Source organism: Mauremys mutica, chromosome 8 (assembly GCF_020497125.1).
Source record: "Mauremys mutica isolate MM-2020 ecotype Southern chromosome 8, ASM2049712v1, whole genome shotgun sequence".
Classification (NCBI taxonomy): Eukaryota; Metazoa; Chordata; order Testudines; family Geoemydidae; genus Mauremys; species Mauremys mutica.
In genome coordinates, this window is record NC_059079.1 from 106923287 (window position 1) to 107065220 (window position 141934).

Here is a 141934-nt window from a genome sequence, read left to right on the forward strand (position 1 = left end):
TTGATCTCCGTTCTAGTCAGGGATGGTCCATCTTGACCATCTCACCTCCTTTAAAAAGGTTCTCCCATGTGCTGGTTGGTTCTGTAGCTTGCGGTTGCCGTGTCTGCTGCAGTGGGAGTCAGAGGCAGCTGTTAATGCAGAGCCAAGTCTGCCCCACAACCCCCAAGTGGGGGTGCAGTTGGCCTTGCCATTTCAGGTGGAAGAAGTGTCTGTTAAATCATGTGCATCTCCTCTCTCTTGGGCCTTGCACGTTGGACGTCCATCTTGCATACAGGTAGCTGTGGCAGGATCCAAAACACTGTGGTTCAGGGTTTGCACAGAGGTGGGGTTGGTTTTGGTTTTTTAAAGGAATACGTATCTAGGTGCTGCTGCTCTGTCTGCTCCTCGTGGCTTGTTTCCCCCTCCCGGTGGTTATCTGTAATTGTTGGATTCTGTCCAGGTTCTGTATTCACTCACTGCTTCTGATTGGTTGACTGTACTGTAACAAATGACATATTAACCTCAAAACTCTGCCATACTTCTGTACACGTACAATACGACAATGCGGAGGGGAGCCTTTTAGCTGTTAATGCCTTTCTGATCTATATTTTGTTTTATCAAGCAAAAACACACACAAATCTGTAAATGTAGCAAATTGTTTGCAATGCTCTATATTCTGTGTGTCTCTCTTCTCCGAGACTTTGGGTTGTCTGCTCACTTTCTTTTGGAATCAACGTTAGGCTCTTACTAAGGAGAGGGTTGCTACACTTGATGTTAAATGCCTCACTGACTTTTTAGTTTTAATTTCCAATTCCTATAATAATAGAGGAGAGTGGGTTTTTTTTGGAAAACAGTTTCATCTCTGATGTGGATTGGGTGGAGTGACTTTTTTAAAAAAAAAAAAATTCTAGGGGTAACGTTTCAAAGAATCGTTTACATCTTCACTTTCTGAAGACACTTGAACATAGGACCGACGTATCTGTGACAAGCACACCCTATGGTTGGAAGCTCTCGGAGCGTGAAAGGGCATGGGCTTAAACCTATCCATTTTGGTTTTTATAGACACTTTAATGTCAAAAGTCAGATGTATTTCAACTAACACCCCAACCCCTCCTCTTTATTCCTCAGTGGTACATTCCCACTTCTCATCACCTCCAGAATATCAGTCTTGTACAATAGGTTGGCTTGTACCAATTATATCCCTGGGAGAGGGGGGCTTGGTATCGTTTCATCCATTGGAGTCTTCCTGGCATAGTGTTGTGTGCCTGTGGGAAAGGATGGCCGAACTCTCCTCCCTTTCCAACCCCAGCCTTGGTTGGTCCCTGCGGAATGTACTATCATTGGGGTTGGAACCCCAGCCTAGGGAATTCCGACTCGGAAATTGACACTGAGCTTTTAACTGGAAGTGGTTGGAGCAGGGAAGGTTTTCCAGTGTCAGTTCTCACTCTGAACTGCTCAAAGCTGTGTGGATAACCTGCCTTTCAATAAAGAGCCAGTGTTTCTGTCTAGATGCCCAATCACTCAGCCAGAACAAAAGGGGTTATTAGTTTGATCTGGCTGCCCTTCCCAACCAGGCTCTGTCTGTCCCAACCGCATCCCTCTACTCCCAAAAACAAAAGACAAAAAGTGTTTTGCAACCTTCTTCAGCTGCGTTTTATTGTAGAGACAAATTTAAAATGACTTATCAGACCACTTATCACGGGGGAGGAAAATCTTGTTAATACGACCCACTCTGTGATCCATCTTCTGTTGATAGTACATAATCTTGACTTGTGTGCTAGGATCATCATCCCATTTAAAAGGAAAAGAAAAACAACCACAACAAAAAAAATGTAAAATACTTGAACGAGAGCTTGTATTATAACATTAATATTATTCAGAGTATCTGCTTTCTAGGCTGATGTGATTCATTATTCTAGTAATGCTTTAGTCCTTTGTAATTTGTGGTAATTATGCTTTTTCCTTTTTAATACAAAAAAATGTATAAAAATAAAAACCTCAAAAGACAGTGTGGTATGGACTGTCCTGTCCCTGCAACCTTCCTTACTCTCTCCTCAGTCATTCTCTGGGGTCTAAGGGTCTGAGCGACAGATCAGACACGTCTCATGTGGAATGAATACTCGTGAAGTTGAGAGACGGATGGCACCTGACCAGTACGCTGCAGCCAGGCACTCTACAAGCTCTCCGCAGAAGAGCTCTTGTAGGACTGCTTAGTTCAACCCAGTGCACTCTTCCCTTGCTTGTTCCAGCCCCGGGCCCCCATACTGCTCTGCCAACACACCTCAGTCCTGACTTGCAGCGCTCGCCGCTCCCAGTGCACCATGTGATACTTTCAGTTGTGTCTAATTGTGTCGTGGTTTTCTGACTGGGAGGCCATTTTCTTTAAGGGTTTTGCAGTTCTCCCTCCCAAACAGCTCAGGAGAACAGTGATGGCGGGGAGCTCTTCCATCACGTATGACTTTATGCAATCCTAGGGGTTTCCCTCTGCCTGCTTTGCTGTGCTGGAAGTGAGGTGAGTGTCGGTGGGGTGGAGCGGTCAGTCCATACTGGCTGTGCTAATGAGACTTCAGCTCCAGAGCCTCCCTCCTGGAAAGTTCCCTTAGTGACTTGCATTTTGGTTTCACCCTCTGTATTAATTGTTAAAACAATAAAACCTACTCAGTGCTCCCAGTAACGTAGCACGGTACCATGTGGGGGTAGCTTCTGCCTGACCCTCGCTGTTGATCAGCGATGGTTTAAAGCTTGACGCCCTTATGTCATAGGTGTGGGGAATAACTCTACTGTGGGAAGTTGAGCTCTCAGGGCTGATGGTGCTGGCAAAGTGGTTACGAAGGGCCACGTTGCGTCAACAAGTGTTTCCATGGGGTGTTCAGGTTGATCCTCCCAGGCCCAGAGTGCTGGGGTGAGATCAGGCCAGGCTGAATGTCTGGAGCGCAGTGCTCGTGAATTCCCCTGCGACTCCCCATGCAGTGCAGGTGAGATGTCCTGGGCCCAAAAGCCTCAAGCAGGAAATGGAGATCTGACAGCAGCCATTTCTGGGGGGCTGGAAGGGAGCCTGCGTGGGGCAGTCTGTGGGCAGCTTGATCCAGGGGACTAAGAAAACCCTACGCTCACTTCAGGAGGCTGCCCAGCTGTAGGGCTGCCGCCTGGAGCTGAGCTCTGCGCTCCGGGCTGGTGGGGCCGGAAGGGAAGCGAGTGCAAATCTCACCGGCAATGGGTTACAGTTCTGCTTCGTCTTTGATACTTAAGATGAACAATAACTTGCTTCTCATTAGAAAATTATTTGGCATAATCATCTTTCCAAGCTCTCGAGAGTCCCCACGTTGTGAGCGTGCCGCAAGCCACGGGGGAGGCGGGTTCACTTGGCTTGCTTGGGCGAGTCGGGAATGGTCTCCGTGAGCGGGGTGAGGCTCAGCAGGATGACGTGCCTCTCGTAGGCCTTGGTTTGCTTGAAGAGCGTGTCTGTTCCGTGCAGGCGGTCCAGCACCCCCAGGACTCCGTAGCACTGATTGAACCTGGCAGGCAAGCAGAAAGGGACCACACGGTACTGGAGGTTACAGGCGAGAAACAAGGTAGGCCATGCAGATCTCTTCCCTTTCACCCCCTCCCACAGCCCGTGTCCCTGGCAGAGCCCTGGCAATCCTGCTTTACTTTTTGTCTCTCCCAGCCTTTGCTTTGCAGCCTGCCCAGGACTCGATGGGGTTTAGCCTAGATCCTGCCCGTTCTGCTACATAGTCACCTAGGAGAGGTGTTGAACCAGGAGTGTTCTCCATCCCCAGGCACTGCGGGCTGCCTTTGCAGCCATCACTAGCCAGGGAGTGGGACTCTACACCAGACAGCCACAACTCCAAGCCACGTGAGCTCCTGAGGTTGCAGAAAGACCAGACTGGCTGTATACACGCCTATGGCCAAGGAAGTTATGAGCTGGCCCTACAGCATTGCTCAACGCCATAGGTTCTGATGTCCCTGGTGAGCCGTGCTCCTAGCATACAGCATGATCAGTGTCCTGGAGAGGTGGGGGTGATGCGCACTGGCTGATACGTCAGGTATCACCCCGTCCATAGGCTGGAACTGAACTGTCGTCCCCGTTCCTGCAGGAAAGGGGAAGCGATGCTAGCCAGCGAGCATGGTCAGGGAACAGAGCACAGCCCTGGGAACTCTACCTGCAGGCCTGACACTGCCTTGCTGTGCTACCTTTGTAAAAAGGTGCTAGTACTTCACCTCCACTGCAGGGGGGGGGGGTAACGATCATGTGTGCATGCAGCACTTTGACCAGGCAAAGCCTGGTTCCTGCGGTATCAGGCTTTTCAGCTGTGGGAATATCTGATTTTTCCATTGCTGTCTTTGGACAGAGAAGGAATTAAGCAGCCAGAAAGATGCTCCACAAAGCATGGTCCTTGATGCCCTAGATCACTGCTAGGAAAGCCCAGGCTATCCCTGCTTCTCTGGAACCTACACGTTCTTTCCTCTGTTTAATCCACCCAAGAAACCTGAGCTCAGGTTCAGCCTTTGGTTTTCTGCTTTGTAGCCGGTTTTCCAGCTTGGCTGACTGCGAAACAGAAAGGAAAAGGTCAGCGATTTGTCTGAAGGTTGCATGGTAGGTCAGTGGTTGAGCTGAGGTAAGGAAGCAGGAACTGCCTGAGGCCCGGTCCTCTGCTCTAACCTCTCTGTGCTTCCTGGTTTACAAAGGGTGAGGAGGCTGGGCACATTCAAGCTGCCTTCAGGTGAGCTAGACTGCGGAGGGGTAGATTGACTAGCAGTCATGTGAGACTGTTTGGTCCTCACAAATGGGCTACGTCCCGTTTCCACCACTGATGGGGTGACCCAGTCTACAGAGCGGGGAGGGAGGGGCAGCTGTACCGATAGTGTCCAGTGACCTTACTTGAGGTGGTGGAAGTCGTGGAATTCCGGCGAGGGGAGGAAAGGCAGGTGGTAGCCGCAGTGCGAGATGGATGTAGCCAGAATAGCAAGGCAGAGCCACACCATGATGGAAGCAACATGGGATCCCAGGATTATTGGACCCACCAGCGAAGGCAACATGTTGGAAAACTGGAATTCAGACACAAGCCCTGCCTCATTAGCATGCACACCCAAACCTTCTGCTCATCAGGCCGCAACTGGTGTCTCCTCCTGTTGCTTGTATTACAGGAGCACCTAGAACCCGGCGCAGCCGTTGCTGAACATGGCACTTGGTTGAAGTGGAATCGTGGGAGTTGAGCATCTTGTGGAGGTGTGATATTAAGTTAGCTAGTGCTGCTGTGGGAGACTCATCGCAGAGTCACTGGGAGTGTTCTGCCAATGCACCTAAGAGACTAGGATAAAGGAGGTGAGAGAGGCCAACTCCCACTGTAACTCAAGTTGCTTTAACATCTCAACTCCCTCTCTCAGGTTTTGCTGCTTACCCCCTGGCACGTGTGTCTGGCTGGGACAGTTCATGATGAAGCAGCCAGCGTTGGTCACTTGGACCTTCCCTAGTCTATGCAGCAAGATCTTCCATCAGCTCAAGGAGGCCCCATTCCATCGTGCTCAAACCTGCTGGAGGACCTGGCTCCCAAACGGTTTGTCTGACAGTAGATTGACCCTGTTTTACCTGGCTCTACCCTATGAGTTTGCAGTCCCAGTGCAAAGAGCCACCAGACACTGCCACTACAGCAGCTTTTTGGAGACACTGCAAACCCCAGCTTCAGACCCTTTCTGTTGGAGAGGAAGTGTAGCTACTCTTCCCTTCCCCCAAATCCTCACCCAGTGGAAATGCAAAGCCCACAGCCATGAGTCGGGTTTACTTGATAGGCTGCTGGGCAGTGACCCCCCAAGCGTGCCCGCTTACCACGTGCTCGACCGGATGAGCATAGAGGGAGACCACACCAACGGGGGCTGTCCATTCATGGTGCTGCTTGTGTATGCGCTTGTACAGAAGCGGGTGATGAACAAGCCTGCATGGAAAGAACCAGAATGAAGTCTTCAAGTCCAGGCAACCCTGAGACCAGTGTCAGTCTGGGTGCAACCTCAATACTTTTCAAATGTCTAGATTTTCAGAGCAGCCTAGTGAATTAAAGACCAGGCTAGCCGCCAGGACTCGTGAGTCAAGGCAGAACCAGAAATAGAACCCAGGTGTCCTTGGGCAATTTACCTGGCCTGTGTGTATTCCCACAATTGCTTTGTTTGCTGTTACACTGCCTGTCTCTCTTTCTATGAAGTGGGTTTTTTTCCTTTTGACTTTACTCTGCATCTGTTTGGGGTTTTTTGTGTAGTGGTAGCGCTCAGGAGAGTTGGGAGCTGGGCCCCATTGTGCCAGGCGCTGTACACGTGTATAGGAGGTCATGGTCCTTGACAGGGGAGTTCGCAATCTTTTTGGTCTACATATACACAATACACTCTCTGTAGATTTTCTTTGGCCAGTGTATAGTTCCTCCTATAAGCAATAGCTACAGCCGCCTCCTCCCCCAGCTCGGGTGAAGTGCTTTAGATTATAGTTTGCATATAAAATCAACTTGTCCTTTCCCTCTCTTAGCCTGTGGGCCAGTCCATGTCCATCCTCTCACTTTCATAATCTCTGGTTAAACTCGGCCCTTGGTAGCATTATACCACCAAGAGCTCCCAAAGGAAAGGCAGGTGCCACTGACTGGCCAAGGTCAGTGGAGGTGTTTGGTTGAGGGCACAATCGTAATTCAGGACAGAGCGGTTCACATTTCTTAGGGAGCTTGAAGGAGGAAGAAGCAGCCACAGGACAGACTAGTTCTCTTGCCCAGCTCACCGGTGTGAATAGTAGAAGAGAATTTCCTCCACCAGGATAAAGATGGACAGCTCCAGGAGGAACCAGTGAAAGGTGGGGAGTTCCTTGCTGCAGGGCTGTCCCCGCCACTTCATGATGGGGAGCATGAGCATCATCATTGGGAGAGAGATGAAAACCTGATTAAGCAGCACTGTGTGAACAGCCTGCCGCAGCTTCGCTGGGTCCACCTGCAAGAGAGGAGACTAACCATGGAGCCATGCAGCTCTGGGGGGAGGGAACCTTTCCAGGACTCAGGCCTTGGCTGTGGGAAGTTATTCTTGGACCAAGTTTCACATGTAGGCAAATAAACAAGAAGCTGATCTGCCTACAGTTCCGCGCCCTCATTCTGTGTGTTGCTGGCAGCCTAGTGCCTGGCTCTGCTGTGGGCAAAGCACAGAACTGGAGGTGAGGGGCGAGAGGTAGGACTGACCGAAACACACTTTCGGTACCAAGCAGCGGATGAGCCATTGCTCTCTGAGCAGGACACCTCCCCATGCCAGCCTGAGCAGCTCCAAGGCTGGAATTAAAAGTGAGCCCATCTCCTGTGCTTATAGCTCAGCATGGCCACGCTGATATAAGGCACCACTCCTTATTTAAAGGCTTTGTCTTCAGTGCGAAGAAGTGGGTGTTTTATAGCGAGTCAGGAATCTCTCTGTAAAGACACCTTTCGGCAGTGGCAGATACTGACGCGTTGCTCCACCTTGCTTCATGGAGGAGCAATAAAAAAGCTCGGTGCCCTTGTGGATCCCCGATTGAATGGTCTCCCTCCAGCTTTCCCCATGACTTCCTGCTCGCTCCCCTGGGACAAACAGCTGAAGGGCTGTGGCTGAAATTTTCCTTTCTGTAATAAAGACCTTAGTGTACAATCTGATGTCATCTGCCAGGGCCAGGAGTCCGAGTCTGGTGCTACAGGAACATGTCTCCGCTCGCCTGCACCTTCTTTAACCTGCAGCCCCGTGGCTCTAGGAAAGGGGTAGAAACCGTCCCTACCTCTGGTGGTGGTTTCTCTGATGACTTAGTCCCCATGCCCTGTTGATCACTGTGGCCAGGGCCGTGTGCACAATCTGGTTATGCAGCCGTGGGACTGTGAATTGCTTTAAAGGGCTGCCCGACTCCACTCCAGCAATCGAAAGGCCATGGAAAGAACTCTTTAGCCCACACAATTATGAAGAAACCTTCCAAATGTGATATGACTAGCAGCCAGCTGCTGTCTGCCTGGACCTGGCAGTGCCCCGAGGTATGAAACTTGTCCCATTTACCAAACTGGGCTGGTAACACTGGTCTGACAGCATAAGCTTATTAACTGCTGTTCAGGTTAGCAATCAGCTCACGCTGGTGTATGCGTTTGCCTTTTTTGCATGCAGTGAAGAATACTGGGGCATTGGTGCAACTGGCTTGCTGTCAAAGGCAGGGGGAAAAGGAGGAGTTAGTTAGCCGTGGTCTGTGCTTAAAATTTATACCAGAACTGTGCAGGTTAAAGGGGCGGAGGGAGGGGAACATACCCTAGCAATGTGGACAAACCCCCTAATGTTGCCTTAGCTAAGGCTTTGCGGCGAGATGGTGCAGGCTCTTTCTACGCTGGGGGCTAGGCCAACAGAGCTATGCTGCCGTGGGCTCTGTAGTGTAGACGTAGGTTAGGTTGTCTACACTCTATGGAGACTATACAGGCGTAGCAACACCAGCATAACCCCGTCGTGTACCTGTAGCCTATGCTGATGGGAAGGGGTGTTTCGAATGGGGCAGGAACACAGCCTTGCCAAGTGACATTAGTCATATGGACAGAAGCATTCTTCTGTTAACCCAGCTATGTTGACAGTGGGGACTAGGTCACCCTAGTGATGTCTGTCAGGGGTGGGTTTTTTCACACCCCTGACTGCAGCTATGTTGACTCAGACCCCTGAGCACTGTAGCTGAAGTTATGTGGCCCCAAGCCCTGCTGTGTTTGCAGCTAGGTTGAGGGAAGAGTGCTTCTGTCTACCTAGGAACCGCTCCTCAGGTAGGTGAATTACCTACATCAACAGGAAAACCACTTCCCTGGCTGGAGGAAGCATATCTGCTACAGCTCAAGCTTCCACTTGCCTCTATCTGGCATCTCTCCTGGGCTAGCTTAGGCCGCCCTCCCCCACGCACAGCTAGCTGCTGTGGATCGCAGTCTAAGGTGCCTCTCTCCCCAGGAGGTTTGGTGCCTAACTCAGGCTTGGGGAATCATAGTGATTTTTCTCAGCACGTAGCTTGTGTGACACCTCGCTCTTTGGGGGCGCTGAGGGCTAAAGGGCGTCTGTGCCAGGGCTGGGAACTGAGCGCAGATGGCCTGCGGCCTAAGCTTTGCCCTAACCACGGAACCATCCGTCCCCTCTACGTTTTCATGCCATGTAGAATTCTTGCCTTGATTTTTACTTTGCCAGCCCCCAGTATGGAAGAGCGGGAGGGTGCGGGGGGAAGGAGACTGACCGCTCTGCCTCCCCCTAAGAAAACCCAGGTGGTATTCGTCCAGCTCGGCAGGCATGGTGAGAAATACCTACAGGGTCGTTTTTGCCCAACTGAATTCGGTAACGGGTGATGAAATTTGGCTTTCCGGTCACATCCGCCACCATCAGGAGTCCGTTGAAGCACCAGTAAACAAGGCTGGGAACGATGGCCATGCCTGTGGTAGAAGGGGGGAGAGAGATGGGCAGAGACTGCTGAAGAAAGGAGAACCTTTGTCTATCAGAAACGATTGATATTGCCATGGTGCCTGGAGGCCATTAGCAGAGACCAGCGCCCTGTTGAGCTAGGCCTGGGACAGAAATGAGAGTCTCAGAGCAAAGACACCGCTCCTGAATGGGATGAAAGAGCAGGAGAGGAGTGGGGATGAGATTACAGTAATCCAGGCCTGCTCTCAGGCACCTTGTCCCTGCCACCAAGTCATTAGCACCAGGCTGTGTCCTGTAGACATTGCCCCAGGAGGAAACCCGGCTGCAATACAGGTACCACCACTGCTAGAATATGACTAAGGTGTGTAGCCTTATCCTGTATCCCAGGGGTCCCCAGCGCGCTGCCAGCAGGCACCATGGCGCCTGCCAGGGCCTCTAAGTGCGCCCGCGTACTGGCCGGTGGACGAGCATCCGCCGACAAGCTGGGTCATCCAGAGGCATCAGTGCTGACATGCCACCGATTTTCAGCGGCATTTCGGCGATGATGCAACTTGTTGGCGGCGATGCCTATTGACGTTGCCGCTTGTCGGCGGAGTTTCGGTGGATGCTCATCCACTGCCACCGTCCTCTGTGACTCGTCATCTGGCGCCCACCAGATGAAAAAGATTGGGGACCATTGCTCTATCCTTTTGGCAAGAACTACTCCAGTGAGACCTGGGATGTAATTCCACTTTAGCCCAACGAGGGAGGTGGAAACCTTACATCGGTCCTGGATGGTTTGGGGGTTACAAATACTTGCAGGGGAAAGGGTGGCTGGACCCTGACCATTGGGGAGGCATGGGAGGGATTTGGAGGCAATGCACGTCTTTGGTACACAGAGCTGGGGAAGAGCTAGAATCTGGCTTTCCTGCAGCCGAGCTTTGGCATTCAAAACAACTTACCTAGAAAGAAAATTGCCCATTCATTTCCGCCAAGCAAGTGGAGCACTTTCTCCCATTGGGCCTGCCAGAAATCGCCCGAAGCCCCCCAGAACTTCTGCAAGTGCCTGGGGAGAAAAGGCCCAAGGGTTTAGCTTTTCATTGCAAAAATCACATCCGTCTCATCTCCCCACCTGAAATGTTGCTTCTCAAGCTATCGGTCTTACCACGTGACAGAGTTCCTGAAGGCAGCAAACAGCAACAGGCTCGTGCCCAGTATGAAGCCAGTTGTCTTCATGGAGTCCCAGAGCTTCCCCTCCTGAGAGCAGGAAACAGACGCGATTACACCTAAGTACTGGCGTAGCCTGTGTTTTAAATCACAGGAAATCAAGGGACGATCCAGTCCTAGGCTCCCTTGTTTTCTGTCACTAGCACTCGCCTCCACTCTGTTCTGTAAAGTTGTTATCCACCCTGTCAACAAATGCTAGGAGTGTTGGGATGAGGCTCTCTGAATATATGTTAGTGTGTATCTGTGTGGTAAAAGAAATACACGTTAAACTGGATCCAGATAGCAATCGGTCTATGATTTCCTCCCTTCTCGTGTGTCACAGGTCATTATGATGAACAGATAAAACAGCTCAAAACAGAAACACTCATTAGGCTTCCATAATTAAATAACATTAGTTGCCCTACGCGTCTCCTCTCTTAGCAATGCCACAGGATGGGCAACAACAAGAGATGTTTAATCCCTTACAACAGGCTGGATGCAGCTGTGTGGTGTAAGGAACAGGCCCGAGTCCCCCTTCCTTCAGTGCTATGCCCCTGGCTTTCTCTCCAGCATCAGCCTCTCATACTCCTGCTCCAGGATGCCTAGGAACTGACTATCTGGAATTGGATAGGATTTAGGTTATTTGCCCTGAAGACCCCTAAGTGAACAGGTGTTAGCCCTTGTCGGTCCACGGGGCTAGTCAAAGTTTGAGGTCCTGTGGGTGGTTGCGGCTGGCAGTCAAACTTGACGATTGCACTGGGTATTTTCTTTGACACAATCTTGTTTATTGACCAGGAATCTACAGCGTCCTGCTGCTGTGAACGGAGGAGGAACCAAGCACAAAAGGAGCAGTTTCTTTGCTTACAGCCCTAAGCTGCTCTCAGCTTACAGCCCTGAACCTGAGCTGTTCTCTAGGCTTTGTGCAGGGCCGCGCCATGCTTGGCTTTCGTGCAGTCTGCCTTGCTCTGAGTCTCGGGTGCTTGGCTCCACCCTATTTTCTTCTTTCCACCCACCCAAACAATACCCAGTGGAACCCTCTGTTCGCAGGGCGCTAATTTCTGGGCAGACTCCATTATGCCTTGGTTTAGGTGAGGCCCTTAACTCTCCTTACTCTGTATCTTAAAACCAAGGGAGCACAGTCACAGCTATCAACTTCAGTGAGGGTTTAACTAACCCCTACCAAGCTTTAACCCAGCTCATACCAGGCTCAAACTAGATCAATCAGCCCGTTCGCCGGGCCGTGGGAGAAGACCCTTTAAAGGAGCCCTGCTGTGAGTTTTTTCAAAATTTCAGAACCCTACGATCTTGTATCAGAAATCAAAGCCCTTGGCTCTCAGCACTAACACACTATTGCCCTTAACTATATCCTAGTTCACACTGCACATGCTTTAGAAGATGGTTACGGTACCCAGTGCAGATTTAGGGCGTTCTAATATGACGGTAATCTGGCTTCATCTCAGACAAAAGGTGGGATTTACATAGCAGCTGCTTGAAAAACTCTGCTGAAGCCAACCTCCTCCAGGGGGCTGAATCCAGTGCGGTGCAAGCTTCGAGGTAGATAGAACAATGCTTCAGTCTTCCTGTGTGCCTTCCAGCTATTGATCTTAAAACGTTCCCTAGGCTAATGTATAAACCCTCACAAGACTCCCTAAAGTAACTGTCTGTTTCAGAGCTGAGGCACAGAAAGTGTAAGTGATTTGCCAAGATTATGCAGCAAGCTAGGGCCTGATCCACAAACGTAACCTATCTTGCACAACTCCCAGTCCTGGGCTTCAATCACAGAAATTCAGCAATTTGTGTATCTATATTAAGAGGCTCTTTGACAAGAAACTGCCTTGTTTAATCGCTGCCCCTTTATCATGCATATCAAAGGAGCCAGCAATCACATTTAACAGAACCACTCCACAGTAGGAGCGTAGATCGGCATCCGCTATGGAATCTGTCAAGCTGCCATCGTGGGGAAGATTTCTTTGTTGGTCTAACCCATATCAGCACCAGGTTCTTCCTTTTGCTAAGTTCTCTAGGGCTTTGCCCTGTCCAGGGGTAAATGACAAGCCACAGGGCAGAGACTGTTCACTTAGCATCACCAAGAGCCAGTGGTGAGCTGGAGCCGGTTCCCACAGGTTCTCAAGAACCGGTTGCTAAAATTAGACCTCTGTGGAGAACTGGTTGTTAAAGGGCCAGGAGGTGGGCAAAGAACTCCGGTCCGCGGGCTGGACCATCCTGTTGCTCCCAGGATTCCCAGCTGGGGAGGCTGAGGCTCTCCTGGCCCTTCCCCTGCTTCCCACCAGCTGGGCAGCTCAGCTGAGCTCCAGAGACGTCCTGCTGCCACTTTTTGAATGGCCCAGCAAGGTGTGTGTGTGTGTGGGGCTGCTGCTAGCTCCAGGGCTGGCCAGAGGGGAGGGGAGGGGGCAAGTGGGGCAATTGGCCCAGGCCCTGCAGGGCCCTCCAGCCCCATGAGGATCTCTCCCCTGGCCCCTCCCCCGCCCCCCCTTAAATCATAACTTTTTATAGGGAACCGGTTGTTAAGATTTTGGCAGCTCATCACTGCCAAGAGCCAATCACAGAGCTCCAAAGCACCCAGCATCAGCTACTCTATAACATTTCAGTTGAGAAATCAGCTTTGAGTCTTTACCTGCTTCTGCCGTGAGCCCACCGTGGAATATGCAGCATCTCCCTTCATCTAAAATAATAAATGATGCGAGTGAGTGAATGGGGAGCTGTAAAGAAAAGGGGGAGGGGGGGGAAGCAGCCCTGGAGGAAGTTTTCACAGGTTATGATACAGCTCTCTGCCGGGGGCCTGACTGGTCTGGAATGTGCTGTGGTCAGTGGCTGTCCCAGGCCTTCGGGACACAAACATTGTAAATCACTGGGGCAAGGGATTAAAATTCTAGCTCACCCTGTGCCCTTAAATTACAGCCCCCAGGGCAGGTGTGGGCAAACTATGGCCCGTGGGTCACATCCAGCCCGTGGGACGGTCCTGCCTGGCCCTTGAGCTCCTGGCTGCGGTGGCTAGTCCCTGGCCCCTCCCCTGCTGTCCCCCGTCCCCCACTGCCATGCCGGCGGTGCTCTGGGAGGCGTGGCAGCCTGTCTCGCTCCGGCCAGCTGGTGCGGCTGCCAGATATGCTTCTCTGAGCAGGATGGTAAGGAGTCCAGGGGGGTGGAGGGTCCTGGGGGGCAGTCAGGGAACGGGGGGGGGGCATTGGATAAGGGGCAGGGAGCAGGGGTGGTTGGATGGGGTGGAGGTTCTAGTGGGGGCAGTGGTCAGGGGATGGGGAACAGAGGGGTTGGATAAACTTGGGGTCCTGGGGGCGGCCTATTGTGGGTGGGGGTGTGGATAGGGTCAGGGGATGGGGAATGGGGGGGTTGGATAAACTTGGGGTCCTGGGGGGGGCCTATCATGGGTGGGGGTGTGGATGGGGTCAGGGGATGGGGAATGGGGGGGGTGGATAAACTTGGGGTCCTGGGGTGCCTATCATGGGTGGGGGTGGGGATGGGGAATGGGGGGGTTGGATAGGCATGGGGTCCCGGGGGGCCTGTCAGGGGGTGGGAGTGTGGATAGGGGTTGGGGATGGGGAATGGGGGGGTTGGATAGGCATGGGGTCCCGGGGGGCCTGTCAGGGGGTGGCGGTGTGGATAGGGCTCGGGGCAGTCAGAGAACAAGGAGAAGGGGGGGTTGGACGGGTCGGGGTTTGTCAGGGGGCGGGAAGTGGGAGGGGGCCGAGAGGGGGCAGGGCAGGCTGTTTGGGGAGGCACAGCCTTCCCTACCCGGCCCTCCATACAGTTTTGCAATCGCAATGTGGCCCTCGGGCCAAAAGGTTTGCCCTAGGGGCCTGTGCACCAAACACTGGTAACATGCTAAGGGAGCTTTTCACCTTTAGGTCAGTGGTTCAGATCCAGCCCCGGGGAAATGACTGAAAATCGTTACCAACTGCTGGCTCTTCAGATACCAGCAGAGCAGCTGTCAGCATCATAACCAGCCTGGCCCATAGCTCTAACCATCCCCCTTGCGGACAGGCTCAGCAGAGAAGTCAAGGATTGAATAAAGTCTGAACTACCTTGCGCTCCTAGAGGTCAGGTGCTGGCGTGGGGAACCTTGTACTTCTGGTGCATGTGCAGCGTCTACTGCAGGCCTAACCTGGGGAGTTTTCATCTCCTGGATGGCCAACCTTTCCCACAACAAATTTACTTACACAAAATATTCCTTACTGAGTCTTCATCAGTGTTCAACTAAGACAATATAACACCCAATACCCAGAAGCCACGAGCCAGATTCTGCCCTTGGTTAAACCCTGGCCACCCCAGGGATATTAATGGGATTGCATGGCTGGAACGAAGGGCAGAGTTTGACTCCTGGTTCTTTTAGAACTAAGCAATGTAGCCAAGAAAAAGGCCTTATTCTTTACTAGGTCTTCTGGTGGACCTTCCATTCTTTACTGTGGCAGAACCCCACTGCAGTCACCTTCATAGGAGCTTTGCTGGACATACAAGATGAGTGCACAATAACCCCTCTAAATGGCATTCTCCAAAATACCAACACAAGCCACTACCAAAGAACGCAGCAGCAGAGCTTTGTCTGTTTATGAGGCAAGAACAGCCAGTGCCTCAGTAAAAGTCGAAACACAATAGTCAGTCTGTGTTCAGGGCCCAGCCAAAGTCACTGGTTTAGTACAGAGGGTTCTGTACAGCTCCTCAGCTCAGTGCCTTTGTTCCTGGATCTGGCCAGCCAAGTCCCATTAGCAAAAGCTGGAGCAATACCCACCCCCGAGATCCGCAGGGAGAGCTCTTAAGAGAGGAGTTCAGCTGGAATCGGCTGTGACACGCTGACTCCTTTACGGTAGGAGCACACCGGCTGTATTACATAGAGCACCGAGTACTGACACAATAAATCATTCAGAAGGTGGTGGTGCATTACCTTTATGATGCTAATATTCCCTTTGCTGGGAGCTGCTTTTGTAGAGTTTCCAGGTAAAGGACCACGCTGCCAACAAGCACAAAAATCACCCCGTTAGCTTGGCAACAACATTTCAGCTTTGAAATTGTAAATCTTAAATGCCCTTTTTTTTTTTTTTTTCTTTTTTTTTTTTTTCCCCCTTAAAGCTCGTTAGTATTTTAGCTCAGAAGGTTTATAGTCCAAAATCAGATGCACTTCTCTGCCTGGGGTGTTATCTACCAACAGGTTACAAAGGGAAGGGCTGATTCTCAGAGCTGCTGCATGCCCACAGCTCCAAATGGTTTCAGTGGGAGCTTCAGCCGCCCAGCACCACTGAAATCCGGCCTTAAATGACTTGCCAGGTGCCTGTGATGGGGGTGGGACCAGAATCCAGCAATTCTAACTTGCAGCCTCTTAGCTGGAGCACAAGGGTATGTGCTGGCTGTGCTGAACATTAACAAACGGGGGGGAACCAGCCATTTTAAAAGTCAGAATTGCAAACGGATTGCGCTAGCTCTGACGTGCTGATCCAAAAGAGGAAGCTGTTTAGATTTTAAACTAGTGTCTTTGTCCCGTTTGCTAGCCTCTGCCTCCTGGACTCAAACTGCCCCCTCCCTCCTGAGCCGTGGGGCGCTATTCTTTCCAACCTGTGCAAACCTCCACACGCTGTTTGTTTCCAACTGGCAGCCTCGTTTGCTAGCTAGGGCTCTTCTGAAAAAAGAAAATGACTTTTGATTCTAATGGTTCTGATAAACACACTAAATGGTTGGTATCTCAGACTACCAAACAGAAGGATCCTGCTGTCCTGAGAATAACAAGTGTAAAGATCTTTATTGCAGGCAAAAGGCCCTTTGCCCTTTGTAATGTACTTAGCAAGCCACATTGCGCTGTTCTGCTTCATCCCAATATAACCCCATTATCACTGCGATGTTATCTAGCTGTACAGCTGCACGCACGGGCCTTAGTGAAACAGCTTGTACAATAAGTAGCTTATGCTTAAAAAGGCAATTTCTTTTTGAGACTTCACTTCATCGCTGTGCCGTTTATACAAGAAAATGGTCAAAGAAACCAAACCCTTTTGAAATGGCTGCGCCATGAAGAACATATTAACTGAAACTGTTCTCCTAGGACAGTATCGAATTAGCCCAATGGCCTTTTGTGACTGAGTAGAGGCCTGAGCATTGCTCAGATGCTACGGGGATGGGCAACGTTATAAGGTCCTAGAGAGCTAGGTGTATTTAAAAGGGAGCACCTCACTGCTCTGACCTGACGCACAACAGCCTGCTAGAGAGCTGGTGCTTGAGAATACGGCTTCTATATTGATCCAGTGGCTCAAATCCCCTTGGAACTGTGTCTCCAACAAGTCAGAAGGCTGGAATGATTGCAAGATGGCGTCGAGTCCTTGGCAGGAGGCAGCAGGATTGCCCAATGCCATCTCATCTCTTGCGCTTTTGGGGAACTGTTAAAATAACCATTGGTATGGCTCACGGCCGGGTCCTGTCCTGCCCTGTAATCAAATTATAGCGTTCCTCTTTGACTTAAGGGCACCATGAGATCAAGTATTACATTTAAAGGCAAAAGCCAAATTTAGCTCGTGCCTGTTCTGCTCCCAGCACCACACTACATAGCATTTTTGCTGAGATGGCCCCGGATGCACCTACTAAACAGTGACGTATGTCACTAAGCTGGGGCTTTTCCACTAAACAAAGAAATAATGAAGCCACTGGACGCTGAATTTCCACTGGCTTATAGCCCAGGCAGTAGTCAAGCAACCAAACATTAGCCCGCTCAGCTGGCTGCAGTCATAGCAGAGTCTGACATGAAATGAGATGCCTGGAACTGATTCTGGTTAATTTTTTTAAATCTGCCTTTTAAAGTAATTTTTACAAAGCATTTGAAACTGTTATTAAAACCAAACCAGTCCCAGGCAGGAGCACCAAGGCCTCACCCCCCCCGAAGTAAAATACTGGCACAGCCCGGGCTTCAATTCAGCTAGCGCTGGCTGGAGCCAGAGCTCCAGTAAATATTTTCAAACATGCAAGGCAGAAGCCATGGTGTCCCTCCCCATTCCACATGGGGCTGAAGCCCAAGGCTCCCTCCCTGCAGCAGATGCCTGTAGCCCCACCATCCTGGCGCAGGGCAGAAGCCCTGAGCCCCTGCCCACACAGGCTTTTGGGCAGGGAGTGCGGGGGGGGGGGGAAGGCGTGTCTCTGGGAAATATGAGAGTTTAAGCTATGAGCATAGGCATGTCTAATGATCACATGTCAAACTTAAAAAAAAAACAGTCTACAAACCATTCAATAATCTAAATAAGTATTCCTGCAAAGTGGGTCTGGATTTCTACAACAGCCATTTATGGACCATAATAATAATTGGAGATTTTGTACCAATCTCCTAGACCTGGGAGCGACCTTGAAAGGTCATTGAGTCCAGCCCCCTGCCTTCACTAGCAGGACCTAGTACTGATTTTTGCCCCAGATCCCTAAGTGGCCCCCTCAAGGATTGAACTCACAACTCTGGGTTTAGCAGGCCACTGCTCAAACCACTGAACTATCCCTCCCCCAGCAAGAAATCTATATTAACAGAATTTACCATTCCAGCCACTGAAAGCGGCCCACGCATCCAGTTTGTGTATGAAAAGTGTTACAAAATAGGAGGGTGCAATTCTTTGCAGGCACAGGGACACCCACGAGACTTTCCTGGCCTGGAATTGCAGCAGGTGTTTTGGTGGCAGAATGACGTGCGTGGCTTTGCCTTCTAGTTTGTGCTTTTTAGGTTCTCATACTGCAGCACCTCTGGCCCATCTGAGCACCTGCTTACTCACAGCAGCCCCTAAGTCTCTGCTCACAGCCATCTCGCTTCCAAGCCTCTTGCACTGGCTGTGGAAGGAAGCAGCCAGAGAGAGAGAAAAGTGGGTCCTTCTCAATGGGGTGGGGTGGATGAGATGGAACAGCGCCCCCGCCCCGCCCCAATGATAGTCCTCTAAGGGTCATCCAGACTCAGCTTTGCAGTTCAAGGGCGCAGGCCTGATCAGCAGCTTCCCTTCATTCTGCAAGCCCTTGCAAAGAGCACCACAGAAGGCAAAGGGCAGCTGCTATCAGTCAGCTGAGCTCAGCAGATACTGCAGCATTGGTTAGCCAAATCCAAACCCACTGCAGTGAAACCGACAGTAAACTCAAGCCGAGACTTAAATACGCTGAACATTTCCTGAGCTCAACAGAGTCTCGGCCCCAGCCCCTCCAGAGCAGGCTAGCGTTCTTCTCACACCATACACACAATTTTGGTCCAGTCCTCATATGCCACTGGCTGGCACTGCCACAGCAAAAAGCATCTCCGGGGGTGGGGCAGGGGTTGTGCGTCCATGAGACATGCTTTAGCTGAAAGCTAACTCCCATGTTGGTGGGATTCATTAGGCAGGACATTCCTAGCCCCTAGGTCCCATGAGGCTGGAGTTGCGACACCACTACAATCAGAGCAGAGACAAGTGAGTGCCCATCAGGCGGGCGAGCCAGCGGGACCGGTCTGTTTGGGTGGAAAGAGAAGCAGAGAGGCATTGGCACTAGTCAGACAGGATCAGCTCTGCTCATTTCTGTGTCCAACTCAGGGCCGCCCAGAGGATTCAGGGGGCTGGGGCAAAGTGGGGGAGCTGCAGGGCTTGTACTCACCTGGCGGCAGGCCGGGTCTTTGGCGGCATTTTGGCAGCGGGGGGGACCCTTCAGTCGCGCTGCCCCGGCCGCCAAAATGCCGCTGAAGACCCGGAGCGACTGAAGGCCCCCCCACCACCACCACTGAAATGCTGCAAAAGACCCGGACCACCGCCAGGCCAGGGCTCGCGGGGCCCCTGTGGGGCCCGGAGCCTGGGGCAAATTGCTCCACTTGTCCCCCTTTCTGGGCGGCTCTGGTCCATCAGCTGGCAAGGTAGGTGGGCTGGGGAACCGGAGAAGTCAGTGCTTGGAGGGGCTGGGGGAGCTTGTGTGCATAAGGCATCAGTTATGGGCAAACGGAGCACGTGTTGTTCACCAAACATATCCTGCCCCCCCCCTGCCCCTTGTTGCATTTGAGCCGCATTCCCTCCCGGGGAACAGCCCCCCCGTGTCATGTCTGCGCAGCATAAGGAAAAGGCTGGGGACTGGTCTCGCAGAGCTGCAGCCACTCCTGCAGCTGGAGGTGGCCCTGGCGGAGAAGAGGGGGTGGGAAGGTCCCATCCCTCATTTGGACTGTCTATCAGTCAGACATGCAGGTGCCAGCCAGGGAAGGGGCAGCTCCCAGGGAGAGCAAGACAGAATGTATCATCCTTATTTCACGTAGCTGAAGCTTTGCAGAGTCCAGGTGGCAGTGCACGGAGGGAGGCCTGGGGAGTGCCTTGATGTGGAAAGTCGTTCCTGCAAAGTCAATGCTGTGTATTTAATACTCTGACATGCTGGGCTAAAGAATCAGCATCCCCTCCCAGCCAGTGACACTGATGGCTCAGCCAGGGGGACCAGATGTCCCTATCCAGCAGAACTGGCTCGCTTAACCCAATAGCCAACTCTCCAGCTGTTGACTCTCCCCAGGACACCCTTCAGGAGTGGCTTCTTGGAATTCCCATCTCCAGATTCAAACCATCTTGTGCCTTTTCTCCCATCATACCGACCCACATTCACAACAGAACTGCCCCCAACTACAGCATATGCAACTCTTGCCTAGTCCCTGGGCATAGACCCAACGCTGAAATCATGCCAGGTAAAAAGAGATGCCCAGCTGGCTCTGGATGTCTGGTCACCCCAACTGCAATGCCAAGTTCTGGTGCGCAGGAAGTAGAGATACAGGCAGAGCTTCAGTCTTCGGGACAGCTGTACTCAGTCCCTTATCTTTGCAGACAATTGGGTTTTTTTCCTTGTACATCTGTCAAGCCATCTTGAACAGAGTGACCTATGCTCAGCCCTGGAGAGTGTCCATGTCTTCCCCGTCAAGGAGGATCTCCGGCATGTATTTATGTGGTGGTTTGAGGGCCTCCAGCAGCTGCATCCTGTTGTGCTGCATCAGCTTGCACCCCATGATCTCAGCGAGCTGGGCAGTCAGGGTATAGCGCTGCAGGCAAACTGCAGGACTGTCCATCACAGACATCCCTGGTTCCATCCAGAAGATCGCAAGGAAATACTGGACGATGTTCTTCACACCGTGCATCTGGATCATGCTCCCTTGGCACTTAGCCTTGCGGTGCTAGCACTCAAATTGCTGCTTCCCGACGATGTTCTTCTCCTGCGGTTGCCAGCTGGTGTCAGCGTGCTGCTCTTGTTGCTGCTCAGCAGCACCCAGGTGGGGAAGAGCTGGGCGGCCAGGAAGCCATGGCAGGCCAGGCACAGGCTCAGCGATACCGGCCGGCAAACTATAGCATCACGGACACTTCTTCAAACACTTATTTTATCAGTTTGATTCTCCCCCCTTTCCCCCAACTTACTGTTAGCAACCTAGGTTCCAACCTGAGGCTGAACAGCTGCCCTCGTCTAATTACACTGAGGCTGCAATTCAACCCTCTTTGCAGACACCAACTGGAGACCCAGCTGTTGCTGGCAGGTGCAGGAGCTGAATAACTGGGCATGTCTGTGGCAATGGATTCACTCCATAACTCAGCTCCATTCCCTTAGCCCTCTCTCCTGACCCCTCTGGCATCAACACAGGCCGCGAGTCAGCTGCTGGAACAACAATCTCACCTGCAAAAAGAGACACCTACGCTCTGTGGCACCACAGGATGCAGCTATAGACTGGCCACCTTGGGGAACCACATACCTGAGAAAACACCTAAAAAGGTGCTCAGTAGACACCCTCTCTTTGCTCACCTCCTGCAGGCTGCCCTGGGTCGCTGGCCAGAGCCCAATCCAGAACTCAATTCCCTGCCTGCCACTGCTGCTGTCGGTCCCTTTATCACATCCTCAGGCAAAGGAGGAGGGAGGTGTGTCTATAAGTGAGCAGCTGATTGTCTCCTCCCAGGCAGGTCATGTGAAGCCAGCATTAGGCCATTACTGGTGCTGGCAACTGTTGTGCCCTTTCACTCAGACAGTTGAAAGAGAGAGGCAGTGTGTGTGTGTGTGATTGAAAGAGAGCGAGTGTGTGATTGAGTGGAGCATGTTCTTCAAGAAGTTTATTTTTGCTGTAAAAGTAATTTAGCTACATCATTCAAAATCTTTTCACTTTTGTTTTCATGTTAGAATCATAGAATATCAGGGTTGGAAGGGATCTCAGGAGGTCAGCTAGTCCAACCCCCAAGTTACACATAAGTTTGTAGATTATGCATATTGCCCCCATCCAGTGCCCTGAGCACAAATATTTAAAACCAGTGCAATTCAAGAGGTCAAAAGTGTATTTATTGGGACCAGGGAGAGTTATTGGGCAATGCAGCTTAAGTCCTTGGCCTCCTGTCTTCACTACAAGTCTGACTCGTAAGGCAGGGATGGTGTCCTTAGCCTCTGTTTGCCAGAAGCTGGGATGGGCAACAGGGAAAGGATCACTTGTTCTGTTCATTCCCTCTGGGGCACCTGGCATTGGCCACTGTCATAAGACAGGATACTGGCTAGCTGAACCTTTGGTCTGCCCCAGTATGGTTATTTTTATGATCTTATGACTGTTTGCTCACATTGCATAAGCAGGACTAGAGAACAATGACTTAAAAGGGCTATAGCATGATATCGGTCCTAGCTATGTAGAAAAGATTAAATTGGGATTTCCTCGTACTTAACAATAGTATTTACACGTAGTGAAGACTGTAGTGTACATGAGAGCACTGGGTAGTGCAGGGCTGGTAAGAAGTAACCTGTGGCAGCCCTCACTTTTAGTATGCAGGTGTGGGCCCAGAAAATGTGACTTATTCCAGCAGATAGTGTGGCAGCTGATCCAAGCTCCAGGAGAGGTGCTGTTATCCATCACCACTTCCTGGCTTTACTGTATGAGGAAGAAAGAGAGACACCACAACACACTTCCACTTAATCCTGCAAGGCAAATAAGCAGCGTCTCAGTTAATGGTGGCTAGAGCTCAGAGAGATCCACAAGTATGAGAATCACAAATGTCCCATCGTCTGTGGCTAATACCCTGTACTCATAACCACACAGACACGTTTCACCCAGCCGTGTTCTGCGGGAGGGACAGCTCTTCAAACTCCATTCCCACATTCCCCCTAGAGGGCCACTTGGTACCTCAGCCACTTGCCGTGACTTTATTTCAGAGCTAAACTGCTGTAAATGTCAATAGCATTTTCTCCTGACTGACACTAACTTCTCTGTGGTGGGACGGGGCTCTTTCCTTTTTGTAGTTTTCTGGAGCCTCATAGACTCAAGGAGAAGCAATGCCGCATTTCGCAAGCAGAAACACAGCACAGAGAATGGAAATACACAGACTGAGTGAGGACAGAGTCACTGAGCGGAGCTTCATTCTGACTGGTTCTTGTAGTGGGAGGGTTATCCTGCATGCATGAAAAAGTAGGTGAAAGGCCATTGGAATCTCACCAAATTCCAGACTCTGGTGTTTTCCTTTAACTGTCACTTAAATAAGAAATTATTTTTGACTGACTCACTCTCCTGCCAGAGGACTGGATGGCACAGGGGGTGGGCAATGGGCTAGATAAGGGCTTTTCACTTTCCAAGTTGCTAGTTTGAATCCAATCCACATTGACAATAACCAAAAGCATCTCCTATTTCTTGGCTATTCAGTGTCCCATCAGAAATGAGTTTGGTTCCCAGTGGATGGGTACCCACCTCACAAAAAATCACCATTGCTCCTGAAAAACCTTGGACCCATCTAGGAAACTCTTTGCATGAAAAGATTGGTTGTCTCATGTCCTTGCAATGGTTTAATACAGCCATACACACACTCAGTACTGCTTGTGACAGTTCTGTTTTGGCAGAGCCTACTCCTGGGGGAATTCTGCACCATTGCATAGGCACAGAATTCATGTGCCCTGCAGATTTTTTTTTTCTCCGCAGAAAATACATTCTGCAGGACAGGTGCTGCAATTATGCCTTTTGCCCACCAGGGACTGCTGTGGTGCCAGAACAGAAGACAGACAGGTCACGGGTCAAAGCAGCCAACCATGGATAGGGAGGAGAGTCTGCGTTCTTCACAGCACCTTGCCCATGGGGCCAGATGAGGAGGCACAGGTTTGGGGGAGGCGGGGGGGGGGGAGAGTTGAGGAATAGACAGAACAGGGCACACAGGACTGCTGGAAGGGGGTCACATAGACGGGTTCAAAAGAGCTAGTGGGGGGACAGACTGGGGTGATGGCTGAATGGGAGTGGGGGTGCAGCGCCACTTGGGGGCTGGGGGTAGGGGATGGCTAAGTGGGGGTGCAGGGATACATGGGGGAGGGGGTGGCTGAGTGGGGGTGCGGAAACACATAGGGATGGGGGGGATACAGGGACACATAGGAACAGGGGCAGATGTGCCTGATTGAATGGGAGAGGCTAGGGGTCAGCATGGGGGAGGCTCCCCAACTCCCTAACAACCCCCCACCCCAAAAAACCCTGTTCCACACTTCTCTCACCCACACCCAGGCTCCTTCTCAGCAATTACTTCCCTCTCCCTCAGTACCCCGGACTCTCCCAAGCCTTTGCACTGCTTCTGAGGGGTGCAGGAAATACAGTTCTGTATTGTAGTTCAAATGAAATATTACTCAAAGTTCTGTATTAATATGCCTAATAAGGAATCTATTTGTCAAAAAAACATTGTCTGAATCTTTTTTTTTTGTCTGTATTGTTACAGACATACTCGCTGACAGGTATTTTGAACTAAATTACTAAAATAATTGAAACTGTTGTGATCATATTGTGTTATTTTGACAAATAAAATATGCAGAATTTTAAAATATCATGTGCAGAATTTTTAGTTTTTTGGCACAGAATTCCCCCAGGAGTACACGTAATGCATGTCATGTCTAACTCATGCAAATCAAGGGCTATATGATGCAGCTGAGAAAACAAAAAGGGAACGAAAAACAACTAATCTGGAAGATAAGCTTTGAATCCCTAATAACCTCAAAGATTAAGTTCAGTAAATACTGAGTTACAAAAGCTCCATTTCTTTGCTTGAGATAGACACCATGAGAATATGCTGACATGGAAGAGGTCACTTGCTGGAAGGTGATAGTTAAATAAATGACTTTCATAGTGCTTGAAAAGCTGTCTGTGTGAAGGGATCAATGTTAGGACTGGGATATTGAAATAAAACTGATATGAAAGGAAACTTGTCCGAGTAAGGCACCGATCTGAGATTCAGTGGGAGGAAAGAACCCACCTAACCCTGAATTGTGGGAAGAGAACAGCAAGTGCTGTCATGCTTTGTAACAACGGTGGGACCCATGGATCCAAGGGCCTCTACGCCTTCAGTAAAGCCAGATGCAGATAGGCACGTATCTCCCTTGGAGACAGACTCAAGCGTAATCCAATTTAGAGCAGCAAAACCAGAGGCAAAATGGAGAGCACAGTCCTCTCGGACAGGAATTATGCTTTGGCAGCTGGCTTTCCTGGGGATGAATGTGTTAGTGATGTTTTGATAACAGGCTTGGGATTGGGCCTGTAGGCTCCAAGGAACCCTGGCACAGATAGAAATACGGTACCCTGATCAGACTGGGGTCCGCTGTAGCTATTGGTTGTGCTTAGATCCAGATGGGCCACCATGGGTCTAGCTCCTAAGGGGATGGGGCACAGTCCACCAGGCCCCGTTGTTTCTGAGACATGTATAGAAATATCCTGGACAAACCTTATTGAATTAAGTTTACACAGCTTATGAGATCATTGTATTAAAAATGCAAATGTTTGTATATTATGATGGGATTGTATATAATTTCCTTAAGAGGGAGACATGACTAACGTAAACCCTGGGGAGTATTATGAGCTTCCAAGGACTCTTTTAAAATAATGGGCCAGACAAGATTGAATTTGGGAGGAGATGAATGAAAATTACACAGCTCTGGACCCCGACTTTTGAAGCTGCACCCCCGTAGGAGGGGACTTTTGTCTGCTGTTCACCTGTTTCATGAGGACAAGATCAGAGGCCTAAACTGTATAAAGGTGTGACTCATAGAGTTAAAAGCTGTTATACACTTGTGACCACAGAAAATCCCCTTGGCGAGGTTTGAAAGACTGATCACCTGCCTTACTGGGGAAGGGCAGGTGATCTCTGGTAAGCTGCTTACCATGTGGGCAGATTCTTATTTCAGTGTGATACTTTTCACTTTAAGAATAAATGTACTTGCTTAGAGGAACATCTACAGGGACGTTTTGGCATAAACCCATGTGAGTTGACCTTGGCTCTTGAGACTCGCTACCCGCAAGGGTTTTTTCCTGTAGATATCACCTGGCTCGCTTGGGAATTCAGTGTAGACAGGGCACTGCACAGCCTGGACAACCTGTCAGGAGGGAAAGCGACATGGGTCTGTGCCCGAGCGGTAGAGATGATGGCTGCAAGCTGGGAGCATAGTGTGAGTACCCTCGCATGGGGCCGTTGCCCCAAAGGCCCCAGCTAACATCCGTAGGAAGGAGAGAACTGGGTCCTGTCACCTCCAGGGTCCCACCTGGGAACTAACAGAAAGTTGAGAGTCATTAGGAAATGGATAGATAAGACAGAAAATATCATATTGCCTCTTTATAAATCCATAGTACGCCCATATCTTGAATACTGTGTGCAGATGTGGTCGTCCCATCTCAAAAAAAGATATATTGGAATTGGAAAACGTTCAGAAAAGGGCAACAAAAATGATTAGGGGTATGGAATGGCTGCCCTATGAGAGATTAATTAGACTGGGACTTTTCAGCTTGGAAAAGAGACGACTAAGAGGGGATATGATAGAGGGCTATAAAATCATGACAGGTGTGGAGAAAGTAAATAAGGAAGTGCTATTTACTCCTCATAACACAAGAACTAAGGGGTCACCAAATGAAATTAATAGGCAGCAGGTTTAAAACAAACAAAAGGAAGTATTTTTTCACATAACACAGTCAACCTGTGGAACTCCTTGCCAAAGGATGTTGTGAAGGCCAAGACCATAACAGGGTTCAGAAAAGAACTAGATAAGTTCCTGGAGGATGGGTCCATCAGTGGCTATTAGCCAGGATGGAGTTCCTAGCCTCTGTTTGCCAGAAGCTGGGAATGGGAGACAGGGGATGGATCACTTGCTGATTCCCTGTTCTGTTCAGTCCCTCTGGGGCACCTGGCCGCTGTCAGAAGACAGGACACTGGGCGAGATTAGGGTGACCAGAGGTCCCGATTTTATAGCCATTTTAGGTCTTTTTCTTATACAGGCTCCTATTACCCCCCACCCCGTCCTGATTTTCCCCAGGAGCTGTCTGGTCACCCCAGGCGAGCGGGACCCTTGGGCTGACACAACATGGCCGCTCCTACGCTCTTGGCAGGGCTGGGCTCCTGCCACCCAAGGCCCCAGCTGGGGGCGGTCACGAGTGGGCGCCTGGGATCCGGGTCAGGCCATGCGGCCTCCCCCAGGCCGGCCAGGAGCCCCCTGTGACACCCCCTCCCCCAAGCGTTTGACGCCGCTTCCCCCTCAGCCTAGGGCAGGAGCCCTGGGACCAGGCCCTCCGAGGAGAGCGGCTGCCGGAAGTTACAGTAGCCGTTCCCCCCTTGCGCATGCGCACTTCGAACAAGACGCTCCGCTGTCCGTCACGCCCTTGCGCACGCGCACTCGGGCAGCCTACCAATCGCTTTACGAAGCTCGCGCGGTTGGAACGAGCGGTGCGTACGGGCAGTTGGGCGGCGTGCCTCCTTCCTCGCCCCCCCCCTTGCATAGCCTCAACTCTCGCGAGACGTTCTGACGCGGCTCGGCGCTGGCGTAGCTGCGCAGGCGAGGTCCGCCCGCCCGCGGGGAGGAGCAGACGAGCATAGGCGGAGTGAGGGGCTAGAGCGGCCGGCGGGAAGTGGCGGCTCAGGGCCCAGCTTCCCCTCCCCAGCCCGCGCGCTCTGTCTGTGCGCCTGTGAGGAGACGGCCCTGGCGGAGAGAGCAGGTGCCGTGGGGGGGGGGAGGCCCCGGGAGACGGCCCCTGAGGGGGGCTGGGGGAGTGGAGGAGGGGGGGCTGGGAAAGGATGCAATGGGGAGCCGAGCCCCCCAGGGCTAGTGCTGGGCGCTGCCAGTGACATTAGCGGGGGGAAGATGCCTCTGGATTGTTTTTGCGCCTTTTTATTTCCGTCGTGGGAAAGGTACCGTCCCGTGCTGGAAAGCTCCTGGACGGTTCTTGGGGGCCGGTTCACGGCCCAGGGCTGCCCTCCTGTGGCCTGAGGTCGCCCCTCTTCGGAAAGGGGATTTATCTGTCCCGTCAGGAGACCTAGATAATCGGGTGGCGGGCTTGTCCCCGATCACCAGTGTGATCCCCTCTTTCTTGGGAACAGCAGCCTCGAGACAGTCCACGTAGTGCTTCTGGCTGGGGGCGGAGTGCACTGGAAGCAGTCGATGCAAACTCCCCCTGTGGCTGTGTGCCCCATTCGTGAGCTGCCCACCAATCCTGGGAGGCTTGGCCGAGGCTGCCAACAGGTATGCCATGTACGTGGAGATCTGCCCACCAATAACGGGGCGCAGATCGTATCTCCTCTCTTACAGGCTGCCAAAAAGCCAAGGATGGGAACAGCATAATCGCCTGGGGTGTGTGTTTCCTCTTCTCTCTGTCATGGCAGTAAGGAAATTCTGGGAAAACTAGAGTTGGCAAGACCCAAAAGGCCTACATTGATAATATTAAACTTAACAAAAGTTTAATTCCTTGGCAGGTAAAACAATATTGATCAGCAGGTGTTTTCATGAAGTTTTTGGTGGACTGTTTAGTTTCACTGCAGCTTCTGTAAATAACCCCAGATGCCTTGCATGTTGTAACTTGCTATAATCTTAGTGCTTGTCTACACCTGGTTTTCATACTGCTTTAACTATCAGCACAATCCCCTAATGAGTGCCGTTATACCAATCTGTTTAGTCCCATAAATGTATCAGAATAATTTTTACTGTTGTAACTGTCCACACTAGAGGTTGTACTGATGTAACTGTATCAGCATAAAAGCTCACTCCTTACTGGAATAGTTCAATTTCTACAAAATCTTTGTAGAACAGGCCTTGGGGAATTGAAACAGAGAGCAGCACACATCTTTCAATAACAGTGTAGTAGGGAGCTATTTACTCTTACTTTCTAGCCCTAACAGAACAAAACTGTTGCAAAAGCTGTACAAAATTAAGGTATTAGTTCCCTTTAGGCTTGTAGAAATAGGCCTTATACTTGGAGTGCAGACCTAAAAAAGGAGGGACACTGGCTCGTATCAATTGGATTTAGTAGTCCTGGATATCTTCTGCCAATTTAAAACAGGTTTTGCTTTTTTCTCTTACTGCTTATTGCAAGAATAGTCTAAAATCAGGAAAGAATTTAGTTTAATAACTCAAATATGCCAGCTGAAGCTGATACCCCAAACTAAGAACATGCCATTTTAACCTACTGTCTGTCGTTATGATCTGATTTGTTGAGATGTATTAATATAAAGTAACGCGTTTGTGCGTGCTTACTGCACTGTGCCGATTAGATTACGCAGCTTGCAGTTCTACACTATCCTACTTACCATCCAATTTTGACATCAGGTGTTTCTACTCCAGTTCCGGCAAGATGCCAGCAGCAATTGTGGAGAACAGTCAGGTTATCTGTGAAGTATGGGCAAACAATCTGGAAGAAGAAATGAGGAAAATTCGAGAAATAGTTCTCAGCTACAGCTACATTGCAATGGTAAATATTCTGTACTTCAATGATCACCTACCTGACTAAACTGAGGAATTTCAATGGGGGTAGCTTTATTGCTTGTATGTAAATATAAGTGTATTCTAAGGTAAATTTAAACTGAATAGTAAGTGGGGGAACAGTTGGAAAGCTGCTTGGCATTTAAAATGTTACTTGATTTTTTTTTAATATATGGTCTTCCTCCAATATCTTGCTTAGCGTTTATGTAGATTCTCTGTGAAATCACACAAGTATACAGTGAGGCTTGAGGCCACGTTGAGCAGCTGAGATCTGTTAATGCTTAACAAGTAGGAATGTGGTATTTTGTTCATATAATAGAGTTTAAAAATAATTAAGATGCCTAGTTGGTTATAAGCTGTTTAATGTAGCTAGCATATTTTTCTTTTGAATGGCTAGTTCATATTGGCTTCATGCTGATATATGGCAACAGGCACACAAGTCACAACTTGTTAGCTAATAGGATTGGTTGCCTTTTATAATGGCCAGATACTGCCCCCTTATAGGAAAGAACATGATTTGGGTTCGAATCTTATGTTGACTTATTCAGATAAATTTGTTTAAAAGGTCCAAGAATCTTGTTGAGAAACAGTTTCAGGATGGGAGTTTTGTAGGGGGAAACTTTCAGACCTTTAAAAAAAACAACCCATAAATCTGTATGTTTTACTTCATGATATATGTCATAGTTACAGTATTTACAAAAAAAACCCAAACCCTTTTATCTTCACTTAGCATCTCTAAACCCCAAGGTATCCAAATTCCTTTACGAATCCACACTTACCATCAATAGCCATATTTGCCTTTTGAAGGTAGAGAGCGCTGTATATACTGTGGTACAGAAAAGAGACAATTTTTAATGGCACCCACTATGCAAGTGTGTAAATATGAATCAGTTCCATCATCACTGAAATGCACATACCTCTGGATGGATTGTAAAGGTGTTGAAGCAGGAGCTACCTCCTTTCCCATCTATAACCTCTTCCTTTTTGAGCTTTCAAAGTTGAAATTTAAGTAGAATTTGTTACATGACAATTCCATGGCCAAACTGGTGTCTCACATGCATGATTGACGTAGAATCAGGGAGAAAGGAGATGTTGGGCTGTGGAAGAGACTGTCAAATACCTAAGGCTGAATTCTTGTATACACTTGCATTTCCCATTAAATTAGACTGGGGTAGGCAACCTTCGGCACGCGAGCTGATTTTCAGTGGCACTCACCCTGCCCGGGTCCTGGCCACTGGTCCGGGGAGCTCTGCATTTTAATTTAATTTTAAATGAAGCTTCTTAAACATTTTTATTTACTTTACTTATTTACTTTACGTACGACAATTTATAGACTTAGACAAAGAGACCTTCTAAAAACGTTAAAATATATTACTGGCATGCAAAACCTTAAATCAGAGTGAATAAATGAAGACTCGGCACAGCACTTCTGAAAGGTTGCCGACCCCTGAATTAGACTCTAGAAGATGCATGAGCATATCTGTGGGTGGAATTTACCCCACAAAACTGAAATAATAGTAGAGAACACACAAACATTACTGGCCAGATAAACTGTTTTTCATATATTATATATTTTCTCCATTATTAATGTCCCTCTTTCTTTACATTTTGTTCATGCAGAAGTTTATCAGTTTAGGGCACCTGGGGTGTTGTCTAGTAGTAGTGTCTCCCAGAAGCAATGATGATCTGCCACAACATGGGAGATCACAAACAAATAACCACTGTGTTGATTTTTAAAGTGTTTTTAGGACAACATAGGGTCATCAGATATAAAATAGGTTTTAGTAGATATTGGGGAAATAAAGGATTTATTCCAGGAGGAAATTTTTTTTTTCTAGATATATGCAGCAACATTATAAACTAAAAGAAAGGGCACCATTGATAAGCGAATAGTAGCAGGAGCTAACAAACTGTATCACCACAGAAGATTCTTTTTTTTTTTTTTTAAACGAAGGCCTGTGGATGAAATAGAAATTATCTAAAATTGCAGTTTCTCTTAGCATTCTCTAAACTTTTTGTTCACTTAATTCAATTTTATTCTAGTTGTTCAAAGGGTATGAATTGTCCATCAGGTGTTCTAGTTATTAAATATAATTGGAGGATTTGACTTTAAAACTGTGAGCAGACTAGCCTTCTGGCTGGGAAATAAAAGTAAAACGGCAACTCTCCCTGAGAAGCACCAAAACCATTCAGAGAGGGGTATTTAATTTTTTGTACTTTTCCTTTACAAATGTTTAAATCAGTAGCAGTATAGTGTATGCGGTGTGTGGTGCTGGTTTAAAAAACATAGCAAAGAAAAGAAAAATGCTTCAGTAGGAAATGACTGTAAACCTATCGAGTGTTTGTTTCCTGAATTTATCTCCCAGCTTCCTGACTCCCTCTCCCCCCACACACGTGATTTTGCTTATTATTATTAATGAGACAGATTGGGAAACAGAAACATGGAGTGATTGTTGCATCAAGTCAGTGTATTGTACTCTTTGGCCCAGTGTTACCATTCCATACAGAAAGTTTTGTTATGGACAGGAATGCCTGTAAAATTCTGAGATTAAATGCTTGAACAATTTAGCTGTGGGCATCCTGTGATTTATCAGCTACATCATCCATCCTCCATATTTTAATATGGGAGTATACAGTGAAAAATATCCCATTTTGGTAATACAGGAGTCATGGGAATACTTGGATCATGTGATCTATAATATCGCTTTGAGTATGCGTGCCCAGAATAGATTAAGGACCCTGTTCTTCAGTATGTTAGTGTTGATGGGTTGTGTGTGCATACTTCTCCCCTAGGATCTCTAAAGTGTGCTGTAAAAGCTGTTCAGCTCAAGTATTCTTTACCTCCCTCATACAAATGTTTAACCTTTGTTTAATGTACTAATTTGTAAAAGCAGGTAAATCTTAAGGGTAGGCAAAATTTCTTATGTGGAGCTATCGCTCTAGGTTCAGGGTAGTTGAATTATGGGGAAGTTTTCTTTACCTTACTTCCTCCTCCTGTCTGAATTTACATTTTGGTTCTAAATATTATAAGATCTTATGTATTAGTATTCCTTCCTGCCCACTGTACTACATCTGTATTGCTAAGGGGGCTAAGTATGGATTTCCTGGTTGCTGTATAGTGGTTTAAGGTTGTGTAGTAAACAGCATTGAGAAAAAGCTGATAAAGCAAATACTGTAATTTTGTACATATATATAAAGGCTGGGAAGTTTAGCATTGAGAGCTGCTAGTGTCAAACTGAATGTGCAACTTGCTGCTATAGCAAGGTTTAACTTTTCATGCTCCTTTCCTAGGATACAGAGTTTCCAGGAGTCGTAGTAAGGCCAATTGGAGAATTCCGCAGCTCCATAGATTATCAGTATCAACTTCTTCGGTGTAATGTTGATCTTCTGAAAATCATCCAGCTGGGCCTAACTTTCACGAATGAGAAGGGGGAATATCCTTCTGGGATCAACACCTGGCAGTTTAACTTCAGATTCAACCTTACGTAAGTCTTCTGAGTCAGAGAACAATCCATTACTCCCTGCTCTTCCCATTATACTTCTACCTGGTGACAGCATGTTTCAGCATTTCCATTGCCAGCAATTGAGGCTGCACCAGGAAAATTCAGATCTCAGCACAAAAGGACTAAGTTGTGAGCCTTTCTGACACCATGAAAGATGTTGTAATACTCAGTCAAAGCCTAGTTAAAATATTGCTCTGGATCTGAGCTTCATAACATGTTGCTTGCTTGAGAGTACCACCAGATAGTTTAGTTCCAAACCTTGAGGTACCTTACATTTGCTTTTTGGAACCTGAAAGACTCTTCCTGGTTATGATTTTCTGTAAACTCCATCTCTGTTGTCCAGAAATAACAGATCTGCTCTCTTCTGGTTCTGCAACACTTAAAATCTATGCCTTTTCCCAGAGCTGTGCTGGAGTACAAGCTATGACCTAAGCCAAGAATATTAACCAAATTCCATTAGCTGTCCAGCAGCACTAATCTTGTCAAATAGAACAGGGCAGTGATTCTCAGTTTTCTCCATATCATGACTCCATGTAACAGCAGAAATAAGTTTCAGCACCCTTTCACATCTAGCCATAAAGAAAAGGTGGGTGTGCACGATAGTAGAACTGGCTGGACATTTTGTGACAATTTTTTTCTGTCAGAAAATGGCAATTTTTTGAAAGCTAAACATTTTGTAGAAATGCATTAATTCCAGCAAAATTTCATTTTGAACAAAACAGACAAAGCCTTTCAATAATGTCAAAATGTTCTGGTTTGTCACTTTTGGAATGGAATGTTTCTGTATTTTTTATCTGCTTTTTGTTTTGATATTTCTTTAATATCAATTTTTAAAATTAAAAATGTCAATACAAATGAAACATTTTGATTGACCCCAAACAAATTTTGTTTTGAGATTTCATTTTGTGGGAAACTTCAAAATCGTTGTTCCCATTCTGAAACAGAATGGGGAAAAAAATTAACTTGGAAAACAGAAAATCCTGTTCCTGCCAAGCTCTATGTGATGCATCCCTTCTCCTCCTTCCTGGTCCTGTTTGGGAAGCCACAGAATAGGCAATAATTAGGGGGGGGTAAATATAACTTGATTTCTCAAATGGCATTGGAGATGAAGGAGAGTAATACATGCAGAGATGTGCAATGGCCTTTACTCTCACAACTCTGCTGACCATATTTGAGCCACATCTGCTCACTTCTGTGACAATAATCTGTTTTGCTTCTGCTAACTAGCAGAGACGACAATGCTCAGAAACTGTCAGCCAACACAGTAAAGGTGGGTTCTTCTGGCTTGGACATCAGCTGTGGAATTAATAACCAAGTTACAATTGCAGAATCGCTATTGTTGGTGTTGCATAAGCCAGAAAGACGGTTGGTTGCGGTTGCAGCACCAGCAGTTTAGAGAACACTTTTACCTGTAATCTGAATTGATATGAAGTTCACTGAGACATAAAAAACAGTCCAGTGATGCCATTGTCAGTCTAGTGTTTTGAACTGAAGTATTTGGAGAATTCTTCTTTTCAGCTATGAGCCTGCCAGATCAGCACATCTAATGCAAAGCTGCCTTTCTCTTTTAGGGAGGACATGTACTCACAGGATTCCATAGACCTCCTTGCAAACTCTGGGCTGCAGTTCCAGAAGCATGAGGATGAAGGGATTGATACCTTGCACTTTGCAGAGTTGCTCATGACCTCAGGGGTGGTCCTCTGCGACAATGTGAAATGGCTCTCATTTCACAGGTGGGTGCCAGAGGAATTGAAAGTGCGTTGCTTATCAGAGAACATTGAAGCAGCAAAATGAATAATCTTCTTGTCCGATTCACTCCCACCTTTGATCTTAATGAATAAAACACAGATTTTAAGGAGATGAATTTATAACACTAGTTTCAGTTTTCCAGCTATGTAAAGTACAAACTGTTCCTATCCAACTTATCTGGTGTTGGAACTTCCTTTGCCCTAAACTCTAGACTTTGAAAACTTTCCCCTTTGAAAGCAGGAGTTATTAACAGAAAACTGAAATAAAAGACTAAGGAACAGCTTATTAAACTCCCAACTCATGTGCATTGTAAACTAAAGGGTTTGTTTTTCTGACCCTACCACAGTGCTGCTTTCTCCCTTTTATGAGCATCATTAGTATGCAAGTTTACTGGACAGAGGAAGAGGTCTGTGTAGCTGAATTGCCCCTCTTGTAGTTGGCTCTTGAACCACTTAAGTGCACAGCCACTTTCTCATCTGTCGGTCACCCAGGTATCACTCCTGGAGGTGAGGATAAAAGGCATGGGATCCTACGCTTTAGCCTTCTTATCTGACCTATTAAACATTGCTCCAGCCACTGAGGCCAAGTTTACACTAGGAAAAAGTTTACACTAGGTAGACAAGGCAAGTGGTAGGAAGTCCTACCTTGAGGTAGGTGGTTGAGGTAAGCCCTACGCTCCCACTTAAGGAAGTGAGTAAAATTTGATAAGCCCCTGAGATGTTAGGGTCTGAATGATATGCAGTAGAGAGCCATCACTGTGAGGAAGGGGATATTGCTTTTGGTTGTGGCTGCTGCTGACTTACCAGATTTTGCACAATTCTCTCTCAGTGGCTATGACTTTGGCTACATGGTGAAACTGTTGACGGACTCCAGGCTTCCAGAGGAGGAACACGAGTTCTTCCATATCTTGAACCTCTTCTTCCCATCCATCTATGATGTCAAATATCTAATGAAGAGCTGCAAAAACCTTAAGGTATTTAGTTCTTGTCAGTAACTGTGTTGAGCTAAGAACGTATTGGGATTTGCCTTGTTTATAACATTCTATACATAAGTGTGTAAAAAGCCAAAATAGGGGTTGGTTGCAGATGTACAATATTTTAAAATTTGGTGGTGAGGGGTAATTCCTCTGGCTTTAGGTAAGTGTAGCCATGTAATGGCACTATTTACATATGACAGAAAGATTTGTTCTACCTCCTCTGCTCTTTTGACTAATCAGTTAAGGAATAGTTCACAGGACTCGTAGGGTATTTATTTCTGAAGCCTGCTGAGACTGGGCATACTTGTCCTCTCTCTGAAAAGACGTGGATCAGCATTTTACTTTTAAATGAATTACTGCATGACTTGGATAACTGCTAAAAGCTGAAATCAGTTCATCAACTTCCAGTCCCAGCGTTTTTCCCTTCCCCAGAGCTGAGGAGTTGTTTCCTATGGTATGTCATCTGAGCACTGGAATGCCCAAGTTCTCATCCCAATTCTGACAGTGTGGCTTTTGGCAAGTATTTAACCTCTCTGCCTCACTTCCCTTGTCTGCAAAATGGGAAGAACATGTACCTACTTCCCAGCTGCATTGAGGTTGTATTAACATTTGCAAAGTTTTTTAATATTTAGCACCTATGGGGCTATTCATCGTCGTCTTTCTATGATATTGAACTGAGAACTTGGCTGTTCGAGTGCTCAGATGACCTAGCATTTGTCACTCTTGTTTTTTTAATCAATACTGGCACATCAGCTGTGATTAACTCTAAAGGCAGCCATTAACCTTCATGTCTAGCGGAAGCATGGTATGTGGTAGCACTGGGAGGGGAGCGATTCCAGGTTACTAAGTCAGTGTGTTTTCTCTCATTGTAGGGAGGCCTTCAAGAAGTTGCAGATCAGCTGGATTTGCAACGAATTGGACGACAGCATCAGGCAGGATCAGACTCTCTGCTCACAGGAATGGCATTCTTCCGAATGAAAGAGGTATCCCTAGGTCCCTCTCCTCCTCCTAACAGCAAGATGAGGGGAACATAGTTTATGGCCTGACTTTCCCTCCCCTGCATGCACTCCCTGACCTTTTCATTTTTGGATCCTTATTGTCAGCCCTTTAGGCCTTAGACTAGCAGTCGTGAAACTCGGTAGCGTTGGCAAAAATTTCTTCTCCCCCCATCCCCTCCTCCCCACGGGTTTGTTGATTGCAGCCACTTCTGGGGTGGAGGATGGCATTTAAACAGAGCTGTACTTTGGGGTCAAAGGCACTATAAAAAATGGAGAAATTTTTTCCCCCTACAGTTGTTCTTTGAGGACACCATTGATGATGCAAAGTACTGTGGGCGGTTATATGGCCTTGGCACAGGAGTGGCACAGAAACAGAATGAGGATGTGGACACAGCCCAAGAGAAGATGAGCATCTTGGCTATTATCAACAACTTGCAGCAGTGATAACTGGGTACCACTCGGCAAGATATGGTCCCAGAGTGGCAGCTGCAGTCCTAAACTGTTTCCAGCAGTCTCTCTCATCCAAATGACGTCCAACAGTATGCATTTGGCATGAGGACTAGAGATTTGCTGAAGACAAAAGATGCTCCTCATTTTGGTTCAAACTTAGAAGAGGGGAGTTTATAACAATGGCAGCATTGGTGACTTGCCATCTTTTTAGTACCAAGGACAAGAGAGAGAGAATTAATGTATATACCTCTGTTTTCTTCCTTTTAAAATATACTGAATCTGCAAGGAAGACTTTACTCCAGAATATTCAGCAGAACTGAGGTTCTGAAATGCCAGTGAAATCAGAGAGACAAATGCATTTGCAGATTGTGCTTTAAGCAGCTTATTTTAAATGTTTTTGTTGGCTGTAAGGGTGACATCTGCCCCTCACCCTTTGCTTGTTTTTATCTTTTTGTATTCTCTAGAAATGTCCCACTCATTCATGGCAGAGTTTTGGGACAGGATAATGTAAAAGACTTTCCCTGGAGCTAAAACATTGAAATAGATCTGTCTTGGTAACAGTCAGACATGGTGTATCTGAAGCTGAGGCAAACACCTTCATAGCTCCTAATTCAGTACACTTTCCCACTTTCTTTAGTACTGTTGTGCCAGAGAGGTGTGTCCCACCTGTAAGACTCATCTGTCTTCTCATAAGATTAATACAATAAACTGTTCTGCAATTGTTTAAAATGGCCTAGAAGTTTGCCTTTTCCAGAAGAGATTTGTAACAGTTTGGACCAAAACTGATGTTGACTTCAGCTACTTGATATTACCTGATAATGTGGAAGATTTTACTCTTTTCATTACAGCATGAGCAAGTTTAGTAGGTGCATAAATGTGAAAAAGTGGCTCTAGTTTTATATTTTAGTTATTTAACAGCCTGGCAAAGCAATTGGATTTCCCTTTTATAGAGAATATCCCAAGGGTGGGAGGCTCACAATTCTGACTTTTTAAAATATTAGATATTCTAAAAGCACACACCTATATTTTTGAACAGCTTGGAGCTATGTTTAAAAGAAAACCCAAAACTTTTGCCCAGAGCAAATTAAAACTCTATTTCTGAGTCTTGCATTTTAACAAGCTTATAAAAATTCTTGATTTTTTGCAATGATTAAAATGTTATAAGCTGGTATTTAAAATGTGTGTAAATACTATTGATGTTTTTAATTTTGTAAAATAAAGATTTTTTTTTTAAACCACTTATCGGTTTTGATCTTTTCTAGTTAATTCTAACACTTACTGCAATTATTGAACTTGCAGCCAAGTACCTCATGGAGAGCAACTAATAGTTCTACATTAACTTTTCCAAATTTTCTATAGGTAAATGCAGCAGGATATGAGCATGGCAGCTCTGACCAGACAGACTAACGCAACTGTGCTTCATCTAAGAATTAATGGATCTTTACCTGCTGCACATTGCTGGTTGTGGGATACCCATTAACCAACTCCAGGCACCTAGTTTGTATCTTCGGACAGATTATGTTGGCTGTAATGAATGTGGGAGGTTCTACAGTTCAGAAAAGGGAATGAACACATAATTAGAGGGTAGCTGTACCCCAGCCCTAAATACGTGTTAATGGTGGCTGTTGGTTCCCCGGTCTGTTGAGGTGAGAAACAGAGCAGAGTTTTCTTATGCTGTGTTCTCTTGGAGCCTTGCCAGCATGTAAGCTGACTGTTTCCCTTGTAGCTTTGTCTTATGGTGAGAGCAGCTGCTTCCTACAGGCACAGCTATGCCTGCCTTGGCAGAGGGTGAAGGGTACTTCCTTATGGAACAATAGCACCCTCTTCTCGTTTCCAGGCATCTTGCCTTGCACACAACCACCATGATTCTAGGGTTACCTAGTTCTCCATGGACCACCTACAAGGGTTCATCAGACCAATATTTGGGACTTCAAGTCTATAAATGATCTTTTCCTTAGCATAATGAATATACTGCTCCCTATCTCTGCTCTGCCAAAGCAGTTTTAATACTCTATTAAACCTTCCCTTCTATCCCTTTAGGTTAAGTTTACATGCTGGACCAGAACAAGTGCTCCAGCTTTACTCATCCTGAATTTCCTTGCCCTTGTATGTAAATTCATCCTTCTGAACACTTGCTGGTCTCAGTTACAGGGGTTACTGGACCTGCATGCTGCACTCTTACTCAGCAAAACATGCTTAGGCTGCTGCTCAGCTTTTTGTGATGGCAAAAGTCTGGGCTTCAAGCGAAGAATTGACATTTCAAATTAAAACAAGCAAAGCCTTATGTGACTCCTGAGGCTAGTTGTACATGAAATATTAAGGGTCAACAGTTACTTAGTTCACCTCTAACGCTGACTGATTACACATACCAAAGGCCTTGATTTTTACATCCCACCTGCACTACTGTTAGAGCCAAATCTACCATCAATGTAGCAACAGGAGGAACCTACTTTCCTCTTCAGCAAACATTCATAAAAGGTTGCCACTCCTACCTTCCCCTAAGATGAACATGAAGAGACTTCATTTAGTCAGGAAAATTTCTTGTTTGACAGAATTGAACCTAAAGTAGCATAAGGTACAATGTGAATAAAACCTGACTATCAGCTCAATACTAATACCCTTCAAAAATAACCTCAGGTTTCTTTCTCCCCAACCACCTTCCAAAATAAATTCAAAAGCTCAAAATGTAAGACTTTTATTTAAAGAGAAAGCAACCCCCCCTCCCCCCCAAACAAACCAACCAACCTCATGTGCCCAAGACAAACTGGGTTTAGTGGGTTGCTTAAAATTAAATCAAGTTACTGGTCTTTAATTAGATAGCAACTACAACCTTTTTACTTTTTACTGCCAAAGTGTGGATGTAGCTGTCTAATTTGGTTACAAATGTGTATGTAAATTCAAGGGCTCCTCTGGCATAATTTCCCCTCCCCCCACATTTTTAGAAAAAGTTAATTTAGACAAGATGTATATATTAAAGGCAAAGGGCCCTAGCTTTCCACTTTTACAAGCACAGTATCAATTATGCAGCTGTAAGGGGCCATTAGTAACTGACAGTTAGTGGGAGTCTGTCTGTATACTTGATTTTTGGTACTCCATTTTCTAGAACAAAGCATTCTCCAAAGTAAGATGAGCAGAGACAGTTCTTCACTTCAAAAAGAACAGTACAGCCCTGGCTTGGAGCAGCTGCTGGTAACTCAGGCTGCCCAGGCTTGAATATAACTTCACGTTAAGAACTTTCTGCAGATTTTTTCATAAACTTTAGCTCTGCTGTATTTCCTAACCAGGTCCAAGGCCTGTTGCTGCAGTTCTGGACTCAGCTCTGTGGGGCACTGGGATCCAATGTGAAGTAGCACAAGGCCACACTCCAGCACATCTGGGAAAGGGAAGACCTGCAAAGAGAACCATAGATGTTATCTGCTCTTTAAACAGGGGAGTACTAGCATGTAAAGTAATTCAGGGAGAGGGAAACCATCTGTGGAAATATTGCAGACAGTAGCACAAAGTGGAAAAGCACTTGGGAAAAGCAAATCTTTTGCTGCAGTTGTATGCATTCCCTTTTCTAGTACAGAATATATTTGTGTTTAGCCAAGTTTGTTTCCTCCTTCTTGAGCTTGTATTCAGGAACTACAGCCACCTTCTACTTTTACTGCAGAATCCAGAAGGGTAGGGGATGAGGACAAGCACACATGGGTTTATATTGATTTTTTAAAAAAATGTGTTAATCATTTAATTTCAGCCGTTATTGCTGAGCTAGTAAGAAATATTTATTTACACATGGTGAATTGCCTGCCAGGTGCAAAGCTGCAGACCTCTTGAGACATCTATACAGACGTGCGTAGTGCTGGGGAGCAGCCACTGGTCAAGATACTTGTAGGAACCAGTGACATCGGGCAAAGTTTGGAGAGAGAGGTCCTCAAGGCCGCTGTTAGGTAAGAGATTGAAGACTAGGATGTCCATGGTAGCATTCTCTGAAATGCTTCCAGTTCCATGTGTGGGGCCAGTTAGATAGGCAGAACTGCAGGGTTTCAGGGCATGGATGAGATGATGGTGTTCGGAAGAGGGATTTAGGTTTATTGGGAACGGAGGAGTCTAGATGGAAAGCATGGGCTCCACCTAAACCAAAACAGAATGAGAGTGCTGGCATGTAAAATTAAAAAGGTCAGAGGATTTTTAAACTAAAGAGTAGGGAAAAGCTCACAGGTGTGGAAGACAGACACATCCCTTAGGGGAGGATTTATTAAGGAGGATACTTTATATCCTACAAAACCAGAGAGGATAGAAGCTGATAAAAGTACAGGTAGGAACTAAGAGGAACAGTGAAATGAAAGAGTTCCATTCAATTACATCAGACTATTGACAAATTTTATAAGTGCTTGTCTACAAATGCAAGACATCTAAATACAAAGATGGATGAACTCAAGATCTTGTATTAAATGAAGATATTAATATAATAGGCATCACAGAAACGTGGTAGAATGATGATGATTAATAGACATGGTAATACCAGGGTACCAAATATACAGGAATGAGAGTAGGTTGTGCTCATGGGGAAGTGGCACTATCTGTGAAAGAGTCAAATATAGTAAAAATCTTAAATGAATCAAGCAGTACCATAGAATCTCTATGGGTAGAAATACCTTGGTTGAATAGTAAGAGCATAGCTTAAATCAGCCTCTGTGCCAGGTGACTGGCAGATAGCTAATTGTAGCGCTGATTTTTAAAAAAGGCAATCACAGGCCGGTAAGCCCAACTTCAGTACCAGGCAAACTGGTTGAAACTACAGAAGAGAACAGAATTATCAGACACCTACATGAACACAGTATCAACACGGCTTTTGTAAAGGGAAATCATGCCTCATTAGTCTATTAGAATTCTTTGAGGGTGTCAACAAACATGGACAAATGTGACCCAGTAGATATAGTGTACCTGGACTTTCAAAAAGCCTTTGACAAGATCCGTCACTAAAGGCTCTTAAGCAAAATAAGCAGTCATGGGATGAGAGGAAGGTCCTCTCAGTGGATCAGAAAGTGGTTAAAAAGATAATTTATTCCTACCCATTGTTTATCAGTTCTCACAGTGGAGAGAGGTAAACAGTAGGGTCTGTAAAGGATCTGAACCGGGACCAGTGCTGTCCAGCATACTCAGAAATGGTCTGGAAAAAGGGGTAAACAGTGAAGTAGCAAAGTTTGCAGATGAAACAAAATTACTCAAGATAGTTAAGTCCAAAGCTGACTGCAAAGACTTAAAAAGGGATCTCACAAAACAGCAAATGAAATTCAGTGTTGCTAAATGCAAAGTAATGCACATTGGAAAACATAATCCCAACTATACATACAAAACAATGATGTGTACTTTAGCTGTTACCACTCAAGACGAAGATCTTGGACTCATTAGGGATAGTTCTCTGAAACCATCTGTTCAATGTGCAGTGACAGTCAAAAAAGCTAATGGAATGTTAGGAACCACTAGGAAGGGGATAGATGATAAGACAAAAAACATCATAATGCCTCCACATAAATTCATGGTACATCCACACTGTGAATACTGCATGTGGTTCTGATCGCCCCATTTGAAAATAGATACATTAGAACTGGGAAAAGTACAGAGAAGGGCAACAAAAAAGATTAGGGGTATGGAACAGCTTCCATGTGAGGAGAGATTAAAAAGACTAGGACTGTTCATCTTAGTAAAAGAGACAAATATGGGGGGATATGATAGAGGTCTTAAAATTATGAATGCTGTGGAGAAAGTAAGTGTTGTTTACTCTTTCACATAACACAAGAACTAGGAGTCACCCAATGAAGTCAATAGGCAGCAGCTTTAAAACAAACAAAAGGAAATACTTTTTCACACAGCGCCCAGTCAACCCATGGAACACATTGCCAGGGGATGTTGTGAAGGCCAGAAGTATAACTGGGTTCAAAAGGAAAAAAAACAACAAACGTTTGTGGAGGATCGGCCCATCAAGAACTATTAGCCAACATGGTCAGGGACACAACCCCCCCATGCTTTGGTTGTCCCTAAACCTCTGACTGCCAGAAGCTGGGGCTGGACAACAGGGGATGGATCACTTAATAATTACCCTGTTCTGTTCATTCCCTCTGAAACATCGGGCACCGGCCACTGGCAAAGACAGGATACTGAGATAGTGTAGAGATGAAACACTTGAGCAAACCTAAATCTAGACTGCTGCTTCCCTGGTGCACAGAAGTCAGAGGCCATTAACTTGCAGAACTGGAGAGCGCAATAGTAGCATAGCACTTGAAGTGCCAAGAAACTACCTTATTAGCAAGCACCAAAGATTGTCATCTTATTGACCTGTATTTTCCCATTTTAAACCTTACCTTTAAACTCTCTGGAAATTCTGCTAATTTCTGGTTTGCCTCTGTAAGCTGTTTCATCAGCTCAGGCAGGGAAACTGGTTCCTTTGCTGCTTCTTTACTGTCAAGAGAATATAACATATGTTACAATAACTGCTTTACCTAAGTGCACTGTCTCCACCTTCAAAGCAGGGGAGACGGGTGAACTAAACCAAACATGGCCACGTACAACTCTTGAATGACACAGGCCAAACAAATCATGCACCAATGGAGACACAGAAATTCTTCCATCTAGCATGCCCTTTCCATTCTCATGCATTGCTTAAGCTAGGCAGCATTAAGGCATTTTGTATTTTAAGGGCATTTACTCATTAAGCTTAGGAGTGTGGCAGTTCAGTTCAGAGCTCTCCGACAATCCTTTGCCATCGGACGTGAATTCTCATTTGTTCAAGTTTTTGAAATGGCCTGTGAACAGCTTCAGGTGATTTTAGTTTCTCAGGACTGCTACAGTGAGTGAATTAAGCTGGAGGCCAGAGCAACTGCAAACTGAGAAAGCAGAATCTGATTTCACTCAGCACCTCGCTGTTTTGAAACCTACCACTGGCTCTGGCTGCTTGGGGGCACCAGCCCATCTGATTCGATCTCGGAGCTCACATGCATCTTGCTTTCCTGCGCGCCGTCTTTTATGCTTTCCTGGAGGTTGTTCCGCTGGTGCTGGCGGATCATGTTTGCCAATGTCTGCTGGACCTCAGATACATCCTTCTGGGTGCTCTGCAAAGCAGCATGCACTTCAGAAAGGAGCATTTTATAGCCATTCAATTTCAACTGCCTCTCTCCCAAATCGCTTAAGCTAGCTGTTCTGATTCTTTCTGTCCTGTTGTTATGGTCTGCGCTGGGTAGGTTTTCCATCTCAGTTTGATTAGTAGTTTCTTCAGGGGAAGAGACAGCTGTAAGGTAGCTCTGGTTAACAGCTGTCTGCTTACTAGGACATGGCACAGAATCGAGCACAGCCTGTACTGAGACAAGGGAATCCTTGGGTAGGTTCCACCATAGATCATACAGCAGCCCATAAGCCACAAAGCCCTCTAAACTTCTGTAAGCCGCCATGCTCTGAGTGTTTGTGCTGTCCAGATGGTCTCTCAGGTGATCACAGCCTGAAAGGGGATTGGAAAAGAGCTGTGTTAAAAGGGTTTCTCCAAAACTATACACAGAACTGCCCAATGCCCATATTTTGCAAAGCTACACAGGGGGCCCAGAGTCACTGTGGAGTTAGCTTTGAAGTGCAGTGAGCAGATAGGGACAGTTTCCTAACATTTACAGAGACCCCCACAAATTCCAATGTTTTGGAGGCTAAATTATACAATAGGCATTGCTAGAGCGGATCACCCCCAGTGTCCATTTAGCCAGTATTCTGACTCCGGCAATACCAGATGCTTCAGAGGAAGATGTAAGTAACCCTGCAGAGGACAATTATGGAATAACCGGGTTATAGAGAAAATTTCTTCCTAACCCCAGGCAGTTAGTGGTTGTTTTACATCAGGGGTAGGCAACCTATGGCACGGGTGCCGAATTTTCAGTGGCACTCACACTGCCCGGGTCCTGGCCACTGGTCCAGGGGGCTCTGCATTTTAATTTAGTTTTAAATGAATCATCTTAAACATTTTAAAAACCTTATTTACTTTACATACAACAATAGTTTAGTTATATATTATAGACGTATAGAAAGAGACCTTCTAAAAATGTTAAAATGTATTACTGGCACGTGAAACCTTAAATTAGAGTGAATAAATGAAGACTCGGCACAGCACTTCCAAAAGGTTGCTGACCCCTGGTTTACATCTTGAAGCTAGAGAGTTGATCGCCCTTTCACAATGTTCTAGCCTAACTAGTGTGAGTGTGGATGTGCTGATGGGAATGTCTCCTTCTTTTGAGTTCTACTAAGACCTAGCAAAGCCCACTGAGGGGACTGGCGTTTATGGAGATCCCACACTGAAGAGCTGCTCACAATGCCAGCAAACTGAAGGAGCAGCTTTACCTTTGGGAAGGAGGAGATTGCAGATTTCTTGCATAAGAATAAAGTTCCCGGCATCATAGCTGCGGGTCACAGCTCCAAGAATAGCCTTCACTGCCTCATCCCATGCAGCTGTCTCATGGCTCAGCACTGCTAGGGTCAGATCGTGGGAGAGATGGAACAGGAGCTAGAGAAAGCAGCAGAGTCCTTGTTAAGAGTTTTGTTGCAAGCCACGAAGGAGTCTTCAGGATAACAGAAGTGCAGCCATATGCAAGGCTTACAGGTTGTTTTCATTGCAAAAGGAACCCAGAAGAGTCCCCCAAAACATCACTTAACCCCAGCCAACCTTAACGTATGCCCCACTTAATTCTGCTACAACGTACAGATCCTCTTTCAGCTGAAGAGGTCAAAGCACTTTAGAGCAGCAAGTAGGACTATGGGCTTTACAATGGCAAGCATGCACCCTTTCGACAGCTGAGGAAACAGGACCATAGAAAGGTTAAGTAACTCCTCCAAAGTCACACAGGGAGTTTGGAGCAGAGCTGGACACTGAACTGAGATCTCCTGGGTCCCAATCTAGTACTTCAACGCTAAGGTCTGGTCTACACTGGGGGAGGAAGAGGGTGCAGATCAATCTAAGTTACGCAACTTCACTTACAATCTTGCGGGTAATGTAGACAAGCCCTAAGAGCACTCTTCCCCTCCTAGCATCTATTTATACACAGTCTTGAACCATCAACCTGGTCGTGGGAGCTAATCCAGTCTGCCACACAGTGAATGGTTAGTGCTGTTGTGACCCCAGTCCTATAGTTAAAGTTGCGTTTGCATTACAGTAGAACCCCTATTCTCCCTACTGGAGATTGAGGAGTTCATAAAAATCAAAAAATTATTAAATGGAACATCTCAAAATCACTGTACGTCTGTTGCATAAGGTGCAGTACGGGACGGGGCACTGCCTCACTTTCTTCTCGCCCTTCACACCACTGCAATGAAGGCACCGGAATGGGAAGACTTGTTCTTCACAGACATCATTTTCTTTATGTGATTCTTCCCTCCCTCCCTCCCTCCCCACCTTGGGAAAAATGGTTCGTATAACTGCTTGATCGTAAGATCGGCATTTGTAAAATCAAGGTTCTAGTCTATTACCTCACCCTGTCCCCACTTTCAGAGGCGCAAGTGCTAGTACGCACAGATTCTAGATAAATTACCTGTTTGGGATGTGTGTTGCTGGTGGCAGGAGGATACTCAATACTGTGCAGCTGCTCAAATACAGTCTTGGCTTGTTCAGTGGTATTCACACCGAACACGCTCCGCCACACCTCGCTCACCATCTCCAGGAAAGAGCCCTGGTTCCTCACAACCCAGCTGTGGTAACAGGGCAGGGAGCAGCTTTTCCGTTCACTTGGGTTCCTTTCGCTAAGGCATTTGCACAGCAATTCATTAAGGCAGAAAACTAGTCTTTGTCCCTGCAAGCGAAATGGAAGAATGCGCTGAACTGTTGCTAAATCGGAGGATAAAGAGAAACCTTCAACGATATGACAGCAGATTGAATAAACCCCCCTGGCAAGTAAGTTCAGTGAAATCTTGTTTTACAAGCTCCATGCTCCAGGCATCGCTACTGTGGAATGATATTTATAGGCCAGAAGGGGACCCTTATGATTATCTAGTCGGCCCTCCTCCAGAACTCAGGCCAGAGAATTTCACCCACTAATTGCAATATTAAGGCTTGGCTGAGCTAGTGGGTATCTTTTAGGAAGATACTAAGCTACTTATGCTTTCCACTGCTGACCTCTGCTTAGGTCCCCTTCCACTCCTCCATGTTAGGATATCCTCCCTCATACCTATCCATCTTAGATTGCAAGCCACCCAGGACAGGGACCCTTTGCTTATGTCTGCAAAGTATCACACACACACGGTGCTTTAGAAATAAACCTCGGGCAAAACCTTTCAGTCAGGAAGAACCCCAAAGGGATCACTGCAATATCTGGAGGCTGTTCTAATGCAAGGCAAGTGGTTGCTAAGTGGGTCTGTATCTGGAAGGAACCTGTTGCTATAGGCCAGGGGTGGCCAACCTGTGGCTCCGGAGCCACATGTGGCTCTTCAGAAGTTAATATAGGCACCAACTCCGGGGCTGGAGTTACCGGCGCCAACTTTCCAATGTGCTGGGGGGTGCTCACTGCTCTGCCCCAGGCCCTGCCCCCACTCCACCCCTTCCCGTGCCCTCGCTCCCCCCCAGAGCCTCCTGCACACCACGAAACAGCCGATCGGGAGATGCAGGGAGGGAGGGGGAAGCGCTGATCAGTGGGGCTGCCGGTGGGTGGGAGCAGTTGGGAGTGGGGGTGGGAGCTGATGGGAAGCTGCTGACGTATTACTGTGGCCCTTTGGCAATGTACATTGGTAAGTTCTGGCTCCTTCTCCGGCTCAGGTTGGCCACCCCTGCTATAGGGGGAAGCACACTCACCAATAAGCTTTCCTGCTGCTGAAGGACCTCCTGTGCCCCCACCCAATTCCTGGCCGATAGCAGCTCCTGAGCACATCGGAAAGAAAACGTCGTCGCCAGATCCTTCTCTCCAACTATTTGAGCCAGCTCTGCAGCCGTTTTAAGGGATGCCACATCCCCTTTTTTTGCCAGCACTTTAACTGCATCATAGGGAGAGGCAGCCCCCAGGTAACTAAAGAGAGAGATGAAAACTAATTAGTAGCAGGTTAGTATTAAGATGTCATTTTCCTACTACATATTGCAGCAGCCACAACCTGTGCTGTAGGAGTAGTCTCTCTCTCTCCCCCAGTTCTTCATTCTGAGAGCTGTTCTCATCTTCCCTTTTCAAAAGATCTACGGCAAACAGGTGGCAACTGATCTGGTGCAGGACTCCAAGGGGAAAACCTGCAGTCACATCACCTGCAGATCTCGCTGCATACTTTGAAGTGAAATGACTGATAGCATGCACACCAGGCATAGGAAAGAAGAGATTCTGGGGGAGGAAAGTTATACCTGCCCATTCCTATTTAAGCTGTACCGTATCTTTTCAAAAGACATTCCATTTTGATTTAAAGACTTCAAGTGACGGAGAATCCAGTCCCTTGGTAAGTTGTTTCAATGGTTATTTACCTTCATAGTTAAAAATTTGCACCTTGTTTCTAGTTTGAATTTGTCTAGTTTCAGCTTCTGACCACTGGATCTTGTTAGATCTTTTTCTACTAGCGCAGGGCCGCCGGGGGGGGGGGGGGGGGGGCAAGAGGGGCAATTTGCCCCAGGCCCCGAGCCCCACAGGGGCCCCCACGAGAGTTTTTCGGGGCCCCTGGAGCGGGGTCCCTCACTCGCTCCGGGGGGCCCGGAAAACTCTTGCGGGGCCGGGCGCAGGAGCTTCTCCGCTCCCGGTCTTCGCCGGCGGGGGGTCCTTCCGCTCCGGGGCGGAAGGACCGCCCGCCGCCGAATTACTGCCGAAGACGGACCCGCCGCCGAAGTTCAGCTCGGTCTTCGGTGGTGGGGGGCCCTTCCGTTCCGGGACCCGCCGCCGAAGTGCCCCGAAGACCCGCGGCGGGAGCCCCCGGCCGCCGAATTATCGCCGAAGACCGGGCTGCACTTCAGCAGCGGGTCCCGCTTCGGCGGTAATTCGGCGGCGGGCGGTCCCCGCCGCGGGTCTTTGGAGCACTTCGGCGGCGGGTTCCGGAACGGAAGGGCCCCCCACCGCCGAAGACCCCGGGCCCCCGGAATCCTCTGGGTGGCCCTGTACTAGCGTAAAGAGCCCTCTAGTATCAGAAATCTCCTCCTCACGTAGGTACTTGTCGGCCATATCAAGTCACCTCTTAAGCCTCTCTTGGATAAACTAAATAGATTGAGCTTCTGAAGTCTTTTGCCACGAGACATGTTTTTCCTGATCTCGTAGCTCTTTTCTGAATCCTTTCCAATTTTCACAACATCCTTTATGAAGCATGGACATCAGAACACCACCTAAACGCAGAAGTCAGCATCGGCACCAAATGAGAAAGTTGGCAGGTTGAGGTACAACTATTCAGACAGATTGACCACAGTTTTCAAAAGTGATCGGTGACTTTGGGAGCCTCAGGTGGGAGTCTCAAGTTGGATACAGCTGAGGTGGAGGAAGGATGGCCCAACAGTTGGGATGCCTGCTTGGGACTTGGGAGCTGGGTTCAGTTCCCTGCTCCACCCCAGACATCCTGCATGAAATTCACTCAAGGCAAGTCTACACTACAAAATTAAGTCGACTTAAGTCAACGTACAACCACGGCAGTAATAGATTTTTCTTGGCTACCCTATGTTCCTTCTGTCAGTAGTATGCATCCTCACCAGGCGCACTTCCACCGATTTAACAGGCAGTAGGGGCACTGACTGCCCAGAGCTGCCAGCCCCAAGCCGCGGGCTCTGGGCGGTCAGCCACCAGAGGCTGCAGGAGCAGTCAAAGCAGTGTCTACACTGACATTGCGCTGACCTAACTATATTGACCTAAGCACTGTGCTTCTTACAGAGGTAGAGTTATTAAGTCAGTGTAGTGGGTGACTTCAGGAGCGACATTGTAGTGTAGACGTTTGCATAACTCAGCAGTGTAGAGTTTACATCGACCTAACTCGGTAGTGTACAGCAGGCCTCAGTCTCCATGCCTCAGTTCCCCATTTGTAAAATGGAGATAACAGCACTTTCCTACCTCAAAGGGGTGTTGTGAAGATACAGACTGAAGTGCTCAGATACTAAGGTAATCAGGGCCGTGTAATTACAGTCACCAGAAATCCTGGCCTCAACAGAGACACTGGATTTATGGCTTGCTACAAGTCTGTATCCCACTTATGTCCTATGACTGCAGAGGTGTTAAACGCCTACTTCATTTCGAATGGTCTCTTGCAACATGTGTTATCTCCTTATGCTTAACAATCTCTTCCACCTTGTATTTAGCTGTGACTCTCCCAGTACTTTTCCCTGACCTGAAGAAGAGCTCCGTGGAGCTCAAAAGCCTGTCTTTTTCACCAACAGAAGTTGGTCCCATAAAATATATTACCTCACCTACCTTATCTCTCATTCCTCTCTCTGAAAATCTTAAGATGGGGCCACCAAAACGAACACTCAATTTCTCAAAAATCTCAGCCATTATGTTTAGAATAGTCTCTCAAGAAGAGCTAGGAACGTTCTCTCTTTTAGCCAGTAAGACAATGTTGTTCCCTCCTTGCTGGCACCTACCATTTGGCTGCTGAGGAATAATGACCATCTTTTTCCAGTATTGCTGCCCAGCAGGTGTAGAGATCCTTCAGGACTGGATCTTCTGGACGCAATCTGGCCTTGGCAATTACAATCGCTTCCCTGAGGCAAACAAGAGAAACTCTTATGAGAAAATCCAGTTTAAAATATTACCTGCATACAAGACCACACACTTATGCCCACTCCTTTCACAGCCACAGTCTCCCTGGGGTTTCAAAAGGAAACTGGCTCAAGTATTTTAGGCCCAAGATGTAGGAGAGAATTCTCTCAATGGATCAAGCTATTGGTTCAATTAATTATGGGATTCCGCCTCCAGTAGCTGCAAATACCTGATGCTTCTGTGGAAACCAAAAAATGTGAACACATCCGGCTAGGTCTGCAATGCGGTATGCCTAAGGGAAAGTTTATTTTAAAATATGTATCTTGTTTACAATAACTAATGGTAATGAGAATGTTTCCATGCATTGTTATTTCACTGCACCCTATTTAATTTAAAAAAGGAACACCAATTTGAAATCCAATAAACTAAAGTAATAATGAGTTAACAGTAGTTTCACAGACGAAAAACCTGCCCAGGGCCCCTGGCCCACTAAGTATTATGATTTTGTCTATTTCTCTATTTTGTAAAATGTTTTCTCAGTCAAGAAACAAGGAAAAAGTGGGACTGACTGAAAGCAAAGCACTGCCAAATTCACAAAAGAAAGAAATTAATATATCTTTTCTCTAAGTTCTTTCAGTTACAGTGATCTTAGGAGTTACCTGTAGCAGTAGTTATATACATTCAGACAAAAGTCTGATTTTTAAGTTGTCTAGTTCCTTTTAAATAGTCCCCTGCAACATCTGTGATTCAGATATTACAGTGCCATACTAGTACATCAGAGCCAAGAAGTGAAATTGACAACAGTCAGACCTCTCCATTTGCATTAAAAACAATCAAAATGGTCCAGTGTAGTGACCTGTAAAAATGGTTCGTTTTCAGTAGCTCCACAGCCTCGTACACTTTGTGAATGGAGAGGAGATGGGAGGCAGCCTTGACATACTGTTCCTGAAAGCACAGCTGTTTCGCGAAAACTTCTACCGTCCACACCCAGGCCTGATAGCCAGCTGCAATACAGAAGGTAGCACAGCTAAAGACAAGGACTTACACTTAGGAAGGATTCTCTGTAAAACTGACTTCTAAACTCGGCGACTTCTGCACATAGCCCTTTTCTGCTCGTTATGTTTTAAACATTCTAAACGGAGTCACCTAAGCAATGGGACAGGGAAAAGGTTTGGAAGTGACCATGGGGCTAGACGGTACCAGGATCAGTTCTTACAAGTTTATTTAAGCAAAAATCAAATGACTGAAAGGACCATCACATGTCAGAGGACAATTTGTTTTTGTGCTTGGAAGTAGATGATTGCCCTGTCTGGGAATCCAAAAGGAATTCATTGGGCATCCTTCCCTCCTCCCCCAGTCCCAGAGATTGTCTATGGGGAGTTTTGTCTGTCTGTTTTGTATGCAGGTATTGTTAGCACAGTGTTACAGACAAGACCTGCTTCTGGTCCTGCACAACTAACACTAGGATACCCTTAAGAGCTAAATCCATTTGCTTACATGTTAGAAGAACAAACATACCCATGGGTGACATTGCTACCAGCTGGTCTGTCAACTCTCCCCGCTCAGCAGCTGACTGGAGGATGCCCTTCAGATCTCCTTTCCACAACATGAGCTGCTGAAACAACTCCGAGTGCCCATTCTCCAAGTGGCTTTTTCCTATTTGAAACAAACATGCCTCTTGCACTCATGCTGGTACCGAACCAATAGTGCCCTATAATGCACAGGGGAAAGTGAGTTCACCCAGGGCTAAAACAGAGGCTGCAAGTCTGCATTTCAGAGAAGCAAGCACAATGTCTTCATCCAAGCACCATACCTGGCTCCAACCAGTGCTCTTGCACCCTTGTTTTAATGGACAGTACATTCACAAATTAAACAAGATTCATGTCACTCTCCATATCTGGAGCATAATGGAATTAATCAGACATGATTCAAACCTCATTCATTACCCCACTTACCTTCCACCTCCATCATCCTGTACAGTGCAGCTCTATCTGTAAACATCCCCAAATGAACGTGATCTCCTGAATCTGGGGTCAAACCCTCATTCAGGCCTATCCGTGAGGAGGGAGGGAGGGAGGGAGAGAGAGAGAGAGAGAGACCTTCAAATCCATTGTATAATTACACTCCACTTTACCTTCAAAAATACTTATAGCAAATGGCTTCTGATCCCTGTCCTGTATACAAAACAGATCTAATTGGTTCTCATATGCTCACCACTTCTATATCCGATTTAAAGGACCTTTAGGGTGGAGCAAGAATATTTATCCAAACCCAAGTTCAGTTAGTATTTTGATTTGTGCCCTGTTCATCTAAGTAATCATTGTGTGAACAGAGACATCTCCCTCACAGCCCAATTTCTCGTGCAATGAAGTCATAATCTTGTGTTTGACATGCATTGCTATGAATCAATAACTATTTGAGTTTGCTGTAAACAATAAAATCTGTAACACAAACACAGAGTAGGCTACTAACGGGGAAAGCCAAAGTCATGAATTTTCACGCCTACGGTATAAAGTTTTCTCCTACCTGCACTGTTTAGACCCCAGATTAGAATGTGCCCAGTACTGGTAAGGGTATTCCAATCCCCCAGTCTCAAAAAAATGGCCACAATGGCAGAAGAATGAAGCATTATGGGAAGGATAAAACAAGATTTGTTCACCCATTCCTATGTAACAGCCAAGATTTTCACAAGGCGATGCCTAAAGTCCATCTCCGAAAGCCATATTTAGGTGCCTTGATATGGATCCAGGAGCCCTATCTTTGACACTGATTTGTGAAAATCTTGGCCAAAATCCTTTTGGGGTGGGGTGGGGTGGGATGCCCTAGCTGAGCAGGAAGAGGAAGTACAGCTCTCAGTGCAGCACGTCTCCTGTACCTTTGGATCTTAGGCACGTAGCCAGCATCAAGCAGTCCTGATGCAATTCGTCTTTCGACCTCTGGTCCATAGATGTGCTGATGGGTAGGATAGATCGAGGTTTTCTCTTCTTCACAGAGGCATCAGGGACTGGAATGAAGTTAGTCACATTTTAGTCATTGTTGCATAGTTCCAGCACTAGCCATAATAATTTCTCTCCCTCCCACAAAAGAAACCAACTCATGACAGAGTAAGAAATGGAAATGGAGGGTGCTGTAGAAACTATGCCTAAGGACCCCGACACCTGTTTTAGGGTCTTTCTGCCTTATGAATACTGATCACTATGCACAAACCGAATGTTTTTCTGCCTCCTGGTTTACACTGAAGATAGAAGCTGTACGCACTGAGACATTCACATATCACACTAAACTTAGCCATTTCTCCTGCTTGGTTGGTCAGTTAAATCAAAAGTAGTTTGAACTAACATGATAAATAGTTCTGAAAGCTCTCGCTCCAGACACTGCTTAGCTGATGTAACATTAATATGGGAAGCTGCTCTTTTACAGGAAACAAGCCTCAAAGTGTGGCGGCTCTGTCTGGTCCCTTAAACTCAATCTGTGTCATGACACTTGTGCATGAAATGTACCAACCTGGTTTCTCTTTAGGGTGATCCTTTTTCACGGAAGTGGTTTTATGGTTCATGAAAGGTTTTGGCAGGTCAGACACAGAACAAACACGTGGACACAAAGGGAGCTCCTTCGAAACTGTGGGATTAAGTGAATGAAAGAAACAAGAAGCTATGGACAAGCCCAAGACATTAAAAGATGTAGCGTCAAGGTTTAATGTAGTGTCAGTGATGGGTTGAGCATCTTTGTTTCCAATGTAGGTTTAACTTCTTGTAGTTTGAAGTATTAATTGAAATCAGTAATCTAGAGGGAATCTGCAAAAGGTGCTCCAAGTTTGGTCAAGGGACAAACCAGAGCCTGGCTGATTCCAGGATCACTTGAGAGGGGCACGAATGTGGCACAAAGCCACCCTCTCTTCTTCAGCTGTCCCAGGCACATCCGAGAATCTGGCCCATGGGCATGCTATCTCACGACCATGATCTCAGGTTAGCTCTGCAGGCTACTAAGCCTCTTCCATTAACTAAGACAACGTTGGGACGGGTAATTACCTGCCAGAGAGACCTTGTCAGAGAACTCCTGCGCTTCCTTTTCTTCCTCAGGGTCTGATATCCCATTCTCATGTAACAAATTGTCTACAACCTCTTCTCCATTCACTGTGTCGCTCACATCCTGCTTTGCTGGGACCTTCCCCATGGGCTTTTTCTTCTTCTTAGCTTTGGGTTTGGGTTGAGAGCTCCTTTTTTTCTCCAAGTCTGTGCTCTTTTTGCCTGGAAAAGATTGCAATAATTATGTCTATGAGAAAGAGCAATCTGTTTAGATATCAGCACATCACCTCTGGAGAGCAGAGCTCCCATTTTGGCTTAACTTCCTAGACTATAATGCTTGAGGTCCCATCTACAGCTCCAGTTGATCCAGGACACTGAGGGTCTGCCTAAGAACTAAAGGGCAAATTTGAATTTAGAACAAATATTAGCACTATTTCATTACTCCTATCCCCTCACCTGCCCAGTACAGAATCCTCTGCTCAGGTATACTGACCTTGAGGGGGCCGGGTATACTCCTGCTTTGAGGTTAGCCATTTATGAACACAAAAGTCATCTGCTCCTGTATAAACAGAATCTGGATCCACTGGTGACCACTGAACACAAAGCAACCGGCCCCGGTGCCCTCGATAATTGCACAGTGGCTCCTCCTTCAGAACATCCCATACCTAAAAACAAAAGCCGTTTTTCAGAGAAACCAAATATCTAAACAAGTCGGATACTCCTCTAATGTTTCGCATCATCATCTTCACCCATCACCAGCAGCTTTACACTGAAAGGTCTCCAAAGTAGTCTAGAATGTTTCAAGAACCACTAACCCAAACCCAACACACAGAAGGAGATGCTGAATACTCCCTTTTGTTGCTACTGATAACAATTGTACATTCACGTAACATCTTTCATCCTGAAGGATCCAAAAGTGCTGATGAAAGATCCCGATGCACTGAACCTGTGAATCAGTTTACCATTACTAAAATGCAGGGCTTTAAACACAGCAACTATTAAGCACTGTCCAGAAACATGGTACAATAGAATATCCCTTAATAGATATGAAAAAGACCCCATAAATAACCCTAGAGCTAAGGAGTTCTCTAATAGGATTAAGTGATTGAGTCTAATAATTCAAAACACACTCATCTGAAAAGTTTCAGTGTCAAAACTGATACCACCTTCAGAAGACCGGATGCCAAATTAAGAGGCCTTTATTTGTTAGAGATATCTCACGCTATGCAAAGCATTGCAGACTTGAAACTGGATGTGTTTTGAAATATAAGATCAAAGCTTCTGTTATCCACAGTGTAAACTCAGACTTCAACTAGATGATCAGACGACGTTGCAAATATATTATTTGAAAACCCATTCCCTTGCTCTCAGGCCAGGATTCTGCGCTTTCCTTCTGTTGAGAGATGTGATCACTTGTATCTAAAACAGAGATAGTTGTGTGTGCGTCTGTCTCTCTTTCCTCTTTAGGTCCAAAATTTGGCAAGTAAGTGAAAGGGAGATGATGTTCAAATATTTGACTCTAAAATAGGAATGTCTGTAAACAACTTTTTTTTATTCATCACATGGGCACTTAGATGTTTAGTTAATCTTGGTGGTTAATAATTGTGGTGGTTATTTTCTTGCTGTAGAATCAGTGTAGTGTGAATATTTTCCCCATAAGTGAGTTGTGCAGTACTGATCGATAAGAAGATAGTGCCAAGTTCTGCACTTCCACTGCAGAACTTCTACAGAGCTGGATGGGAACTGTCCAATGAATATTTTTTTTCTAGTGGAAAATACGGTTCCCATTTAGTTAAAATTTTCCATAAAAAAATTCAGGTTTTGCCAGAAATGTTTGAAAATTTAAACACAATATTCAATTTGGGGTCAGGTTGAACAAATCAAAACATTTTGGTTTAACTTCATCAGACATTTAACACGCAATCCACAGCAGTCTCCCCTCTGCTCAAACTGCCATGATGCATCATGGGAGATGTAGTTCAGCCAGGGAGTGCAGCCCAGAGGAGCTTGGGTGTATGAGGCACTGGAACCACAATTCCCAAAAAGGTACAACAGCAGCTCGTGAGAACTAGATTAATATTGATTCAAGACAAAAATAAATGTTTCAATTCGGTTCAACAAACTGAAATAAAATATTCTGATTCTGGAATGTTGAAATGTCCAGTTTCTACATTTCCCAATCAATAGTTTTAGAAATTTTCACTCCACGGAACATTTTGATATTTTGACTGTCCCAACTTGTGAAGAAAACAAATTTTACAATATCAATTTCTAACCAGTTCTAGATGTCTACTTCCTCCAAAAATGTTGAGTGCAGTTCTCTGCATTTTCATTCTACACAATTATTTCAGTGACAGAGGCATCATCAGGAAGTCCTTACTACTTTTCCTATTTCATTTTCTCCTCCAACCAAACACACACATAAGAATAGCCAGATTGAGTCAGACCAATGGTCCATTTAGCCCAGTATCCAGCTGTTGCTTGTGCCAGATACTTCAGAGGAAATGAACAGAAAAGGGCAATTAGCAAATGATCCATTCCCTGTCATCCAGTCCCAGCTTCTGGAAGTCAGAAGTTTACAGATACCCAGAGCACAGGTTTGCAGCCATGACTATATCTTGGCTAACAGTCATTGCTGGACCTATCCTCCATGAAGGTATCTAATTCTTTTTGAACCCAGTTATAGTTTTGACCTTCACAACATCCCCTGGCAATGAGTTCCACAGGTTGACTGTGAGTTGTGTTAAGAAGTACTTCCTGATGTTTGTTTTAAAACTGCTGCCTATTAACTTTTTCATTGGGTGACCATGGTCCTTGTGTTATTTATCCCTTCATATAACATTTCCTTATTCACTTTCTCCACACCATTCATCTCTGGTGCTGCTAAGGAAGCCAAGAAGTCTATCACTTTACAATTTTATCCTGCAGACTCCTGCATTCCCAGTTGCCAGACTTACAGTGATTCCCAGTAATGGTTTCATCTCTCACTCTGCAAAAACAGAAGGTGATTACTGTTTGGAAACAGGCACTAACAGAAAGGTAGGGGAAAATCATGCTGTCCTTTTCGGCAGATTTCTATCGCAGAGAAGTTTTCAGCAATACCACAGTTTATCTGGCAAAGGAGTCATCCCCAAATACTCTGCTGTCAACTTGGTATTAAAAAAATTGCAGAGGAAGGCGGATTTGAAAGCAAAAGAAATGTAATATTAAGGGGTCCCACAACCATACCTGTGCTGTGCCATCATAGCAAGCAGATACTAATCTCCCCTCGTGATGTGGGCTCCATGACAGACTGGTGATTTTAGCCGTGTGCCCCACCAGAGTTCGAAAAGGCTCTGTTATCGTCACAGGGGTTTTTGAAGAGCTCTCTGAAAGCAAAACACTGGAGGTCAGGTAAGGCTGGGAGGAAAAGTCACTCCAGTGGAATGGCAACTGTCACATCAGGCCACATTCGCAGCTGGCAAGGAGTCCTGGGGCATGGCTTCCTTTGTCTGAGCAAAGCAGTGGACAAAACTGCATGTGCAAATGTAGGTGAACCACTGCACATGCACCTGAACCCTGTGTACTGAAAGCTTGGCTTACAATGTTCAACCATGCAGCTTCGGTCAAGAGTTTTGGGAGAGGATGCGCACAAAGGACTAAGCAAAAGAAAGTTGCTTTCTCTTGGCTGCATTCAAACCATAATCACACTAATTCACTTCTCCCCATATTGCAACTGAAATTTTTCTTGCATCACGTGCATGTTGGAAATTAACAGCACTGTGAAATATGTAAGCTCTTTTTAAGCTGAGATTTCTCACAGTTCAATATGTCACAGATTTCTCTACCTTTTTTCCCCCTGTGGATTTCAAGACACAAGCAATAGGCAACTTTTTCAGAGAACCAAAACAAGTGACCCTCCCTCTACAATCAGAAGGGTGTACTACACCCCATCAGAGCCTTGTTGCCAGCTCCCTATCAATTCTGCTCCTTACGCAGGCCTGGGAGGGATCCCTGATGAGATACAAGGCGCCTCTCCCCATTCAGGGGTTATGCATGCAGTCCTTGCCAACAGTCCCAAGCCCTGCTGCCTGGGGAAGCGAACATGAGAATGGGACCCCAAAACAAATAATTATTGTTAAAAAGGAAAAGGACAAAATCAACTCCCTTCAGAGTCAAGTAGTGAAACACAGTCGCAGAGCCCCCTAGGGAGTGTAAGGAAAGGAAAATACTGAATGGAGGGAAAAAAAATCACATTCCTGCAACATCTGAAAGTATAAACCCAGGCAGTTACCTATGACACTCTTTAGATTATGCACATAAATGATGGCATTGATTGAGCCTGATGCTATCATGTAGCTCAGCTCTGGCTGGGTCCCGTGCTCATGATGCCAGCGAATAGCGTTAATCAGTTTATGATGTTGCTGGATGGTGCAGAGCAATCTCAAGTTAGGAGCTTGAAATATTTCAATTGATCTGTAATTAAAACAAACAAAAAATACAACATGAGAAACTCACAGGTTAATGAAAACTGGGATGTGCTAAAGGATCTATGTTTCATCCCTACTGTGAATATTCTGTTGTTACTGCACATTAACAGGGTATGTGGCAGAATGTGGGTTGGAGTGATTCAAGAAATTAATGAGATTTTCACCTCCATAAACCTGGCTCAAGTCACAGGTGAAAACAAGCGTCCTGAACCTTATCAGTCACTTGTAAAAATCAACATACACTGTGGCATGATGGGTTGTGTGTGCTCATGAGAGACCCAGCTCTGGGATGGTAGAGAATATTACCGATCAGGATTGAGATGCATGGGCAGTGCCATGCTGGAAACACCTGCCTCCAGCATAACTGGTTCTAGGTAGAACTAACTGTTTCACTGACATGAAAACAAGAAATTCCTCCTCCCTCAGATACACTGACAGGGCTGATGGTCAGAGATAAATCAGAGAGGTGGGTTGGACTAGATGACCTCCTGAGGTCTCTTCCAATCCTGATATTCCATGATTCTATGACATTAACATTAACCTATGCCTTAAAGAAAACATACCCATCTTCGTTACCAAGAGCCAAGATTTTTCCATCTGGTTTCCAGCTGATTTCAGTGCGTGCAGGCAATTTGTACTAAAGAAAGAAAACGTACCAAATAAAAAACAGAGAACTATTAGCAGTAACTGCTGCAAACCCTAAACTATTTCCTTCCATGAATTCAAGAGAATTAAACCAGTACTCAAATTGAGTGTTGGCAATTAGAAAAAGTCCATAAAAAGAGAATCCCCAATGTCGGATTTCCAGAGCACATTTTGTAACAGAGATGCATTATTGAGTGATGATAAAATAGGTCCTATTTATAGCAGGACTAATTACTGCAGGAAATGGTGACTCAGGGTTATCAATTTAGACTCTAACAATCTCAGAGGAAGTTTCTCTGGGATCCAGTGGGATCTGGGCATCTAACCCAGGGGGAGTGGTTTGAGCATTGGCCTGCTAAACCCAGGGTTGTGAGTTCAATCCTTAAGGGCGCCATTTAGGGATCTGGGGCAAAAGTCTGTCTGGGCATTGGTCCTGCTTTGAGCAGGGGGTTGGACTAGATGACCTCCTGAGGGTCCTTCCAACCCTGATATTCTATGAACCCCACTGAAAATCCAAGCCTTTGTGAACAAACTCTGAACTTCTATTTCAAGTTTATAAAGACTTTAACTATTGTTGTAATCCCCCCCCAATCCAGACCTACATTATTGGTAATTCTCAATTTAAGATGCTTGTTGTTTCCTGTTAGGCATGGATTTCCACCCTTTTATCTCGAATGATGCTTTTGGTCAGAAAGACTAGACCAGAGCTTCAGCTGGTGTATGTCAGCAAGGCTCCAAGTCATCAATGGAGCTTTGCTGATTTATACTAAGTGAGGGACTAGCCCACTGTGTTTACTTCTTTGTTTTGCCAAGGCATGATTAATCACCCCTCTTCCCAGATCTGATCACTTAAAACAGCCTACTCTGCTCCAGCTGCAGTATGGCTTGAGATGGACTTCCCCGCAGTGCTTAGTAACCTTATTGCAACAGCATTTCATTACAAAAAAAATTAGTAAACTGCACTCAGAGAGGTAGTGATCTAATAGGACCAATGTTCAAAGCAAAGGACTAGGAGCATTTTGAGTTCTCAGGTGGCTGACCCACATTCATTCACTATGATCTCAGCCAAGTTATTTGGGGGAGATTTTCAGATGTTAGAGTCCTAACTGCCATTTGTGTCTCTGCACATCTCTCCCACTGTGCACAAGGAAGTTGAATGCAAAAATGAGACCGAGTTGTGGTCTGAGTACAGGACCTAGAGCTGTGCTTCAAGTGCTTTGCCTTGGTTTCCTGATCTGCAGAACAGTGTTAAGGATACTTGTTTGCCAGCTTCAGAGGGGCATTATGGATTTTAATTAATGTCTCGAATGCTTTGAAGATGAAAAGCGCTATAAGAACCAAGTATTAATTTTAGAAAGCCAAGTACGTCTCTGAAAACAAGATAGAAAACTCAGCTGAGTTTTCTTGGGTAAATAAATTACAAAAACAGAAAACAATTGGTGATAGTGAGAAGATCTGCTGTCTTGCCTTAATGAAAGAGAAAGAACTCCTTCAGGGACAAAAGTGTATTTAGATGCTTTAAATGTCTCTGAATTGCATCTAGAAAGACTAAGGATTTCAGATGCTTTATTTTATTTGCTATAGACTCATCAGCAGGACAGAAAAGAAAAAACAGAGATGGAACGTTAACATGCAAGTAATTTCTACTCCATGACCCATAAAGAATTATACTCACTTTGATTGAATTAGTGTCTCTGATGACTTTATTGATGTCATTTGCCTCTCCACTAAGCTTCCAAGGATTGTGCTGTAAGACAATACCTTCCCCTGCACAGCTGTATAATGTTACAGAGGGCCTGTCACCATCGCCTCCTATACAACAGAGATAAAAGCTAAATACAGCCTTTTCCTACACAGGCCTAAGTAGGGCTAATTGCTCCCAGCAAAATACACCCTCTGATTTAAAGAGTCGTATGCGATTTGGCAGTAAGAGATTCTCCTGCTATAACCCATTAAAAGTACACACACCTCTTAACGCACTGACTGTACATGGGGTTTACCTCCCTCTAGCGGCTGGCCCTGAGCAACATTAAGAGCTTGTTATTTAACACGGGTCAACTCAGTTGCTCGTCTAGCTCAAGTGGTACGGGCTGGTGGGTTTGGTGCTAAAGGTCCCAGGTTTGATCCCCAATTATGACTGCAGGGTCTATGCGTATATGTCACTACTTGTCATTCCTTCTTGAGAATGAATCCATTAAAAAATCTCTAAGGGCATAGGCATCATACTCAATGCACACTGACTCAGCAGGAGGGCTGACATGCCATCTCCACAGTATCCACATCCTCTACAAGTGAAAGGACTTCCCATTTGCTATAGTATGGTTCCAAAACTCACCAAAAGAGAGAGGGGGAATTGGAGGTCCCCAGGCTAACGTGTACACAGTCTTCTTATGATAGGTGCTGGAGATCTGAGGTGGCTTATTTTTGATGCTGGATATGAAGAGGAGCAGAGAAGAGCAAAATAAGTCAGATTTCAGAGAGGTGCAGCGAGCATCCCCAGACAAATCTCACATACAGAGAAAGCTCAAAGCACAATGGCCATGAGTGAAATGGACAAGCAGCAGTTCAACAGGCCAACAAGCAGAAATGCAGCCAGCAGCACACCTCACAATTGCATCCTCAGGTACACTGCTGGCTACAGTTAAGGTTATAGCTGGACTTTTCTTGTATGCCACATTTGCACATGCTCCTAGTTTCCTGGAAAGTTCTTCTGGCTGAAATTTTCTATGCCTGGTCTCCACTCATAGGTGATATTTGGTTGGGCAATTGAAGCAAACTTACATCAGGAGCTACTAGGCACAGCAGGGAGATACTGGCAAGAGGGTCACATCCCAGATCCAACCAACTATGCTCTATGGCTACTTGTAATTTAATCCTATGCTCTGAGCAATAGTTTGTCTAAGCTAAGGACACCGCAACAGAGAAGAGGGATAATGTACACTGACTTTCAGCCTTGGCAGTGATACTGATTATCTTTATCTAATGCTATTGAATGCATGCAATGGAAAATCATCACTAGAAGCATAACGATAAGCGAGAAGTTAAAGTGTCACTTCTAACTGCCCATGCACTTAAGAAGGTTCCATTATTCCCATCACTGTAGTGACTATAATTTGCTCATCAAAACACCGATCAACTTGAAAACTAGTTTCTTACTTGCTAGAGTAGGTGTCGTACATGCCAACCTTGCCATCATCCGTTCCAAAGGCTAAGCAGCCTTCTTTAGTCGGATGCCAGGATAACTGCAAACAAAACAGTAATAAAAGGTCAAACAACCATACAGGCATATGGCTAATTCCTATCCCCTAGTGCAATTTTTCCAGGGATTAACTAGAAAATGTGAGGAAAATCTTGAAATTTGGGAGGTACACCATCCTTAATAGATCAACCCCCTGCTACCAGGCCCTCCAGCTAGACACTTAAACTGATCTCTTGTTGAGAATATCCACAGCTCCCTCTCCATTTATTGTGGGTTGGGAGAAACAGAGCTGGGGGAATTAGAATGCTCAGAGTAGCAAAAGCCATTTCTACTGAAGACAGATACTGTTGTCTTTCCATCAGTGATCCTAACAGTCGCCACAGAGCAGGAACCTTTCGCTAAGCTGTGGTTGAACTATACCCGCAGTCAACTATGCCTTCACAGCAGGGTGCCAAAGGAAAGTCTAGAGGCGGAGTTGGAAGATGAGAATGGGGAAAAACCGGCCAGAAATACAATGCTAAATAAATGGATCTTTGTCCGTTTTCCCCTACATGTCACACAGGCACCTGTAGCTGCATCAGTGTCTAGAATTCTGTCTCTAGACATGAAGAAATATGCTGCTTGCAAATGAATCCACATATGAGAGAACCTGGGCAATATACTGGCTTTATGTATCTATTAGGTGGATAAGACATTTTCCAGAAGGGAGGGATAAATGAGTAAGTGTAACAGATATGGGCAATTTCCGGCAACAGACTTGAAAGACCGCATTATATTAAATGTATGTATTATTGTGGGCCAGGATTGTATGTAACCTCTCGGGGAGGGGGGAGATGTGACAGATATAAACAGACAAGTATGGACTTTTGGGACAGTAAGTGCGAAGTGGATTTCATGGGGAATCCCAGGGAGATGTTAATTCAAATTCCCCAACTCTGGATATGCAAAACCCCAGCCTTTTGAAGCTATACCCATAGGAGAGGGTAGTTATCTGCTGATTAGCTGTTACAGAAGGCCAAGATCAAAGGCCCCGAGCTGTATAAAGAAATGATTGATTTGCCCAGTCTCTGTTCTGGTTTTGGATCTAAAACAGATGAACTTACAACCACAGGGAAAACCCAGTTATGGGTTTTGATGGACTAAAACCTACCAGAGCCCAAGGTTGGGGTTGGGGATGACCTCTGATAAGCTTTCTAGCCAGTGTGTAGGTCCTTTTATTGTTGTAATATGTTTTCTCTGTAACAACTTTTACTTACCAATACATGTGCTTGATTAGAAGGAGCTGTGGGGTAACTTATACCTGCAGGCAACACACTAGTCAAAGCCCTCGGAAAGAAAGCAAACCACAGACGCTATTTCTTTTATGCTGTCTAGTTTACTGGGGCTATCCCGGTGTAGGCAGGGAGCTATGCAGCCTTAAAATCCCTAATCAGGAGGGAGTGAGATGTGGGTCTCACCTCAAGAGAGGTGATGGCTAGGAGCCGGAAGCTTAAAGTGGTATCCTTGCTGAACCACAAAGGGAGAATACAGGTGCAATTGCCTGAAGTGTGACGAACAGCAGGAAACAAAATGCAGGAGAAAAGAGAACTAGAAGTGCACTCACAGCTGTGACCTTGGATTTGATGCTCTGCCAGAATGTTTTCACATCGTAAGTATTGCTCAGAGACAAGGTGTTCCACACCCGGATCATGCTGTCCCCAACACCTATGGCAAGGCAGCCTGTGTCCACGGGGGAGAAGGCCAGGCTGTAGACAAAGCCCCCGAGAGAAGGCAGAGTCCAGCAGCAATCTAAAGTCATCAGGTCCCAACACTTTACCTGGAGAAAGTTGGGAAACAAGAAACAGCGAGGCTATGAGTTAGTAATGTAATGGCAATAAAAGAACATGAGAGCAGGACAGATACCAAAAGGGTCAAATTCAAGACTATACCAAGGATGCCTGGTCCCCCCTTCTGAGGAGTACACAACATAGGGACGTCTCTGTATCATGTGCGAATGTGCCCATTCATTAAAGGTGAGCAGTCCATATGGATAAATTAACTCATCCTCATGGCCCTTCTCCAAAACTTGCAGACTTCTTAGCTACTTTAAGAAAGGCACCCATCAAGACAGCACTTTAAAATGATCTAGGCTCTACAAGCCGCATATTACAGCGCTAATATATGTGATTTTAACAGGGAAACTGGGTCTTGTTAAAACGAGGAGAGAAATGTATATATAAAAAGAAGAAATGGACATGTCCCACTGTTAAACACTTCTCCTTCAAGCCCAGAGGAAGAGCGAGATTCATCAACCTCATTGTAATAAAAGTCTGAGCTCGTAAGTCAACAAAATAAATACATACAACCTGCCCCAGGTCGACCCAATTAGAAGCAAAATTTGGGATATTCAGATTTAGCTGAAGTAAACGGTCTCAGATATTGCTATGCTATTGTAAGATGACAAGTGGTCCTTACATCCCTGTCCATTGAAATGGAAAGAAGTAGCTCTCTCCCATGTGCCTGCACTGAACATAAATTGAACACAATCCTTGTGTGATTTTGCCCTTCCGAAGAAGATCCCAGAAGCGTCCACTTGCGTTTCCCAGATTGGGTCAAATCCCATAGCAGCAGCTCACCTCTGTGAAAGGAAAGTGCACACTTTATTTCCCTCTGCACAAGAAATAGCTCTACGCATATATGTATACCTGTGTCATATCAAAGTTAGAGGGAGTCACACAGCTTTCTCCCTCAGGGATCTCATGGACAAACATGTATCATTAGCAGTGATATATAGTTAGATCTTAGGACAAGTCCCAGGAAACACAGAAGTTACATTCTTATAAAAGTTAACCCACATGATAAGGCCAAAATCCTGTCCCCACACTAGTTCCAATATCAGAAGTGCCTTCTTCCCCAGCACACAGGAGGCAGGGTTTCCTACTCAATGCTTTCTTGGCTAGCAACTAAAACGTCCAAAGCTGTAGAACGTATCCAAGCTGGTAAAACCTGCTCACCCAAAGCAGCTGGATACAATCTCTGTGGGATGGCCACAGGGCCAGTGAACAGTCAGCCAAATGCGCTCTTTAATAGCAGGGTCAACACCTCCACTTCTTCTCTTCAGAGTGGGCAACTTCAGGGTCATCACCCCTACGGAATCAAGAGATTAATTAGAATCTGGCCACTGAGCACAAGACAGTCCTCTGAGAGGCTGCCAGACCTTGCTAACATGAAGCCTCAGACTAAAGCCCCAAGTGCATCCCCATGTGTCCTTTCAACTGATTTTTAACAATTTCCCAGTATGCCAGTGTCTATCTCCTCGTTTTTAAAATCTACAATGTACTGTGAGGGTTCCCCAGCATGGAGTCCTCTGCACTCTAGATTCAATTCTTGGAATCTCTCGAATGATGGTCAGAGCCACTACTCCCCAGAATTGGTCAGGATTTCTTTACTTCCAGTAAGACATGTTCTGTGACGTGGAGGAGGGTGCCCCTTCCGACACTTACTCCAGCCCTGGATGGCCCAGGAAGCTAAGTATCTAGGCTGACAATAAAATGTGGGATTTGATACACTAGGAGTAGAGTATATTACAGCACAATGGGGCCCTGATCACATTTGAGCATCTAGACACTACTGACATACAAATGAACCATCATCGCATTGCTGAGCTAGCAGGCTAGTAGACAGAGAGTGGACTATCATTCCACACGCACTGGCATTATTTGCTCTAGAAAGGTCCACTGGACTTACCTCTGCCTCTAGCGCAGCTCCAGATTCGGATGGTCTGATCTTTGCTTCCTGATGCCAGGTAACAGCCTTTCGTTACAGCTGCCTCCTGCATTAGCTCTCCATTTGGAACCTCGCCTTCTTCCAAAAGGAACATTCAGTGGTGTTGAAATGACAGCATAGCATTTGAAAACGTACAGCACTGTACATATTAACAACTGCAATTACATTGTGCCATGTCAGATAAAGTTTATTTTCAACTCTTTGGCTGCCTTAGATCAGCTACTGCATTTTTATTAATGAAATAAGGAAATTATTTGGTACTAGCTAGATAGCCATATGAACTACAAGATACTTGAAAGCACCTAACCATTTATTTACCTTGAAGCTCTTCTTGCCGACTGTATAACACTTCTTCACCAGGCACAGGGCACCACGCCAGAGAGTGAATTTCATCATCGTGGCCTCTCAGTCTATGAACAACTTCTCTTTTCCTGCTGATGTCGATGATAACCACCATGCCATCTTTATAGCTAAAGACAAACATTTAAATTCATGGAGAAATACTTGGATTCTCAAATAAGCACACAGGGCCAGACTCTTAGCTGGTGTAAACCAGCACAGCTCCACTAACTTCAAAGGAGCTACACCAAATGAGGATCTGGCCTCCAGGGCTGATGGTGTTGAGACACTGGCAGACCAGGTGCCAGCTCATGCCAAGGCCCAGGGCATCACTGAACACTGACAAATGCACAGCTGGAAACCAGTCTGGCTTACCTGTGGGTTAGTAGAGTTAAAACAGATATTAGTATAATAAGAACGTGTTTAGACTTTATGGAATGCTTGTAGGATGCTGCATGTATTAATCCTACTTATAATATCAGTATCCCATGGTATAAAGTTACATTGAATGTTTGCATTGTAAACTTCTGTAATTGTGTAATTCACCAAAGAGGAAAAGCAGCATTAATGTAAAGTGCTCATCATGTACACAAGATGCCCCACTGAAGACAAATGAGGTATTGTGTAGCATCAAAAGACTGAGATCTTGTTGACTGCATGCCTTATTCCCTCCAGGAAGGAGAGGCCTATGCATGAACTCATCATCAGTTTGGATTCTAGACTGAATGGGATACAAATCCCTGACAAGGAGAAACTGGGTCTTTATGCTGTCTGGACACTGAGAGGCAAAGATTCCTAAACAAAAGCAAGAGATCTTCATGCTGCTTGGCATGGGTCAGCCCTAAAGGACATATAGAGCTGCTTATTATAGAAGCTTATATTACCTTTTAAAATCTAACACTAACTCCTGTGTGTGTGTGTTTCCCATTTGAACTTTGTAAATAACTCATTTCTTTTCTTAGTTAATAATTTCTTCATTTATCTTATTACAGCCCACCCACCCCACTAGGCTTCAGAGGCCAAGTTCCAGCCCAAGCCCGAACGTCCACACAGCTATTTTTTGCCCCATAGCGTGAGCCTGAGTCTGTAGACCTGTGCTCTGAGACTCACTGCCGCAGGATTCCGCTTGTTGTGTAGATGTACCGCAAATGTCATTTGGGGTTGTTAGAAGCCACTATGTCATACGCCAGGTCAATCAAATACTTAAAAAACAACTAGAAAAAAAAATCCTTTAAGCCGTACTGGCCAAATCCCCAAACTACTGAAACCTCTGGAAGAATAAACTTAACACACAATATCTACCTTGCAAAATAAAAGGGAGACACAATGTTACTAGTACTTACCCGATGGCCACCAAGTTCTCATGATGCGGGGAACAAGCTAGACAGAATATAGTTCTGGGCTCTGGGAAGAACTGCTGGCTGTCGTTTCTGTTATACCAGTAACAAATGACTGTCCCTTTCTCATCACCGGACACAACCAAATCTTTCACATGGGATGACCAATGCAAGGCTGAGATCGTATTCTGAAAAAATAGAATGCAGACTGATCAAGGGTGCCTACTGAAGCCTTGTCTCTAGGCTTGTTCTGTAGGCCCTTTGTCTAAAGGAATAATTTACAAACACACACTAGCAGGAAGCACATGGATAAGTCTGTTTAAGCAGCTAGAAGGTAGCAGAAGCAGTAGACCAGAGTTTTCAACCTCTGGTCCGCAGACCCCTTGGGGTCCACAGACTATGTCTAAGATTTCCAAAATGGTCCATACTTCCATTTGAAAATTTTTAGGGGCCTACAAATGAAAAAAGATTGAAAACCATTGACACCAACTATTGTAGACAACACTGTGAGAGGACGATCCTTTCATGGGGCCACCTCCCCTATAGCCCCACTGTTTGGTTCGCAAGTGTTTTGTTTGATAGGTGGCCAGGAAAGACTCCATGAATCAAACTGGAAGGGCATATCGAGTGGGGTCCTGCAGGGATCAGTTCTGGCCCCAGATCTGTTCAATATCTTCATCAATGATTTAGATAATGGCATAGAGAGTACACTTATAAAGTTTGCAGACAATACCAAGCTGGGAGGGGTTCCAAATGCTTTGGAGGATAGGATTAAAATTCAAAATGATCTGGACAAGCTGGAGAAATGGTCTGAAGTAAACAGAATGAAATTCAATAAGGATAAATGCAAAGTACTCCACTTAGGAAGGAACAATCAGTTGCACACATACAAAATGGGAAATGACTGCCTAGGAAGGAGTACTGCAGAAAGGGATCTGGGGGTCATAGTGGATCACAAGCTAAATATGAGTCAACGATGTAACACTGTTGCAAAAAAAGCGAACATCATTCTAGGATGTACTGGTAGGAGTGTTGTAAGAAAGACACCAGAAGTAATTCTTCCGCTCTACTCCACAACTCCAGGAGTAATTTGTAAAGTCAAAATGGCCAAGAACTTAAATACTGGATAACAGACTGCAAATCCCAGTGATAATTAAACTAGGTGAAATTCGAAACAAAAAGTGCTTTCAAACATGCTTGTAGCTGTTTCATTACTTCACACTGACTCAGCAGATATTCTAGGCTTCGGCGTGACACACAAAGTGACAATCCTGGAATCTTACTACTGTACGTACATTTTTTTGAAAATCTACCTAGAAATCAGAATTAGAGACACCTCTTGATTTTGGTTTCAGGTTATTTCACAGGCTGAAGTACAATTACAGACACATCAAAACATACAGCTCTTCTACTGCTTCCAGTAGGAAAGGCAAATGATGTCATTTAAATGAGTTTCTAAACGAATGCAGCTTTCAAAGTTCTATTCTACAGTTTCAGTTTGCAAATTGTTCCATGGACCTCTGCTGGTTTCCAGCTGTCTGACAGGCATTGAGAAACTGATACAACTTTGTCTTTGCCTAAGAAAAGAAAAGATTTTGGAACCTTGTTTTAGATCTTTTCCACAGGCCGGGTGATAGGCTACTATACCTGATGCAGCATATGCTCAGTCACAACAGTCAGCGTCTGCGTATCCCAGATTTTCACAGTTCCATCGTCAGAGCTGCTGGCACACAAGTTGCTCTGACCAGGATAGTGACAAAACGTGAAACCAGAAACCCTTTCTGTATGGCCTACGAGTTCCCCTAGGATTGCAAAAGCAAAAGACATACACAAAACAAATTCTAGCTTCAGAAACACAAATGTTTTTCTAAATCGAGACAACAATATTTTTGATATAGCTTCTAAATGTCACAAAAGACAAAACATCATTCATTGCAACATCCACTGACTACTGCTGCAAAAGCTGTTTAAAGCAGGATGATTATGAGAACACTGCAACAGGTCCCACATTTGTTGGACAGCTCAGATGTGGGCAGGTTTCTCAAGCCCGGGTGACATCCAATGTGCTTTAAAACACTCCAGGTATGCCTACATGCTTTAAAAACCCATCCCTGGCCCACGCCAGCTGGCTCGTGGGGTGCGACTATTTAACTGCGGTATAGACGTCAGGAGCCCTAGCACCCCACGAGGTGGGACCCTTGCTGAGTAACTCCATGTGTGGACACTCTTACTCCGGAATAAACCTGGATTAAGCGAAACGGGAACAAGTTACTCTGGATTAAGAGTCCCCACAAAAAGCGCTAGTCAGAAATACTGACTGCGCGTTACACTCACCCCCTAATGAACCCCAATGTCAGCTTCAAGTGCAGACAGGCCCCTAGGGCACATGCATCCGCCTCGCACGTGCCACGGCCCCGGGCTCTCCGGGGAGCAGGGCGCAGCGGGTGCGCGGCTAGTGCCGGAGCCGCCGGGGGGGAAGCAGGGCCATGAAGGGGATGACTCCGAGCTCCCCCGCGCCCCTACGGCGCCGGACTGAGGTGCCCGACGCGCTCGGTCTCAGACCCGGGGTAGATCTGGGCGCGCCCCCCTGCGGCGGGTGAGGGGGGGGCCCGCGGTCCCGCGAGGGGCAGCGCTACCGTGGAAGGCGGGCGCGGCGCCGATCTCCAGCAGGCAGACGCTGTTCCTGGCCCCGAAGCCGAAGAGGCGGCCGGCCCCGCAGGTGTCGCAGCAGCGGCTGCAGTACCAGTTAGGGGAGGCGGGCAGGACCCGCTCCGCCGCCATCTCCTCAGGCAGCGCCCGCAGTCAGGCTCGCTTCATCCGCCACCGGGCAGCCGTTACCAGGCGCTGCCGCAAAGCGCCGCTCGCACGCTGCCGCAACACGACCCCTGACCTCCCGGCGCGCGACAGCCTGCTTGGGGGGCCACTGGCGGTGCTGCGCATGCGTGGAGAGCAGCTGCTGTAAAGCGAGCCGGAGAAGATGGCGGCGCAGGTGGTGAGCGGAGCTGGTGAGTCTGAGGGGTTGTGAGACGGGGATGGGGGGAGCCGTTTGTCCGCCACTTCCTCACTAACTCCCCGCTTCGCCGTTGTAGGGGCCGCCTGGGCGCGGAACCTTCTCAGCTGGGCCCGGCCGGAGAGGTAAGTCTGACACCCCCCCCCCACCCCCTTCTCTCTGCAGGCTGGTTCGGAACTCCCGGGCTGAGGCGCGGCCCCTCGGGGGGGGCCCTCGGGAGGGGGGGGCCGTGCGTGCTGCGTGGGGGGGGGCGGCCCCTCGGGAGGGGGGGGGGCGGCCGTGGTTGGGGCTTGTCTTGTGGCTCAGACCCCAGCCCCAATACGTTAGATCCGTTCATTCAAATGGAAAAACCTTATAACCCAACGTAGAATAAGTTGCCTGACTGATTTGGTCACATGTGGTGTTCATACCGTTATTTCACACCCGTGTTCGTCAATTGGTACATAGCAATTCCTGCAGTGTTCATAACGGTACTAGTAGCTGAAAGTCTGTGCTGTCACAACAAAATTTGTAAATTCATATGTATAAAAGAAAAACGAAAATGGCTAAAAAGTTAAAAAATTGGATGGTAGCAGACTGTGAATCTCAGTGATGATTTAACCTAGTGATGTTCTAAACAAAAAGAGCTCTGAACTATGCTTGTGGCTTGTTAGTCACTTCACACTGACTCAACAGATGTTCTAGGTTTCAGAGACAGACTGACAATCTTGGAATATTATTATATAGATTACGTATCAGCTCAATTTCTGTTACAGTATATTCATGTTTCTCCTCTTACTCCTCCCTTCTCTGCCTGGCTTGCAATATAATCCCCTTTCTCCTTCTCTCCAGAATGGTTTGAATCGCTCTGAGTTGGGGAGTAGCACAAGATCGCTTTGCTTATCTTACGTTGTATTAATCCCCCTGCTGATTATGAAGACACTATTTATTTTTCTGAAGGAGCACCTTTATTTCATCTGATATAGATCAAAAGATTGAGACTCTCTTACTTTTTATAAACTAGTTTTAAATGCTTTTCCAGTGTTGTACTCTTCAGTGTTACCATGACTCGTGGGTGGTGATACAAATTAAAAAAATTTTGTTCTCTTCTGACAAAAATATGAAGAAGTAATGCTTTGGAAATGGCTAGTGTCAGAGTAAAAGAAAATGAAATATCTTGGGCAAAATGTCTTTCTAATGTGTAACAAAATGTTAAATCCAGGCACTTGGATAAGAGCTTTTGGTGGTGTATTTTTTACCTCATCAGTCTTGCTTTCAGTGACTCTCTGTACAAAACTGTTTTCCTGGTTATGAACCTTGTTCCTAAATGGTGTGCAGAGTGCTTATTCTGCTCCTGTCTTACAAATTTCTTCTTCAGATGTAACTGCTTAGGTATTACTATACTGATGAAGCCTATATTAGTTTCACTTAAGACTCTAATCAGAATTACTTTTCAAATCTATCCTAAAGTGCTACACGACAGTAAATCATCCAGAGATTTAAGTACTGTTTGTCTTAAGGAATAAGCATGTTGATTAAAACTTCCTAAGACAGAGTATTAGGTAGTCATGCAGTCTAAAAAAATAATAATCTTGTCTGCTTCCCTTTTTATTCTTGCAATTAGCTTCTCATTTTCCAATTTCCATACTGTGGACTCAACTTCAGTCCCAATGTTCAACAGGGATGGCTGAAAAATATCATTCTGTTGTTTGGCCAGCAGGGGACACCTTTTTACTTAAGAATATTTCTGTCTGGTTCTTAGTTTAGGAAATAACTGATAAACCACAGAAATTTCTCTCTGTAAAATACACATTAATCTCATTTTGCCTTGTGAACCATCTGATAAAATTTGGCTTCATTGTGTTTTGAAAGTAATTTTAGAATAGTAGCTTTCATTTCAAATTCAGTAGGTAGCACACTTTTTGCTATTATGTTACTTTACAAGTTTTGGTTCTAAATCAGTAGTCAGCTGTTGAAAAGGCAAAACATTATTACGGCTATAAGGTCAATAGCCAAAAAGCCAATAAGTGGGCAAGAATTAATTAAGTTGCAGAAGTTTAGTGTCTCCTTGCCAGATGATAGGATTCTTTCAGATGAGTTCATTCTTATATATAGGGACAAATGAATGGATTAAGTCTTTAAATCTGGAATGAGGTGCTGGCTGTGTTATTGATCAGGACTGAATTACTTTGGCAGCATTGATGGGCACTTAAGTTTGGAATAGCTGTAGAGGAGGATTCACTGCTCATCTCAATGAGTCCCAAATTTCTCATATGCACAGTAGAAATGCCCTTGACATAAAGGCATATCTCTTATAACTTCCTTTTGCCAGTTGCCCATGTTAAATATGCGTGTAAGTTTACCAAACTAACATTTTTCTTTGCTGTTTAAACTCATCTGGTACATTCTGATGTTTCAGTGACTTAGCTTACAGCCGGTTTCAGTTATCTGCTGCTGGACCTGTGCAGTGTGATCCTATCCAAACGATTACAATATCGTTTCTTGCAGGTTACTAGCGTCTTGCAGTATTTCTCTTCTGTCAAATATCCAAACAAGAACGTATCTGCAGAATGCTGGGAGATGGGAAAAGAAGAACAGAATAGTTTACCCTCCACAGCTGCCAGGAGAGCCTCGAAGACCAGCAGTAAGAATTCACCTGTGAAATCTCTCTACCTACTTATATGTAGGAAATAGTTGCTTCCAAACAGACTGCTGCCTCTCTCTGGCTAATTCCACAAGGCAATCACATATGATAACTAACAAAGAATCCTGTGGCACCTTATAGACTAACAGACGTTATGCTGCAAAACGTCTGTTAGTCTATAAGGTGCCACAGGATTCTTTGCTGCTTTTACAGAACCAGACTAACACGGCTACCTCTCTGATATATGATAACTAGTTAGCAGACTCAGTCCAAGATTTGGGTATTTTTGGCATCTCTTATTCGTAACTGTATGAGCAAAGGAGGTTCATTTAATCTTAGAATTCAGAGATGGGAAAGAGCTACTGAATCTTCAAATCTCAGCTTGGACCTCTGTTATTTTATTGGTCAACTAATGTATGTGTTTTGCATAATACAAAGCTACAAATGAAATAAGCCTTATATTGTTGGTCACTCTGCCAAACTAATTAAATGCTGAGCCTTGAACTGACTGAGGAAAGCAACATGAGAATTATTTCCTTATTATATCCTTCCTCTGCTGCCCAGTTAAGATAGTGTGGGAAAAGCTAGCTTAATTATGTGCATGCTGAGTCAAATTCACTTGGTAGAAAAATAGAATGTTTTATGTAGTTCAGTTCACATAATAGGCTTATTTTTCAAGATTGGAAATTTAATTGTGATTATTCTTACCTTGCTTCCTTTGGCCACTTAAGAGCTGGAAATCAGGGTAGATAAAAATAAATAATTAAAAAAAAATGAACAAAATTGGAAATTTTTTATTTAAATTGGATTTTTTTGATAAAATGCTTTTTTTGAGGGGAAAAAATCCCATCTAAAGATAGATACATTATAGCTCAAAGATATCTCATCATGGAATAGGGATTCTAAATTCTAATTCTATAGTATGAGAATATATTCATGTGATGTTTAAGAAAAGTTTTGTAAATGAGTTCCAATAGTTGATGGATTAGGGGACCAATCTTATGGGGTTCCAAGGGTTTCTGTATAGATTATTTAGGTTAATCTTTCTATCTACCCGATGGGACTCCGTGCTCAGTCTGGAAGATACCATCAGAGATGCTTAGTTTTGCAGTTCTTAGACTGGATTTGTGTCTCCAGAGAGATGCTTGTTAACAGCAAAATTGTTTTTAAATAAATACATACATAATATAGAGAGGTGAGAAATAACAGACCTCAACCCTATTGTCCCTCTTCGAATTTGGGTACACAGTCAGTCCCTTTCCTCGCTCTAAAAGTGCAAGGTTTCAAAAAGTTCAATGAGTAGAAGACTGTTGGGGGCGGAATAGATCTGGAGAAGGAGAAGTCTGGAGATAAATGTGAGAAGGGAGGGACAGGCAGTAGAAACAAAAATGGAACTGTTTGAGCAGTATTGCAGAAGTCCTGAGGTCTTTGAGCATAGCCTTCATTGATTTGAGATCTACTATACCATTCTCTCACTAGAAGGGAAAACCTATAACGGTAGCAGGCCGTAAAAGAGACCCATTCAAGAAACATGTTTGCTTATGATGTTTTAAAGAAAGTCACACCAGTGAACTGGTGGAAGTCACTTAAGCAGTTGGATTCAGTGACTGTTGAAGTGATGATTTCACTTTTAACAGCAGTAGCTTCTGCCAGTGTAGAAAGTCCAAAAGGAAGAAAATATTCTAATTCATTCCAAATTGAGAAATCGTTTGGGACCTGAAAAAGCAGGAAAGCTTGTTTTTCTTTTCCAGATTATGAACAAACAGGAAAATGAAGGTGAAGACGACTGAGTTAAATTTTAATTTTTTAAAAATATTTCATTTAACTATTTTAGTTAAAAACAATTTTAAGAAAAACAAACCTGATTTTAAAAAAAACTTCAATGTTTAACTGTATTCAAAAAATCATATGTTTGCTGTTGAAGCAAAAAATCCAGAATACATAATGTTATTTTAGTTAAATAAAACAATTTAAATGTCTGTCTAGTGATGTTCTCCTCCTAATAAAGCATGGCAAGAAAATCCTCCAAATATTAATGATTAACCCAGGGGTAGGCAGCCTATGGCACGCATGCCGAAGGCAGCACGCTAGCTGATTTTCAGCGGCACTCACTGCCCAGGTCCTGGCCACCAGTCCAGGGGGCTCTGCATTTTAATTTAATTTTAAATTAAGCTTCTTAAACACTGTATTTACTTTACATACAACAATAGTTTAATTATATTATAGACTTATAGAAAGAGACTTTCTAAAAACGTTAAAATGTATTATGGCACGTGAAACCTTAAATCAGAGTGAATAAATGAAGGCTCGGCACACCACTTCTGAAAGGTTGACGACCTCTGGATTAACCTATTGAATTGGAGATAGTTCACCTCCCAATGACTTCATAAATATCTGCTTCAATTACCTTTGGTAAATGAAATAACCAAACAATCATTCATTTTCTGATATAGCTGTAAAAAGAATCTGAAAAGTTTTCAAAATAAATCACTTTAAAAATGTATTGTGTGTACCTTCTAAAAATGAAACCTACATCTATCTCTGAGCTGTGAAGAATATGCATTAAAGTTAGAACAACCAACAATAATGCACTTTTATGTAGAAATTCATGATTAAATTGAGTCTTCCTGACTAGTGATTTAAATCATGATTTAAATCAATTTGATTAAAATCAAATCCACCCTGTTGGAAATGTAGTTAGATATGCTACCGCTAGAGTTTTTTCTGTCAGCTTGTGTTTTATGTGGAACTAGATAAACTAAATATTGAAAGGCTGGGCACTGGAGGAAGGAGTAATGCTACTTTTAAGATCTCAACAGAATAGTAGATGTACTTTTAAAAAAAAATACTTTATTTTGTGTGGGACATGAGCCTTTGATCTTAAGCCTTAAAAATATGTGCAGTGAGTAATGAAATGAATGAAACTTTAATTAAAGACTGTCCCTTTAAAATTTTGCACTGATGTGTTAAATTCTACTTGCTGTTTCTAGCCTTTGCTGGTACAGCAGTGGTGCTCAAGTGGCTCTTTGGAGACAGCTTTTCTTAACAATCACTGATTGAGAAACCATCCTGCTTCTGAAGGGTTAATTATAGCACCAGCATATAGAAGCATTAATAACATGCTTTGACCAGATACGAATGACATTGTTTGGCTTGCCTTGATCTTGTACGATTATTTTTTGTTCCCGAGACATTATGAACATTCCACCTTCTCACTTTTACAGCCAAATCACCAGTATTATAGCTTTAAAAAAAATCTTTTTTTCCTAGGAAATATTCCACTGTCGAAGGGACATAAAATACAGTAAGGATAAGATGTGGTATTTGGCAAAACTGGTAAGAGAAAATTTTAACTTTGTGCAATGTACTTGGTAGGAAAGCGTAAAATTTTTAAATTCCTATATTTCTAACTTATTGCTTTGGATAAGCAGAAACCTGCATCAGCAAGTTTTTTCAGCTTTTGTATTGTAAAATCTCTGGAAAACTCTTCTCATGCTTTTCTATAAGCTTGCTCATCGAGTGCAGATGACTAATATTTTGCATTTCTGTAGAGCCAACTAACCGCTGTTCAGCAGCAGATGGTGGTAGGAATTTTGGTCAAGGACCATCATTCCCTTATGAAAAATTGTATGGCAATTGGCTTCTGCACTAAGACTTTTTTTGTGTGGCGGCTGGGACTAGGGGGCTAAAAACTTTGAAATTTAATTACAATATCAGCATTCTTCCTGGCACTGCAATCTTAAATAACATTTTTTTTTCTCTTTTGTTCAGAAGGGTTTAATTTTTCTGTAAACTTTTCCTAATTCCAGGTAAAAGGAATGTCAATTGATCAGGCTCTTGCTCAGCTGGAATTCAATGACAAGAAGGGGGCAAAGGTGATCAAAGAGGTATATTGTGCAATTCTTCAGCAGTTCGGTGTCCAAACAGACGTTTTCAAACTCATACCTATATCAGAGTTTCCAGAGATGTTCCATTAAGCCCACCTGGAATATTTTGATCCAATTTTATTGGTTACAGTAATTAATTTATTCTGCTCTAATTTGTCCAGGCATTAATGACCTCTGCATACAATATTTTAGTAACTAGTAGTAATACAGTGCATATGAGTGTTCTCTGGTCATAATGACCAGCCTTCAAAAACATTTAAACTCATGTCTCTGAGCTTATAGCTTAAAACATGTTTTGAATTTATAAGTTGTAGGTTACAAGAAGGGAGAATAGCTGAGTCTTGTATGAAAATCTCTGTTGTTGTCTTTGTTGCAAGTGTCATAGGCCTCTTAAACAGGTGACCCACTTGCTCACTAGGGGAGGCATCAGTTTTCAGTACAAAAATACTGAAGTAAAGCATGTCCATTTTCACCTTGAAATAGTGAACTGCAGTGGTTAATCCTGCACAACCTCAGAAATTGCATTTCTAGTCTACAGTGGGACACTTCATGAAGATAAATATAAGAATAGCCATATTGGGTCAAATCAATGGTCTGTCTAGTCCAGTATCCTGTCTTCAGGCAGTGGCCAGTGCCAGGTGTTTAGAGGCAATGAACAGAACAGGGCAATTTTCAAGTTATCCAGCCCTGTCTGTTACCCACTCCTTCTGGCAGTTAAAGGCTTGGGACACCCAGCACATCGGGTTGCATCTCAGGTCTATCAGTGGCTCTTAGCCAGGATGATCAATCTTCCATGAACTTATCAAATTCTTTTTTGAACCCAGTTATAGCTTTGGCCTTCACAACATCCCCTGGCAGTGGATTCCACAGGTTGACTATGTGTTGTGTGAAGGAGTACTTTCTTTTGTTTGTTTTAAATCTGCTGCCTGTTAATTTCATTAGGTGATCCCTGGTTCTTGTGTTGTGTGAAGGGGTGTTAAAAAAAGAGGGGGGGGGATTTAAAGCTGGCACTTGGTGAAAAAAATTAGAATGAGTGCAGAAAATAAATCTTCAAATCCTTATCTGCATTTAGAATAAAAGTTGGTCACCATCAGTTTGTGCCCCAAATTTAACATCCCTCTAAATTGTTACTTCTAGGGAAATTGCACAATATTGTAAATATTTAAGTGTTTTTGTGAATCTCTTAAGCCCAATTTTTTAAACATTTAAACATTGTAGCCCCTTTTGAAAATGAGATCAAGGTTCCTAAATCAGTAGTGCAATGCCTAAGTACCTTTTAAAAACAAACTGGGCTTAAATCACTAAGAACTCTTAAATGCTTTTGTGGGCCCCGTATGTTACATCATGCTACAGAGAGGGTTGTTGCTAATGTATGATAATCCTACTAGTAACAGCATTAGAATGGACAGTGAGAAAGTATCCCATGAAGCAATCTTTAACGTTTAAATTAAATTCTAAACTTTATATCTCAATTTCTTACTGACCTTTCCCCTTTAGCTAAAATACTTCTGTGTTTAATTTGTCAAAACTGAATCGGCATCCAAATATGTAGAAAAAGAACCTCCTTCTAGAGTACAGGTCAAATTCATCACTGGCATAAGCATGCGCAACTCCACTGATGCTAATGGAGATGACCACTTCCACCAGTGGTGAGTTTAGCCCTACATCTGCACCTATATCACAGCTACACCATAGACCATCCCTGCCATTTTCAAAGCTTCTCTGAAAGAGAGAAATAGGCCTCCCTGCTTGTACTCTCATCCTTTTAGAATCCATTTCTACTACTAAATTTAGAAATGAAAACAATTACAGGTATCTTTACGGAGATGAGAAATTGCATTGCTGTAATTCATGTTCAACATTTATTTTCTTTCACTATAGGTTCTTCTGGAAGCTCAAGAAATGGCAGTGAGAAAACACAATGTAGAATTCAAATCAAATTTATACATAGGTAAAACTTTTTTCTTATTTCTTAATTTTTTTTAAAATTGCTTCTGCCACCGGGAGGCGGGCAGAGCAGCTGCTGCTGGAGCCTAGAGGAACACTCAGTGACTGCTCTGGCAAGAGGTACTGGCGGCTCCCCCTTCCCCTGTCCTGCCCCACTCAACTCTTCTCCCTCTCTGCTCCCCCCTGTCCTGCCCCACTCACCACTTGCCCCAGTTCCTGGGGGTGTGGACTGGGTAAGGAGGGGGGTGATTGAAAAAATGTGGGGACCGCTGTGCTACAGGGTTGCGGCCTACTCCAGATGCAGTCCTCCTGCCTCAAGGTCCAGGTAGCTACTGACCATGCTCTGCCCTGAGGCTCTTTTTATATGGGCCTGATTGACTCTTTGGAGCCTATATATGGGCCTATCTGCTGTGCAACGAAGGTCACTTTAAGGTAACATGAGGAAGATCCGATGACATTCCCTCTATGAGTGCAAGGTTGGGTGTTCAAATTATGAAAATATCTGGTAAATACATTGAGTGCTGTGGGCAGCGGAGATTCGACAAAATGGAATCTAAGTCTCCACTAAGAATGGAGGAGACAGGAATCTGTTACCTTATGTTAATTGTTACTGATGAGTAGTTGGAGCAGTCATTAAAGGGACACTGTAAAACCTGGTAGGCCCTAAAATTAGCTTCTCTTTTTTGGTGTTTTCATTCACTTTGTGCAAAGTATAAAAAGTATGCACACGTAATTTATTCAATCAACATTAGTGGTCTTAAAGAATTCTCTCAGTCATGAGCTACTCTATAACAATTCATTATGCATGAAATAAAATGGAAAAAAATGTCTGGAGGGAAAGGAATTTGAGGGTGCTTATAAAAAATGCCGCCCCCCCCCCCAATGTCCAGTTAAAGGTTCTAGTAGCTCCCTCACACTCTGAGACTCTCCCATTTCTTTTCCTCTTCTTCTAGCTGATTCCTTTTCTGGAAAAGGCCACTATCTGAAACGGATTCGCTACCATGGCCGAGGCATGTTTGGCATCATGGAGAAAGTCAAATGCCATTACTTTGTGAAGCTGGTAGAAGGCCCACCTCCCCCTCCGGAAGCACCAAAGACTGGATTTGACCAAGCTAAGGAATATGTGCAGCAGCTCCGAAACAGAACCATTATTCATACACTATGACACACTAATCCAGCTGTATATATATTTTCTTCATAGTTTGAAAATGTGTAAATAAAAATAAGATTGTAAGACAGTTGGCATTGTTTGATTGTCAGTTTGCTGTTGGCTTATGCAAGATCCACTGCATGATGCATGGGGGATCACAAGCTTATTTTTACTATTTAATTATAGCACCAGAGATGTAACACTTGGAAAGGCAGCGAGCATCCCTTCTCCTGAGAAGTTTGCAGTCACACAATGATACTTTCTTTAAACTTGTTTTTGGTATCTCTTACCAATTTTTCTCAGTCTTCAAATTGCCAATTCTGTTCTCTGAATTATGCTGAAAATGGAAGAATTAAGTTAGAAAATTCAGTTGTCCTTAAATTATCCACTAGTGCCTTGTATAGTAGCTATTTTTGGCTCTCATGCTGCAAGTACATCTGCAGGGGTGCAAGGCACTGCTGGTGCAGATCTGGTTGTGGGCTCAGGGCCTTAATTAATAAAATGTACATAAAGTCTTTAGCTGGCATAGGTACAACAATGTGACTAAAGTGTAGAGACAGAATCTGATGAGCTCATAATTTCAGTCTCAGATCTTCCATTTTATTTCCATTTAATATGTAGTGCTGGTCTATCGTAGCAGTTTTCTGACACACAGGAAAGCTCTGTAGAGGATAGTCTCAACTATGCACCTTAAGTGCTAGGCTGACTTTGTGGATTGTTGGGTGTCCCTTACTCTGAAGCATCTTTGACATTTCCTAAAGCACATCTTTAAGATCATTGATGGGATCGTTGTCCCTTCAGTTGTACTGGATGCTTATGGCCCTGTAAGTAATGACCTCTGTCATTAAGTCTCCAAAAGAGATCAGAGAAGGGGGAATGTTGAGATACTTAATCCAGGAGTTCTCTGGCAGGGAACTGCAGTTTCATTAGTGCCTTATACACATAGAAAGAAGGGATATGATTTTTAGAGCCTGTTTCAGATCAGCTGCCACTGAGTAAAAAATTAAGTCAAACTTCAGCTTGGGAGCTTTAAATTGAGTCAGTAGGTGGCACTGTCTAGTTTGTGAGTGGTAGGATGGCGCTGAAAACTTGTAACATGTTAAAGCTCATTCTTTGGCCATCATGATGGTATTAACTGATACAGGCACAGAGTTCCAGCTGATTTCATTGGAAGCTTTGTATTGGTAGCAAGAGTACAACATGGAACAAAGTTTTAGCGCTTTGTTAGTCACTAGGAGGAAACTAGTTTTTATATACCATGCTTGAGACCAAATAGTGCCTTTTGAGAGTTTTTGTGATACTGAGGCAAATGAAATGCTCTGACTTTAATGGGGAATGGTTTATTATATTATGCAATCCATAGGGTGGTTGTGCTTTATAGATGGATACCTCCTCCCTACCAGGCAATAGAAGTTTCTCCTCACTACCTGATGTTTTGAACATGAGAGGACCAAATACAGTGTGAGTTTCTATGGAGCTTAAGGTTCAATACCTTAACATGAGTCCGGGATGGGGAGAATGATTTGTAGCATGTCATCCACGAATGTCTGGATTCCAGACCTTCTTTCCACCTCTGGAAGCTACCCATTGTGAGTGGAATGGAAGAGATTCATTTTCAGTTCTTATACTGCACCCATCACACTAGATTCTTCCCCTGCCTGGCTTAAGTTTCTATAACAATCGGAAGATAAAGATTGCTATGAGGATACAAACAAACTGCACCTTTTTATACAACTCCTGGATAGGTTTTTTTATAATCTTCAGATTGAGATATTCAAGCATAGCATCCTTCTGCCATGAGGTGTGGTACATAGCATCTATCTTGGGTGCTAAAACTTAAGCAATATGTGGTGCTAGCCGTTCTGAAGAAATGGGAAATGTATTCCCAAACCAGTACCATCAGTGAGTGCTTATTTGTCCACTGGCTAATGCTGTCTTGAATTCATGCAATAGGAGCAGCGTATCTGTGAAACGGGGTCACTTGCCTAGCGAGTGCATCCTAGTGGCTGGGTGTGGTACTGCAGGCCTTTCCTCCTCTCTCCCCCCGCCCCCCGGGTAAGCTGTCAGCCTCACTTGATGGCTCTTCATTAGTTGAGCCACTCAGTCAAAAATAGACAAACCCCTTCCTGGGTAGAAAAAAGTCCAATGCTCTGCCTTGACCCTTCGCCTAGGCTTCCCAACAGAGCCATATCCTCTTCTCAGGGCTTAGGCCACTTTGCTAGTAGGACGGCAGATGGGAGACCTGGGCCCATCGCTATTCAGGGTCCCAGCTCAGGGACTCTGCACGCAACAGCCGTGGACTGCTTCCTTCAGTTTGCTGTCGCTATTCCCATGTAACCCCTTACTCTTCACCCTGACTTCAGGGCTGAAGTTCTCAAATCCTCTTCCTTGCTGAATGCAAGTATCACTAGAACCCATCTTCTGGTTCTCTTGTGCTCCTGTGACCAGCAACAAACCCCCTTCCATGCTCTGGTCCCAGCCAGGAACTGATCTAGTCATGCTCTGCAGCTCCTTTTAGCTGAGCCTGCTGGTCTCTGATGGGCTGCTTCCATGCCTGGAGGGAGGACCCAACTCTGCTGCTCCTTCCTGGGGTGGGGTGTAGAAGGACCACAAGGCCTCCAGTATGGGGCCTCAAAGGGCCAGGTGCATCCCATCACAGGATCATCAATGTGATTCCGTTTTAGTTTTTCCTGAGTGGTGCAACCCTAACAAAACAGAAAAGGCATCATTCTCTGCAAATCTCTGATGCACATTGGAGAAGCCTTTCCTCAAAGTAGCTATACACTACTAGCAGCAGCTGCAGTTCACCAATCCAGGTGAAGTGATGTATTTTTTTTAAAACTCCTGCTGCATTGCATCACATTGAATCTTTAATAAGGTAAGTTATCACACTCAGATGACTTAATCTCTTTGGGGTCACTTTTGTCTGGGGAGGGAAGACCATTGAACTACAATGTACACACATCCAAATTAAACACCAATTGTCATTTATTAAGCACTGTAACGTCTGCTCCCAGATACCCTTTCAAGTTAGCTGTCTCTCTTGCACACTAAAGATTGTCCTCAACTGCCCTTCAGATGTACATGTGACCTCCATACAAGGTTGTTTCCTTATAGGAATGTCATTGCTCTACTTAAATGCGATGTGCAACATGAGAGGCAATGTTTATATTCTTTTTGGCTTTTTTATACTGCAGTACAGCCCAAAAGCTTAAAACAAACTCTCCTTTTTTTATTTCCCATTAGAAATGCTGTTTGTGCTTGGCCTGGAATGCTTCATGATAAATGAGGAACTATTGAAATGGTGACATTGCAAAAGGCAAGTCTGAGCAACAGAAAGGAATTTAAAGTCATGGTTTAAAACTCTTAGGTAGGGGTGTTCACCCAAAATGTTAGTTCCTGATGCTAACATCTTGATTAGGGTCAATGCTCCTGTCCTTTTAATTAAGGTGTGGGCTGCTCACAATGCACATGCTTTGCAAAGTGCAGCAGACCCAGGAAAGAACAGTTTGTCATTCTCGTTTTTCTTCTTAGCAAAAGGAAGCCACGAAAGAAATATTAAGCAGGAAAAACTATCAGAAAGAAGCACAAGCCCAATATCCTAAAATTCCTTCACAGGTCACCTTTCATTTCCATAACACCTCTTTCCCTTGTCACAAGGTCGTTGTGCTCTCAGCTGATCATTGCAATGTCTACTATGCTCTCTTGATGCATTTGTCCACCTTACAACGTGATAAACGGGATAATTTGGGGGAAAGAATGAGCCTGGGTTAGTGTGGCTGGCTGGCTGCTATCTTTCCACCAATAATAGGACAGAAATGGCTTAGCAGTGAATTGGTTTTGTTAACTTGGTGCATAAGAACTTTAATGCAAGAGTTAATCTGAATCAACTGTGGAAAATTCACTACAGCGCTAATGCTACAAAGTTTTATGCTGTCAAGTGCTATACATATATATATGTTTTTGGGTGCTGCTTTTTTTTTTTTTTTAAACTTTCTACTGTGCTTTCCCAGTCGATCTGAATTTCAGTTGGGTTGTTTTGAGACAAGTCCAGACAGAAAATCCTGTACTAAGTACTATAACAAGCCTTTGGCAGAAGGTGATCATTGATGGTGACCTCCAATTAAATAATACTCTTGAATAGAGCCCTACCTTGGGATCAATACATTGGCCTCTACTAATTGTATTAGTGAAGCATAGGACAATATAAACTCAGCATTATGTATATCTATTGATACAGACAGAGAGCAAGCAAGCATGCATGAAGGAAGAGGGACCTGGAGAGATTTAGAATTTAGAGCTGGACTCTGGGATGTGATTTAATGGAAGGAAATTTGATGCACAATGAAACTTTGCTCAAATCCTTCTCCAATAAGCAAACCCTTCAAAGCGTCCCCAGGTTTTCTAGTGCACTGAAAAACTGAAGGTTCTCTACCCTTCAGTAAAACATAACACCCTTCAGTGTAGATTCAATTTCAGCCAAGCATCTGCTCAGGTAGGCGAGCAGCCTTTTGGTTTTAAATAGTCACCGTCAAGAGAGCTCACTGAACTAACTGTGGGAAGTCATAATCAGTTTAGATGCAAGGTCAGGGGATCAGACTGCTATTTTGAAAGATGGAAGACTGAGCAATCTGAAGGTGATGAATGATAAACTAGATATGATCTTGCAATATACCACTGTGATAGTGGCCAATGCCATTCTTAGTCTTGGCTGTATATAAGAGACACCGCCACAGAGTTACTCTTGGATGAGTTTGGCAAGCCTGGTGGCCATGCAGATGTTCCTATTTGGCTCACCAGCTAGAGCTGTTGCTTGTAGGTTCAGATGGCAGATCCAGTTTGGGGATGAGGTGACTCTGAAATATTTGCCTTTGGCTGCTGCAGGCAGGGCCGGCTCCAGGCACCAGCTTAACAAGCAGGTGCTTGGGGCGGCCACTCCGGAGAGGGGCGGCATGTCCAGGTAGTCGGCGGCAATTCGGCGGAGGGTCCCTCGCTCCCACTCAGAGCGAAGGACATCCCACTGAATTGCCACAGATCGCGATCGCGGCTTTTTTTTAATTTTATTTTTTTTGGCTGCTTGGGGTGGCAAAACCCCTGGAGCCGGCCCTGGCTCTAGGGGCTGGTCGCTGACTGCCATTAGCCAGCATTCATGGGCATTGTTCTGCTGGAATGCAGTAGTTTTAGTGTAGATCAAGCATTGCCCATAATCCTGTCTGTCTAGTCAGGAGAGCAAAGGCAACTAGAGCGGTGCTGGGTTTTAATCCTTATTGAGTTGCCCAAGTGGTCTAGGGGTTAATTAGGTACTGGGAGTTGCTACTCCTGAGTTCTGTTGCAATCTGGGAGTTAGTACCCCGATCACTGTCGCTGTATCCGGCACTGACTCACTGCGTGATCTTGGTCACTCACTAAACTTCTGAATGCTTCAAATTTACCCACCTCTATGAGGTACATAATCCCATCTACATCACAGGCATGACGAGATACATTCATAAAGCACTTGGAGATCCTTGGATTAAAGGTGCAAGAGAAATGAAGTGGTGTTTAGGTTCTGCCAACCCCTATGAAAAGCAGCCAGGGGGGATGATGAGAGTCCTATGCGAGCAGAACTGTCTTTTCAATAGAACTAAGGTTAAGCCTAATATCCTTGATGAACAACAACAAAAAAAAGTGTGACGTCCTTTGCCATATATTCTATAGACCTTGCTGAAAATACCCCTATAATTCTGGCTCTCTAGAGAACAGGCCATTGATTGCTGAGCGACATCTAGCCAGCTGTACTTCAGCCATGTAATTTAAAATAATTACTAATTAAACAAAAATAAGAGTCTATAATAACAATAATCAACTCTGCATTGGTCATTACCCAAGTTACTGTTTGCTGGAGTGTTACCTAGGGAAAACAACTTAAAAGAGGAGGGAAGGGAAGAGGGAAATCTCTTAAACGGAAGGGGGTGGAGTGATTTCTGGAACTGCAGCCAGAGACTGACTTCTTGAGCATTAAGGCTCTAGTAAGAAACAGAGGGGATCTCCAGGGTGCACTCGGCAACCACAGAGCTAATTTTGTATTCTATCGCTAACATCAACATTCTCTTCTTGTTTCAAGAAACGTGTCCATTAACACAGAGGGCAGGCTGCCGTTGAAAAGAGCAGGCCAAGGACAGCGTCACAGTTCTGTTCAGTTGGGCTAACCTAGCCCACCTTGGAGTATTAGTTGAGAATTTGACTTGGTAAGAAATGTTCTTTGCCCCTTCTCCCCCAGTTCCCTGCTGATTTCAAGAGCAGAGCATTCTTGCAACCAATGGGAAGACTGTGTGGCTGGACAGTATGAATGTTTATGTATGCCTCTAGAGACTGCCAGCTGTGTGTGTCGGTATGATGCAAGGTGGCATTTTTATCCAAAGGTTTCTAGTTGGGGGGGAAAAAACACCATAGCATTAGAATTGATTTTGTGTTATTTGTACATGATGCTAAAATATAGGTGTGAAATAGACACCATCTAAATGTAATTTGTTACAGTTGGGTATCCACAAGAAAGGCTTACAAGTTAATTTCAGAAATATAGATATGTGAAGTATAAATGCTTCACTGCTGGGAATGGAACATAAAGAGTAAAGCTGAGAAGTCGCTCTCCTGTTAATAATCCAAGAACGTGGCTCATGTAGATTAAAAGAATGCCACAGTCAAAAGGTTCTGGTGATTATTATTTTTATACACTTGGACTACTTGCTCAATTTCTTTTAAAGTTCAGCTGAATGTAAATACATTTGGAAAATAATGGTCTGATTCTCCCCTCACTTATGCTAGTTTAAAGTGAATTCAGCTCCATTGACTTTCATGAAGTTACTCCAGGGTTATACCAGTGTGAGATCAAAATCAGACCCAAAGAATTTCACAAGAGTGGAATTACTAAGGGACTATTATACCCTGGCACACAGTATACAATAGTAACAAACTATTGTACCCTATTATAGATAGGGAGCAGGACAGTGACCTTCAGAGCCAGATGCAGATCATCTGTTCTTCTCCAGAGCTTCCATCACTGACTTTGGATCCTGCATTCCAGCATTGATTCCTTTTTTCAGTGCGATAATTGAGGACGCTTCTGTCACTGCTAAATTATTGGGTGGCTTGGATTAGCTTCTCCTTTCATTCCTTTGAATGGGAGGTTGCAAAACAGTTTTCTGTCCTGAGTTATTAATCAAAACTATAGACTGGCCCAGAGTGGAATGAAGGCATTTGTACATGTTATTAAAGTAAAACTGCATCAGCATGAGCAGCTAATAGGCATCAAAATGAATCCACGTATCACCTATTGATTATCACCTGCAGAAGAAGGCAAACAGAAGCCCTTATTGTATGCTGTCCATGTAAACGAAAACTTTAATTAGATGAAAACAGAATGGACTGCACCCAGCCATTAAAGGGTTGTTATTCCTAATTAGCTATTTTAGGAATCTCCAGTTCTTGGGTCTTCCCCCCCCCGCACTTTAAACATTCCCAAGTGTATTAAGATGAACACAGTAGTTAGTAAATTTCCCCGTGTATTTTACAAGCTCAAGGTTATGAGCTAGAACAGTACTGTCATGTCATAAATCAGGTATAATGAAACAGCCTGAGACTGAGCACAGGCGAGTCCTGCTTCCCTCATGCTGTGCGTATCCTAAAGCTCTTAAGGTGGAATCGGCAGTGAGACTACTTAAACCACTAAGGATAAAGGGCCCGATTCTACCACCCCTACTGGCCCGGAGTAGAACTTTATTCCATGGGTGGTTGCAGTGGATACAAGGTACAGTTCACGCTGTGTAAGGGTGGCATAATCTATCCAACTACTTAGAGAGCCCCCTATTATTGTAGTATCTGAGAACCTCACGATCAGTAATGTATGTATCCTCACAACACCCCTGTGAGGCAGGGTAGGGCATTTGTCATTGTACAGATGATGCCAATTTTTAAAAGGGACTCCAGAGGTGATCCTGGCAATTACAGGCTGGTAAGCCTGACTTCAGTACCAGGCAAACTGGTTGAAACTGTAAAGAACAAAATTTTCAGATACATAGATGAACACAATTTGTTGGGGAAGAGTCAACATGGTTTTTGTAAAGGAAAATCATGCCTCACCAATCTATTAGAATTCTTTGAGGGGGTGAACAAGCATGCGGAGAAGGGGGATCCAGTGGATATAGTGCTCTTAGATTTTCAGAAAGCCTTTGACAAGGTCCCTCACCAAAGGCTCTTAAGCAAAGTAAGCTGTTATGGGATAAGAGGGAAGGTGCTCTCATGGATTGGTAACTGGTTAAAAGATAGGAAACAAAGGGTAGAAATAAATGGTCAATTTTCAGAATGGAGAAAGGTAAATAGTGGTGTCCCTCAGAGGTCTGTACTGGGACCAGTCCTATTCCAGATCATTTATGAATATGTTGAAAAAGGGGTAAACAGTGAGGTGGCAAAATTTGCAGATGATCCAAAACAACTCAAGATAGTTAACTCCCAAGCAGTCTGCGAAGAGCTACAAAAGGATCTCACAAAACTGAGCGACTGGGCAGCAAAATGGTAGATGACATTCAGTGTTGATAAATGCAAAGTAATGCACATTGGAAAACATAATCCCAACTATATATATAAAATGATAGGGTCTAAATTAGCTGTTACCACTCAAGAAAGAGATCTTGGAGTCATTGTGGATAGTTCTCTGAAAACATCCACTCAATGTGCAGCGACAGTCAAAAAAGCAAACAGAATGTTGGGCATCATTAAGAAAGAGATAGATAAGACAGAAAATATCATATTGCCTCTATATAAATCCGCAGTACACCTACATCTTGTATACTGCGTGCAGATGTGGTCGCCCCGCCTCAAAAAACATATATCGGAATTGGAAAAGGGTCAGAAAAGGGCAACAAAAATGATTAGGGATATGGAATGACTGCCCTATGAGGAGAGATTAATAAGGCTGGGACTTTTCATCTTGGAAAAGAGACAACTAAGGGGGGATATTATTGAGCTCTATAAAATCATGACTGGTGTGGAGAAAGTAAATAAGGAAGTGTTATTTACTCCTCATAACACAAGAACTAGGGGTCACCAAATGAAATTAATAGGCAGCAGGTTTAAAACAAACAAAAGGAAGTATTTTTTCACACAACGCAGTCAACCTGTGGAATTCTTTGCCAGCGGATGTTGTGAAGCAAGACTCTAGCAGGGTTCAAAAAAGAACCAGCAAGTCCATGGAGGGTAGGTCTATCAATGGCTATTAGCCAGGATGGGCAGGAATGGTGTCCCTAGCCTCTGTTTGCCAAAAGCTGGGAATGGGCGACAGCCTGGGGATGGATCACTTGATGATTCCCTGTTCTGTTCATTCCCTCTGGGGCTCCTGGCATTGGCCACTGTTGGCAGACAGGATACTAGGCTAGATGGACCTTTGGTCTGACCCAGAATGGCCATTCCTATGTTCTTATGACTGAGGCACAGGGAGAGGAAGTGACTTGCCCATGGTCACATAGGCGGTATGTGGTAGAGCAGGGATTGGGCCGGGGCATGCCAAGTCCTAGCCTTAACCCTTAACCACTGCACGATCCTTCATGCCCTAGCTAAGCAGCTTGCAATTATAGGGGCTGGGCTCTGTCTCCATTTCTCATGGTGAGCGGCACTTTACTCAGAGAGTGGCTCTAGTGAGATGACTCAAGTGAGTAGCAAGAGGTTCACAGCCCAGCCCTAGTGCAGGAGCAGTGGTTATGTTGACCAACCCGAATTCTTTCTCATGAATAACTCAGTGCAAATTTTAATTCTCATGATCAGTCCCATGCAACTGTTCACGTGTGTCTGGAAATCAGAGGTGAGGCATTGTGGGGGATGGAGAAAATCTTCTCTTTAAGGAACTTTTACACCTCTAGTTGGATATTAGTGCCTTACCAGATCCATCCCGGAGTTGAGACTTTCTTTAATACAGCTGAAAATTGATATATACATAGAGAGCCAGATTCTCACCTGGTGTAAGCTGACGTTGCGCCAACTGACATCAAAGAAGCCACATCAAAGATGTGGACACATTGGAGAAAGGTCTAGAAAACATGAGCTATGAGGAAAGATTGATAAAAATTGGATTTCTTTAGTTTGGAGAAGAGAAGCTCAGACAGGATATGATAACAGTTTTTAAGTACATAAAAGGTTGTTATGGTGAAAAATTGTTCTCATTAACCTCTGAGGGTAGGACATGAAGCTATGGGCTTAAATTGCAGCAAGGACAGTTTAGGTTGGACATTAGGGAAAACTTCCCAACTATCAGAGTAGTTAAACACTGGAACAAATTGCCTAGGGAGGTTGTGAAATCTCTGTCATTGAAGGTTTTTAAGAGCAGGTTAGACAAACACCGGTCAGGAATAGTCTAATTATCACATCGTCCTGCCTGGAGTGCAGGGGACTGGACTAGATGACTGTGACAAAGTTCGTCTGCCTTGGTGGGTCCTGCGCTTTCTGGCGGATTTGCTCGCCTCAGAGGTTCACAGCAGCCCTCAGTTTGGCTGCTTTTGCTAGTGGCTCAAACCTGCTGTTCACTCAGCTAACCTCATCACGGGCCAGCATGGAGGAAACGGAGAACAATCTCTGCAGTCTCTGTTGTCCCACATAGTGGGTTGGGGACAGGCCAGATCCCTTTCCAAACTAAACCTTCCCCAGTGGTGTGTCTCTCAGACCAGGTCAACTCCTCCTGTGTCAGATAGAGAGTTTGGGGGAACCCAGGCCCACCCTCAACACCGGGTTCCAGCCCAGGGCCCTGTGGATAGCAGCTGTCTACAACATCTCCTGTATCACCTGTGTGACAGCTACAACTCCCTGGGCTACTTCCCCATGGCCTCCGCCCAGCACCTTCTTTATCCTCACCGCAGGACCTTCCTCCTGAAGCCTGCTAATGCTTGTACTCCTCAGTCCTCCAGCAGCACGCCTTATTACTCCTTGCGCACCTCTCCATAACTGAAGGGAGGTCTTTCTTTTTAACCAGGTGACCTGATTAGCCTACCTGTCTTAACTGGTTCTAGTAGCTTCCTAATTGGCTCCAGGTGTCCTAATTAGCCTGCTTGCCTTAATTGGTTCTAGCAGGTTCCTTATTGTTCTGGAATAGTCCCTGTTATCTTACCCAGGGAAAAGGGACCTGCTTAATCTGGGGCTAATGTATCTACCTTCCACTAGTCTCCTGTAGCCATCTGGTCTGACCCTGTCATAATGACCTATTGAGGTCCCTTCCAGTCCTACACTTCTATGATTCCCTTGGAAGAAGCAGTAGAATTGAAGAATTCCTATTTCTTAGGAATAGTAGGATTGCTCGAGAACAGACCTAGAATGTGCTATGCTATGCGCTAGAACATGGATCTGCTCCTGTTCCTACCATTTTGGACAGCTCCAAAAGTGGTAAAGGGTTTGCTTACCAGGTCTATTGCAGATACAGCTAAAAACTCATGAGAATAGATGATCATAAATCCACAGATTTCAAGGCCAGAAGGAACCATTAGATCATCTAATTTGACTTCCTGCATAATACATACAGCTCATAGAATTTCACCCAGTTACCCCTACCCTGAGCCTAAGGACCTACTTTTGACTACAGCAAATCCTTTCAGAAAGGCATCCAGGCTTGATGTGAAGACTTAAAGAGTTGGAGAATCTCCCACTTCCCTTGGTCATGTGTTCCAATGATTAATCAACCTCACTGTTTAAAAAAAGTGCCTTTTTTCTAGTTTTAATTTCCCTGGCTTTAACTTTAAGCCATTGGTTCTTGTTATGCTTTTCTACTCTAGGTTAAAGAGCCCGTTTGGGCCTCATATTTTCTCCCTGTGAAAGTACTAATACACAACGGATCTGCTCTAGTTTGAGCAGGCTAACCATCTGCCCTTCTGTTATAGATATTATAGAACTATACTATCCATACTGTATTCTATCTGTGGCTAGTCTGCAGCCTGGATAGAAACATTTCTCTGTCTACATGGCTCAGGAAAGCCATGTCAGTACACTGCTAGTAGCAACCATGTTTAAACACATCTGTGCTAACAGCTTCCTCCTTAGTATAGACGGGGCCTTAGGCAAATGTGCAGTTTGACTACAGAAATGTGGACAGGAAAAACGTGGCACCTTCTTGAATACTTTTCCTATTTTGACTGAAACTTACTTGCCAAAATAAAGACCATTCTACCCTATGCAAAACATTTGGGATTGCAGCATTCTTAGAGGGGAAGTGTTTGCCAAAGATAATTTCTAAAGGCAATGAAGTTTGGGAGTAGGACTAGTGAAAATGACCGAGCTCAACCCAGCTCAGACTTGGGTGAGTGTGCTAAGGGAAAGTATCTGGCACGGCTGCCCTCATCTCAGCTGCATCTGAGTTGCTGACTGAGTCAATACCAGGCTGAACTCCTGGTTTACATAGCTGCAGTTGTCTGCTTTTGTCTTCAGAGTGTTACATTTAAAATTGGGGATTCTCCACCTGTGCCCATCAGTTCTTAGATGTCTATGTTATTTGCTTGTATTTTGCTTGTTTCGTGGAGGATATCTGTGTTATTTTGGGCCCGTGCTTGCTGCTTTTGCAGGGATGGATGGTTTTGAACCAATTATTTAGCTTGTCTTTTTCCATCTGTTCTTATGCTGGATATTTGTTTCTTTGGGGGCCTTTTGTGTCTGTGTTGGGAATGCATTTCTTTTTGCAATGTTAAGAGAGATTTAGATTTTAATGGGTATTTGTTTTATCTAACACATTCTGGATTTATTCATTTGATAGTCTTAATCTCTCAGCAATGCATGCAATCTTTCTAGGTCCTGATCTAGCATGCAGGGATTTTATTCATTTAGCAGTTGGGCTTTTCAATCAGATAGTGATTAGGACTTGATCCTGAGCGATGCTGACTGTGTTCGACTCCATAAGGAGTTGGAGGCGCTCAGCAATTTGCGGAAGGCACCCAGCAACCTTGCAGTTTTGGGCCCTAAAAAGATTTGTCTGTGTACAAATCATCTGCATAAGTTAGTATGCAATACACATCTTTCCAAGCTAGGTCAGACCCTTCATCAAATATTACTGAAGGAGATTTCCCTCTGGTAAATTGGATTGATCCATAAGCGAGGGATTGAAAACAAAGAAACAAACAAAAATGTCCCCTTGAGCTGGATTAACCCCTTTTGGGGGCTCTGATTTGAGGCTTGTTTCAGCTTTATATCTATCCCCAGCCTTCTGGGGATCTAAGGAAAGACAGCTTGTTTGGCAGGAAGTCCTCAAATGAGAGCTGGTTGGAAACAGGATTTTTTTCCTGTGGAAATTTTGAGACCAGAGCAAAATAAAAGAAGTTTTCATGTCAATTTTCAGCTTCAGTTCTGAGTTTGTCAGGACAAACTGATAGCTGTTGTCCTTGCAACTTACGTCTGCAGCTCATACACATCTCTCAATTTCTGCTTAGTTTTCTAGCAGTTTAAATCCTTTTGTCTGAGGCAGCACTATAAACATCTGAATTTTTTAAAAAAAGTAGACCTGCATATGAAATCTGGTTCAGATATTACATCTATACCTTCAAGGTGAAATCCAGCAGCATCCCACAATTGGTAGTTCCTTTGGCACAGCTACTGTTTTGGCGGACTAGCATAATCCATAGCATTGACAGCATAAACATTTTGAGGCAGCTTTGCCAAGTTTTGCAGGCAGCCACTTATTTACTAATGGTCTCCATCTCAGGCCTCTCCTCCACTTTCCTCAGCTCTAGACAGGAAAATGTTTCCATTTTGTTTGGTCTTCTTGGACAGTGGACTAGATGGATTCTGGCTTCCAATATGCAATAACAGCAATGCCACCACAGGTAATTTTTTTGGTGTTGAGTCACCCCTATGCTAATCACATTCCTCCTTTTAGTTCCCTCATTACCCAGGCTTCACTTGCAGATCCTGTTCATGTTTACAATGACCTGAAGGGGGGATGCTTTACAACTCTGATTACATCCAACCAGAGAAAGCACTCCCCTCAGTAGCTCTCTTCTAACAAAGGAAATAGAAGAGCATGTTCTTCCAGAGTATTTCCAACAATTTGCTTCCCCAGACCTAATTTGTCATGTGCTTGGAACAAAAATGCAGTGTTCTTCCACTGACTCACTCGACAGCCAGATCAGGTGGATGCTATTAGCTTCAGCTGAAGCATACAAAAAGTCTGTGTGCCTCTCAGATAGGATAAGGAAAGAAAAGTCTTGCAGGGTGCAAGTCTAGAACCAGCTAAACCCAGGAGGAAGCTTAGGACTATGTTATATTTTGGTTAATGAAAAGGCACATTCCAGGAAGGGGTAAGTTTAGAGCAGCTGCATAGCGTGTGTAAGGAGCAGAGTGGGAATGCACTTGCTTACAGGTATATGTATATTCTTGATTTAGTGACTAGACATTTAGCTGCAATTTTCTAAATAGGAGCAGCATGGCTAAAACCCCAAGAACTAACCAGAGACTTTCTTTTTTCATCCAAATCCATAGAGGGCATGCATGTATCTATTTGGCGCATCCTGGAGGCTACAGGTAGGTGTGTAGTGCTGCTTAGCTTGGAGGAAAGCACACGGCTTTTGAACGGGAGCCCTTCCAGAAATACTTCCTGGCTTTTTTAGCAGAGTCCTCTGAAATTTTCCTTCTTAAACAATGACGGCAGCTCTTTATTGAGAGGCCTTTGAAACCATGACACCACACAGACATAATTCTCTAGACTCCATGTGACTTGACTCAGATAATCCATTCTCCCTTCGCTTGGTAAGGAAAGGGGTATAGCTTCCTAACTGATGACTATCCTGCAGCTCTGCAGTGCTGTCAGCGACGGAATCCGATCTAGTACTTTCACCCAGTGACAGTGATGAAGTGGTTGTTAAATGCAATAGAAATCATTCAGGCCCCTTTTCATTAAAAGCTTCATTCTTATCTCTGGCTCTCAACATTCCTAGGAACAGAGGTGGCTAGAATTACACAACTAGTGAGAAAATCCTACATTATCAATAATTTTCCCTACACATACACTTTAAGCAGCAGATTGACACATCATCTGCTAAATCTTAATCTTGAAAGCCTGCAGCCCCTCTCTCCAGCTCGGTCACTGGGCCTTTGAGCAATGATCGAAGTGGACTAAACTGTGTATAATTTTCATCTTTTGGGTATTCATCGTGAAGCAAAGCACCGGGGGTTTGAGCAATAATCATTCCATTTCACAGAGTGCATGCCGGAGAAAAAGAGAGTGGGAAAATGTCAGAGCCCCTTCCATTATCCAGTTCTTTTGAATCTGAACATAAAGTATTAATTTAAATCAACTGAAACACATTAAAAACTTGATGTTCTCTCTTTGCCCCAGAAGTACGCTACTGATAAGAAATGAATTAAAAATGCAAGGTTTTCAAATAGCGGAAATGCTCTGTATTTCAAATGAAGCTGGTCTTTTTATGTGTGGACTACAAAAAATTAAATGCACATAAAAATGATTACTGTAAAGGGTGGAAACATCAAAGTTTGGCATCAAAGTTAATTGAAAGCGCCTGAAATTCTGTTTATTTGATCTGTGTATAAATAAACTTTAAAGAAAGCAGGGACCCCTTTGCAGAGTTAATGCTGGGTAGCAAGTCCACACACACCCCCAGCACCCCCAAGAGAACTCCTAAATGAAGCTGGATCATCCAAATAAAGTAATTAGTTGGCAACTAAAAACAGAGACTTAAAATGGAAATGCTTTGGTAACCTTAGCTATAGTTGTCGCTACCTCTCCAGCTAGATTGCAAATGGATTATTGTTTGGAATAGCTCAGGGGTTGGCAGCCTTTCAGAAGTGCTGTGCCGAGTCTTCATTCATTCACTCTGATTTAAGGTTTCGTGTGCCAGTCATACATTTTAACGTTTTTGGAAGGTCTCTTTCTATAAGTCTATAATATATAACTAAACTATTGTTGTATGTAAAGTAAATAAGGTTTTTAAAATGTTTAAAAAGATTCATTTAAAACTAAATTAAAATGCAGAGCCCCCCAGACCGGTGGCCAGGACCCGGGCAGTGTGAGTGCCACTGAAAATCAGCCCACGTGCCGCCTTCGGCACCCGTGCCATAGGTTGCCTACCCCTGGAATAGCATTTAGGAAGGGAATGCTGTGCTCTTCTGTCTTATTCTCACAGTGCAGAGAGAGTACTCTTGCTGCTGCTACTCCATCATGGTCTTTGTTTCATTGCACTGGAGTTAAACATTCTGTCTCTTGGGGGGACGGGGAGCCTGGGAGAAAGCACATCAGAACTATGCAGAGCAAGAAGGCAATGCCTGTGGTGACAGCTACTTCAAGGCTTCTTCTGGGAGTTCTGGATGAGCTGGCCTCAGGGCAGGGGAAGAGTTCTTTGAAAATTCAGCTTCAACCTCAGTGTGCGTACTTGGGATTTACACAGGGCTCTGTTTTTTCCGGCTGAGAAAGCAGAAAATGCTGCGTTCTCCTGTCCTCTCCCATCAAACAGTTCCCAGGGTCATTATGCCTGGAAAATAGTTAACAAAAAACCACACAAAAATTAAGTTATCATCATGCTCCCTCAGCAAAACACTGTAAGGCAGGATATAAAGATACTAGATCGCTTCTGGTTTCCCATTTTCTTCCAGTGAATAGGGGTGGAGGCAGGGATGCACGTAATCCAAAATGCTGGCCTTTTAGTTAGGCAAACAACAATAAGGAAAACACCCGCTCCAGGAATGGAAACAAGCAGTCTCTTCAGCCAAGCTCCTGGATTTGGCTCTGGGGAATTGGTCAGGTTAGAAGAAATCTGCCCCTGTATTCAGATTTAGAACCAAACTCAACCTTTTCCAGGAATTGGAACTGTTTACACAAATGTTTGTATTGTTTCATTTTCTTGCTTCGCTCTTCCAGCCAGAACTGGAACCCTCAACGCCGCAAGGTGGAGCAGCGGCAGAACAGAAAACCTCAGGAAGAAGTTTGTCTTTGGGGGATCACCAGTGCAGGTTTGCTGACTCGTGTGTTTTTCTAGAGTGTGTGGTAACCTCTAGTTAGCATCTGATTAAAAGAGGTAATGTGGGCTAGTGGACTGGGCACTAGATTGGGAGTCTGGAGACCTGACTTCCATTCCTAGCTCTGCCACTAAATGGCTGGTGTCTTTGGGCAAGTCACTTCATTTCTGGGTGCCTATGTTCCCCCTCCCTCCCTCCATCTGTCTTGTCCATTTAGATTGTTGGCTCCTGGTGGCCATGTGTTACCCTTACCATGTGTTTGTACAGCACCACACAATGGGGCCCTGATCTCAGTTAGGAACTCCAGACACCTGTTGTAATATGAATCATAATCATTATTAATACTCGGGGTTAAAGCTCATGAAACACCCATTGACATCACTGGGAGCTTTGCCTGAGTAAGGACTGGGTAATAAGAGAGGGCCAAATTTGGCTTGGCTTGCAAGGCTGAACACGGGGCTGTTAGGTCAGATCGCAGGTAGGAGCATCGTGGGGCGAGAAGCACCCAAGGGTCTGCTACATATCCACCTTGTGCAAGTGGGCAAGAACGGGTACAATAAGGCGGGGAGTGGTCTCCACCCTGCCAATATACCAGCTAGCATAGTAATGCTGGGGGTCTGCACTGCACCGCACCAGGCCTGCAGGATGCTTCCTCCATGGAGTAGGGAAAAACCAGAAGGCTGGTTGTTCTTCCCAGAGCCGCAGGCTGCTTCCTGAGGTGCTTGTGGGGCAGTCTGACCATCGGCTGTGCCTTGCTCGGGGCTCATGGCAAAGCAACAGCTGAGCTCTGAGCAGAGTAAGGAACTCTGGGTTTGGTCCAGGCTGAAGGGCAGTGACATTGCCAAGAGTCTGCTGGGGTATCAGGATGAGATCGCCGGAGTATTTTCCTCTGGAGATTTAAACCAGGATTTAAAAGTGAGCCCTTTGTGGTAGAAAGGTAATGTGCATCTGAACCCCCACATATGGATTAAAATGACTGGAGTTTTTTTTATTTTTTGTACCAGCTCCCACATTCTCTGCTGTTTCCATTGTGACAGACCCAGACCAGTGGGGTCCAGGAGTCTGGTAGAGGGCAAATATACTGGTCACTGGCTGAGTAGTTTTCTGTTCCCTGAGTGACCAGAGCAAGGGCTGCACTAGAGTAATCAGGAACCTGCTAGAACCAATTAAGGCAGCCAGGCTGATTAGATCACCTGCAGCCAATCAAGGCAGGCTAATCAGGGCACCTGGGTTTAAAAAGGAGCTCACTCCAGTCAGGCGGGGAGGAGCCAGAGGAGAGGAAGCGTGTGTGAGGAGCTGGGAGCAAGAGGCACCAGGAGCTGAGAGGGAGAGGGTGTAGCTGCTGGAGGACTGAGGAGTACAAGCGTTATCAGACACCAGGAGGAAGGACCTGTGGTGAGGATAAAGAAGGTGTTTGGAGGAGGCCATGGGGAAGTAGGCCAGGGAGGTGTAGCTGTCATGCAGCTGTTACAGGAGGTATTATAGACAGCTGCAATCCACAGGGCTCTGGGCTGGAACCCGGAGTAGAGGGTGGGCCTGGGTTCCCCTCAAACCTCCCAACTCCTGATCAGACACAGGAGGAGTTGATCCAGACTGTGGGGAAGATCACTGAGGTGAGCAAATCTACCACTAAGCGCAGGACCCACCAAGGTAGAGGAGGAACTTTGTCACAACATGTAGTGCTAAATTGAACCCCATGTGGGATTGCAAAGCATCCTGAGAAATGAAAGAGGCTATAGAAATGGAAGACATTGTGTCTCCATATTGTAAATAAAATCTATTTCAGGGAGCCCGGCATTCAGTTACAGTCTATCTGCAGAACAAGTCATCTTTCAGGTCTGAAATTAACTTGGAAATTCACATGTTTGTGCTTCACGGACAACAGGTGTATGCAGGAGGGCTGGATGTTGTCATCTACATCTCGAACATGTCCTTGGTCATCTGAAAGAGAGAGAGATGCTATAGAGGTGGAATCAATCTCTTTTCCCTGCGCGTTTAACAGACTTTTGGAACAATCTCATTTCAATGCCCCTTCTTTCTATAATGGAGTCCAGACTGAGCTGGTTGCTCTGTAAAAGCTTTTTCAACATATGAATTAAGGATTTATCTCAACTGAATATTCAGTCCAATTAAAACCAGTGTCTTCTGCTAAAGCAAGTGCAAAGGGAGCAATGGTGAATGATTTCATGAAAATCAGACACACAATAAAAGCGAGAGGAGGGCACTGTATTATTCATGCATCTTCTTAGAGGTAATGATTGTACTTCCCCCTCCTAAAAAGCCTCTGCTCTTAGAGGAAATGATTCTAAATACTTGTTTATCAGACTTGCCATAACTGGAGTCCAGCGTGAATTATTAAAATATATTTGAAGTGCAGGGGGTTTGGTTGGTTTATTTTTCTTTTGACAGCTGTCAGTGAGAAATAAAATTAAAAGGAGACAATTCAGCAAAGATGGTGATGCAGCGACTGGAGGAAAAGAGCTGGACTCTGGATCAAAGGTTGCGAATGGCTGATGAAGACGATGAGCTACATAATTACGAGACCTGTTGCTTGCATGGGTGGGAACTCTGGGAAGGAAGGTGTGGCGGTGGGAGGGGATAAGAGTAAGGGAGGGTTGTAGGAAGTGACCACAATGGAGGGAGGGTGAGTGATATGGGGTGGGGGCTGTGGTAGTGGTGGGGGAGTTACGTCTTTCTCTATTTATATCTATAGCACCCATCATCATATTTCTAAGTGCTAGATAACAACAGCGATGTGTGCCTGGGATTTCAGGGTGCACTAGGAATGGGCCATTGGGGAGGGGGAAATCCGGAGCAGTGAAACCAGATTCAGCCCTGTACGCGGATAATAGTCTAACAAAGTAAAAAGATGACAGGAAACGAGATGAGGCCCACGTGACACTTCGACATGTGTTGGCTGCAATGTAATAAACATGAGATTCTTTTGATTTGTCTCAGAGTCTTTTCATGATTTCAATCTTTTCTCCCCAGCCAAGAGGGTTTGATAATTACCTTTCACAAAAACAAAACAGCACGCTGAGCTTCTACCGTCATCACCTGACTCTGGCGTCTGGGGTGAAAAAAAACTCACCAAAATATTTCAAGTCTTGCAATAAAACCAGGTTTCTCCAGCATGAATTTCTCTCAAGGATTGCTGGGTTCAGAAACAGGACAGATGAGGCCGAGAGATACCATGGAGATTCCTTGACTTCAGCCTGACCTTCTCTTTCATTAAGTCCATGAATTCAGGGGAAGACCCTGAACCAGCAAAACCAAAAAGTCAGCACCTGTGGTGCTGCATATGTACTCCTGAATGCTCATAATGTACCTGAGATCACGCAGGCACGCGTGCTACCTTGACCCAAGTCCACACGAGTAGCACTGCTTTCATCGAAGTCCCCTGGTAGAAAAATATGTCTGTGTATTACTGTGCTCAGATGAGCACTTAGAAACTTGAAATGGGCTTCTGTTTCCTTCCCCACTCTCACCTCCTCAACATTTATAATTTAATCCTTTTAAAAAAGAAGTAAGAATTTGTCTTCTCCAAAGCAAAGGACAAAATGACTCGTCATTAATTGTTCTTTCTTAGTTGCTTGCCTTGTAGGCCATATAATAGCATGAGGCTTTTAGTGCCATGGGCCAAAAACAACCAAATACAGAAACATCATTGTACTGACTGGTACAATTCCCTGACCAAAAAATCGTGAAAAAGGGGAATGTTTCTGTCTATTTTTATCTGCTCTGAAGTCATTAACAGACGCACTGGGAATTCTACAAAGCAACAGCTCAGAAAACAAACAGAATTGCTCAGTGCTGAATATGATTCTTACAACATCTATGCTTTTAAAGCGATGTACAGCTGGAATAATTCAGTCTGGGTTTTTCTCTTTCCCCTCTTGGCTCTCATTTTGGAATATGGTCAGGTCTTGAGAGTTTGGGTTTTGCATAATTGAAGCACCAGAACATATTAAATTGAAGGCTAATGGTGATGGGTTTTTTTTCTTCCAGTCTGAGTTATCAATTATGCATTAGCAGGCAATGAACGATCAAAGGGATTCTGTTTTCTCAATTGAATTTGAGGATTTTGGAATTGGAACGAATGAAATGTAGCTAATGAGTCATTTCAGGAGGGAAGAGACAGGATCCTGGTGCCTTCGGCATACAGCACTGGGCTTGACTGCTTTGCAGAATGTTTTAGAATGTCTGCATGATGTACGCCTGTGTCCCCCTCCTGCTCTGAGAGGGGCAAATGAGGGTGGGGAATGGGGAAACTTGTCCAAAGAATCCTCTGCCCAGCAGTCCTCCCGACATCTTGAAAGAATAAGTCAAGCAACTGGAGCTGGCCCCTGCTTCTTAGTACTAAGTTAATAACAATTACAATGACCAGAAAAAACACAAGACTCTGACATGGGATTTTGCTGCTAGGAAGCACTTCACCTGAACGGGACAGAGTCTATGGCATTTTTTGTTGAGCGCATATTGTCACAGGATAGTTGCCTGGCACTGTTTTGTTATGTGATTGACATGGCGAGCTCCAGTTTCAAGCGAGGCAGCCCGCGTTTCGGCACAAAGTCCCACAGGTTAGTGCTCAGAGCAGCAATTAGAAACTTGAAAGGGGCATTTGGGCATCTCATTTCCAATCTACGGCCTCCGCTCCCCAAGGTACTTCATCAGGTTCCTAACTACAAGCACATGGGGAGTGCGACTGGCTTCAGTACGCTGCTCCCAGGCTTCAAGTTAGGCATGGGTGTAAGTGCCCAAATGAAGGCACCCAAATTTGCAGATTGTATCCTTTGGGACAGATCCCTGACTAGAGTGTGGCGGATGTGGGGTGACTATGTCAGAATTTTATAAATAATATATATGACGTTGTTACTCAGAGAGACAGTGTAACTATATTCGGGTAAGTGGAATATTTGTTCTACACCTATCTTGCTTTAATTCAATCCGGACTGTCTCCAAGAAGAAGACAAGAGCTCCTAGGGAAGAACATCCCAGCATACTCTTGAAAGACATCAGGGAAAGCTATTAGCCTCAAGGATCCTGCATCCTGTCTCCAATGAAGTTGCAAGCCTTATTGTGCCAGTGCTGGAATTTTGCCATTCAAAGGTAAATAGCTAAAATGTGACTTGGACTTTATGAATGGGGATGGTCAAAAGACTGAGCAGGACTTAAAAACACATTCCCTGAAGCAGCAGGAACTGGTCTGTGAGTTAAGGGAGCAGCTTATGCCAGTCAGACCCTAGAGGCCTTGGGGTGTTAGTCGGAAGTCTGGGCCTAACAGAATCCACGTATGGAAGATGGATAGACACCCGGTAAGCTAGACATGCGGATAGATGGTTTATTGATTTCAGACCTTTTCTTGTAAATGTTTCAGTTCTAAATAAACAATCTTTGCTTCAGAAGATGTCTGGTGACTGAGTACCACTGGTCAGAGCTCCCAGAAGGAAGAGAACTCCAGGTACTGCGGACCTGCTGAGGTAATCACGGTTAGTTCTGGGGGACTGCGGCGCAGGGCCCGTGTGGGATTGAATGTGAGATGCTGAAGGCTTCTGGGCTGGGAATTGTGTGTGAAGGGCTGGCCTTGGGCTTGTTCTCATTGGGCAGTTAATTGTGAACAGGCAGACAGGTGTGTATAATGATGATTACCCTATGGGTTACAGCTGCAGCTGTGTGGGTTTAATTAATTAATTAGCAATTGTGATTGCTTACCATGTGATATATAAGAGCATGCTGGGAATGAATAAACGAGCACATGCATACACACACTCTTTTCCTGCTTGAACTTTGTTCCTGCTCTCCTGCGATGCAACATATGGTGGAGGAGCTGCGGGCATTGAGGACCTGTTACCTTGTAAGGCACTGGTTCATGCTTATAATTATTATGACATCTATGAAATGGAGCTCCGAAGCCGTTGTATAGATTCCCTTAAAGATATTGTGTTCAAGAGGTATAGCTAGACTATAATTTTAAATCTCTGAACCAGATGTGCTTGTGATGGTATCGGTGGCCTGAAAGAAGAAGAAGAAGAAGAAGAAGGAAAAAAAAAAAAAAGGAGGGGGGGAGATGCACCTGAGTCTCAGTGTTGAGCGGCTGGGACGTACCTGAGTCTCAGTGTTGAGTGGTGGCCGCAGGGCGTCCAAAGGGGAGGCGCACCTGAGTCTCAGTGTTGAGCGGCTGGGACGTACCTGAGTCTCAGTGGAGTGGCGGCCGCAGGGCGTCCGAAAAGAAGGACGCACCTGAGTTTAGAGTTGAACGGCTGGGAGCCATAGGGCGTCCAAAAGGAGGGGCGCACCTGAAGCTCAGTGTTGAGCGGTAAGCTGCAGGGCGGCTGAAAAAAGAGAGGCACACTCGAATCCAGAGGTGAGCAGCTATTATGGGAACCGCTGTATTAGTGGAAGAAAGGATGGTGATATGCATCGCGGAGTAGCAGGAGTTGTGACTTAGCCGCCTGCCTCCGTCCCGTCTTCCCTGTCTCCTTCCCGGCGTGGCGTAGATCTTGATCATCTTGGATTATAATCTCCATGGCATGAAAAACTGAAGATAATCCAGAGTGGAAGATTGGTTTGTTTAAAGTGACTATTGTATCACGCCGAGGGGAGCAGCGTGGCGGGCTCAGGAGTAGGAGCGGGTAGCGTGGGACGGTCGCGTGTGCGGTTTGTTTATTTTTTAAATGTGGCGGGCTTTTAAGAAATGTTTTATAAGGTGCCCGCGGTCCTGAGTAGGACTTGGCATTTGTCCCTGATCATATGATGATTGAAATGCTTGTAACAACTGAAGCTCAGGAATTATTAATGCTTTGTTGGAATAAGAGTTAAGATATCAATCAAAGGCTTTTGACCTGAGACTAATTGAAACTGCTCATGATAATGGCCTTCGAATGACTGCAAAGTTGCGAGACTTTGAAGTAAAAGATCTTCTCAGTTTAACTCAATTCTTTGGATTAAGCTGCTTTTACCTGGTTGTGAAGGCAGTAGAAGAAGAAAGAAACATTCCCTTAGCTACTGACTTAATTCGAATAAACCAATTCTATCACTTCCCCATTTAAGAAGGGATAATTTTGCTGTGCTTGTAGGAAAATTTGTGTTGGCTGCATAGCATTTAGTATACCATGCAATTATTATTAAGAGTTATGTTTTGTGTTTTTGTTTTGTGATGTTTTTTGGTATGTATTTTCTCTAGGACCCCCCCTCCCTCAGTGTCAGTCTGATCACCTGACATCTGAGGGATGTTTCTATTGGAAAGGGGGGAATCCTGTAGAGTTTGCACTTTGTTTTTGTTTGGTGTTATTTGGGTATGTGTAAAGGATTGCATGGTTATATGGGTTGGCTTTATAAAAGTTTTTGGCTTGTGATAGATTGTGGTGTTATGTTGTTGTGAGTTGGAAATGTTTGGTGAATGTTTTTGTCTTGTTTTCCTTTTCCCTCTTCTTTTGATTGTAAATAGAGGGGGGAGATGTGGGATTGAATGTGAGATGCTGAAGGCTTCTGGGCTGGGAATTGTGTGTGAAGGGCTGGCCTTGGGCTTGTTCTCATTGGGCAGTTAATTGTGAACAGGCAGACAGGTGTGTATAATGATGATTACCCTATGGGTTACAGCTGCGGCTGTGTGGGTTTAATTAATTAATTAGCAATTGTGATTGCTTACCATGTGATATATAAGAGCATGCTGGGAATGAATAAACGAGCATATGCATACACACACTCTTTTCCTGCTTGAACTTTATTCCTGCTCTCCTGCGATGCAACAGGCCCGGTCGGTGGGAGATTTGCGTGATTCCACTCTGAGGAAGTGACAGCGTGATACTTGAGAGGGGTGTACTCCACTGAGACCAGGTGGGATCAGACATGCAGTTAGCCCCATAACTGTGACATTGAATAATTAAGTTCCCCATAAAATGCTTTCAGTATTCTGTCCCATCTATTGCTTTGAATGTAGACAGAAATCTGTCTGTCTGTCTAGCCCATTCACCAGGGTGTCTGGGTTTCTGATAGAAGGGATCTTATTTTACAAATGCAGAAAACAGGCAATTATGACACAAAATAAAATCAAACTTTTTGCCTTAAAACCCACCATTTTAATGGGATTTTAAATGAATTCCATGCTCATTGTTTCTTGTTTTGTTTGGATCATGCTTCATAATAAGCTCTGTGAAATTAATGTGAACCTATTACTAAATCATAATGGAACAATTATGGAAATAATGAATTTATTATCACTAGTGCTAGTAGCATGAATATCGAAGCAAGCTCTAATGACCTGACTCTTTGTAGTCTTTATTAATATATCTATAGCAGAAAAACTGCTTGGGCTTTACACTAAAGATGGTCTGAGCCAAAACTCCAGACCCAAATATTTTCAAACTTGGGAGATACTTTAATCTCTAGCAGACCCTTGTTCTAATTCTAACCTCTCATGGCTACTTTCTGTCTCTTACAGAACTTTATTGGCCTATCAAAACAAGTTAAATCTGAAGGTAAAAATAATAGAATTATTAAAAAATGGCAAAGGGCGTTTTCCAAATATTCTGAAAAATTTCTAAATATCGTTTCATTCTCCACGTTTTGAAACAGCACAATTTTTCATTTGTTTTATTTTTAAATTTATAATTCAAAATGGGGGGGTGGTTAATTCCCCCTCTTTCTTTCCTTTTTGCCTTTTGCCATTTTGCCAGGTCGGGGGAGGAGAAGGGAGGGAAAAACTGAAAACCAAAAGCTTTTCATTTTAGGGTTTCATCAGTGACAAAAACTGAACCTTTTGAAATTAATTTCTTAATGAAAATTTGAGTTTTTGAAAACAAATCATTTTCAAGGAACAAAGTTTCATTCAGAAAATTTCAGCCAGCTCTCTCAAAATTCTTAGCATCCTCTTTTGGAGTTGTCATAAACAGATAGTTAAGGGTTAAGGTCTCTTTTACCTGTAAAGGGTTAACATGTAGTACCTGGTGACCACCTGACCAGAGGACCAATCAGAGATAAGATTTTTTCAAATCTCTGTGGAGGGAAGCCTTTGTCTGGGTGAGAACTGTTTTTGGATCTAACAGAGGACAGTCATGTCTCCAAATTCTCCTGGAGTAGTTTCTACTAATTAATAGTGAGTATTAATTAGAAAGGCAAATTAGTCTTATGATTTGATTTCTATATTTGCAATTGTGTGTTTGCTAAAGGAAATGCTTTATTCCTGTTTGCTGATATTGCTTTTACTGAGAAAAGGGGGAGAGGGGATTCTCTCCAGAGATTGATAAGGTTATACCCTATGAGTGTCCAGCTTGGGCTCATAGAGATTCTGTATTTTCTTTTTGTTCTCTTAATAAATTCTTTCTTTTCTTTGGACTTGGTTAATTCCTTCCCTTGGGGAAATTCAGGGGAAGGGGAGGGGGAAGTGGGCTGCTTCCCTGTGTGTGTGAGATTCAAGGCGTTTGAATCCAGGCAACTCTGTCTCCAGAGCAGGCTGGAGAGAGGGAGGAGGGGGGAGGTTCCTCCTCTGTGAATTGATCTGTGTTCCCAAGGGGGGAATATAGGGGTGTCTCGGCCCACGTAATCGACCGAGTGGTGGCAGCCTGAAGGAAACCTACCCTAGGATTTTGGGGTGGGGGGGAAGACATGCGGGTCCTCACTTTGAAACCGCCCAGTTTCAAGTGAGGGTAGACTCCTGACATGGTGGCAGTGGTGTTTCGGACCCAGAGAGAGAGGCAAGGCTTTCCTACCAGAGGCACTCTGAAGCAGTTTTCAGGGTTAGGAGGAGGTTTTTTTCTCTGCTGGCTATGCTGAGGAAAAACTCTTCCCTAGAGGTGTGTCCTTCCTTTGTGATATCAGGTATCACTCAGGATTCCTAAGGTGGGGGGAAGTGCTCGACAAAGTACATTCCCATCCAACAGGGAAAACAGGTTTGGGGGGGGGAGACAGAAACCCTCCAGCCAGATTTTTTTTCCCTGTGTCTTTTCAAATCCTCTGGAGCCAGGGAATACAAATCTCGGAGAGGATTTACTACACTTTTCTGCAGGTACTAAGTAGCACCAGCCGGTCCGCTGGGCTTATTAGGAAGATTGTTTTTTTGGAAACAGATTTTCAGCTGGGTTTAGCTGAGGCATAAGGTTTCTAACAGGCTGTGTTAGAAAAGGATTTTTTTCCTTCTTCTTTTCTTTTTTCTCTTTTTTTTCTTTCTGTCTGCTTAAAAACAGCTAGGAAAGAGGTGCAAGTTTTCTAGGAGGCTTGTTAGAAAGGACCCCCACTGTGAGGTACTTAGCAAGTGCTAGAAACAGGACAAACCAGTTTTTTGGGTCTTCTCAGTATATCAGCAAACAGCAACTACACATTTGCAAATGAAAAGGTTTTGTTTCTTTTCTATTCAGTCTCTCGGGAATAGAGAGGGTTAGGAATTGGGGAAACCAATTCCCTGACTGCAAAGGGGTGTGGCCAGCACCAAAAAGCAACACCAGCAAGCCACACATAAAATTCACTGACTGCAGAGGGGTGTGGCCAGCACCAAAAAGCAACACCAGCAAGCCACACATAAAATTCACTGACTGCAGAGGGGTGTGGCCAGCACCAGAAGGCACTGTTCCCCATCCCAAGAAATTTCCCACCTACATGGCAGGTGAGGACACTAAGGCCTTCTTCAAAAAGGTTAAAAGGACCTGCCATGGGTACAGCATCCCTGAAGACCAGTACAAGGACTGGTCAGGAAAAAGGACTTTTGCTGTCTATTACAATTATTCCATCCCCATGCTACTGGGGGAAAACTTGGCCAACCATGTGCAGCTGGCCAAGAGGGGGGGAGTGGTCACCCGCAGCCAGGCCAAACAAGCAGGCACTCCCATCCCTGTTCCTGAGCCATCCACCAGGACCCTGTCTGTGTTACCAGAGACCCAGACAGAGGTGGTGGAACCGGATCCCATGCCAACAACTACAGCAGCCATAGTACATCCAGTCCCAGGACCGGAACTGGAAAAGCAACCAGCGGCAGAACCAGCGCCAGCACTGACGCCAGCACTTGCAACTCCACCGCCAGGGGGCGCCAACAGGCCTAAACTGGCAGAAGCAGCAGACAACTCTACCCAAGAGGCTCAGCCAGAGCCTGAAATATCACCTTGTGCACCAGCGGAGAGCGGTCCACAGTCAATGAAAACAACCTCATCACCTACATCGCTCCCAGAGGAACTGGTGTCTCCCGCCTCAAGGGAACAGTTCCAGACTGAGCAGGAAGCCGATGACAGCCTTAAGAAAGCTTGGGCGGCGGCACGCAGCAACCCACCGCCTCTCAGCTCTTCTACCCAATTCCAGTTTGTTGTAAAACAAGGACTTTTATATAAGGACATTCTTTCTGGTGGACACCAGGAAGGCCAGCATCCTCAAAGACAGTTGGTAGTTCCAACTAAGTACTGGGACAAGCTCTTAAGCTTGGGCCCTGACATCCCAGTGGGCATTCTGGGGTCAACAAAGCAAAAACAGGTTAAAAACATTCCTTCCACTGGGAGGGGATGGGCAAGGACAATGCCAAGTATGTCCGCTCAAATGCATACAAAGTGTTCTTCAGTGTCAAATATCTTGTTGTTTACATACTTAGTAGTATATGTAATAGTGCATGTGTTTTGTTAATCTGTTTATTTTAAAGTTCTAGAAGGAAATCACCGCCAGTGTGGTTCCCCCACTGTCTGCGATTTGGGGGGCGTGTCATAAACAGATAGTTAAGGGTTAAGGTCTCTTTTACCTGTAAAGGGTTAACATGTAGTACCTGGTGACCACCTGACCAGAGGACCAATCAGAGATAAGATTTTTTCAAATCTCTGTGGAGGGAAGCCTTTGTCTGTGTGAGAACTGTTTTTGGATCTAACAGAGGACAGTCATGTCTCCAAATTCTCCTGGAGTAGTTTCTACTAATTAATAGTGAGTATTAATTAGAAAGGCAAATTAGTCTTATGATTTGATTTCTATATTTGCAATTGTGTGTTTGCTAAAGGAAATGCTTTATTCCTGTTTGCTGATATTGCTTTTACTGAGAAAAGGGGGAGAGGGGATTCTCTCCAGAGATTGATAAGGTTATACCCTATGAGTGTCCAGCTTGGGCTCATAGAGATTCTGTATTTTCTTTTTGTTCTCTTAATAAATTCTTTCTTTTCTTTGGACTTGGTTAATTCCTTCCCTTGGGGAAATTCAGGGGAAGGGGAGGGGGAAGTGGGCTGCTTCCCTGTGTGTGTGAGATTCAAGGCGTTTGAATCCAGGCAACTCTGTCTCCAGAGCAGGCTGGAGAGAGGGAGGAGGGGGGAGGTTCCTCCTCTGTGAATTGATCTGTGTTCCCAAGGGGGGAATATAGGGGTGTCTCGGCCCACGTAATCGACCGAGTGGTGGCAGCCTGAAGGAAACCTACCCTAGGATTTTGGGGTGGGGGGAAGACATGCGGGTCCTCACTTTGAAACCGCCCAGTTTCAAGTGAGGGTAGACTCCTGACAGGAGTAAACAGGTTTCATTCACAGAAGGAGAGCGATTCTATAGCCTACATAATCAGTTTTATGGATTACCTCATTTCCAGTCATTTCAGGAAACAGTATTGGATCAAATAAGCATTGGCAGACCACTGCACTGCTGCTGAGCTTTCTTCGTGATCACGGGCTCTTTATGGATGCGGGGTCTACTTGCATGGATCTGAATGCAGGACTGAAGCCATAGCAGGTGAGCAAGTTTTGACTCTTTGGGAGACATGCTGTGTTGTTAAGGGTTATACAAGGTTTGTGTGTAAAGGCAAGTGTGTGAGCAGCAGGTGAGTTTGTTCTCTGCTTTGGGCTCTGATTAGAGTCAATTCTTGATGCAGAACTGCCCCCAGGTATTGGTGTTGGGCTGAGATCCCTGGAAGAAGGGATTGCCCTCCATGCTATTTGACAATCTGCATCACTGCTTTCCCCTGCACTGGGATGCTGTCCTGCAAGGCCCTGGACATCTGCTACCACTTGGCAAAGGGGCAACACTGGTGTCTGAAAAGGACACTGGAGTCAGAAGGCCAAGGCTATCTTCATTCTCTAAGTGGTAATAAATAGCCCAAGTGAAATGGTCTGATTAGAGGAGTTATTTTATTCTGTCTCTTTAACGTGTTTGGTTTCTTCTGCACTCTCCATCCATATTTTTGATGCTAACATTTCTTGGAGCCATTGATTGTGATGCTTTCTGCTGGGTTTATGTAGGAAATGTTTGTGATGACCAACTCCAGGAGATCAGAACTCATTCCCTGCAACACACAAATGCACCAGCTGTAAAGCATTATTGTAACAATCCCTTTACTGACTGTGGGTCATTACCTGTGACTCTGTGTGTGTGTGTGTGCGTGCATGCGCGCACACTTCAAAGGACGTTTCTCCATTTCCTTTCAGCAGGCTTTTTATCTTTTATTTGGTAAGCTGAAAATCAGAGTGAAAAACAATAGAAGGAAGTATGTCCCAGGCATAGCATTTTATAGAACAATAGTGACATAAAAAGGATATTTTTCTTTTCAAAAGAAAACAAACAAAAAGCCAACCCCTTTAAATTAAATGTAGTTGCAAAAAGCCAATGACCCCCTCATAAAAAACTTTGAGCCAGTTTAGTTCTTAATGTAACTCCGTTGTCTTCAGACCATATAATTGTCACATTAGTCATTTTCAAAAAATCATTTTGAGGAAACCAAAATGTCTCTTCAGAAGAAATCCATCTGCTCCATATTTCAGCTGGAAACGAGTACTTACGGGTGCGCTGGTAACTATAATAACTTCCACACTGCTGCCTTGCTCCTCATCCGATGAGTTCAGTTTAGTCCAGGGATGAATTTTGCACTTTTTTTTCTTAGCGGCAAGCTGGCTTTCTTATATTTTCTGAATTTCTCTTTGGTGGGTCTGTACTAACTAGGGCCAAATTTTTGGCAGCTGGATGTTTCACCCTTAAGCACAGGTGCTGGAATTAAGGGTGCGTGGGGTGCTGCTGCACCCCCTGTCTTGAAGTGGTTTCCATTATATGCAGGGTTTACAGTTTGGTTCAATGGCTCTCAGCACCCCCACTACACAAATTGTTCCCGCACCCCTGCCCTTAAGAGATCTTTGGCTCCTGCTACTGATTCCCCACTTAGTGTTGTTAAGGGGCCCAGTCCTCCATGTGCTGAATGGAAATGCCATGCTACCCATGGCTCTGAATGCCACTCGCGTTTGGATGATTTGCTGAAGTACTGGGTGGTGCTACCGGCCCCAGAAATACCTCTGGAAGTGGTAGTTCTACTCCATGGCTCTATAGACCCTCACCTCTGTCAAAGGCATATTTTTCTCTTAGGTCTTGCTTAATATTGTCCCTCCATATTCTTGGTTGGCCACAAGATTGGACTCCATAAGTGGACTTGTCCAGATGATACCACAGTGCCAGTCACTCAGATTTTTCAATGCTGCTACCTCATTTCTTCCTTCACGGCTGTGTTTAGAGTAGATGTGGGGAATGCTTGCCTGCAATCTGCCCCAGATGGATAAGGGGAAGTGTAACAAGACACTCAGGAATCTTACCTGGGGGAGGTAGGTACCTGAATTCTTACAAAGCTATCCGGGCCCATCTGTTTGAGGAACCAGGAGATGAGAGGAAATGGAAAAATCTCTCTTGCTTCTTGTTTGCCTCCTCATGATCATTGTAAGTAGGGAAAGATTCAGCACTGTGCAAAATAGGACCAGATCATTCTCAGTTACCTTAGGGATGGCTCATTTTACTCATGGCGTCAGCAATATGTGTGGGACCTCTGGATTCAGAGAGATAAGAGTTCCCAGTGTCCCATGGATCAGTTTCACCAGAATCAGCCTGAGAACTCGGTAGCCACCGAAGAACCCCTATCCGCAGCCCACCCATCCCACTTCCACTGAATCTGAAAGACCCACTCATCTCCTGCTAGGGTGTTGTTTTGGCAGCAGGACACCCTTAGCGATTGTACTGAAACTACTGCTAGGAAGAGAATTCTTCCTTTACTTTAATGCCAACAATGAGCACTGGAGACCATGTAAGCAAATGGTACTGAGTTTTCCTTAGAGCAGCTATCTATTCCAGCTCTTATGAGGACTCTTGGGGCAAAATATGATTTCAAGTCATCGAAGGAGGACAAAGGAAGCGCAGTAGAACCTATTATCTTTATTTTATTCAGTGTGTCAATGAGCTCTCGATATCAGTGGAAATATGAAGAAGTTTGACTTCTTAAGACACTTCGGGTTTTATTTCTTCAAAATGAATTCTGCTAGAAGTCTGTGTGTGAATCCTAGTGGCTAGAAGCCTGTGTGTGATGGAAATGCAGTTAAGCACAGTGATCAACCGATGTTGTGAATGGCCAAAATAGACCAGGTCTGAAGCTGGCTGTAATCGAGAGCAAAGCACGGAGGTGTTAAATAGATTTCCATTCCCCTCGGTCATGGCTCTATGGGTAGGAAATGTGAGACTAAATACTGGTTAAAACGGGTCACAAATCAATTGTCAGCTCTCTATGGCAGGGATGTCGTTTTGTTCTGTGTGTTTGTACAGCACCCGGAGTGATGGGGTCCTGGCACATGACAAGGGCTCCTAGGCACTACGATCATGCAAAGGATAAGTACTGTCATAATAACAAAGGAAGTATTCATGAAGGCTAATAATTATGATGTCATCATCCTTCCCAAAGAGACTTTGGTATTGGTATTGCAAAGTGACATGGGGTGAAATGCGCCCTTGTGCAGAGGGGCAGAGCAAGGAGTATATGCCACTTGGGCAGGGACAACTTGTGCTGGTCCTTTGCGGAGGGGCAACTGCTACCCAGGAAGCGGAGCCTTCTCTTTGGAGAACAGGCGGAGGCCGGAAACTCGACTAAAGGAGGCTATCCAGAATGACTGTTCGAGGGGGCGTTTAGCAGAGTTTGGAGGGTGTGCAGTCAATTCTCTTCTGGCAAACCTCGAGGAGTGGGGGAGGCCAGGAGCTATGGAAGTGTCTCAGGGGAAGGCAGGAAGGTGCAGGGAATGGACCTTGGCTGCTGTGTAGCAGAGGGTCCTTGAGCTGGAACCCAGGTTCTCCAGCCAGCCACTGCGGGAGTGGCACCTGGGGCAGTGAAGCGGGAGACTGTCCAGCACTCTCAGGCAGCAGGAACTTTGATTACCCCCCCGTCCCCAGAAAGGGAAGCCATAGGAGTGACCTGGCCGGAGGGCTGAGTTGTGAAGAAGACGCTCTGGTTCCTGGAGCGAGGGAGGGGAGAGGAGAAACTGACAGGGTGTAACTGCTGGCAGGAGCGTTGCCTGACCGAGCTAATCCCCAGAACCACATCGTCCAGCAGTGAGTACCCGTCAAAGACACAAAGTGGGACGTGTAACACCCGCCCCCCCCGCAAGCCAGTAGGTCGCAGGGGCATGATCTGCTCCTGTGTGGTTAAAATCCCCATCTTAATTCTCCCTGTCCTGGCCCTTTCCCTGTGCTGCTGCAGCACTCAGCAGTGCCATTTCCTGCTCCACACAGCAGCCACGGAAGATGGAGGGGCCGTCTCCTCTGTTTGCCTGGGTTTTGTTTGGTGCGTCGTTAACCTTTAGTCAGTGCACTTATTTACTTCGGGTTTTAATAGTGTGAGAAGGTCACAACAAATTTAGACTCAGGCACTTAATAAATCACAGTGTGCAGCACCCCAACACTGGCTGCCCACAACCAGAGAAATCCAATTTGGGTCCCTAATACAAGCTGAGGCAAGCTCAGTACCATGGTGAGAAGGCTTTGACATATGGCTCTGAAAGAACCTCCCCATTTCTCCTCTATAAATTAACAGCTCTTTCGCAGAGCTGACAAGTAACTCAGCTCCTTGGCGCTGGTTTTGTTCCCAGTCAGCCCCCATTCCAGCCTCTTGATCTTTCTGAAAATCCACAAGGAGGATATACACACCAGCCCCTAGACTGGGTATTGAAACGCTGGTGATGTTAGCAGAGCTCATGGGTTCAATGAATGTGCTGCTTGTGCACTGAATGCCGGAATCTCAGGCACTTGTCTCAGCAGGCCTTTATTCCTATCCCTTAACACACTGAAAATTCCTTCCTTCCTATCCCTGACCCAGGACACCTTCCCCAGGTAGGGGATCAGCATATCCTGCAGGTCATCTGGTCACCGGAGCCTGGGTGAGCAGAAATGTAACAGCTGCAAGCAAACACTCTACTCCAGTACATGGACAAACCACAGGAGAATATGCCCTAGGAAACTGAACTGCATTGGTTGAGACAGGCTAGATAACCTAACATATATGTCCCTCTCTGAATTCTATGGCCCTGGCTGCATTCCCAAGGCCCAGTTAACTTTTTGACTGCAAACCTCTTTTTGGTCTAGCAAAGTTAGAAGGTGGTTTTTAGGGGGTGGGGATGGGAGGTGAGAGAATAGAAGGAATGAGCTAGTTTCAGGCTGTTGTCTTGGAGTTGTGAATCCTGGAAAAGAACCAACAGGGGATTGGTTTTGCTGATGCATGACACATGACAGCTCCCTGGCGTCTTCTTCTCCTTCAACGCTTAGCCAGACGGTTGTAGTGATCGTTTGCCATGTGGTCAGTTCCTGTGCAACTGCAAAGGCTTGGCGGCTTGAGACTCCACCCCTTGGTTGGTGGAATTTTATCCCGGATGTTACAAGCTACCCAGAGAGCAGCGTTCACTGGAACGTCTTGTGGCATCCTTGTGACGTGTCTAAAAAGTGTAAGGTGCCGCCTGCGGACAATGGCTCCTGTAGTCTGTAGACCCGAACGACCATAAACATCTGCATTACAGATGAAATCATTCCACTTTATGGTTAATATACAACATTGACATTTTGTGTGGAAAGCCTCCAGCTTTGTCCAGTCTCCGCAGCATAGTGTCTATGTTTCACAGCTGTACAACACTATGGGGAGGATACAGCTCGAATAAATCCTGAACTTGGTTGCCATACTAAGATGATATTGATTCCATATCCATTGTAAACGGCCTTGCAATGCCAATCCGATGAAGAACATCTGTGTGAGAACTGGAGGAGCTGGTAACTATAGAAGCCAGATAGCAAAAGCTGGAAACTGATTTGATGGTTTCGTTGTTCAAAGAGATTGGAGTCGCAGGTGGACCTGGTCCTAGATCTTGCAGTTTTGTCTTTGACCATGAAACATGAAGACCAATCTTAGCTGACTCCGCCTCCATATGCTGGAGTGCCTCACGAAACCTGTTGGGGCTCTGTACTAGAAGAACAATGTCATCAGCGTAGTCAGGGTCTGTGAGTGAGAAATCGACGTTCTCAATGCCTATGGACCTGACGGAATGCTGCATTATGAAATCCATTGCCCAACAAAGGAGTGCAGGGGCCAGAACACAACCCTGCCTAACACCAGATACTGATTTAAAAGGCGCTGACATCCCCAGACAAACACGGGCAGTAGTTCCATTATGCAGCTCTCTAATCAAGTCCAGCAGAGTGGTAGGGACACCTTTAAGGCCTTCCATAATGCGACATGGTCTACTGAATCAAATGCAGCCTTGAGATCAACATACGCTATGTGCAGGGTCTTCCTGAACTTGTGATGTATCTCCGACAATAAGTGAAGGGCCAAGATGGCATCCAATGTGAACCTGTTCCTCGTAAATCCTGGCTGTTGGGGATGAAGCTTCTGATATAGCAAAGGTTTCAGAGTGCCAGGCCTGTAGCTCTTACATTCACTGCGTGGTCCCTTGCCCTTATAGAGTGAGACCACAATACTGTCTTTCCAGGCGGTTGGCAGGGTTTCAGTTCTCCACAACACATGAAAGATGGCCAGAAGTGATTCTGCTACAGGAACAATAACACATTTTAGCAGCTCTGAGGGGATGCCATCAGCACCGGCTGCATGTCCATTTTTCAGTTTAGAGATGGCACACTTCACTTCATCCACTGTTGGTGCATCTGTACAAATATCTGGATCCGGAACTGCAGTGACTGCCAGATCATCCAGCTCTGAACAAGTGGCAGCTGGAGGATGGTTCAGGACACTGTGATAATGTTCCACCCAGCGTGAGAGAAAGTCATTATCCCATTTACATGGATGGCTTTGGCTGTCGTTCAGGATGCTGTTTGTAGTGACTACCTCTTGACTGCTGAGGTTGCGAATGGCATGGAATACTGGCTTCAAGTCGCCCCTGGCTAAGCCAAATTGGACATCATCCACCACTTGGTTATAATATGCCTCGCAATCGCACAGTGCCTGGGTGTTAAATTTTTGCTTCAGCAGATTACGAGTGTGCTTATCACCACACTGGCAGGCTGCAGCCTTCAATTTAATTATCTGGAAAGCCTCCTCCAATAGCCATAGTCAACATGCTGGATGCCTGTAGCCAATCGTCTGCTCAGCAGATTGGTTGAGGGTAGAAGTGAACAGGGACCAGGCAACTTCCACATCATCTGGCAGATTAGCTAGAGCAAGAATCTGTTGCTGATGTCAATACAAAACCTGTTGGCTAACCCTGGTACACGGAGTGCATTGATGTCAAACTTCTTCATCATCGCAGAAGGCTTACCTGCTCATTGGAGCATCAACACCATACAGGCGACCACTAGATGGTGATGTGTGTTTGCCACGCATTCTACACCATGATATACTCTACAGGAGGCAAAGAGATGCCTATTGCGTGTAACGATATGATCCGACTCCTTCTGAGTGACGCCATCATGAAAGATCCATGACATCTGGTGTATGCGTCACCGCTTGAACCATGACCCAAGAATGGAAAGAATCTGGGAGGCACAGAATGTAAGCAAGTGGCGAGAGTTACCATTGTGTGTGCTTGAACCATAATGACCAATGACCTGTTTAAACCCAGTTCACAGGGAACCAGTAACTGCATTTAGGTCACCCAGGATCACAAGATTATCATGTGGAGGGACTGAGCATACTAGTATAGGAGCATGAGCTTTCGTGGGTGAATACCCACTTTGTCGGATGCATCCAACGAAGTGGGTATTCACTCACGAAAGCTTATGCTCCAATACATTTGTTAATCTAGAAGGTGCCACAGAAGTCTTTGCCGCTTTTACAGATCCAGACTAACACAGCGACCCCTCTGATACTTGAGCATACTAGATGTTCCAACTGATCGCTGAAATGATCTTTAACTGAGTCAACAGATTTCTGTGTTGGCGCCTAGATTACTATGACAGTGAGGTAACCATGCCAATGTCTAAGACGTGCAGTAAGTAAATGAGGAGACACGGGCATCCATGTTGTCAGGAAGGACTTGGCCTTGCCTCGCAGTTGTGGTGCTATCCGATATAAATGGTTGGTGCTGCCAGAATACAGAAGGAAAGAATCTTCCACCTTGTGACGTCTGTGATCTATCAGCCTTGCTTCTGTTAGTCCTGCGATTGATATACCAAGACAATCCATTTCGCGTGAGACAGCAACCCGATGATCATGCCTGTGACAATTTTGGTGGACTGTCGGAGATCCCAGATACAATTGGATGCACGGTCACGATGTACTGCAGACGTGCCTGCCGACATCAGAGGACGCGCGTCCCCAGGGGGCTTTGGCACAAACCCATCAGGTCTGCACCGAGGGGAGATAGCACCAACAAGGCATCTACAGCTGAAAGTGAGGCAAGGCTTTAACCCTGGTGCTGAGCACTAGGTTATTTATGGTAAAAAAAACCAAGAGCGAATGATCCCAGGAAATACCTTGTCCCACTGGGATGAGACGGAGGTGCAGTAACACCACCCTTTTCCTGGTCTACCAGTATTGGCTTCACACTGTGTGGCCCGAGCCATTGACTCTTTCTCAGCGACCTCCTTCGCCTCAGGTAGCTAAGTGCAGCTGCTTCCCTGCATCTTTGCCACCGGTGTTAGCCATGATGTTCAGGGTTCATGCTGGATCTGTCCACCTCGTATAATGCCCAAGGCGATATTTCGGACAAGCCTTCATCACTGATGGCATAGCTCCAACGGGCAATCCCCTACTTCAGATGTTACACCCCCTCCACCATGACGAGGTACAGGTTGGACTTGTGGGGGGTAGAGCCCCCTGGGGTAGAGATGAAAATTTAAAATAAAATGGTGGCCACCTTATTATATTAAAGCAGGTCAAATGAAAAATAGCGTTCCTTAAAAAGAATGCAGGCTAGTTTATACACATTGACGGAGGAGGGAATTCCCCATGGTCAGCCACATTGGCTTGATGCCTGCAGAACTTGAGATAGCCTGGGTTGGCTGTGTCAACAGCACATCTGATGGCTGCTCGAAAGGGGACTATGAGTCTGTGGAAGACTCAAGAGACCTAGGTTCAATTCTCAACAATGCCACTGGCTTGGTGGATGACCCTGCACAAGTCTCTCTCCACCTCAGTTTCCCCATCTGTAAAATGGGAATATTGACTTTTGAAGAGCACTTTAAAGATCTGTACGATAAGAGCTAAGTATTATTATTATTTTATCAACCATAATGGGAGTCTCAGTAGCTTCCTTGTGCATGTGCTGCCAAGTAGAAAATAACAAAAGCTGGTCAAAATTTGAAGTTTTGACCAATTTTTTCATTGACCGTTTGAATGTCAATGGGGAAAAAAGAGAGGAAAGAAAACATTGGGGTTTTTTTGTTCCCCCTCCTCTCCCAATTTTTTGACCAGCTCCAATTTTGTTTTTCGTTGGCAGAGTGTGCTGGTCCCACCAGAATTCTCTGAAACTGGACCAGTGTGGAATCACCTGTGTCCCACTTGCTTATGCGATTACGTTTAACTCTTAGAAAAAATAACAGTTTGCTAAATCACCCCGAGATTTTTAAATATTTATATGCTATGGGTAGCCAGTGTGGAGAATCTGATTAGCTAGCAAAGGTTGCAGCCTGTTATGTTGGATACAAGATACGTACCAAACAGGATTTATTTATCCACATCAGGCTCTTCTAATGAGTCTGATCAAGGAAGGATAGAGAAGAAAAACCTCTCACCATCTGACCTCTCCACAAGGGTGAATTTTCCCCATTACTTGTACTCAAATATCCAATGTTGCCAACTTTAATAGAATCATAGGCCTGGAAGGGACCTCGAGAGGTCATCTAGTCCAGTCCCCTGCACTTGTGGCAGGACTACGGATTATCTAGACCATCCCTGACAGGTGTTTGTCTAACCTGCTTTTAACAATCTCCAATGATGGAGATTCCATAACCTTCCTAGGCAATTTATTCCAGTGCTTAACTACCCTGACAGTTAGGAAGTTTTTCCTAATGTCCAACCTAAACTGCCCTTGCTGCAATTTAAGCCCATTACTTCTTGTCCTAGCCTCAGAGGTTAAGAAGAACAATTCTTCTCCCTCTTCCTTGTAACAACCTTTTATGTACTTGAAAACTGTTATCATGTCCCCTCTCAGTCTTCTCTTTTCCAGACTAAACAAACCCAGTTTTTTCAATCTTCCCTCATAGGTCATGTTTTTCTAGACCTTTAATCATTTTTGTTGATCTTCTCTGGACTTTCTCCAATTTGTCCACATCTTTCCTGAAATGTGGCGCCCAGAACTGGACACAATACTCCAGTTGAGGCCTAATCAGCGCAGAGTAGAGCAGAAGAATGACTTCTCGTGTCTTGCTTACAACAATCCTGCTAATACATCCCAGGATGATGTTTGGGGTTTTTTTGCAACAGTGTTACACTGTTGACTCATATTTAGCTTGTGGTCCTCTATGACCCCCAGATCCCTTTCTGCAGTACTCCTTCCTAGGCAGTCATGTCCCATTTCGTATGTGTGCAACTGATTGTTCCTTCCTAAGTGGAGTACTTTGCATTTGTCCTTATTGAATTTAATCCTTTTTATTTCAGACCATTTCTCCAGTTTGTCCAGATCAATTTGAATTTTAATCCTATCCTCCAAAGCACTTGCAACCCCTCCCAGCTTGGTATTGTCTGCAAATTTTATAAGCTTTGTGATGTTTCATGTGTTTCTTAAAGCTCCAGCTCCTGGAGCCATATGACCCCATGAGAATCTTGCTTTCATCTTAACACACAAAAAAGTTTCTGGTCCCCATGCTTGGCCTCTGCCCAGGGCTGCATATCACCTCCCAGTGTTTTGTTTTAAATACCAGCAATGTTACATGTACCAATGACTGGGTACCACTGCCCCAGTATATCTTGCCTTCAGAATTTCAGGCATAGCTGTTTTTGACCATCCTCTTTTTGCTTTCTAAATATGCCCATAACTTCTTTTTTCAGTGAAAATCAGCTTATTGCATAGCTGTAAAGCCAAGCTCCACTTCCAACAAGCCTATTCCTAAAAGAGGCATTTGTTCAAGAGAGAAATGGGCTTTGATTTGTGAAACAGAAAACTGAACCAGTCATGTGACAGGCCAATATTTTACCCTTTTGGTGCAGTAAAAGTTTATTCTTGTAATAGGTTTATCCCTTCTCAGCTGTTCACTTCCCAAGGACTCACCTGACTGCCACGGCTGTGAGCTGGTGCACAGAAAATGAATTCTTTTTATAGCAGTCTATTCCTTTCACACGCCCTCGTTTCAAGTGCAGTTCGACTGTATTACACATAACAGTGTGTGCTCCTAGCAGGAGCGCCCAGACTGTAATTTAATTTTACACTGGGTGCTTTATAATGTCAGTACAGCAGAGCCAAACTTCTGTTCGAACTCTCCTTTGCATCCCAATGGGAATTCTACATGGCTCTGTGTAAAGTACAATGATGGTTGCCACCAATTTGTTACCCACTGTCACTGACTGGGGGCTTCTCTTTCCTCGGGTTTCATATTTTCTGGTATGAGCCTTCATTAATGAAAGCAAATGTCCACAATGAACACTTCACCGTAAGTATGAACTGGGAAAGAATTGACAGCAAAAATCATCAGTGACAGCTTACACTGAGATATTATGCCCTGTAAAGCACAAAGTCTCATGTGAATATCATAAGCTTCTTTTGCTGACATATAACACACTTACCAGTGATTCCATTTTGTGGGCCAGATTCTCAGCTGATGTAAATGAGTGCAATTCTGTTGACATCCAGGGAACTCCACTCTATTACACCAGCTGAGGAGCTGGCTCTAAGTCTCAGTAAAGGATCAGTTCTTGGTTTCCAAAGCCAAACCAGGATACAACACAGCCTATGGCGTTCCAGTTCCCAACACTTCCCGTATGGAAAAGTCTTGTAGAATGTAATAGGGATGAAACTGATCTGATTTAAGAGCAATATGATAGGTTTCAATGGAAACTACAAACTCTACAGAATTTAATATAAAATAACCATTCTAGAGGTGGTTTTTTAAAATCTATTCAATGGAATTCGAAGGCCGGGACAGAATTCTCAGTGAATTGCATTCGACAGGGTGGCTCAAAGGACGTAGGAGAAGTCTCTTTATTATATTGTAAAGGTCTGTTCCATATGGCTTTCCTAAATTCACGTGTCTGTAATCTTCCCTGGCTAGATCATCCCTCTCCATACGTGAAATGACGCAACCCGGATCTAGTGCCTCTGTCCAGCGGGGAAAGAAGGTTTCTTGCCTTTGTGACGTAGATTCTAGATACTCCCCTTACCAATGTAAACTAGTCATGGTTTAGAGCTCAGTGAATTCTCATAATTTCTGGGAGCTATGAGTTGCTTGGACCCTTGAGGATGGACCTGAGACTTTGAGATTCACCTTTACTGCCTTGTTTCATGTCTTGTGAACTCAAGAGTCAACCAGGGCTTTTCTGGGCTGTAAGAATTAGGTGACATTTTTCATCCGGCTTCAAAACACTGAAAAGGCCCCAGATATTAGGGGATGACAGGCTCAGTTTTCATTACTGGTACACTTAGGGTTGCCACCTTTCTAATGGCGGGTAACTGGACCCTGAGGCCTGCCCCCTGCTCAACCTCTTCCCCTGAGGCCACGTCTCCTTCTCTGCCTCTTCCCGCCAGATTAAAAAAAAAAGACACCAGGGCTCGTCGAACATCACTTGGACACACACGTCTGGGTGTCTGGGTGAAAACCAGGCAGGGGTTACTAGTTAGTGCCTCAAGGCCCCAACCAAAATCAGAGCCCCATTGTTCTAGGAGCTGCAATACACATAGTAAGCAACAGTCTCTGGCCTGCAGAGCTTGCAATATAACTATACAAGACAGATTGAGTGTGGGAGAGCAGTGTTGCTAGCCCCCTTTTAAAGGTGGGAAGCTGAGGCACAGAGGAATCAAGGATCAGATTTTCAAAAGAGCTCAGTGTGGTGGGTATTGAACTCTTCTGAAAATCTGGCCCTAGGTGGTTTGCCCAAGGTCACATAAGAAGTCTGGGGCAGAGCAGAACCTGAACCCAGAACTGCTAAGTGCCAGTCCAGTGCCTTAGTAACAAATCTGCTTTCTCTTCAGGTAACTGAATGTACTTGACTCAATGACACAGTAGCTCACCCACCCCTCATGCTGCATTCTCTCCACATAGCAGACAGCTACATTCAGATTCCAGACTCTTTATGGTGCTAGTGAGTGGCAGTAAGTAGACAGAATCTTTTCAGATGCTTTGGTTGCTCTTGTGTCGCTGGCATTTAGGGGAACTCTGATCCGATTTCTAAACGGAGCAAACTGGATGTAACACTCACTGCAAAATAATAATCATGTAAATGCAGAATAGGATTCTGCAGCCACTTTTGTGACTGTCCCTCCACTCTACAGGGACAGTGCAGAAATCTAGCCTCTCTGATTATCTGGTTGCCTTCACGAGTCCTGTTGTAAAGGGAGCTTGTTTGCCGTGGCAAAAATGAGGAAACCAGAATTCTTCAAAACTGTAAATCACTCACAGCTCCCAGTGACAAAAAGGACCCTCTCCCCCAAGGTGACTTTATTAATCTGGGCTTTATCATCTCATACATCACAAAGGGAGGTGGAGAGAAATCAGTGACTGTGCGTGGCTCTGTCTGTGGGAGGAACAGGCAGCGGCTGTCTGTGAAATTGAGCACTTTCCATCAAAAATTAATTAAATTAGCTCAGATTCCATCAATAATATAGCTGGATCCCCTTGCACCTCCCAAGAGAAGCTAGCTCTAAGCTGAGTGCACCAGGAGACTGTTTGTGGAAATTAGGTAATTATTAGTTTAATTCAGTCATCACATTAATTTTACAGCATCAGAAAATGGCAAACATTAGAGGAGGAACTGACATGTGTGGCCTGTGAAGTGCTTTGGATTCCCTGAGGCCGGAGGCCGGAGCCCGGAAGGGACTGGCAAGAAGGTCTGCATTTTGCATGGTTCACAACAAATCTTAGTCACCAGCAGCTGAAATATTTATTTCCCCTTTCCTGTTTGATTCTCGATGGGCTTTTATACCACCTCAGCACCGTCGTGTCTGAGTGCCTCCCAGGAGAGCCCTGAGCCACACGGCTAACATCTGTCATGCGTGGTTAGTTCTTTCACCTCAGTGGAGTGGTTTGTTTCAGTAGGATTATTATTTTGTTAATGCCCACCCAGCTCTGTGTCTAGAGAAGGCAGGTTGAGGGAGTGCACCCGGCACTTGAGGTGGGAGCGGGTGAGGTTTGTGATGGCTCCTTGTTGCTGGGGGAGTTGGTTCTGCTGTCTGGAACCAGCCCCCGAGAAAGCTCTAGCTCCTGCACCAATGAGCTTTCGCCTTGTAGTAGAAAGTTCCTTGTGCCTGAGGAGTGGAGTTGTCCAGCTTATTTGTTCTCCCTTCCCCCCCATCATTTTAGTTCAGCCTGTCTTAGTTGCTGCACGGTTATTCCTTCCCAGGGAGGCCCGTTCATCCACAGAGGTAGAAAAACATTTATCTGACTCTAGAGTATGGGTTGGTGTCTTCAGACAGTTTGCAAATGTACCCCACAAACCTTCTGGGTGTGGTGTTCTGTCCCATCTAGTGGCACTGAGAACACGAAGAGAGAGAGCGGTTGTCTGCTCTACAGCCTTAGCTGAGAGCCATATCACTTTTAAGTATCAGATACTTGACACCACGCAGGGCACTGCATTTAGCCATATGGAGTGGATATCACTTTTAATTCATGCAATACAGGCTCATGCCTTTAGCTCCAGAGTTCCCAGGTTCAATCCCGCCCACTGACAACCGGGGTCTGTCAGTGTTACACAAACATTCAGGTGCAGTTACTGGGCTAAGGCCCTGACCCTCCTGTGACACTGTGTGCCCCCCACACTGGTTCTGAGAGGGCTGAATTAGGCCAGGTGGGTCCAATCAGTCTATTAAGCAGCAACTGAGGGAGTTAACTGGGAGGAAGCTCACCTGTGAAGGAAGAGGAGGGGCCTATATAAAGCCCAGGAGCTCAGCGCAGACAGGGGCTGGGAAAGGGTGTAGTTGTTCACTGAGAGGAAGGTGAACCCAGTGATGGGGAAAAGGTCTCAGGGAAAGTAAGGTCTAGAAGGAAATGGGCCTTGGCTGCTGTGAAGAGGGTCTCTGAGCTGGAACCTGGAGTAGAGAGTGGGCCTGGTTTCCCTTGAGCCCTGAGGACATGACACCATGGGGCAGTGAGGGGAAGCCTGGCTAAGACTGAGGATGAGGTCCATGAGGTGGTGTGTGGGAAGACTGCCTAAGATTTGCTGAGGAAAGACTTTGATACCCTGTGAAGGGGAAAACTCATATAGTGACCTGGCCAGCGGGCTGAGTCACGAAGCGGCAGCAGTAGCTGTTTGTGGAGCGAGAGAGGAGTTGGAGACTGAGAGAGGGGCAGAGAGATGGTCTGCATGGGAAGAGATGCTGACATTGCGAAGCTAATGGGCAGGAGGAGGTGCCATCCTAGTGGTGAGTAGAGTTGTTCCATTGACATCACTGGGTCTCCTGACATGCTTAAAAGATAAACATGGGCTGAAGTGCTCTGCAGGATTGAGGCCCAAATCTTTGTTTCTGGTTGCCAAATATCTCCTTGGTGTCATATGATCTTCTGTTCTCTAATTCTATGGGAAGAAAGCAGCAGTCCTTTTTCTCCTTAGAGCAGCGTGAAAGCACATCTGGAGGGATGTGCATGTCAGCAACTAAAATACAAACATGCAAACTGTGGCTCAAAATACAATTTTAAAATGTCAAACAGTGGCACTGCAGGGATTTTGGTTGGTGTCACCCACTTGCTGCAAAGTTACTGTGTTTGTGACCCTGGCAGTAAAAAAGACCAAAGTCAAGACCTACAAGAACATACTATCTGATTAAACTGGATCAATATCAATATTTTTTTCACATTCATAAGAACAATAAGGGGGGGCAAATTTGTTTTGACTAATTTCAAGTTCACAAATGCTGTGAGGTTCAACTCCAGATCCAATGTAATTGGGTTTGCATAGTTACTTATGTAGTCACAGGCAGGCCCATCGAGAGACATTTGAGGGTCTGGTATATCATGTTTCCTGGGATCGCACCTCCTCCCATTTTTGTCTTTACCAGATGTTTACAGATGTTTTGGGCCCCCTGACCTTGTGGCCATGGTACAATTGTTCCCCCTCTTCCCTCTCTTGTCAGCCCTGGTTACAAGGCATGTGTGACATAAGACCTGCACAGCCATCCTTTGGGATCTGTCTCTGTTTACTGAGACACATAAAGCTGCCACTTTATTATTATTACGATTTGCATTTTTTCCTGATTTGTTCTAAGGGTCATTTAGTTTTAGACATCAGACCTGGGTTTATATACTCTGTTCCCTTTAAAATAAATACAGCTGGTTCATTTTAATCAGTTATGCTTTTAAAATGTATTTACTTACCATAAATTAACTTGCAGAGCAGAAGTATTTGGAAAAAGGGACTCCCCTTGGTTGAAATTCCCTCTGTGCAGCGGGCAAACCCAAAACTGACACACTACTTAAGCCCTCAAAATGGGGCTTATGTAGGACTTAAGTTGTGCCCAGGCCTTGTGCTGTCTCTATATAGGAGGGAATTTCATATTTTTGTTACCTCTTTGACCATGATGTGTCCATTAATTGACACACACAATTTTCACTGGAGAAAACCCGTTTTTGTAAATTTGAATACTGCAGCCAAAACAGCTTGCAAGTCTTAGTGATTGACCAAAGAAGCCATTTTTGCTTCACTGGTGTTTTATGGTTTCAACTGGGGAAAACCACAAGCTCTCCTCCACAATTCCATGCACGGGTTAGATCTGGGAATAGGGCTGGTTCCATAGACAGAGAGAGGACGCCATGATCTCAGTGAATTTTGAAACTCTGATTAGGAAACCTTAGTTGCCTGTCACCTCCATCCATGCTTGAAGTGAAATGAGACACAAGGGAGCAGTTGGCAGGTAAATATTTAGTGCAATATGCAGGGGATTGAGCTATGCACATGACTTCTATTACTGCTAATGGTAGTTGTGCAGCTAAATCCTCATGCAACATGTTGCAAAATTACCCCTTTGGGACAACTGGGGATTCCTTGGAGACTCCCTGCTAACTTCTCTGCCATCAGAAAACTTGCTCCCCTGTGGAATCTGCTTCACTGCTCTCCTGTAACCGCCTTTCATTAGCAAGTGGCATTCGGTCAGTGTTTATGGTCCAGTCTGTAAATAATCAAATCAAAACTAATTAGGTGCCTGAACCTAGAGAAAACGCACATGTAAGATGAGGTGGTGGTCTCGGGGGGAGGTCAGGGAATAGGAGATAGGTGGGAGGGGGCATTGGGGTGAGAAGATGAGGTAGGGGGAATTTTGGGATGTGCAGGGCTGTGGCAGCCAGAGAAAGAAGCAACTTTTCGCCAGCTCAAGGGCTGCAGCTGCCAGGGAGAGACTCCCCTTCCTTCCCAGTCCCAGCACAGGGGCTGCCGCAGTGGGGGAGAGACACCCCCCCCTCCCAGCCCCAGCTCGGGGGCTGCCGCAGTGGGGGAGAGAGGGCACATCCATCACCTTAGAAAGGTAAGATCATAAAATATGAGTTGTGTGCTTTTATTTGTAGAACAAAAACTTTAATCCAAAGCGCTTTAGAATAGTTAGCTAATGGTACAAACAACATTTGGAAACAACATTAAGTGGTCTGCCGAGAGCCTCAGCAATTTTCAAGTGGTCCGTGGAAATTTTGTTTTTTGAGAACCACTGGTTTAACAGAAAAACCTGTCATAGTAGCTACAACTGAAGAGATATTTAACTCTCACCAGTTCAGACTGTTTTGCTGTTTGAATAGCTGTGGTTAAACAGCAAAACCTAGAGCAACTTGACGAACTTGGAAAACCTGAAACTAGCTTAGAATCAGTAAAGCAACATCTGAGTGTTTAAAAGTGGTTCCCATAAAACCCCTGAGACCAGGAGAGAGAACTCCCAGCCTAAGGGGGACACATTCCAGCCTGCATGCACAAGGTGTGGAAAAAGTCCCATACCAAGTGTTGATGCATGTCCAGCCGAGGCACACGGTGTAATATATGGACATTTTGTAGCTGTTTGCTGCACAAAAGCAGTCAGGGAGTTGACTTGTATTACACACAGCCGGGAGTTAGTTTCTTATGATGCCATGAATACTCAGTTTAACTCTCCAGGCAGGTTCTGTGTCAAGACTACTGACTTTAAAATTCACTTAGGAGCGGGTTAGCGAGACAAGGTGGGTGAGGTAATATCTTTTATTTGACCAACTGCTGTTGGTGAGAGAGACAAGCTTTCAAGCTACACAGAGCTCTTCCTTGGGTCTGGGAAAGTGTGGCAGAGCGATGACTCACCGGCGTGGCGCCTTCTGGGAATTAATTCTTCCAGCCCGGAGCACCCTCTGCAGGCCGGTGTCTTGCCTGCTGCTGGCCCCCATGTCCCTCCTGGCCCCCGGTGCCCCTCTATGTCAGGGTTCTGCCTTTGGCAATAACCTACAATCTGGGTCTCCCCACCCAGGGGAACCCCCAACCCTCTATCTCCACATTGCCTCAGTGGCTACTGCCAGTCACCATCTAGCCCCTACTCCCTGGGGCAGATGGCAGCCCGTGAACCACTCATCATCAGCAAGGGGGGGTTGGACCAGCTGCCTCTGCCTATCTATGGGCTGCTCCTCTGCAGCTCTAGTACCCTTTGGTGGGCCCTTAACTCAGCCTGGGGCTTTGCTAGGCTGGAGCTCCCCAGCTCCCTCTGCCCTTCCCCAGCACTGCTCCACCTCAGGTACCCTGCTCAGCTCCCAGGCAGCCAGGCCCCTCTCTCTCAAAAGGCGAGAGAGAGAGGAGTGTGTGTGTGTCCTTCCCAGTCTCTGGCCCTCAACCCTCTTATAGGGCCAGCCGCAGTCTGATTGGGGTGTGGCCTCACCTGTGGCTGCTTCCCCAATCAGCTGTTCTTTTCCCAGCTGCAGCTCTCTCCAGGGTTGTATTGCTCCCTCTGGGCAGGAGCGGGGTAACCACCCTGCTACAGAAAGGTACTCAGATTGTCACTGCTAAACATAGGTGCTGACTCCGTGGGTGCTCTGGGACCAAGCTCCCCTCACATACCACCCCCCCCGAAGCGTGCTGCATCCCCACTCCTCTGCCTACCTCCCAGCATTTCTTGCCCGGTCACCGCCAAACAGCTGTTTGGCAGCGTTAGCATGCTCCAGGAGGGAGGGGGAGGAGCAGGAATGTGGTGTGCTCAGGGGAGGAGGTGGGGAAGAGGCAGGGCCAGGGTGGGAATTTGGGGAAGGGATGGGAAGAGGTGGGGCCTTATGGAAGGGGTGGAGTGGGAGGCGGGGGCAGAGGAGGGGTCATGCACCCACGGGAAGGAGGGGAAGTCGGTGCATATGCTGCTAAATACAAGATTGAACAAAAAATTTAGCCATAAGCAGTTAGCACATATTGTAAGGGCCCATTCAAGTGGCCCGTTAAGGGTAAGTCTACACTGCAAAGTAAAAACCGCAGCTGCCAGCTCACTTCTAGACTCTGGGTCCTGTTCCTCAGGACAATGGGTCATGCATAAAATATTCTAAACTGGGCACATTTTCCTTTGCTTTGTTTTCTATGTGCTTTCTCTCTCTCTCTCTCTCTCCCTCTCTGCCATGTTGCTCTGCACTATCAATTGGACTCCAATATCCTGGAATATGTCCCAGCAACTGAGGGGCTGATTCTTTGTTGCCCTAGATGCTCCCCTATGCTGGGAACTAAGAAGGTTGTTTTGATATAGGAGCCATTATAAATTGGCCTTAATTCTGCTTTGTGCTGCTAAAGGGGGACACAGACCAGACCAGAGGATCTTGAAAGATCTTTGAGCCTTTCAGCAAACCTGAGCTGAATCCAGTGTGGACCAAAACTTGAAAGCAGATGAGTTTCAGGTTCTGCTGCAGACGCTTCAGAGCGCCTTGCTTTAGAAATGGTAGGGACATTCTTTCTATAGGAAATAGTGATACCAAGCACCTCATCCTGCTTTCCAGACCCACAAGACTATCTTAATATGGACCTGCCCCATTGCAGAGCCTGAAGGCTCAATTATCTTTGGTGTAACACCACTGAATTCACCACCATTACAGCACAGATGAATTTGATCCTTAATGCCATTTCCTTACCCACTTAAGCATGTTACGTCTCTTTGCCAAAAAGATGCTGTGTGAAAATTGCTTTTATTACCAGAAAGAGAAGTTAGCAATGAAACCTGGCGCCTTGGATGCACTAATACCATTTTACGAAGGAAGAACATATTGTTTTAATTAATCATATGAAAGCAAAATTAGCATGATTATGTGAAAGGTGCTGTAAATCATCCTGATCCACATCACTGAACAAAGAGCATTTAGTTAGTCTAGAGTTATTAAAGATTTTTATCTACCCAAATGAAAATTCAATTAGAACAATCCAGTCTCATATAAAACTAAGGATTCTGACTGCAGGAAAAAATGCCTTGTGTGTGAATACTACCTTGTGCCAGTTTGATAAATTACTGTAATTAACTGTATCCCACGCAAGCTAAACAAAATTTACAGAACTGTTATACAAAAAGAATATCTTCTCTCTTGCTCTTATGGAGATTACTCTAATTTCTACATAATATTGCTCCAAGCGTCACTTTTAAAATCAGGGTAAAAAATAAATAACAAACCCAGATGATTTGAATACACTATTTTATATCTTCCTCTCCATGCATTGGACACAGCCACAGCACTTAACATGTTTCAATTAAACAACTTGAATTTAATTAGTTAACTCAGGAGACATTCCTAGCAATGGGTACACCCACCCACACCCACACAGAGAGAAGAGCTCTGTTTCATGCCCATAGGCCAGCAGAAAGAGAGATAAGGGTGCAATGCAATTTAAACAGAGAAGGCAGAAATATTGGTCATGGCAAACTATCTAAAAATACATATTTTTAAAGAGGGAAAATAAGTAGGTAAATTTCTCAGCTACATGATTCCTCACTGGCTAATTTAGCCATCGAAGTCTGGCCCCAGTCCTGCTGCAGCAGAAGTCAATGGCAAAACTCTCATTGACATTAATGTATGCCAGGATCAGGCCCTTTTTAAGCAGAGGCTCTAAAGAGATTCGTGATGATGTGGTTTAAGAAGACCACTGCTCAGTGGAATAATAATGGGCCTGATTCTATCACCCTTACTCATGTGACATCGTATATATATCGACCATTGAAAGGAGGGGCTATTATCAGGGCCAGGGTGGTGGGATCAAACCCTATAATATTCTGCTATGCTTTTGCTTCAGAAGACTAACCCAAAATTGCTTTACAGATTTCTGTATATTCAGGGTGAGAGAATGTGCTGTATCATATAGTGAAATGCAGCTGCTTCTGGGGTGGAATACAGACTATCAGCTCCAAAACCACAGCACAAGACTTTAGAGCAGGTGGTGAAGAAAACAGTGTAATTTACAGTAGGCAGCTCAGATGGTAAATATAAAACTTTGCCAGGACACTGGAGATAACTGACCTAATTCTTGTCAAAAGGCATGTTGTCCACTTCTTGACTAGGTGTTGGTCTGGTCCTTGCTTCATCATCTCCTCTGAGACAGACCCTCTGGCAACACAATTCCTCCTAATGAGCGCCATGAAAAATGTCTGTAATGAAATCCAAGACCTGGAAAAATTTAGAGGAGGGAAGGTGGGAAGAGCTTCCCAAACGTTCGGGTATGGAGTAGTTCTTCTCCCTTCTTGCTAGGGTGTACCTGGGCACATGGTGGTTTTGTCTGAGTTTCACATTGAGGTTAGTGGATTTGTTAAACTTGGGCCAGGTCCACGCTAAAAAGTTGAGTCAACCAAAGTGTATCTCTCAGGGGTGTGAAAAATCCACACTCCAGAGTGACGTAGTTAAGCCAATCAGTGTAGAGAGCTCTAGGTCAAAGACCAAATTCTTCCATCAACCTCTCCGGGAGGTGGATTAACTGTAGAGATGGGAGAACCTGTCGTCTCACTATAGCGAATGTCTCTGCTGAAACACTGCAGTGGTGCTGCTGTAGTGGTTTAAGTGTAGATATAGCCTCACAACCAGAGAGAGGCCAGAGCCTTGATTCTCACCCGTGTCAAATGTCAAGGGGCTTAGATTTGACTATCTAGATTCAAACCCATCCCTAGGGCTTGGGTTCCAGACAAGCTCCAAACCCAGAAAGGAGCTGTTTTCCCTCTGATGACTCTCAAGCTTCTGAAATGTTGCAAGAACAGCTAATCTTGTGACTCTTCAGCCCCTTGGGGTTGAAAACTTCTGAGCTCTCAACATGGCCAAATCTAAATCCAACCTTGGAGTCAGCCTCAAGCAGTCTGTATTGGGTTCCCTCCACTACCCTTTCCCCTGCACTCAAGCCTCAAGGCAGATTTGGTAGTGTGAATTCATCTATGTGAAATAAGGGAAAAGGTTTGTTGGACCAGATCCCTGTGCATGAAACCCATCACGTTTTGCCTATCTCCATCCTTAACACTGTGCTGAGCATTGGCTCATGATTGATTCAGAGGGAAGAATGCTAGCTACTGAATCACTAGCACCATTTTTATGCAGCACCCGGGTGTTTCTCGGAGGTATTGCAAGAATGTGTTCCCTCCAGACCTGCAGTAGTTCCTGAGGTTCTGTTCCAGTGGAAGTTCCCTTTTCTGTCTCAAACTTTCTTCCCCTCCTCGTCATTAAGTTTGCATGATGCCACTGTGTGAACTCTGCTGCACTTCTGGTATTCAGTGAACTTAAGGATTCAGCCTTCACGTTTCCTTTTCCCTCCCCTGTTACAAAATGGTCACTTGCGCTCAGAGCTGTCACCCGGAAAGCACTACGTGTTTTACTGGTGACCAGTCCGCCCATACTGAACAAATGCACAGTGTGGTTACACTTACTGCCAGATTAGCAACATGATTCCCTGCTGGGCGAGTAAACAAGAGTCACTGGTATTTTCACTTGATTTCTTACTCCCCTAAAAGAGAACCTGAAGCCACACTGAGGATTGTGTAGCTCCAAAACCCACAGAATTTCTTTGTTGTACCAGATTCCGTTTGATACCAGGGTGATCGGTTCCTGAGACCTACCTAAAATGGGTAGATTATACCTATGCAGCTTCTCTTCCGGGCCTTACTCAGGTAAAGTGAATGGGAATTTTGCCTGAATAAGGTCTGTAGACTTGAGCTGCTAATCTACTGGTTTTATCACTTCATTTCTTAATGAAGGGCCACAGCTGAACCTTATAGAATGGTTGAAGCTCCTAGCCCCAGACTCAGCCTGCCTTTAAATATTACAATCCTGAGGAGAATCAATTCTGGGGTTTTTAAACATTAATTGGGATAAAATTCCCAACGTTGGCTTTTTTTTTTTCTTTGCCTGCAATTTGCAGACTCAGATAATTATAGCTGAAACTTTCTTTGGAGTCACTTAGAGGCTGCATGAGCAATAAAATCAGATGTTCTTAAATCACCTAAATTTCACATCCTGAATTATGGCTGAAAAAAACTCAGGCTCCGCTAAGGCCACAAGGCTAATCTGGCCTGTTTAAATTCACCGCTGTCACCATGACTTTTATTTTAAGGCACTTCTTTGGGCTGTTATTCCTTGCAGCCCCCTATTGCATTAGTCCCAGCCTGTGTCTCTGTGCGATGTCCTCATTTGAGCGGGGAGGTGTGTTTCCCAGCTCGCATAGCAGCATAGGTGAGGTAGTACCTCAGGCAAGCCAGCCATCTACCTGCCTCAGGGGGTTGGGGCAGGTTTGTGCTCGGGTGGCTGGCCCAAGCTACCCTGCTGTTTGAAGTGCGCCGGCTGGAGCAGCGCTTACATGCCTAGCTCTGGGCAAGCCAGGAATCACCCGTCCTAGGGCCGGCGCAGACGTAGCCATAGCGAGAAGCCCTGCCCTCGAGAGCTTGCAGCCTAACTAGATGCAAGGTGGGAGGGGAAAGAGCACCCCGGATAAGATCATCCGGAGGCCAGCAGCGGAGCGAGCAACAGAGCCCAGATCTCCTAACGCCCAGGCCAGTGCCCTTTCCACTAGGCCACACTGCCTCATGGGCTGCTTCTGCCTAGGAGCTTAAATAGCCTGATCTGAAGAGCTGGAGGGACACTAGATGGCATCTCCATGACTCTGGCTGCTTTAGTTAGGGTCTCTATGGTTAGGAAGTGTCTAGACCCAACCAAGAGGAATCCAACCACAAAGAGAGAGCCTAGTGTATCGTCCCCTACTCCCCCATGGCCAGAGCTCCCTAAAGCCAGGGGGCGAGAAGCCAGGATGGCCTTAGCTAGGGGCTAGCCGCCCAGCCACAGCATCCTTCAGCTGATGACCAGAAACAGTTAGACCCTCTCCCTGCACAGGGCAAGTAGCCAGCAACCCAACACAGCCCTCCATTCAGCCCAGGACAAGGAATAACCATAGCCAGTCTCGGAGACCAGACTAGGAAGATGCTAGAGGCAGCCAGCCGGAGAACGCTTCCTGCATTCTAAAGCCCATTCCATGCAGTCAGGTTTAAGTTCCAGTAAGCAGACATTTGCTCTCACTTGCGCAAACAAGGCAATGTGTCTTTGACCAATGTGCAAATTAGCGCATGATCACATTTTGCATAACAGTTCTAGATTTCTTTACCGTCCCCCGGCACATACCTTAAACATGGCTTGGAGCACGCTGAGCTGGATCTGCACTGGCTGTTCAGCAAACAGACCCAAGCTATTTGCAGATCAGTGCTGACATCAGGGGTGATGGTGATGCAGAAAGAAAATGGAAACATTTCAAGCAAACAAAACTCCTGCCTTGGTTAGAAGCCAAACATTGCAGCAGAGTGCCTGAGACCCTGTGTGTGAAATGAAATGGAACCGGTTACAAACAAAAGCAAAATGGATAAGTCTGGTTACAATCACACTCTGAGAAATGCAAATGCAGACAAACTGCATAAAGAGTGAAACATAAATGGGATTTTAAAAAAAGTTCAGTTTGATTAATCGAATGTGGTGTGTGTGTTCTTTTCTTTTTGTATTACCTTGGCGGCTCTTGACACCTTGTTGTTGTTTGTACCTGTTTAAAGTGAGCATAAAACATGACTATACTGATCTAATAGCATTTCACACCTGCTTTGCACAGATGTAAATGACTCCAGAAGGTGCACTACAGGGCAGAATCAGCTCATATAGCAACATAGCACATGGCAAACTTCTACAGCTAACAGCTGAATTGTATAGCTATTCCTTACATTATCCAGGTGTCTTTTGTGAGATCTTAGCACATGACTGTTTTATTTTTGTTTTTTTTTAAAATGCTCTTTCTGTGTTTCCTAAAAGCATGTCAGTTAATCTATCAGGTTCTTTCTTGTTTATGTAACTGAGAATATATAATTACACCAAAAGGACATTTGTTTTTCTAAATATGATTTTTAACCTGAAGTTACCCCTTTAACAAGTTTTAATTCCAGTAACTCTACTAGTTTCAGAGACCTCTCAGAAATGCTTCTGATCTGTGAATGAGGTGGCATTGCAGCAAGGGCGGTTTATGTTAGACATAAGAAAAAACTTCCTAATTGTCAGGGTGGTTAAGCACTGGAAATAAATTGCCCAAGGAGGTTGTGGACTCTCCACCATTGGAGATTTTTAAGAGTAGGTTAGACCAACATCTGTCAGGGATGGTCTGATAAGCCTCACTCCTGCTATGAGTGCAGGGGGCTGGACTAGACGATCTCTCAAGGTCCCTTCCAGTCCTACAATTCTAGAATGGAGGATAAGATGGGGGTATTTGCTTATTTGTGTGAGATAAGGAACAGGAAAGGACACTTTTGTGATGAGAAAATGTGCAGCAAATGGAGTATAAACAAACAGCCTTGGTTTTGCCCAGTTCAGTGGCTTGCTGGATCCAATATACATGCGAACCCTGATTTTCACCTGTGTCTACATATGTGTGTGCATCACCACTGGCAGGGGGGCTAGCTGAGCATGTGCAGAACAGTGCACACTTTTCACGGGTATAACACTCCAACAAAGGTACAGTGCACCTGTCTCTAGTGGCTTTTCCACAAGTTGAGGATTGTGCTATCCTATCGTGCCTGAGATCATCGGTTCAAACCCTCCTCATGGCCGGGAGAGAGGGGGTGTTGCTACTTTTGCCAATCCCCTGCCAAGCAGTGCCCTGGAGGGAAAAGGGAAATTTGTTGGTTCTTTCTACCCACTTTCCTCCTTGTGTTGGCACTTCTGGAAATCAATTATTTATGAAATAGTTTTCATTTCCCACACACACACTGTCTGTTTTCCCAGCTAACATTCACTCGTTTAATTTTACGGGCTGACAGGCTGTTGTGGAATTTGTTTGGCAAGTCACTTTCTGTTTTCCAAAATTAATTAGATAGGGATGTATTTAAGTGGCTGTGGAAGCCAACAATAAAACATTATGTTCTCATTAGCTGAAATAACACTGTTGCCTCTCGCCTCATCTAAACCATCTCAAATATGTAAATGAGATGTGAGAGTTGCAAGAGGAAACTTTTACAGTGGCCTTTCGGCTGAGGGAAGGGAGAGGGGTACAGGCAGCTGTTAGCATGCTACCTTCGTGAAACAGGGCCTCTTTCTCAGCCAGAATTACATCGCCCATCAAGAAGAGGGTTCCCTGCAGGGCTACGTTCAGTGTTTTTTGAGCAGGCCTCTGAAACATTGGGGAGTGTCTTTTGCCCAACCCTGGCACTGCTTCCTTTGCCACCAGTGTTGCCCTGGCAGCCGAGCCGTTGAGCTTCTGCTGTGTAAGGAAGGATGAGGGTTGGGACTGCCCCTGGGTTTGCCACGTTCCAGAACTGTGCACCCGCTGCAGACCGTGGAATCTTGCTCTGAGAGGGATCCCTGCAAGGCTGGTCCAGGCAGGGGCAGGCCCAGAAAAAGCCACTGCTGCTTGCATCCTTTGTTTTGTGGTAGGCTGAAGTAGTCCCTGTGGTGTGGTCCAGAACCATAGGTGCCAACTCCGTGGGTGCTCCGGGGCTGGAGCACCCACGGGGAAAAATGAGTGGGTGCTTAGCTTCCCCCCCCCGCCCCCAGCTCCCAGCGCTTGCGCCACGGAACAGCTGTTTTGCGCGGCTAGGAGGGGAATGCGGCGCACTCGGGGAAGAGGTGGGGCCGTGGCGGGGATTTGGGGAAGGGGTCCAACAGGGGCAGGGAGGGGCGGAGTTAGGGCAGGGATTTGGGGAAGGGGTTGGAATGGGGGTAGGGGCAGGGAAAGTGTGAAGTCGAGGCAGAGCTGGGAGGGCACAAGCCCCTGCTGGCGCCAGGGAAAGTTGGTGCCTATGCCCAGAGCCACACTCCAGCCCAAGGGAAGGATTCCTTCATCCACACAGAATCTAGCGCAGCCAGTTGAGCTTTCACCAGCATGGGGCTTTACTCCTTATAAGCTGTAGGCATCGCCAGCCCAGGATATATATACTGCTTTAGAGGCTGAAAACTTGTCCTCAACGACGTATATTCTAGTGATTAAGGCTTCCACATGTGGTATCAATTTTCCAGTCATATATTTGCCACCTGATCTATATGAATTTCCCATGTAACCTTCCAAAAGCCTGATACCGAACTCCATTGTAACTCCCAGGGCCGGCTCTAGGTTTTTTGCTGCCCCAAGCAAAAAATTTTTTGGCTGCCCCCGACCCCAGCCCTGGGCTCTCACCCCACCACATCAGTGCCTTCCCACACCCACACTCCATGCTGCCCCAGCCCTGGGCTCTCTCTCTTCCCCCCTACCCCACCCACACCCCCTGCCATCCCAGCCCTGGGCTCCCCACCACCAGTGCTGACTCCGCCCACTCCCCCCTCACCTCCAGCCAGTCCAGCACTGGCAGGGTCGGGGTAAGCAGCGGGGCTCCCGGGCTGCACCTCAGCCCAGGGTCCCTCCAGCCGGGGCTCCTGCCTCCAGGACTGGCCGGGCCCCGGGAAGGCAGAGCCAGGGGACTGCCCCAGCAGGGGGCTGAGGAGATGGGGCAGGGTAGCTCCAGAGGGAGCGGAGCCCCTGAGAGCAGGACACGGACCCCGCACGGCAGCGCCCCGCCCTCTATGGGCCCCACTGCTGGTGCTTCTGGCCGCCCTGCTGCAGTCCCTGGGCGGCTCGGGCTGCTTCGCCCAGCCCCGGCTGCGGCCCTGGGGGGTGGCCGCCCTGCGGCACCGGCGGGCAGCTCCGTGCGCCCCGTGGGGTGGCCCCCAGCCCGAGTATCCCCCGCTTGGAGCCTGCCCAGCCTAGCCACAAGGTGCGGGTGCTGCTCCCCCGTGGCGCGAACCGCAGCGGCCCCAGGGCGCCCCCTGTGCACGACGCCCTGCTACTGCCAGGGCCGGCTCTAGGCTTTTGCCATCGGAAGAAATAAAAAAAGATGGGCGGAATGCCACCCCTGAAAATGTGCCGCCCCAAACGCGTGCTTGATTTGCTGGTGCCTAGACCCGGCCCTGGTAACTCCAATACTTTGTAAGACTTCGCAGGCTTGATTTCCCACAAAAAAAGGAAAGCCAATGCATTGAGTAGCACCTAGGTTATTTGCTTTTTGTGGGGAGGGGGGGAGACAGCAAACCTATGACAAAGGGAGCAAGCTATCTGGGTATAGCGAGGGGTGAATTTGTTTGTGTGTTCAGCACTGAAGGAGAACATCATGGGTTCAAAAGATCAATGCTAATGTGTTGTGTTAGGAGAGGATGTGTAAGAGAAGCAAAGAGAAAGCATTGAAAAAAATCAGGTGGAAAAACAGCAGAGAGTGGGCAGAGCAGAAGAACCAAATGGAAAAAGAAACAAAATATACATACAGTAAATGGGACAATGGCATGTGCCTGACTTTGGGGTCATTGTATCTGCAATACCTAGCACTCACAGCTTCTTAACTGTAAGAATAACACATTATTGTTTTTTCAAGTTGAGCTCCTATTGGAGGGGGAAAAAAGGCAACAGTTTAAATGACAAGAAGGGAGAATTGCAATCTCACACTAGACTGGAGAACCTTGCATAGCTTGAGAGGGTCTCAATACCCCAGGTTTACCAGGTTAGTGCAGTTCCCCTTTGGTGGAGAAAGAGCTGGACTGGCAACAAAATGCAGATGTCACAGGTGCGAAGACATAATCCAGTGGAGCGGGGTGAGACCTGTGACCATCAGAGCTGTATTCTACGAATAGGAAGGAGACAAGGTGATAAACTTCATCAGAGATATTCAGCTGGAGTGGGCACTCAGTAGGTAGCTGGGGGCAACTGTGTTCAGAAAGGCTTAGAAAGCAGGAGTCAAGGGGAAGATGAGTGGCTTATGCTTATCACTGCAAAAGAATGTAGAGTACAGAAATGGTGCCAAAAACAAAAATACATGACCAGGGAATATACTGAGAGTGAATCATACAGTGGAAAACACAAATCAGAGCAGCAGATGGCTCTGGGGTTCTAGAGAATAATGATGCATTTTTTTCCAGCAGAGTGTTCTGGATCGAAGGCATTCCTTGGACTATGGGTCTAATGGAACTCCCCCTGTAGCCAATGGGATTCTTGCCACTGACTTTAATGAGAGCTGGATTGGGCCATAAAGGCCAGATTCTAATCCCCTTATTCATACTGAGAAGTAGTTTACTCCACTCAGGGAGTGGTCCCATTGATTTCAGTGGGACTCTGAGAGCAGTAAGGTAGAACTCACTATATTTTGTGCCAGAGTCGGACACCCTCATTCCCAGTGATCTCTCTGCCTACCAAAGTGCTGCCACTTCTGGTGAAATGTGGCATCTGATTAACACACATCAGCTGCATGCTAGCGCACAGGCTAGGAAGTTGAAATCACAGGATGAATCTAGGCAGGTAGAATGTAATGACCAAACTGGAATTTGACTAGGACTCTGGGGTTAACCCACCTACTCTTAAAAATCCCACGCTGCTCTTTGTAATGCTCACCATTGGGCTTCATATGCCATCTACATTATGGTAGTGCCAGAGCATTGGCTGGTAATTGTCTCAGAGCTATGTGATGTACTGAAGTTCAAACACAACTCCTTGCAGCTCCTAGGTTTTCCTTTTACATCTTCCTTGAAGTGAGTGACTCTGTCTAGCTCTCTTTAGCTTAAGCTGATAGGATCACAGTCTGAAGTGGTATGGTTGCAAGATAGAATGTAAATCAGGAAAAGGATCCAGGGGTATAGCTGATTGTAAAGAGATGGCAAGAAGATTAATAGTAGTGCATCTGAGAAGGAGCTGTGGCTCAGAGTAGGTAGGACACTAAATGCAAAATATATTTTCATAATAAGGGAAAACAAATGAATTCTGGACTGTATGGAGCTAATGAACACATGTGGGAGAAAACCACTGGAGCCTTGTGACTCTTATCTGAATTCCAGAAGACAGAATGAGCTGCATTAGGAACACTATGTGCTGTTCTGGATTCCTTTCTCTGGAAAGAATATTAATATTAGAGTCAAAAGAAGGGCAGGCAGGCTGACTCAGAGGTGCACAAGTGAGGCCTGTATCCTTTGCAAAAGCAGAAATGCCAAGGTCACCTCCTTGAGCTCTACACATTTCTGATGGGAATAAAAATTAAAGATTTTCCCAGGTTCTTTGAGGTGGTATCAAAAACAAAAACTAAGGAGCATGAATTAAAGCTAAGGAATTGTTGCACCCTGAAAGATTCATGCTAGAATTTCTTTGTCTGGGGGGGGGTCGCGCAGTATAGTACAAGAAGTTGAGTAACTGAAGGCATCCATATATGAAAATACAAATACAGCAAAAAATAAAATAAAATTGAGATTTATGTTTGGAAAACAGTATTGCAAGATTCAAATCCTAATTCAACACAAGGAATCAAATTTGCAATGGCTCCTGGATCATCTTCCATCCTAACGATTTCCTGGGATTCCTCAAAGGTCCCCCCCATGCAGATGCCAAAGTATGACATCGGACCAAATAGGCCACAAAATGTTGAGACAAGAAGCTTTTCTACCAACCAACTGATGCAATAAAAAGCTAAGACTCCGTTATAATAGATCAGTGGGCAGAGAGCAGGCGAGACAGTTGAAGATGCATGAAAAGGGCCGTTTTTTCACATACCTCTGCAGTTTCTCATGGATTCCCCACCATATGGCCCAGTCATTTATATATGTCTCTAAAGCATTTTGGAATTCTCCAGAATGAAAAGTGCTTATCCACTCTGGCAGGGTCAGTGCCTCCGCTTTCCCAGGATTTGGCTGGAATGGGGGCTTAGACAAGATCAAGCTGATTACCGAACTCATTCCTGACGAGATAGAAGTCATGCTCACTTGAGTTGGGGGCCATTCTGAGTGTAGGGGAGCAATGGAGTGTGATGCCTCTCCTAGTGTTTGACAAAAGAGAGGGCACTTGTCCTTTTGCCTAGCAATGGGATAAGACAATGGCAAATCCACTGCCAGTCATTTGCATGCAGAGTGGACCATTTCATTAAGATGGTAATGTTTAATGTTTCCTGGAAAAAATGAGTTTTTTGGGTTTTTCAATTATATCATTAAAGTCAGAGAATTAGGGGAAGATTGCAAGCTGGTTGCATAATGCGGGCAGGTTTAATGGTAAAACTTGTAAATAAGCTCAAAGAAAATGAGCTTTGGTGTCTTGTCTTTGTTTCCATGTTGCTTGAACCAAGTCTGCCTCATGCTAGACGGTGAGTGTAGCGAGGCAGTGTGGTGTGGTGCCCCACCACTCCGCTGGGGGAAGAACCTCCCCAGACCCTAAAGTGGGCGGAGCCAGTAGATCATGCGCCCGCCCCCCCAGAGGTCAAGGCGCAGGACAGGAAGTATAAAAGCCCAAATGCAGAGCTCAGTTAGGCGGCAGCCACCGGAGAGGCCAGA

General features: G+C 45.4%; 4 protein-coding genes, 1 long non-coding RNA gene and 1 pseudogene across 14 annotated transcripts; 3 read left to right on the top strand and 3 right to left on the bottom strand.

The window, feature by feature from the left end:
* Positions 1-1606: 1606 nt before the first annotated feature.
* On the bottom strand, positions 1607-21428 carry FAXDC2 (fatty acid hydroxylase domain containing 2). Of its 2 annotated transcripts, none has more exons than XM_045028373.1 (10): positions 21322-21428; positions 15485-15550; positions 13205-13252; positions 10529-10620; positions 10326-10429; positions 9274-9395; positions 6734-6939; positions 5807-5912; positions 4862-5028; positions 1607-3494 (listed from the first exon to the last, which is right to left on the bottom strand). In XM_045028373.1, the coding sequence occupies exons 3-10, from the start codon at positions 13250-13252 to the stop codon at positions 3338-3340; spliced, it is 1002 nt and encodes a 333-aa protein (XP_044884308.1). In that variant the 5' UTR covers positions 15485-15550; positions 21322-21428; the 3' UTR covers positions 1607-3337. The 2 variants fall into 2 exon arrangements, with proteins under 2 accessions (XP_044884308.1, XP_044884309.1); XM_045028374.1 differs by having other exon boundaries at positions 21272-21343.
* On the bottom strand, positions 20420-22640 carry LOC123376332 (annotated as a pseudogene).
* Positions 22641-27308: 4668 nt separating this feature from the next.
* On the top strand, positions 27309-38155 carry CNOT8 (CCR4-NOT transcription complex subunit 8). Of its 8 annotated transcripts, none has more exons than XM_045026709.1 (8): positions 27309-27484; positions 28075-28238; positions 29104-29230; positions 32533-32726; positions 34316-34477; positions 35322-35466; positions 36342-36452; positions 36762-38155. In XM_045026709.1, the coding sequence occupies exons 3-8, from the start codon at positions 29114-29116 to the stop codon at positions 36909-36911; spliced, it is 879 nt and encodes a 292-aa protein (XP_044882644.1). In that variant the 5' UTR covers positions 27309-27484; positions 28075-28238; positions 29104-29113; the 3' UTR covers positions 36912-38155. The 8 variants fall into 8 exon arrangements, with proteins under 8 accessions (XP_044882644.1, XP_044882636.1, XP_044882641.1 ...); XM_045026701.1 differs by lacking the exon at positions 28075-28238 and adding an exon at positions 27867-28017 and having other exon boundaries at positions 27310-27484; positions 29089-29230; XM_045026706.1 differs by lacking the exon at positions 28075-28238 and adding an exon at positions 27867-28008 and having other exon boundaries at positions 27310-27484.
* A 1471-nt stretch (positions 38156-39626) lies between these two features.
* GEMIN5 (gem nuclear organelle associated protein 5) lies at positions 39627-71163 on the bottom strand. 2 transcript variants are annotated; one of them, XM_045026700.1, is made up of 28 exons: positions 70973-71163; positions 69984-70138; positions 68343-68524; positions 66979-67130; positions 66622-66735; positions 65889-66021; positions 65350-65512; positions 64499-64711; positions 62853-62938; positions 62032-62126; positions 61372-61508; positions 59615-59688; positions 58856-59037; positions 57811-57950; positions 55076-55247; positions 54586-54804; positions 54062-54175; positions 53433-53561; positions 52513-52608; positions 52076-52213; positions 51414-51561; positions 50440-50559; positions 47710-47920; positions 46457-46714; positions 45273-45435; positions 43836-44391; positions 43262-43358; positions 39627-40306 (listed from the first exon to the last, which is right to left on the bottom strand). In XM_045026700.1, the coding sequence occupies exons 1-28, from the start codon at positions 71115-71117 to the stop codon at positions 40139-40141; spliced, it is 4560 nt and encodes a 1519-aa protein (XP_044882635.1). In that variant the 5' UTR covers positions 71118-71163; the 3' UTR covers positions 39627-40138. The 2 variants fall into 2 exon arrangements, with proteins under 2 accessions (XP_044882635.1, XP_044882634.1); XM_045026699.1 differs by having other exon boundaries at positions 39628-40306; positions 66622-66738; positions 70973-71162.
* Positions 71164-71232: 69 nt separating this feature from the next.
* MRPL22 (mitochondrial ribosomal protein L22) lies at positions 71233-81041 on the top strand. Its single transcript, XM_045026710.1, has 7 exons — positions 71233-71341; positions 71426-71471; positions 73834-73969; positions 77240-77305; positions 77779-77856; positions 79738-79807; positions 80757-81041. The coding sequence occupies exons 1-7, from the start codon at positions 71314-71316 to the stop codon at positions 80966-80968; spliced, it is 636 nt and encodes a 211-aa protein (XP_044882645.1). The 5' UTR covers positions 71233-71313; the 3' UTR covers positions 80969-81041.
* A 6009-nt stretch (positions 81042-87050) lies between these two features.
* LOC123376641 lies at positions 87051-100446 on the top strand. Its single transcript, XR_006581867.1, has 4 exons — positions 87051-87180; positions 95429-95470; positions 97821-97912; positions 99804-100446. It is a non-coding gene; the product is annotated as an uncharacterized LOC123376641 (long non-coding RNA).
* The last annotated feature ends 41488 nt before the right edge of the window (positions 100447-141934 follow it).

What these genes read in the sequence shown, in the direction of transcription:
- CNOT8 (XM_045026701.1), top strand. An exon ending in AGAGCTGCAAAAACCTTAAG is followed by an intron (nt 35,467 to 36,341) that starts GTATTTAGTTCT and finishes CTCTCATTGTAG; the next exon opens with GGAGGCCTTCAAGAAGTTGC. An exon ending in CATTCTTCCGAATGAAAGAG is followed by an intron (nt 36,453 to 36,761) that starts GTATCCCTAGGT and finishes TTCCCCCTACAG; the next exon opens with TTGTTCTTTGAGGACACCAT.
- FAXDC2 (XM_045028373.1), bottom strand. Translation starts at nt 13,252, where the DNA reads ATGAAGGGAGATGCTGCATATTCCACGGTGGGCTCACGGCAGAAGCAG. An exon ending in CTCTTCTACTATTCACACCG is followed by an intron (nt 5,913 to 6,733) that starts GTGAGCTGGGCA and finishes CTTTCCATGCAG; the next exon opens with GCTTGTTCATCACCCGCTTC. An exon ending in CTCATCCGGTCGAGCACGTG is followed by an intron (nt 5,029 to 5,806) that starts GTAAGCGGGCAC and finishes TCTGAATTCCAG; the next exon opens with TTTTCCAACATGTTGCCTTC.
- MRPL22 (XM_045026710.1), top strand. Translation starts at nt 71,314, where the DNA reads ATGGCGGCGCAGGTGGTGAGCGGAGCTG. An exon ending in GCAGGTGGTGAGCGGAGCTG is followed by an intron (nt 71,342 to 71,425) that starts GTGAGTCTGAGG and finishes TCGCCGTTGTAG; the next exon opens with GGGCCGCCTGGGCGCGGAAC. An exon ending in AGCTGGGCCCGGCCGGAGAG is followed by an intron (nt 71,472 to 73,833) that starts GTAAGTCTGACA and finishes CGTTTCTTGCAG; the next exon opens with GTTACTAGCGTCTTGCAGTA.
- GEMIN5 (XM_045026699.1), bottom strand. Translation starts at nt 71,117, where the DNA reads ATGGCGGCGGAGCGGGTCCTGCCCGCCTCCCCTAACTGGTACTGCAGC. An exon ending in GTATACCCGGCCCCCTCAAG is followed by an intron (nt 54,805 to 55,075) that starts GTCAGTATACCT and finishes AATCTTTTCCAG; the next exon opens with GCAAAAAGAGCACAGACTTG. An exon ending in GCAACACACATCCCAAACAG is followed by an intron (nt 45,436 to 46,456) that starts GTAATTTATCTA and finishes TGCTTTCTCTAG; the next exon opens with CTCCTGTTCCATCTCTCCCA.